This window comes from Folsomia candida, unplaced genomic scaffold (genome assembly GCF_002217175.1).
Source record: "Folsomia candida strain VU population unplaced genomic scaffold, ASM221717v1 Fcan01_Sc004, whole genome shotgun sequence".
NCBI lineage: Eukaryota > Metazoa > Arthropoda > Collembola > Entomobryomorpha > Isotomidae > Folsomia > Folsomia candida.
Window position 1 is genome coordinate 4,778,725 of NW_019091196.1, and position 144,179 is coordinate 4,922,903.

General features: G+C 34.6%; 7 protein-coding genes and 1 long non-coding RNA gene across 9 annotated transcripts; 2 read left to right on the plus strand and 6 right to left on the minus strand.

The window, feature by feature from the left end:
* Nucleotides 1-1,073: 1,073 nt before the first annotated feature.
* On the minus strand, nucleotides 1,074-9,299 carry LOC110849296. Its single transcript, XM_022096698.2, has 8 exons — nucleotides 8,009-9,299; nucleotides 6,784-6,961; nucleotides 6,116-6,347; nucleotides 4,316-4,394; nucleotides 3,408-3,536; nucleotides 2,551-2,742; nucleotides 1,369-1,604; nucleotides 1,074-1,296 (listed from the first exon to the last, which is right to left on the minus strand). The coding sequence occupies exons 1-8, from the start codon at nucleotides 8,533-8,535 to the stop codon at nucleotides 1,208-1,210; spliced, it is 1,662 nt and encodes a 553-aa protein (XP_021952390.1). The 5' UTR covers nucleotides 8,536-9,299; the 3' UTR covers nucleotides 1,074-1,207.
* Nucleotides 9,300-13,669: 4,370 nt separating this feature from the next.
* Nucleotides 13,670-15,640, minus strand: LOC110848677 (late histone H1). The gene is made up of 3 exons (XM_022095945.2): nucleotides 15,483-15,640; nucleotides 14,649-15,051; nucleotides 13,670-14,558 (listed from the first exon to the last, which is right to left on the minus strand). Exons 2-3 carry the CDS (start codon nucleotides 15,043-15,045, stop codon nucleotides 14,203-14,205), a joined length of 753 nt encoding a protein of 250 aa, XP_021951637.1. The 5' UTR covers nucleotides 15,046-15,051; nucleotides 15,483-15,640; the 3' UTR covers nucleotides 13,670-14,202.
* Nucleotides 15,641-20,974: 5,334 nt separating this feature from the next.
* LOC110848406 lies at nucleotides 20,975-26,271 on the minus strand. 2 transcript variants are annotated; one of them, XM_035851143.1, is made up of 7 exons: nucleotides 25,761-26,271; nucleotides 25,322-25,576; nucleotides 25,074-25,255; nucleotides 24,459-24,592; nucleotides 24,056-24,384; nucleotides 22,992-23,275; nucleotides 20,975-22,563 (listed from the first exon to the last, which is right to left on the minus strand). In XM_035851143.1, exons 2-7 carry the CDS (start codon nucleotides 25,473-25,475, stop codon nucleotides 21,640-21,642), a joined length of 2,007 nt encoding a protein of 668 aa, XP_035707036.1. In that variant the 5' UTR covers nucleotides 25,476-25,576; nucleotides 25,761-26,271; the 3' UTR covers nucleotides 20,975-21,639. The 2 variants fall into 2 exon arrangements, with proteins under 2 accessions (XP_035707036.1, XP_021951307.1); XM_022095615.2 differs by having other exon boundaries at nucleotides 25,322-26,271.
* Nucleotides 26,272-38,938: 12,667 nt separating this feature from the next.
* LOC110848764 (late histone H1) lies at nucleotides 38,939-40,843 on the plus strand. Its single transcript, XM_022096072.2, has 3 exons — nucleotides 38,939-39,055; nucleotides 39,453-39,855; nucleotides 39,946-40,843. The coding sequence occupies exons 2-3, from the start codon at nucleotides 39,459-39,461 to the stop codon at nucleotides 40,299-40,301; spliced, it is 753 nt and encodes a 250-aa protein (XP_021951764.1). The 5' UTR covers nucleotides 38,939-39,055; nucleotides 39,453-39,458; the 3' UTR covers nucleotides 40,302-40,843.
* Nucleotides 40,844-40,850: 7 nt separating this feature from the next.
* Nucleotides 40,851-44,272, minus strand: LOC110848763 (DNA-directed RNA polymerase III subunit RPC5). The gene is made up of 7 exons (XM_022096071.2): nucleotides 44,052-44,272; nucleotides 43,871-43,972; nucleotides 43,659-43,798; nucleotides 43,399-43,589; nucleotides 42,564-43,037; nucleotides 42,059-42,273; nucleotides 40,851-41,653 (listed from the first exon to the last, which is right to left on the minus strand). Exons 1-7 carry the CDS (start codon nucleotides 44,151-44,153, stop codon nucleotides 41,147-41,149), a joined length of 1,731 nt encoding a protein of 576 aa, XP_021951763.1. The 5' UTR covers nucleotides 44,154-44,272; the 3' UTR covers nucleotides 40,851-41,146.
* A 772-nt stretch (nucleotides 44,273-45,044) lies between these two features.
* LOC110849225 lies at nucleotides 45,045-47,918 on the minus strand. The gene is made up of 2 exons (XR_004834666.1): nucleotides 47,071-47,918; nucleotides 45,045-45,288 (listed from the first exon to the last, which is right to left on the minus strand). It is a non-coding gene; the product is annotated as an uncharacterized LOC110849225 (long non-coding RNA).
* A 2,865-nt stretch (nucleotides 47,919-50,783) lies between these two features.
* Nucleotides 50,784-67,163, plus strand: LOC110848972. The gene is made up of 6 exons (XM_022096345.2): nucleotides 50,784-50,951; nucleotides 51,240-51,663; nucleotides 63,645-63,722; nucleotides 63,801-63,890; nucleotides 63,963-64,074; nucleotides 64,845-67,163. Exons 2-6 carry the CDS (start codon nucleotides 51,439-51,441, stop codon nucleotides 64,976-64,978), a joined length of 639 nt encoding a protein of 212 aa, XP_021952037.1. The 5' UTR covers nucleotides 50,784-50,951; nucleotides 51,240-51,438; the 3' UTR covers nucleotides 64,979-67,163.
* Nucleotides 67,164-68,122: 959 nt separating this feature from the next.
* LOC110849408 lies at nucleotides 68,123-100,206 on the minus strand. Its single transcript, XM_035851217.1, has 13 exons — nucleotides 99,212-100,206; nucleotides 96,692-96,757; nucleotides 96,535-96,624; nucleotides 90,814-90,894; nucleotides 90,107-90,310; nucleotides 89,899-90,033; nucleotides 88,993-89,307; nucleotides 73,248-73,319; nucleotides 73,097-73,168; nucleotides 72,927-73,016; nucleotides 72,124-72,507; nucleotides 71,592-71,681; nucleotides 68,123-70,428 (listed from the first exon to the last, which is right to left on the minus strand). The coding sequence occupies exons 1-13, from the start codon at nucleotides 99,359-99,361 to the stop codon at nucleotides 70,204-70,206; spliced, it is 1,974 nt and encodes a 657-aa protein (XP_035707110.1). The 5' UTR covers nucleotides 99,362-100,206; the 3' UTR covers nucleotides 68,123-70,203.
* Nucleotides 100,207-144,179: the final 43,973 nt, after the last annotated feature.

Here is a 144,179-nt window from a genome sequence, read left to right on the forward strand (position 1 = left end):
CTAATTTATTTTCACTTTTTTGAAACAAATTAGTCGGCTCTCTAGCAATCCTTGATTTGTAATAATTTTATGTAAGTGACATTAAATTCTGAGCAAAGTTTACATCTATACACTTTTTGGAGTACGATTAGGATTTGATTTCATAGAAGAAATAATTGCTAAATTTGATCTCCAGAGAAAGATTTTAAGGAATTTAAATATTTAATTGTTGTATGTAGATATTTGAGATAAATAGAAAAATTAAAATATTTCTTTTGTAATTTGGGAACTTGTTTACTGCGAAGAATATTTTAATTTGATGCGAATCATAAATAATTTTGCTATGAAAAAGTGCAAAATTTTGAAAACATTTTAATATCCTGCATTTTGACATATCTCTGCCTCATCTTTAAACTTCACCCCTATTTAAAATTTTCAAAACATTTTCATTTTGGAATTTTACTTGAACAAATTTCTAACAAGAAATTGGACACTTTTAAATTAAAATAAATTACAATTTTCAAATAAATTACAAATTGCCATTTTTACATGGCATAAGGATGCCATGTAAAAATCTGTTTAATTTTAATTCCTCGACTCATAAACATAATTATAAAACTGTTGAAACAATGTGTAAAAGTTTGAACGTAGTAATATCATAAAAATTAATGTGAACTGGAATTCGATTTTTTGCAAGGGACACACATCTACCAATAATAAATTATTTTATAACTTCCGAATAATTCTCATTCGGAATTTTATTTAGGCTAGTTTAGTTTGGCAAATTTCTACGAAATTTACGAACCTTGAACATGGTTTAAAAGTAATTACAACCATTTTGCAAAACTAGAAATAATTTCTGAAATATTTAAAAAATTATGCACAATTGAAGAGGCAATTCACGCAGTCCTTGGTAACTTTATAAAATCCGCGCGTATTGTAAAATAATTTTACAAAATACAGATACGCAGAATTTGTGGATTTTACCAAGGCCTGCGTGAATTGGCTCACTATTTAAGCTTGGTGTATTAAAATTAGTTTTTTCCCGTAATTTTGTAATAATTAAGGAAGTCAAGTAATGGACACATTTGACGTCGTTTATGTAAGAAATTGCAGATTTATTGATTAATATTAAATATTTAGGTAAATTTGCGGTTCGCACGATTATTTATTTACAATCTTTGATTATTTTATGTAAATGACATTAAATTCTGAGCAAATTTTAGATTTACACACTTTTCGGATCACAATCCGGAATTGACGCCGTCGTTCCATTCGCCGTCGTGCTAACGGTGCCCCTCCGTTTGAAAGAGATTCCTGTAAAACAAAATTGTCAGAAATTTTTAATTTTTTTCGGAAACTTATTTAAAAATATTATTGTTCACATACTTTTGAACATGTTGATGACATCTTGGAATGAGGTGCATCCCAACGCTGTCCGATGTCCAGATGACCACCCGAATGCGACAAAAAGCCAGAATCCTTGGAGGCCGAAGAAGGCGATGCGACTGAAGGCCCACAACCAGTGGAGCGGATGGGCCGCCTCGCGACCAAACGAGATTTCGTACACCGTCGAACCGAAAAAGATTCCCATGAGGAGACAGATTTTTAGGAGGAGGCGAAATCTATGTACAAGGTTTTAGGAGATTTTGAAATGATTTTGTAAAACTTGGATTATGATTTTTAGGAAATGTAGACTACATAACTGTTTCCACAAAATAGGCATTTTCATTAAGTATTTTCATATTTTAGGAAAAGAAAATTGATGAACTTTGCAGAAAGTTAAAATAGTTTTGTAAAGTAGTATTTCCATTCACAAAAATTTGCAAATGTAGATAAACGATATTTGATAGACAGGTGGAAAAGGTTCCTCATTATTATTATTCACGTGTAATAAATGCAACCGAATTATGAACAATTCTCATTTAAGATTACCCATATTTTTAGGAGTCGAGCTCTACACGTTTTTACCTGAGAGGAAATTTTAAAAATATTTCGTAAAATTGGTTTTTAAGAAATGTATAAAATATGGGGAAACTTTTTAAATAATAGAATTATATCTACGCAGATCAATTACATTTTTTACCAATTTTCCCAACAAATTTTCAAAGATTTTGTAACTTATAAAACTTTACTTGGTCGATTTTATCGATTTTGAACTTTTTGTCCTACTCCAGTTTATCTGTAATGTTTCTGAAAATACATAGTTTTCACAGAATTTTTATTGGGCATCCAAGTCTTCCAGATATTTTAAGATTCTGCTAAATCCAAAAATTTGATTCCGTATTGCAAAAATTTGAAAACGTTGACTGACTAAATACATGTATTTTTTAGAAATTACAAATTCTTTAAATTTGCGAACCATTTAATTTACGAAATGTAAATAAGGACGAATGATATTTTTTAACAGAGTTTGATCTTTTCAAGAAATTTGAGACAACTGAAATTTTCGATAAATTTTACACAAACAAATTTGCGTAAAAAGGTACGCTTTTGAAATGTAGAATTTGTTTTCTTAATTTGATGCACGTTTTGCTTCGAGAGCATATTTCATACATATTTTTTTCTTACGTATCCGACGCTAATTTTTTTCGGCCGGATTTGTAAATCGTGGCGGAAATGACGGCCGCCGTGGCGATGAAGTAGACCGTGTTGAGGATGAAGAACAAGGTGTACAGCGCCGTCCCCACAAACCAGGCGGGCGACGCGCAGCGAAAATGACCAAACTCAAAGATACCAACTTCCTGTTGGGAAGCCTTTACACTGAAAAAAACGCAAAAATAAGAAAAATATTATGTAATAATTTTAGAAAATTTGTTAAAAATTATTTACAAAAATTTGTACTTGAAATCAGGAAGTACAAATTTTTACAAATTTATTTAACAACACTTTACAAGTTGTAAACCGAAGTAAATCTTAGGTTCAAACAAATTTACGCCATTTTTTGTAATTTTTTAAATTAGCATTAGAAATAGCATGAGAAAATGGATTTAAGGAAATTAAGCGCAAAAATATTTTAAAAATTTGTTAAAATTGTTCACAAATAGGTTTTTGTAGTTCCTGTAAACCCAGCAAGGTTTAACTAGGAACAAATTAATACGAAGTTTTTCGCTCTTTGTCAGGGCGTTGCCAATTTTTTAAAAATTATGCATCAAATTATTTCTGTTTGCAAAAAAAGCTTGTTTGGTAAAATGAATTTAACGAAATTTACTGTAAATATATAACTTTTGCAAAATTTGTCAAAAATCATTTTCAGAAAGCTCTGTACTTCTTGTAAACTTTGCAAATTTTGCCCGAGAACAAACTTCTGTGAATTTTGTGTACAATAAATTTCGCAAGTATTTATATTTATAAGTTTCGTTGACAAGTATTCCACATTTTTTTGCAAATTGTAAAAATATAATAATTTCTGCAAAAAATAAACTCACTTTGTAAAATGGTTGTAAATTAATCCACCCAAAAGTCCGAGGAATGGTATTATCCATGGGAGCATGATTAAGAAGGTGATGTCTCGACCCTTGGGACGTTTTCGGGCAGAATTAAGTGGCTTCATTTTCCTTAAGAGATTCATAATTTATTCAGAAATTCATACCAAAATAAGGCAATAAAAAAGAAAAGCAGTTCACTCGAATTTGTGCAATTTAATTAAGTGTAAAAAAATACTCAAATTCATATTTACAAAAAAAACAGGGAATTATTAACGCCATTAATAAAAATTGAAGTCACTGGTGTTCAAGTGCTGTAAAATAGATGTGAGTAACTCGTCTTTCTTTCTGGGAGTGCCCACCGGCCACAATTTAAATACAATAAACCAAAATTCTTACAAATTAAAATCATGATACACGCAGACCTTGCTTGGTAGCATTGTAAAATCCATAAATTCCGTAAACTTACAAACTTTAATAAAATTTTAAAAATATTTCCAAGGAAAATTAGCTCACAAATTTTGGAAACTTGCTCAGATCGATCAAGGGCGTCTCTTTGTTTTGTAAAAGTTAGTAAACTTATTTTACACAACTAACCAATTTTACAAATTACCAAGGACTGTGTGAATTGCCTCATTTTTTTACGCTATTTTTTGTAAACTGTGTAAATTTAATTTAAAAATTGTCTCAGAAAATGGTTAAAATTCTAAGAGTTTTAGAGGAATTTTGATCTCTTTTTAAAAAGTATCATGAGATGGATAGACTTCACGTTAACCTTGACCCCTTCAAATTAATCACGTGCTTTATACTTTGTTTATGCCTGGTCCCTCCCAATAAATAAGTGTTGAGGAAAATAAGCAATTTAAATTTACACAATCTGCAATTTGCATCTTGAAAAAGATAACGCTTACCAAAATGTGTACAGCATGTGGGCCGCCAGGCTGAATAAGGTGAATATGAAGACAATCGAGAAATATTGCGCGACCACGGCTGCGGACAAAATTATGGTTTTATTAATATACGAAAAGGATATTTTTTAAGGATACACGCGGGATTATGAACCAACAAAATTTCTAAAATCAAATTTTCATCAAAATTATCGAATAAAAAATATTTCAAAAGTTTTATCAAGTCTTAAAAAAATATGAGCGAAAAATGCATACAACGGATGAAAAGCTTCACCCTTTTTAACCGTATTAATGTAGGACTCGATAACGCATCACCAAAATCAACACATTTTTAACAATTTCTCCGCTCTGGGAATTTATTTTAAAATTCTGAACGACAAATTCATAGTCAGCAAGTTGATTAATAGAAAGGCTTTGAGTTTTTTAAGTCAGTTTCGACGAGTTCCAATTTTTCTGAAGGTTTCCTCAACTTGAGATATCCTCCTTCAAAAACTATCAAAATCTGGAGTGTCATTTTTTTTAAATTGGGAACTGTCTCTTATAAAAATTTGTCGTCCAGAATTTTAAAATAAATTCCAAGAGCGAAGAGATTATTGAAAATGTGCATATTTTGACGATTTTGGGGATGGAAATTAATTATACTGAAATTTGACTTTCTAAATAATCCTTGGGATTGACGGACAGCAACCTATTTTAATTCGTAAAACAGGAAATCATTTAAAAAAATTTTTACCGACTTGTAAGTCTGACAGATCGTAACACAACACGATTCACAAATTCACCTAGCATTCTTTTATGAATAAATTGTCTCATATTTTACATCAGAAGTAAGGTTTTCCACTCCAAACTCCGCTAAATTATGGAACAAAAATGTTTAAAAATACATGTCTGAAACCCTGAAAGACACATTTTAAGCTTAACTGAGACTCGAGAAGGGGTCAAAATTGAGAAGAAAATGGTTTTGAGGTCAAAAGGTCAAAATTTATGACGCTGACATCCTTGGCTCTTCACCCTTGTCGACCGGAAATGGTTCAAATACTTTGTCAAAAGATAATAAGAGTATACTCACGCAGAAATCCGAAAAATTTGCTCAGAATTTAAATTCAGAAATCACCCCAAAGTAACCTAAATATCTAATTACACAAATAAATCTGCAAATTTTTAATAAACGGCGTCAAACATTTCCATAAATTCATCTTTCGTGACTTGTGACAAAATGAAGAAACAGAAACAACCAAGTTTCCTAATTCAAACTTAAATAGCGATCCGATTCACGTGAGTACGCTCAATATTTCACGCAGGCCTTGGTAACCTTGTAAAATTCGCAAATTCCGTAAACTTAAAAACTGTTACAAAATTTTAGGAATATTTCGAACGAAAATTAGCCTCCAAAAAATTTGTAAACTTGCTCAAATCAAATCTTTATTTTGAACATAAAAGTTCGAAAAATTATTTTACAGAATTTACCGATTTTACAAAGTTACGAATGATTACGTGAATCGTCTCAATGTTGTCGTGAAGAGTAATTTGATTGGATACAATAACACTTAGGCGATTCATCTAGACCTTAATAACTTGTAAAATTCGTAAACTCTGTAAACTTACAAACTGTTTCAAATATTTCCGAGGAAAATTAGGTTATAATTTTTCGTAAACTTGCTCAAATAAAGGGCGTCTCTTTATTTTGTAAAATTTTGTAAAATTATTATACAAAATTTACCGATTTTACAAAGTTACCAAGGACTGGGTGAATTGCCTCGCTGTATTTTTGCCAAGTATTTTGACTACCCTTCGTAATCTCACCATGATAAAAGCAGCCAGCCCCCAGTTTGATGTGAAGCCCGTCAAACTTGACCCAGATCCTGGCTCCTTCTGCGACATAGAAGAGAAGGAGGGCGAAAAAGTAGGAGAATTGCAACCACGAATGGATATTTGGACCCAGGCCGCGTTTCACCATGAGAAATATGACCACGGTGAAGGTCAAAAAGGTCGCTGAGACGGTAAACGTCACGCCGTAGAGGAGGCGGTGCAATCTCTGTACATAAATATGCAAATTTTGGGTAAAATGAAATTCACTCGGATGTTCGTAATCCAGTAAAATTTGTAAAATCGTGTAAAATCATGTAAAACGCCTGCGATATGTTTATGCTAAATTTTTGCAACTTGATTTTTTCAAAGAAATTTTTGCAAATTCAAGTTGCAAATTTATTTATGGAGTTGCAAACATCCGAGAATCCAATTCGCGTCGATGTGTGTAACCCAGTAAAACTTCAAACTCATGTAAAAATCATGTAAAATCATGAAAGTTTGTAGCAAAAAGAGGCGCCTGCGATCTGTTTATGAAAGAAAGTGTATTTCTACAACTTGATTTTGCTTAGAAATTTTTGCAAATTCCGTTTGGAAATTTATTTTTGTAGTTACAAATATCCGAGTTGATTGCCGTTTTCTTTGATAAATAGTGAATTACGTACGTAAGTTTGGTAATCATCAAGGTCACAAAAAACGAGGCCTTGCGAGGGGCGTTGATGAAAGTTTGGCTGGGCGCTGAAATCGAGACAATATCCTGACTGTTTTGTCACCTTGAGCCAGATCGGATGCACCCAAAAATGGAGTCCGACAAAAATCTCGCCGTTTTCCAGAACTCGAAACCTATTAAGAAAATTTTATGTTTGTCAACTGCGTAAATTATTTGCAGGTGCAAAATATCTTTTTAGTGGAGCAAAACTTCGTGAATTTATAGTTTCTAAACAAAAATAGCGTCAAAAAGAGGCAATTTGGTAACTTTGTAAAATCCGTGCTTTTTATAAAATAATTTTGCAAACTTTTTTAAAAAAGAGACGCCCTTGATCTAAAAATATGGGAGCTATTTTTTCTCGAAATATTTGTAAGATAAGATTTTGTAAAAGTTTGTAAATTTACAAAATTTACGAAGTTTATAGGATCGGATCAGTGTAAAATTTTAGAAATTTTTTGCTACGCTGATGTAATTAACATTTGACAAACACAATTCTTATCTTTAGATTATATTCCCTTTAAAATTTTCGTAAAACTTGTATTTTGGAATTTTAGTTAAACAAATTTCTAAAAAGAAATTGGACACTTTTAAAATTAAAATTAACTCCACACTGTGGAGTTAACCCGATAATTTCAATTTTGGTGTGGAGTCCACACCAAGCATAATTATAAAATTGTTGAAATAATATGTAAAACTATGGAAGTATATCAAATAAGAAACCTAATTTTAACTGGAATTTGATTTTACTCCTGGGACAAACATATCTACACATGATAAATTATTTCCAAACTTACGAAAAAAATTCATTTCGGAATTTTAGTTGGGGAAATTTCTAAACCAAAATTTAAAAAGCTTGCACATGGCTTACAAGTAATTACAATCATTTTGCAGAACTAGAAATAATTGCTGAAATATTTGTAAACTGTGCACAATTTAAGAGGCACTTCACGCAGTCCTTGGTAACTTTGTAAACTTTGTAAGTTTTGTAAAATAATTTTACAAACTTGTACAAAATAAAAAGACGCCCTTGATCTGAGTAAATGTACAAAAATTCGGAAGCTATTTTTCTATCCAAATATTTGTAAAAGTTTACAAGTTTACAGAATTTACGGATTTTACAAAGTTACCAAGGCCTGCGTGAATTGTCTCAATTTAATTGACAGATTTAATTTATCTAGTACCAAATTTCTTCCCCGTTTTCCAAAACTTTTAAATTTGTACAGTTCGGAATTTCATTCCTGGTCCCATCAAAAGCTCCAATTTCGTCCCACTCATTCAGCGAGAAAATAGGTTCGGAATCAAACTGTGAGTTATAAATTTTCCAAGAATGTTCCCCCACTTCGAAACGATTTGTTTCCTCTGCACAGAAATATTTAAACTCGGTTTGTCCATTTTTAGAAATATCTTCAAAAAGACGATGTCCTTTAGGACAACACTTTTTAATTCGTGATCTTTTCTCATTGTTCCGCTCTTCGTGTCCCAAAAATGGCGAATAAATTGTCGTCGTCGCTGTGTCATTTAATAAACTCGGCGCATTTAAAGGTGTCGTTATTCGAGTTCTGTTCTCATTGTTCCGTTTTTCTTGTCCCAAAAACGGCGAATAAATTGTCGCCGTCGTGTTTAACAAACTCGTCGAATATAAAGATGTCGTTAAGTACGCAGAAAAGTGTAGAAGACTGACGATAACAACAAGCCCCAAAATGGACATGTTCGTTAAAGTTAATCGTATTTAGCTAACTCGTTGAAAAGTTAACTACCTATAATTATAGTTAATTGTAATAATAATGTTGACGAATTTCATTGTAGTTAAGATTTGTGTTGAGAGAACAGGTAGGAATTTAGATTTGTATCTAATAAATAATGAGGAACAGCAAGTTGACCATGACGCAAGTATCCTGGATGAATGGAAGGTAGACGAGTTCACGCAGCTCTAAACGTCAATCACTCCCTAATGGCACGAATTAATAATTAATTATTGGTAAATATGGACAAATCTCAAGTCTCATGAAAATATGGATTTGTGCGAAGATGCAGAAAAAATCGGGAAATTGTCTGGTCAAATGGCAACTATATTAATTAAATTACATTAATTTGGCACTGTTACATATTATTTTTCATTGATTATTGAGTAGCACCAATTAATTATTAATTATTAGCAAATGCAAATTTAAAGTCTTATGAAAATATGGATCAACATAAATTTATGCGAAGATGCAGAAGTAAGTTGAGAAATTGACTGGTCAAATGGCACCTATATTGATTAAATTAAACAAATTTTGCACTGTTGTATATCATTTTTCAGTTATAATTAAGTAGCACGAATTAATAATTAGTTATTAATAAATACAAATCTCAAACCGTATGAAAATATGGATTAAAGTAAAATTCCCATATTGATGGGAATTTGCATATATTTGCATATATGCAAAGATGAAGAACAAATTGGAATTATTATGCAGTAAATTAATATAAATCTTATCAGAATCTGGAGCAGAATAAAATAATTTCGGTATTTATGCGGACAAAAAATTGGAAAATTGAATGAATAAATATATAAATGTGATCGATATTTATTTAAATCTAATTCGGACTTGCAAATTAATTAGATTTGTGTAACGTTGCATATTATTTTTCATTGATAATTGAGCAAACCGCAAATCAGGGAAAAAATGCGAAATTATTGAAATTTTTCCTTAAATTCGTCAATACCCACTTTGTGATAGGAAATATATATATTATTGAGCCCAATACAAGGATCGTAAATATTTTGATTGTATATATATATACAAAATATATATATATATAAATATTTTTTTAATATTTTTTTTTGTAATATTGCATAGTTAAATGCCGTAATGCAATTTTTAAATTTTGTAATTAACGAATAATTTTAATTGTTAGATGTAACGTGGTCTTACTACTTCCTACACTGTTAAAAATACTCACACCGGCGACAACAATTTTTGAACACATATTTCAAATTTTTGAACACATATTTTAAGATCTAAAATTGGCGAACAAAATTCGGAAAAAGTTTGAAAACCTTAAATTCGATGGCAAATTACAGCGCAGGGAGGGGATTAAACAAACTTTTTTTTCAAATTTTGAAAATTTGAACTGTTCAAAAAAATTTAACGGTGTACGAAATTTCAGCTCTTAGAGTCTCAACAACAGTAATCACTAAACTGGTGTGCACACATAAATATTTTGACGTGTTTTTTAGCGAGTTTAAGACGCTGGTGGAAAAAACTTTTTCTTCCCGGTATCCAACATTGCCAAAAAATTTCCCGGTCCCAAAAATTTCCCGATTTAGTGACCTTTATAGTAATTCTTCTCACAAACTCTTTGGACAATACAATAGTACTTAGCTAATTTCTTGGTGGTTGGTTTACTAATTGTAATTACCATGCGCTTCTATTATTACATTGCATTTGATGCTACGTATATTCATTTGTGGGAATAAGAAGCAGGAAGTTTTGTTATATCCTTCAGGTTTGATCTTCAGTCCCGCGAAAGAGCAGATCAACACTGCATGTACATAGATAGGAGATTTTAGAATTTAATTGAGTGTAGTAAAGAGTAGAAACTACTACCAAACTAATGCTTTCAGTATTTTTGATAAGAAGTATTTTGTAGACAGTATGGCAGAGATAACTGTATATACGAGGAATGAACCGCGTAACTGCAAGGGTTCTCATGTTACAAATTTCTGGTTGATCTTGAGGACCAGTTAGCTTCCGATTTGAAATTAATTTTTCGAGTGTTTTCCCCCATTTATGCATCGTTGAAGGCGAGACCCACAGAGCCAGTTCTCGGTGGAAGCACCCACTGAATTCAAGAATCTTATAGCATACGTAATGTAATGCATAAGTTATTTGACGCATTTATCTTCTACCTCTTTTCGATAAAGTGGATTTATGGGAACTACAGCCAACCAGCTCACGCTTGCCAAAATTAATCTCTTGGCTATAGCCAAGGACCAAATAACCTACAGAAGTGTGCGTTTACAGGGGACCTCGAAAAATGTGTCACAAGAAAAACTTTGTCAATTTCCAACTGATTTTGCTCAAATTTTGCACACTATTGGGGATAGGGAGTACGCCATTTTTGACGACTCCATTTTTAAGTAGATGATTTTTTTCCGACTTATGGGCCAAAAACACCCTCCAGGAGGATGTTTCTTAGAGGCTTCCTCCCAAAACAATTTCGATAGAGTAATTTTGTGAACCAGAACTCTAACAATATTCAGACATAAAAAATATTATTTCGTATATTTATTGCTATATTTTTGCTTCCGCGAGTAACAAAATCGGTAGTCAAATGGCTGAGATAAGTCGGTTGGAAGTTTCCCAGCATTGGGCGCTGTTGTGGTAATAATGCCAGCAAATCATTACGCCATGCACCCCTGTTAATTGGTGAATACAGGAAAAATTAAAAAAGTTGCAAAATAAAATAAATCAAACAAACGAGATTCTTAGGTGAATAGTACATAAGTGCAACGAAAAGTTTAAAATAAAATTATTAAAATGATAACAAAGTTACTTATGTCCGTCACCGCCCGCCGTATTTTTGATACCACATAGATAAATTGCAACAACTACTCAATAATTAAATTTATTCAATTAAAACTTAGTTAATACACAATGCACTACACTTTACAGGTTTTGGCTCTCTAAGTTCAATACGGGCCGCAAATTCGCTCATCGGGTGAAGCACATTTCGACGAATAATTTCAAATTGTTACGAATTCGAAAAATGTGACGAAAAACTTCTAAAACTTTTTAGTGGTATCAAACATACAGCGAGTGGTGATGCAAATAATTGATTATCATTTTAATAGTTTTGTTTTAAACTTTCCGTTACACTTACTCTTCACATAAGAATCTCGTTTTTTCGGGTTTATTTTATTGGAGACTAGACTGAATCTTACTTTCAACTCCCTTAACAATGTTATATTTCGCCATTCAAATTTCCATTTCGGATGTTAGAGACCCCCGCTTCCTTTCAAGATTTTACACACTAATTTGCCTTATAATATTTAAAAATTGACTTGCGGTATTTATTCAAATTTGAAATGCATTTATCAGATTTTTATTATCTCCAACGATCTGAAAGATTCTAGCTAGTTTTAGCACACTGTGCATACAACTCCTCAAGACGGAGTTCTCAATTAAACAAAAATATTGATATCCGGTAGGAATTCATATTTAATAAAATATAGCTTGAAAAAGTAAATGGTTCTAATCCTAAGGTGAGGAAGTGCACTTAAAATTACTAAACAAGCTTCCCACATCTCCGCCACCCAGATAATTTTACTGCTACGCTATGTTGTATGTAGATCGCTAAACAATTCTTCATGAGAAGCATACGTGCCTAACTCAAAAACCTATTCCCAAATACTATAAAACTTGGCATAATGTCTCTCACGGACGATGGTGAGAGTGGCTGCGTAATATTAGTCAAAACAACTAATAGCCTCCAAAAAGCAGGAACCCCATAAATAATTCTGGGGTATTTGTACTGGATGCGACTAACGCATTTTATAGGTCGGACTATGCTAACCTAACGCAAATTTGGCAATTCCCGCTTTAGTCTTGACGTCGGTTCGTATTATCCGTGTTTCAAATCCTTTTCGTCCGATTTTCTTCCCACTTTCTGCTTTCCGTCCGCTTTTTCCTCCCGTTGTGTAACTTCTCCGCCTCACCCCTTTTTTCTTTCCCGTCAACTGAAAAATTGCGCATTCATATTTTATCCTCCTGCCTCGTATTTTTCATCGGTTGTTCAACTCCTTGCGCTTCTCCATTCAGCTTTCCATTTATTCCTAGATTTGTTAAAAACTTACCGAAAAGAAACGGGAGAGAAAAACGGGTTTTCCTTTACGCTTCAAATTTTTCAATTGATTTCTTCTACCCGCTTCAAATTTTTCAGTAGGTTTTCGATTTCCGCTTTGTATTTCTGTCTTCCATTTTGTCTCATCTTCCTTCCGGCTTCCTCTTTCCGTTTTTCTCCCTCGCAATTTTTTTCTTCCCTCTTCGTATTTTTTTCGGTCGTATTTTTTAAAATTTTTTTCCCTCTTTCCCGTTTTTTTCCCTTCCCGCTTGTATTTTTCGCGCTTTTTTCTCCCTCCTTCCCGTTTATTTCCTTCCCGCTTTGTATTTTTTCGCCCTTTTCTCTTCCTCCTTCCCGTTTTTTTCCTTCCCGCTTCGTATTTTTTCGCCCGTTTTTTCCTTCCCGCTTGTATTTTTTCGCGCTTTTTTCTCCCTCCTTCCCGTTTATTTCCTTCCCGCTTCGTATTTTTTCGCCCTTTTCTCTTCCTCCTTCCCATTTTTTCTTTCCGCTTCGTATTTTTTTCGTCAATTTTTTTTCTTCTCGTTTTTTCCCGTTTGTTTTGGCGACAAAAAAAATTTTGCGGCCGCCTTCGGCGCCCGCAAAATTTCCCGGTATCCTTAATACCTGGATACCAAGTTTTTTCCACCAGCGGTTTAAGATTTAATATTTTAGGACAACTTTGCAAAATTTTGTGCAAGTTAAACACCGCAATGGAGTTTTTAGAGTGTTATTAAATTCAAAAAATGATTGGCAGATCAATCTTTCTGCTTTCTTTTCTCTGAAATAAAACATTAAACCGGTACACTTTATATAATCTTAGGCGAGGATATAGCATGCCTGCTATACCCAGTGGCGTAGATGCGTGCATCCAGTAAATTAGTCACTCAGTTAATTAGAGTAATGAATTGAAAAATGAAATAGTATAGTTTCCGAGTATCAGTCAGAAATATAGGAACGCCATGTTTATGTACGTATGAAAAAATGATGTTTCATTAATTGGATTCAAACTTGAGAATGTTTGTTAACTTGTTTAAAGCCATTTTTATTTTAAAAATAGAGACTTTTCTATTTTCATCGTCATTCTAGTAAAGCAGAGTTTGACTGATAACAATGAGTAACAAGTAATTAATTATTTCTCATTAGTTAACTTATAAGTTGATTGGATAATTAAATATTTACAGGAATACTTGGATTAAATATTTAAATATAGATAAATCCATCTTACATGTTTTTCTGGGAATAAGTTTGTCGCAGGGGGATAGAAAATTCATTTGTCAGAATTGTACTAACTTTTTTCATAAAAAAATGGGAGACAATATTCCCAGAAAAACGTGGAAGAGAGAAAAAGAGAGAAGAATTAAGTAAAATTTCTTAATTCGATTATTGAGATGATTTCAATGAGATCATTGTTCTCTAATTTCTACTTACGCTATTCCAATCTAATCTAATATGTACAATTATGTTTTAACAAAATATTGAAGATATCATCCCCTCGCGTGAAATGGATAAGCGATGGATATCGTTTTCTTTCTGTGGACAGCTTAATTTACGCCTTGGCCGCAGCTGCCTTTGGTTTAGCTGGAGCTTTAGCCTTCTTTGGCTTGGGCGCTTTTGGTTTGGGTGCTGCCTTCTTCTTCAAAGCCTTGGCCTTTTTGGGAGTCGCGGCCTTCTTCGCCTTGGGGGCTGCAGCTTTCTTCTTTGGCGATTTTGCCTTCTTGGGGGACTTGACCGATTTCTTGGCGGGTGCGGCCTTCTTGGCTGCTGGTGCGGCGGCGGTGGTCGCAGCTGGAGCATCAGCAGGTGCAGCGGTGGTGGGGGCAGCAGCCTTGGTGGTTTTCTTGGTGGCAGCCTTCTTGGCACCGGCCTTTTTGGGGGAGGCGGATTTCTTGGCTTTCTTCTCACCTGAGAAAAACAGAAGAAAATACACATTTTTAGTCACAATTTAAGTAAATTTGAATTTAATCATGGTAAAAATTAGGTTAAATTACTCACCAGCAGGCTTCTTTGTGGCCAATTTGCTCTTCTTGCTGGCCGTCTTGGCCTTCTTGATGGGTTTGCCAGCTCCGAGCTTGAAGGAGCCGGTGAGTCCTTTGCCCTTGGCCTGGACGAGTGATCCGCCCGCGATGGCCGCCTTGATTCCACGTTTCATGAATGGACCCGCCTTCTCGGCGTCGATCTTGTAATTCGCGATCATGTACTTTTTGATGGCGGAGACGGAGGAACCTCCTTTCTCTCCGAGCGCCTTGACCGCGGCGGTGATCATGTCGGCCCACGCGGGGTGGGTGGAGGCAGCGGCCGGTTTCTTGGCTCCGGTCTTCTTGGGGGACTTTGCCTTCTTTGGAGCGACGGCCATTGGAGTTGGCGCAGGTGTGGCGATAGCAGCAGACATTTTCTTCTATAAAGAACAATAACAAAAATAAAATTAGTACAAAACTCAATGTAAACAGTAATTTCCGTGGCTAAACTGGCTAAAGGTAATTGACGTTCGCCACATACATAAGTAAAATTCTTGAGAAAAAGTCTGATTAATTTAATTTTAACTAATATTTCAAAAATTCCAAAGTAAATAATTTCATGAAAATCCAAACGGGAATGAAAAAATTGGGGTCAACAAACATTGTAACAAAATTAACGTAAAATTGTGGCAAAATAAATCAATTTTCCTGACAAGATAAATGATTTTCCCAAAAGCACGAAAAAATGTAACTAATTAAATTTTACGAAATTTCCTAAAAATTAAATTTCTAAATAGGAAGCAATTGCATGCAAATGTACATGAAAAAATTCTCCCATACAAAAATCCCCCGAAAAACACTTCATTCTTACAATTTTTGATTTTCCTTTAATCTCTTTCAAACTTGAACAGTAAATTCTTCCTTCTTTTCCGGTGTTCGAAACCTTGTTTACAATTTTTCACTTTTTTTTCTCGTTGGAATGCAGAATTAGATTTGCAGATGAGGAGGAAACTCGTATTGAAAACAGTCCTTGAGCTGCCGAATGGTTTTACGAGGCAGAGCGGACGCCACGGAACTCGCCTTTTCCTCTCCTCTCAAAACTCCATTTCATGCCAGGATTCTCTCCTCGGCTGTGTTTCCCTCCCCGCCTTCGTCCCCACTTCTCCCGTCCCCCGGGCCCCACACCCCCCCAAATTTCCCCGTCATCCCCAGCGACACCTCCCCCTTCAAAATGACACCTCTCTCGACCCCCTCGCCCCACCCCGAGGCCCTCCACGAGGCCCCAAAGTGGCCAAAATTCGTCTCTCTGGCCACCAATTTCTCTCCGAGGGGGTGTTCCTGGGGGGTGGTTGGTCACCCAGGACGGCCCCACTCGTCCCAAGGCAGCCCAAACTGTCGGGATGAGGGGGGCTGAAAAATATCCGCACTTTTGCGAAATTTCCCCCCACCAATTAAATCGGAGGGCGAGGCTCGCAGAGACAAAAGTGCGGTGTGCTTAGTTAGCTGGGGGATCTTTGGGGGGTTGTAGCTCGTCAGTGGGGGCACTTGAGGGGACCCGACTTGGACGGAGGGGTGCCTGATTTTGACGGGAATGTGGGTGTGACCTCGGTTCGAAGGGGGGCGGTCGACCGGCGGAGGTGGGGTCAATTGCGTAGTGACATTTCATAAGGTGAGTGTTGTAGCGAGACGTGCTTTTCTTATGGCTTGTTGACGATATAAATTTCATTTTATGGCTGAAGCTGAAGCATTGTTGACAACAATTTTTTTGGGAGGGGTGAAATTATTATGTAATCTTCTTTCCCTGCGAGGATCGGCTTTTCGTGGGTGAAAATGAGGCTAATTTTTGGATAAAATTTCGAAGTTTGAGATACTTTGTAGGCAGCTTTTTGTGTGGATTTTCTGAGAGCAGAGTTGGTTTTGGTTGGCTTGAGGAGAATTTAGTTCTCTCGCTGTCCTCGTTTTCGAGATGGTTCGATGATATCCTTGGAACGCTAATAATGCATAAATATCGTCCTTCTCCTTGTGGGTTATCGGGTCGTGATGATAAGGCCTTATCCAGATTGCGACTTGTTTAATGTATATTTAGAATAAGTAGGTAATGATGCAAGTGGGAAGAATGGCATGATTTTCTTTCATCTTAATCACTGTTTATTGCTCAAAACGAGCCTAATTAGGAGCAGGATGACTTTTTGAACTACTTTGAAGTTTCGTAACTCCCAACAATTCCAGTTTTTGGGCCAATTATGCATTTCCGAGAACAGCTTTTGCTGTGATGAAACTGTCATTTTGTTTTGGGAAGAAATTTGCGAAACCGAATTTGCAGTGAAGATCGAAACGAGTGATGAAAGAAAGAAGCAAAATAAATGACAAAGCTCCGATTTTCTCAAATATTTTGTTCTCGTTATTGGACCGAGTTAGTCCTCTGGAAAAGAAAAGTACAAAGGGTAGAAAATTAATTCAAAGAAAATAATGGGATCACGTTTGATTATATGATGTGCAAACTCGTAACGATGCAAATTTATGGTCGCAAAATAATAGAGATAAAGGATTCTCGTTAAATTTTTGTATTTCCTATTTGATCCAGACCATGAAATTTTACATGTATTTAAATATGTGTATATGCTTAATATCGAGATCTCGATGCATGTAGGGAATAGTTGCTTGTTTTTTTTTTAAATATTAAACTCTGATCAACTTGTATGATTAAGTAAGCTGTCGATGGTACAATATTTTAAATTAATAACATATATATCTATTACGATAATATATGATTTTGTTTGGACTTTTGAATTTAACAAATGTAAAAATTTCGGAATAAATATCAATATTTCCTAATATTTCTGTAATACAGCCAATTTATCTAATTGTAAATCGATCTGTGCAACCCTTCAAAATTTTTTATCCGGTATAAAAATACGACGACAATTTTTTAACCGGTCCTTAAAAGTGTAAAATGAAACAATTTCATTGTCAATTGTGAATGTTTTACCTACAAGTTTTAGTTTTTCATGGCATAAAATAAAGTACAAAATAAGTACCAACCTTCGAATTATAAGGCTTACTTTTGTACAAACGGCAAAACATATCTGACACTAATTTTAATAACTCTACATTTACATTTTGTTTACCTGGGATGAAAGTCTGACAAAATTTTAAAAAATGTATATTAATCGATATAACAATTTTAAAATGATCTAATAAAAAAAACAGAACAAAATCTGTTTTTTGAGATTTGTGGAGTATGAATCAAAATAAATAAACTAGCAAATCATCCAAGTTGCAATCCAAGTTGTTAATCTATTCAACCCTTCTAATTTTTTTATCCGGCGTGAAAATATGACACAATTTTTAAAAATCGTTCTTAAAAGTGTCATTCGAATTTCACAGATCAATAGTTACTGATAAAGTTCGGATTAATTTTTCGATGGTGCAATAATTTAATTAAGATATGTAAATTCCGTTGATATGAACTTTTTTCGACTTTTCCATTACAAAAATTTCAACACGTTTTGCATGCAATATTTCTAACTTTGTGCATTATATTTTGTAAACATTTCTGTACTTCCAATTGTAAATCAATCCTCCTAAGTTTCTTATCCGGCATGAAAATATGACCCTTTTTAAAAATCATCTCGAAAACTGTAAAATATAATGAAATTGCTAATACACGTTTTTCATGGCACAAAATAAATTGCAAAATTTTAACCATTTAAATTATATTACTTACTGAATAAATCTTCTGATAACTCCGTGAAATATATCTATTCTACAAATTTGGTTGTTCTACATTTATATTTTGTTTGTGTAATTGCTGTAATTGCTGTACACTGCACTGCATTCAAGATTTCGATGGAATATTTACTTGTTTTTTAATATTAAATTGTAATCAAGTTGTGTAATTAAGTTTTCGATAGTACAATATTTCTATTTAATACATATTATGCGTTTTTTGGGTAATGGGTCCCCTGTTTGAATTTGAAATCCGCCCGCCACCATGTTAACTTACGGACGAAATGAAACAGCGGCAAAACCAGGGGGGCCCATTACCCAAAACATTCATAATAGGTAAGCATATTTGAATGATATGAAATTTAGCATTACAAAAATTTCAAAATATTTTTCAGTGTTTCTAATTTTTCGTATTAAATATCAATATTTTGTAAATATTTCTGCATAATAATATAATAATAGTAATAATTAAATACCAAGTCATTCATAAACAAACCAGATAATTTCGAACGAGGCTTTATTTCATCTAGTTGTAATTTAAACACTTCAACCCTTCCAAGTTTTTTATCTGGCATGAAAAATTTACAATTTTTTTAATGAAATAATTTCATTGCGAATATTTTACAAGTTTTGGTATAAATTAGTGTTAACATTCAAATTATGGGAATTTGAAAGCTTATTCATGAATTACTACAAGCAAATCTGATACTTATTTTAATTGCTCTACATTTAAATTATGTTTATCTGGAATGAAAGTACGACAACATTTTTAAATTTCTAAAAACAGTAAATTTAAGAGGTTTAAGAAACAGTAAATTTTACTTATTATCATTTAATTAATCAACTTAATTAATTTATTAATCTATCAGCTATCTATTAATTAGCTTAATTTTACTGATTAATATTACTCCCCGTCGGTCTACGTTTTAATAGGTTTGACCCATGTGTCCCACGACAAAGACTGGATTTTGATATGAATCTCGTCTCCTAAATTGTGAATTTTACTACACGAAAAACCGCACGGTAATTAGAGTTTAAAATGGCGATATTTTTCAAGTTCTCGTAAAAATTCAGGAATAAGTAAAGTGAAGTAAAATATACTGTTTCATTTAAATGTAATATTTAAACCCCTTAAATTTGAGAAATCACAAATTTTGTAATATAATATTTTTATGCCAGGTAAGAAATTTGAAAATGTTGGGGAAGTAAATTTTTAAATAGATTCCAAGCTCGTAGACTTGATGTAAAATGTTAGATCATTTTGAATGTTTTGTAAATATGTATGTTTCATAAATTTTATACATGTGCAAATAGCTTCTGATCAGCAATGACAATATTTGACATGATTTTATTGATATACAAATTTGCCTACTTTTATATCTGTAATTTGTAATTTTGTCATACCGGATACAAAATTTAAACATGTTGAGCAATTAAGTTGAACAAAAGATCTACTCTTTATTTACTTCTTGCAATTTTTAATTTAAAGTCATGCTTTTACGCGTTTTGTAAATAAGTTTCATAAATTTTGACGTCAAGAAATTTAAAAATGTTGTCAGTTTACAAATATATTCTTCTGTTTTGGAAAATGTCTCCTAAATTCTACTGTATATTCATACCAGTTTCTGGTCCGCAATGACAAAACTTGACATGATTTTATCCATATAAAAATTTGCCTACTTTTTCATCTGTACCATCTTCAAGGAAAAAATGGCGACTCATTTCACCCCGATTTTCCCTCCACATCCACCCAATTTCCGGTCCGTGAAGCAGCAGGGTCCCGCTTCTTTCATCGGAAGAAAGGTATCAATCTGCAGCATCTGCCGTTATGCACAATATCAAAAAATCCACAAGTTTCACTTTATTACGCAACTCGCCCTTTTGTCCCTGATGCGATGTAGTAGCCGACCTGGAATGGAAAGTGTGTATGCAAGCACGCGTCCCTTATTTCATCTGCTGCTATTTTTCGGGCTATGGGACACCTTTCCCTCGAAATAAGCCCTCCAATTTACTGTTTCATTTGCCCGGAGTTCTTAAAACGAGGATAGAGTTTTACGAGGGAACTGGCCAAGGTGTACAGCTGCTGCTCCCATAATGCATGAATCCACAATTACATTAGCCGAATTATTTTATTGTTTCCCATGATTTCTACTTCTATTATTTTTATTTTGGCGTTCAAATTATTCAATTTCGTAAGACTTGTACCCCAAAATAAAAATAATAGAAGTAGAAATCATGGGAAACAATAAAATAATTCGGCTGTTCGGCTAATGTAATTGTGGATTCATGCATTATGGGAGCAGCAGCTGTACACCTTGGCCAGTTCCCTCGTAAAACTCTATCCTCGTTTTAAGAACTCCGGGCAGATGAAACAGTAGAGGCTCCAAACCCTCCACATCTCTCTACCTTCTCACCGTGAAAACCTGCTTTTACCTTTACTACTCGCACAGGAATCTCATTCAACGAAATGAGACACGACCCACATTGTCGCATCTCACCCCCCGAGTGAGATTGCTGCTGCTGCTGGACTGGGTAAAATCTCATTCTCAACTGCTTTTATTTTGGTCGCATCTCACCCCCGAATGAGGCAATTTTCTCTCCCCATTTTAATTAATTTTACTTCAGGCCAACTCATTTCCACTCTTAAATAACACTTTATTACGTAATTTGCCCCAATATAAAGTAACAAAAAACAACTTTGATCAACAAATATGATGGAAATTATACACATCTTAATTAAATACGACATTTCTGAGAAAATTATTTCTTGGCTCATTAATTACCAACTTGCACCCAATGTTATCGTTTAACTATGGCGCAAGTTGCCACATATGAACGGGGCAGTATTCGTCTTTCTAACAATCCGAAAACTAGAATTGCTGTGACATAAACTTGACCAGAATAATAAAAAACCGGTCTCATCTCCATTAATTAAATACTGATAATCTCTGCGAGTTTGTCATAGTTTTACATGGCTAAATTAATGACTCAATTAAGTATACAGTTAGTAATTAAGTATTTAAATATTTTCTGAACGCGTTATTCATCAGTCTCATGAATTAATTCTTGGTATGTTTTCCTTGTTCTTTTTAATATCACAGCTTTATTTAAAGAAAATTCACTACTTGTAGTCCCAAAGGTCCAAATTTCGTGGCGGTGGCGGCGTCAATTTTGTCGATTTTTTCTCGGCGTCACAATGTCGAAGACACAAGAAATCAGATTTGGCGAGGTAAAATGCTGCCAGCGACATACGATCGACGGCGTCGACCTCCACATATCTTATCACCAACGCTGTCCTGCTACTTGCAGTAACAGTACCTCTCAAGCAACGAGGTCTCCACACAATCCGCCGGTCTCGATATTTTATTCATCCTCAACAAATCCGTCGTCACATTAAACCAAACTTGACCCTTTGCTCCACTCTGTCCAAAATCCACCGTCGCTTCAAACATAAATTGACCCGGGTTAGTGTAGAAAGTGACGAGATATGTCCCCTCGGTCGCCCCATTTTGCATCACGGCCGCCGCCACGACCCTGTCCAGCACCACCGGGACGCACTTGGTTTTCGGAATAACACTGTTTAAATATTTTACCGCCTCCACGGCCGCCTGGAGAACGAGGGGGTCCGACGCATTCACCTTTTTTGGGGGGAGGCACGCACAAAAGTTGGTCTTCACCCCGGCATCGGAGCATCTTCTGAGCGGCGAGATGGGGACGAAGAGCGACTGGCCGCGGGCGCGCGTAGTGTCAAATTTGGGCGGTTGACCGCGGCCGTCAGCCTCTTTTTCCCGAGACGAATACGCATCTAAGACATGGCTCATCATCTGATAAAGGTCGAAGGGTGACGATAAGCGCGCCGCGTTGAGCGCGAGCGCGTCCGCCCACGTGGGAAAGGAAGCTTTGACTTTGGCGGGAAGGTAAATCGAGAGAACGGGTAGTTTGTCCTCGTACCAGCCGGGAAGCGTTTCGCGGATGGCGCCGTAACGTTGGCCGTGGTCCGAGAGGAAGATGAGGATCGTGTTGGAGAGGTCGACGCGAGAGAGGAAATTCGTCACCGTGGCGTCCGCGAAGCGCGCCCCGTTGATGTCGAGGTGGGCGAGGGAGGTGAGCCAGGAGTGGATGAAGACGGGGGTGGAGGAAGAGTGCGACATTATGGAGGAAATGTAGGATAGCAGGGTCTCTTCTGTGGTGGAGGTGCCGATACAGTCGGTGTGGTAGTAGTCCTAAAATTAAAATTGAACGAATTGGTTTTATAAATAGCGACGCCAAAATTTAATGACCTCAAGATAAGCTTTGTATGTATTCAAAGTGTAAAATATTTGGAAATCAGGGCAACTATCTTAGGAAATTGTGTCCCACATTACAAAAAACCTTACAAAAATTGGGGTAATTTTCGGAATTTGGGATGTGAAAACTTAAATTTCCAGAAATGGGACGCCTTCAGTCAAGGAACGGTACGTATTTTACATTTTGCATGTTGCAAATTTGCGACATTTGGTGATTGAGAAAACACTCGAAATTTTGACTACAACTCTTAAATTAGAGACTAAAATTCACTCCAACCCAAGGTCACATTTTCCATTAAATATTGACCTCCAGATAACTGTAATTAAGAAGAAGGTAAGTAAATATGTATGTATTTAGTGGTCACCTTTCTCGGCAGGCTCTTGTGCACTTGGAGCATGAAGGGGCGAAAGTAAAAGTCCGTCGGTTCCTGAACAAAGCCGACCTTCAAGTAGTTGAACCCCACGAGACCCGGCGCGTCCTCCACCGTCGCCGTGAGATAGTTCGCATCAGAAAAACGTTTCCAAATATAGGGGCAAAAATCTTGCGGTGTTTCACGCGTTAAAATGCATCCCTCCAGCAGCTCGGGATCCACGGCGGGGTCAAAACCCGTCAAAAATCCGGCCGTGTTTGGGAAAGTGTTCTCTCCGACTGAATAAAAATAATGCGAAAAAAAATTCAATAATTCTTTTAGATTAATTTTTTTCAATAATTAAGAAGTAATAATGTGACATGTTAATCTGTAACGGAAGAAAACAGATCAAAAATTAACTTGTTAAAAACTCTAAGATAGATAATTAGTCATTTCAAAATTATGTGATTAAAACGTTCCGATTTCCGCAATGAGCAAAAAGTTAAAATTTGTGTTTGAAAAATCAGTTTGTAAATTTGTGTTTGAAAATTTTGGTAAAAATCCAATATTTCGTCATTGAGTCAATTCACGCAAGTCTTTGTAACTTTGTAAAATTTGTTGACTTCAAATGAATAATCAAATGAATAATTCATCCAGGTCTTGGTATGTTCGAGTTGAGTTTTATGGGAACCTACTTTAATAATTAAACCATATTTAATTTACCTCACTTTTATTTATTGGCGTAGAACCTTATCAATTTTTTTAAAAATTTTTTGCCTCAAGGAGACCTGCCGGGAAGTCTTTGATAACATTGTAAAATCCGTAAATTCTTTACAAAATTTTACAAATTGTTTCTGAGAAAAATTAGCCCCCAAATTTTTGTAAACTTGCTCAGACCAAGGGCGTTTCTTGATTTAGTAAAATTTAGTAAAATTATTTTTTAAAATTTACTGATTTTACAAAGTTACCAATCACTGCGTGAATTGCCTCACTATTTTCCAACTTATTTCCTTAATTAAAACTAATTCCATCACAATTTTGGAGTTGTAACCTACACAGATAACCTCTTATCTTCCCACCTTTCGTATATCCCATCATCTCCACGGCCCCGATCCCGTCTAGGAATGTCTTTGTGAGGTTGAAGCTACGATGATAGTTCATCCTGGAGAGTGAATCGATCCCCAACATGACCACGGAAGGGGGCAAAGGCCTCGTCAGGTCACGACGGGTCGCCCAATACGCCACTTTCGCCAAGGACTCCGCCTTCCGTGCCTTCGGAATGGCGACAAACTCCCGATAAACGACCTCGCCCAAGTACGGCCAGGACGTCGAGGTGCAGAAAACCCGGGCAAAATCGTGGTCCGGAAGGGGGGTCACTTTTTCAAGCGGGGTGCAGGTCGAAGTGTATCTGGAAAGGTCACAGAGGTCAAAGGTTAACATGCATATTTTCCAATCTGCCGATTTTTTATACGAAATACTTACTCGACCTGGTTGTCCGCATTTAAGTCGAAATTTTCTAAAGTTTGCGTCACGCGGATGATCCCCTTGTAGCAACAGCGTACCGATGACATCGAGTACCCTGACGCTATCACGGCGGTGTCGTTGATGCAAATTTTCTAATAAATAATAATTAGTTATTGGAAAGTTTTAATTTAAAAATTGGGAAATTATTTAAAAATTTACCGCAGGACTTAATGACTTATAGCCAAAATCGTCAAAATAAGTACGTGCGTATTTAATCATTTCTCGGCTCTGATAACTTATTTTGAAATTCTGGGCGACAAATTTGTGGAGCTGATCGTTGCAAATTTTTAAAAATATATATATACACTCCAGGTTTTGACAGTTTTTGAAAGAGGTCACCTCAAGTTTAAGACGCTTGTAGAAAATTGGAACTCGTCGAAACTGGCTTAAAAACTCACTACCATTCTATTAATCAGCTTATCAGCTGCAAATTTGTCAGCTAGAATTTTAAAATAAATTCCCAGAGGGTGGAAATGATTTAAAATGTGCTTCTTTAGCCAATGAGTCACCCAGTCATGCACGCGTGAACTCAATTTTTGCCAATATCTCTGCATTTAAAAAATCCTCCCATACCGAATTTTTTACATAGACCCATTTCCGCCCATTGTTCCGCTGCGAACAGTCGGGTGGGGTTATCTTTGGCTTGATAAAGTCCAGAATAGCCGGCTCCCATGGACTAAGCTTGAGAATTTTGCAGTGTTCCGTATCCACCACGTATTCCAGCGAGCCGGGAGCACCCCCATCGTCCAAAAAGTCTGACCATATCAATTACTTAATTACCCACTTATCTTACTACTTCCTTGATAAGCGCATATCCTTACAATTTAACCCGTACGGATTCCCATACTCCGTATTGACCCAGTTATAGAAGAGGACGCATCCCGTGAAGGCGAACGTCCAGAGGACCAGCGTTCTTTTCCTGACGAGTCGAATCGGCCGGAAGAAGAGAGAAGAACATCGCGGAATAATCGTCATTGGCACGGATTGGTAGATTTTTATCGAAAAACATTACCGACCGATAGAAATTACTTCCTTGAGACGATCGAGAGTGCATACAAATTATTCATAGCAGCGAGCTACGCCATATCGATAAATCAGTACCTAGTGCTCGGCACGAGACGAGACGAGATTTCCTTGTCTCGTCTCGAAAGTGACTAATCGAGACGAGACGAGATGACGTCTCGAATCTCGTCTCGAATCTCGTCTCGAAATTTTCGAGATGCATGGTCTCGTCTCGCGCCGAGCACTAGGTACTGGTACCTTTCGCAAATAATTTCGCAAATAATTTCGCCATGCAAAGTAATCCTGAGATATTTCTCACACTGATTGGCTACTCGTAATGTATCACATCGGTACGTTTGAGTACCCAGTCACAAATAATTTCCCCATGCAATGTATGTAATCCTGCAATGTTTCTCACGCTGAATGACTAATAAAATATCACATCACGTCATCCCACAATATTTCGCGTAAGCAAATCTTCCACTACGATTTGCAGTCGGTAAATAATCTGTATGTATTTAAAACCGGGTGACCTCACAATAATCTGTGTTTAACTCGACAGATTTGTATTTATGGACAAGCTGATCTGATCTGAGTTCCGGCTTTTTATAATTTTGACGTGTTTGATCTTTCCCAAATTCGACTGATCCTTACTTATTTACAAGCTGATCTGATCCGTATTCCGGCTAAAACTAAACTAACTATTTAACTGGATATACATTTATACGAGAGGAGGATATGAATGAAATGAAAGCTCAAATCCGACCCACCGACCGAACAAATGTATATATACATATCTAACTATCTGCCCTTTTTATCTCGCTTTTTTATCAAGAAGACCACGCATGCATGTACATATTCATCATCATCATCATACATATTTAGTGAAGAAGAATGGTCGATCCTGAGTTAAAGGTTTGCCCACCAAGTAGTAAAATAACAAAGGTAAAGTAATATAAGTAAGTAAGCTCGGGCCTCGCGTATATATGACCATACTTTACGTAATATTTGCTCAGTTTTATACGTACGTATATTCAGATATGTATGTAAGTAAGTCTGCATGTGCTGTATCATCGGATCGCTATTAATGTGCGCTTTAATGGGCAAATAAACCAAAAGTTTGCCCCTCGCTTGGTTCTTCGGGGAACCTTTTTACGTGTTTTACCAATGACACGAATATCTGTACTCGGCAAAAAATTAGGTATTCGCATGTAACACAACCGGCGCTGCTAAAGTAAATTAATGGCTGGATGGATATGGATGTCTTGTTTGTTGGTTAATTCTATAGGACTTGATGCATAGCAAATTTACATATGTACTCGATGCATAGTGCTCTCGAGTGAAGGACGTATATGAGTGTCAATTTCGTTCAATTGGGAAGGAAGGATAGAAGAGAGTGGGGGATATAGTAGTGACTTGACTTTTTGGTGGTATGTTTACTTTACACGCTATGTATCTGATTTTCGCATGTGCGAAATGTTGCGAATCTAAGATATACTTACATATGCACAAATACCCTATTAGTAGAGGGAAAGGATGCATATAGAAATAGAGGCAGAGATGAGAATATGTATGAAAATACGTATTTAACTCGGTGTGAGATGGCTGAATATAGCATAACTTGACTCTTTTGATGCGTTGTTTACTATGTATCTTAATTTTCGCATGTGCGAAATCTTGCGAATCTAATGTATACGAATGAACAAATATGAGTAGAGAGAAAGGATGCAGGCATAAGTATTATTAGTACGTATTTACCATAAGATAGCCAAAAAAGCTTGCAGGACCTGAAATTATGTATGTACATGTGTATGTGTAGCTGGGTGAGTACTTGACTTGCTATAGAATTGTGTACAGAAAAAAAATGTTACGTAATGTTGTTAGAAGGCAAGTTATGTAAGGGGTGAGTGGTTGGTTGGTAGTATGAAAAAAGAGATTTAAAGGAGACCGATGTTGAGGAACTGGATGCAAATACTTGCATATTAGTTTTCGGATTTTTAAAAGACGATTAAATTCATAAAATTGCTCCGTTTAAATTTGCTAACTTCCACCATCATTTAATAATATATAGAGTGTATTTTAAAAAAAAACTTGAATTAAAGTAAACTATATTTAGTTAAAGATTATTAAATATCTACCTAATTTAACTTAATTTAATTTTGTAACATGTCAGATTTAAAGCATGATTGTATTATTTCATTGAAGTTAATAGATTCAAAATATAAAATACAGGTTTAGTAAAACAAAAACTTTCAGACTTTGTGTATTTTTGCGCATCGCTGTTTCAAACTCGATATTTCATTTTAGTTTTGCAAGATTTCTATGATCAAAAAATTTCTGTTTTAATTTTTTTTTAATTTTCTAGATTTAACTAGTTATTTGGTGCAAGTTGGCAACGAGCGAAAAATTAATAGTTGTCATATTTAGTTAGTATGTAATTTCAATCATACAATTTTTATTGATCAAAGTGGTCTTTTATTAATTTATACTAGGACAAATTACCTACGTAATAAACTGTTATTTAAAAGCGGACATGGGTTGGTGTTAAGTAAAATTCATTAGAATGGAGGAATTAATGTAGAGGAGAATAAAGATTGTGTCAGTCTCATTCTGGTGCGAGACGAGATGACCGAAATATACACTCTTAGAAATCCAGTGGTCTTGATTATGACCATTTATAAAAATTTCCTGCTCTAGAGGAGCTAGATATCTGCAAGATTAACTTGCAAAAAATTGCTAAGGGTAGACGCCCTATTTTAATTTGGGGGAGGTTTAAGAACTGCAAAAGTAAACAGATGACCTCTAGGAACTTTGCTAAAAAATGAACTTTTATGGTTTATCTACATTCTTGGAAGTCCAATAGTAAAATAATACCAAGCGGTGTTAACATATGACTCTGCAAAAAGTGATATTGATAAGTAATACCGTGTAGTAACAGCTCGGTATTAAAGGACTAAAATATCGATAAATATAACAAATTTGTACACAGACCGGTATAATTTTATACCAACAGGTATCACGTACATAGATTAATACCGAGAAATCAATCCATGTGAGACTACGAATGAGATTTTGTCCAGTCCAGTCCAGTAACAATTCTCTCGGGGGGTGAGATGCGACAATGGGTAGTGTCTCAAGTCAAGCCGTGGAATGAGATTCCTGTGCGAGTAGTGAAGGTAAAAGCAGGGTTTCACGATGAGAAGGTAGAGCGATGTGAAGGTTTGGAGGGCTTATTTCGAGGGAAATGTGTCCTATAGCCAGAAAAATAGGACAGCAGATGAAATAAGGGACGCGTGCTTGCACACTTTCCATTCCAGGTCGACCACTACTTCGCATCAGGGAACAAATTGAAGGGTGATCACAAAAGGGCGAGTTGCGTAACAAAGTGAAACTTGTGGATTTTTTGATTCTGTGCATAACGGCAGATGCTGCAGATTGATACCCTTCTTCCGATGAAATATGTTCTCCGGAAAAAGCGGGACCCTGCTGCTTCACGGACCGGAAGTTGGGTGGACATGGAGGGAAAATCGGGGGTGAAATGAGTCCACCTTTTTTTCCTTGAAGATGGACCAGATAAATATTTGTAAATTTGTATATAAATAAAATCATGTCAAGTTTTGTCATTGTGAATCAGAAACTATTTACTAACTAATATATATGTAGAGTATTTAACAGTAAAACTTATGAGGCATATTTATGCATGAGAAAATAAGATTTCGGATGAATCTATTTGTAAACTTGATTGTATAACATTTTTAAATTTCTTACCTGACATGAAACAATTACACAAATTTATGAAACACGTTAACAAAGCGTTTAAAAACGTATAAGTTTAACATAGCACATTAGTACAGAAGACAAATCTAATTATAAATTTAATTCCTCAACGTTTCCAATTTTTTTTAATGGCATGAAGGCATTACATAATTATTTACTTTATGAAACATATTTACAAAATACGTAAAAAATATGGATGATTTTAATTTAAAAATTAAGGACAACGGATTCATTTATGAATTTAATTACTCATCATTTTAAAATTCCTCAGCTGGCATGAAAATACGTAATATTTTCGCGTATCAGAAACTATTTATGTTATGTACAATATTTAATATTAAAATTTATGAAATATATATTTTTTAATTATAAAAATATATTGCATTTTAAATTAAAACCTGCTGGCGTAAAAAAAATCTACTCATGAATTAAATTGCTTAGCATTTTGAAATTTCTTGTCTGACTTGAAAATATCACAAATATTACAAATATATTACAAAATCGTAGTTTCTCAAATTGCTTTTAACTAAATTTAAATTTAAACAAAATTTTAGGGCTTATTACACATTTCTGAAATACTTGAAACAGTATATTTTATTTTATTTTCCTTATTCGTAAATTTTGGTTCATTTCGGACGAGAGCTTGAAAAAAAATGTCGCCATTTAAACCTGTAATCACTCCCTCTGCGATTTTTCAAAAAGCAAAATTTATAATCTATGCATGTATGATATGCACATCAAAATCCAGTTTATCACAACGTATAGACTGACGATGAGTATTAATCTAGAAAATTAAGTTAATTACTGCGTTAGTAATACTAACTTAAAAATAACGAAATAAAGTCAATTAACTGAATTGTAACAGGTACATAAAATTTATTGTTTCCTAAATACGTAAACTCTTAAATTTACTGTTTTTTAGAAATTTAATTTTGTCAGGTGTTTGCATCCCAAATAAGAAAAAATTAAATGCAGAGCACCAAAATTAGTAGATTAGACATGTTTCGCATAATCATAAGAAGACAAAAAATAGAAGGATTTAATAGATTAATTCACAATTAGGTAAATTGGATGTATTACAGAAATATGTACAAATATACCTATGTAAAAAATATTGATACTTCATACCAAAAGTTAGAAATGTAAAACATTTTGAAATTTTTGTAATGGAAAAGTCGAAAAAATTCGCTTCCTACAAATATATTTCTATGAATTAAAATATTGTACGATTGAAAACTTTATATACCTAATTTAGTAACTATTGATCTTTGAAATTTTAGTGAAACTTTTAAAAAAATGATTTTTTTTAATTTGTGGCATATTTTCATGTCGAATGAAAAATTTAGGAGAATTGTCCAGATAATTTACATTAAACAGTTTCCAAATAGGCTATGCAGACAGATTTATTCAGGATTTGTTGAAACGGTATTTGGTCCATACTTCACAATTTTTAAACAACAGGTTCCCTTGTTGATTGATTTTTTGATGCAACTGTTTTTAGAGTGTGTAATTGTTGAAATTTAAAGAGAATTCTACATCTCATTATTATTTTGAGACCATAAATTCGCAGCATTACGAGTTTTCACATAATCTCATTAAACGTGATCCGACTCTATTCTTTGAATTAATTTTGCATCCTTTGTACTTTTCTTCTCCGGAGAAAAAAATAAGGGTTTAATAACGATAACGAAATATTTGAGAAAATCGGAGCTTTGTCATTTATTTTGATTGATTGATTGATTGATTGATTTATTACAATGAGGCACCCCATTACATGGGACTTTACACCTCAAGGATATTTATTATTTGCATCTTTCTTTCACCACTCGTCTTGATCTGCACTGAAAATTCGGTTTCGCAAATTTGTTGACCATTTCTTGTCATCTAAGTTTCATCACAGCAAAACCCAAAAGAAATCTCACTCGGGGGGTGAGATGCGAAAATGTGGGTCGTGTCTCATGTCGTGGAATGAGATTCCTCTGCGAGTAGTGAAGGTAAAAGCAGGGTTTCACAACGAGAAGGAGCGATGTGAGCGATGTGAAGGTATGGAGGGCTTATTTCGAGGGAAAGCTGTCCCATAACCCGAAAAATAGGGCAGCAGATGAAATAAGGGACGCGTACTTGCATACACACTTTCCATTCCAGGTCGAGCATCGCATCAGGGAACAAATTGAAGGGTGTTCACAACAGAGCGAGTTGCATAATAAAGTGAAATTTGAGGATTTTTTGATTCTGTGCATAACGGCAGATGCAGCAGATTGATACCCACCTTCCGATGAAATATGTTCTCGGGAAAAAGCGGGACCCTGCTGCCCCACAGACCGGAAGTTGGGTGGACATGGAGGGAAAATCGGGGGTGAAATGAGTCCACATTTTTTCCCTTGAAGATGGTACATGAAAAAGTAGGTAAATTTGTATATCAATAAAATCATGTCAGGGTTTGCTACTGCGGATAAGAAATTATTAATATGTATAGTATTTAAAGGTAAAATTTATGAGACAGATTTACAAACTGCGGAGGAATCTATCTGTAAATTTGATTGTACATCATGGTTACATTTCTTATCTCACATGGGACTATTATTTACTAGAACTGCAAAATTACAAAACTACAAAAATTTATGGAATATATTTACAAAATGTGTACAAAACATGAGGTCAAGAAAGAGAGAGAATGAATCTATTTATAAATTAAATTTCTCAACATTTTTGAATTTCTTATCTGGCATGTAATATTTACATGCCAGACTGATTTATCATGCAGGAAATTTCACAATTCATGAGATGCACATCAAAATCCAGTCTTTGTCATCATGGGACACGAATTGGTGCAAAGTTATCGCAACGTGGACGATACGACACGTTAAATTAGATACTTAATCAATAGATAAATAAATAAATCAAATTAATAAATATGAAATAATAAAAAAACAATAAATATGAAAACTCTTAAATTTTGGCTTTGAGAAAATTAAAAATTTTACCCAAAAATTTTAGGTATATCTTCATCTCAAATAAACAAAATGTATATAAACATACAACAATTTAAACTAATACTATGTAGATTCACTTGTCGAAACTCCAATAACCTTTCAAAGTAAGTTTAAGTGTTTATACTTATTTTGAAATGTATTTTATGCCATGAAAAACTATTTAAAATAATACAAGTGTTTTGAGACTTAATACTTTACTAAATTTTTCAAAAAATAAAATTGTTTCCTATTTTTTGATTGGTTGATTTTATAATTGTTATGTTGAATACTTAATGCAAAGAAAAAAAATTAAAAATTGTGTCGTATTTTCAGCCCAGATGAATAAAATGTAAATGTAAAGTTATTAAAATTAGTGTCAGATTTGTTTATCTTTTGTGCAATAAGGTTTCTAAGTCGTAAAATTTGAATTTTTGTACGTATTTTGTAATTTATTTTATTCCATGAAAAAGTAAAACATTTTCAAGAAAACAATGAGATTTGGACTAAAAATTTAAATAAGATGGCTGATTTTTTTAAATGTTGTCATATTTTCATGCCGAATAAAAAATTTATCAGGATTGAATTGATTAATTTACAATGGGTTACTAGATGGGCTCTTACCGACTTGGGCGTAGTGGTCTCAACGGTGCGGTTCGGTTCGGTTCTTGGAAGAACCGGTTTAGAACCGAGAACCAGAATTAAAGAACCGAAACAGAACCGAACTTTTTTTAGTTGGAACCGAACCGCAACCGGACCAAACCGGGACCGAACCGGCGGTTCGGGTCAAACCGGTAGTGTTATTAATATGCAATAAACAACAAACAATGCTAATTGACGTGTTTCTGATGAAATTTCACATATAAGCCAATAACTTATCTGTATTTAAACAAGCAAATTCGAATACATGTCAACAGCAAAACCACTTATGTATGTATTATTGAAGTTAGAAAACAATTCCAAGTTTGGGGTGCAACCAAGTCAAAATTTCATTTTGGAAACATTTGGGGTGTGACCAAGTAAAAATTTCATTTAGGAAACTTTGGGGTGTGACCAAGTAAAGATTTCATTTTAGAAACTTTGGGGGTGAAAATTTCATTTTGGAAACTTTGGAGGTGTCATCAAGTCAAAATTTGGTTTTGGAAACATTGGGGGTGTGACCAAATAAAAGTTTCATTTTGGGAACTTTGGGCGTGTCATCAAGTCAAAATTTGGTTTTGGAAACATTGGGGGTGTGACCAAATAAAAGTTTCATTTTGGGAACTTTGGAGGTGTCATCAAGTCAAAATTTGGTTTTGGAAACATTTGGGGTGTGACCAAGTCAAAGTTTCATTTCGGGAACTTTGGGGGTGTGGCCATGTCAAAGTTTCATTTTGGGAACTTTGGAGGTGCGGCCACGTCAAAATTTCATTTTGGAAACTATGTGTATTTCGGGAAATTCGTAAAACTTTTTCGAAAATATGATTAACTTCGCTAATGTATTTATGTATGAAGTTCGGTTCAACCCGAACCGGCCGGTTCGGTTCGGTTCTCAAAGACTTGGAACCGGAACCGAACCGGTAATAAAAGTTTCGGTTCGGTTCGGTTCTCCGTATAAACCGGAACCGAACCGAGCCATCGGTTCCGGTTCGGTTCTATGAGAACCGAGAACCGTTGAGACCACTACTTGGGCGCGGCTGATGCGTTCAGGATTTATTGATACGATATTTACAATTGTATCCACAATTTCCAAAAAACAGATTTTATTCTGATTTTCTGCTTGGTTGATTTTATAATTGCTTAATAATTATGTAAATTTTTGAAATCATAAACCAGTGTGAAATGACTAAATCGTGAACACTCACGGTCGGATCAAGCTTTAAAGTAAGTATTTGGAAAAATGTCAAAATTTGTTATTAAAATAGTAAATGATTTTGATATGAAAAAGTGTGCTGTGTGAGGATATAATAGGTATGATAATAAAACAGTATTTGATGTACAGTATTTGACAGTAAAATTTATGAGACATATTTACAAACAGCAGAAGAATGTATTTGTAAATTTGGTTTTACAACATTTTTAAATTTCTTACCTGTTACATGAAACTGCAGCAAAAATGTGTGAAACATGTACACAAAGTGTCAAAATATGTAACACATTAAAAATTCCAAGAAGAAAACGAAGAGTAAATCTACTTGTGAATGCTGTTGCTCAACATGTTTAAATTTCTTATCTGGCATGAAAAATTACAAAATATTACAAAATATGACAAAATTGATAATTTCTCAAATTGTTTTAACACAATATTTAAGGGTTTACATATTTTGAGAATTATTGAAACAGAATATTTTACTTTATTAGCTCGTCCTGCGTAGCACGAGAGCTATTGAATTCCTCCTGTCCGTCTGTCTGTCTGTCTGTCCGTCTGTCTGTTAATGAGTTTTTTGCATCAATTGATGCTAATTAAATAGGCACATGTCCAATTTTTAGGAAATTAATAGCACCATTCGTATCGAACAAGCGATAACACAAAATGGTGCCAAACAATTGTGAGAATTGATTCAATACGCACCAAAAGTGCAGAATAACCCACAGAAATACATCCCCACGATGGGGGTCTAAAAAAGTCGAAATCACGTCAAATTTATGGGTATATTTACCCCGCTTATTCTCCACCATTGGTGCAAAACCAAACGAAAATTACGCATCTATTTTGTCCGCCTATTTTCTATCACCGGTGTAAAATTCCATCAAAAGCATGAATTTTTTGTCCATTTATTTTGCACCATTGGTGCAGAAGTTTATGTATTATGTAATACCAAATAATGTTGTCACCGAAGTATTACAGGACGAGCTACTTCTAACGTTACTACGGTTTATTTTACTTATTCGTGAGTTTTGGTTTGGTATGTAGAATATATAATATATTTTATGTAGAATATTTAACAGTAAAATTTATGAAACATATTTACAAAACAAGGAAAATTACGTAAGATCTAAATTAGACCACAACGAATCTGTTTATGAATTTAGTTGCTCATCATTTTCAAATTTCTTATCTGGCATGAAAATATTACATAATTACAAATTTTACCAATGCTACAGAATTGATAATGTTTCAAATTGTTTTAAGGCAAAAATTAAGGGGTTTAAATATTTCGAGAATAATAGAAACCGTAGATCTTACTTGATTTTACTTATTCGTGAATTTTTGGTTCGTTTCCGACCAGAACTTGAAAAAAAATGTCACCATTTTAACGTATAATCGTTTCCCGTGAGGTTTTTTTGTAGCAAAATTCACAATTTATAAGATGGGCTTCATGTCAACAGCCAGTCTTTGTCATGGGACACAAATTTGTGCAAACTTATCACAACGTATAGACTGACGATGAGTAAAATTAAGTTAATAAATTAATTGACGGATTAATAAATAAATTAAGTTAATTAATTAAGTGGTAATAAATAAAATGCGTTGTTTCTTAAATGTGTAAGCTCTTCAATTTAGGGTATTTACAAATTTACAAATTTTGTCGCGGTTTATAAGTTTTGTCAGGTTTTCATGCCAGATGAACGAAATGTGAATGTAGACCAGTTAAAATTTTTATCAGATTTGCTTCCATTAATCCAGAAATAAACTTCATAAGTCCGGTAATTAGAATGCTTACACTTATTTTGTAATTTATCTTATACCATGAAAAACCAAAACTTGTAAAATATTCGCAATGTTTTGTTTTGGTTTTACACTTTTAAGGATTGTTAAAAAAATTGTCATTTTTTCATGCCAGATAAAGAACTTTGAAGGGTTGAAGTGTTTAATTTACAACGAAATGAAATAAAGCATTGTTCCAATTGTTTATGAATTGGTACTTACATATGAATTTATTATTTTGATTATATTATTATTATACAGAAATATTTACAAAATATTCACATTTAAAACGGAAAATTAGAAACACTGAAAAATATTTCAAATTTTTGTAATGCAAGAGTTGAAACAAGTTTCATATAGTTCGAATATGTATATTTGTTCGAAAACTTAATCAAACAACTTGATCACAATTTAATAACAAGTAACTATTACATCCATGCATCGAAATTTTAAATATGCAGTGAATCCATATATAAATTTACATTTCAGATTTCATTCAATTTGAAAATTTTATCAGGTTTTCATTCCAGATAAACAAAATATAAATATAGAACATCCAAAATTAGTAGATTAGATATATTTTTCGTTGTTATACGAAGATTTATTCAGTAAGTAATACAATTTAAATCATTTTGCAATTTTTTTGTGACATGAACTACAAATAAGCCTTAAAAAAGATATTAGCAATAAAGTTTTTTGCTCACAATTGGTTTTAGGGAGGATTTTAAAAACTTGCCATATTTTCATGCCGGATAAAAACTTTAGAAGGGCTGAACAGAATAATTTACAATTAGATGGGTACCTGGATTACAATTAGATGCGTATTTGTTCAGGATTTGTTTAAACGGTATTTATTATCCATACTTCACAATTTTCAAACAACAGGTTATATTTCGAATATTTATTTCATATTCTCAGAATATACGCATATAAATTAAGTAAAATGTCGAGAACTTTATCACAATTTAGTAACTTTATTTAGTAATCTTTGAAATTTGAACTTTTAATGAAACTTTTAAGAACGATTGTAAGAAAATTGTGTCATATCTTCATGCCGGATAAAAACTTTAGGAGAGCTGTAGACCTTGATTTATAATTAGGTAGCTTTATCTTGATAAATACAAATATTCGTCTTTAAGGCATGTATGTATTTAGAAACATGTTATCAAAATAGTTATTAGTTCTGTTCAGAAACATTTTATACAAATTAGTGACATTTAACAAGAAAAGGTATACTTAAAAATTTTAGAAATTTTTACAATCCAAAGTCTAAAAAAGTTCATATCCTCGGAATAAATATGTATTTTATTAATTAAAAATACTGTAACATCGAAAACATACTTAACCACAACTTGATCACAATTTAGTACATAAAAAACACTCAATTATTCCATCCATGCATCGAGATCTCGATATTAAGCGTATGTACATATTTAAATACATGAAAAATTTCATGGTCTGAAATAGGAAAAAAGTAAATTTAACGAGAATCCTTTATCTCGTTGTTATTTTGCGGCCATAAATTTGCATCGTTACGAGTTTGCACATCATATGGAAAAACGTGATCCCATTCTGTTCTTTGAATTAATTTTGCATCCGTTGTACTTTTCTTTTCCAGAGACTAACTCGGTCCAATAACGAGAACGAAATATTTGAGAAAATCGGAGCTTTGTCATTTATTTTGCTTCTTTCTTTCACCACTCGTCCCGATCTTCACTGGAAATTCGGTTTCGCAAATTTCTTCCCAAAACAAAATGACAGTTTCATCACAGCAAAAGCAGTCCTAGGAAATGCATAATTGGCCCAAAACTGGAATTGTTGGGAGTTACGAAACTTCAAAGTAGTTCAAAAAGTCATCCTGCTCCTAATTGGACTCGTTTTGTGTAATAAACAGTGATTAAGATGAAAGAAAATCATGCCATTCTTACAGTTTACGTAATTGCATAGTTATTCTAAGCATGTATTAAACAAGTCGCAATCTGGATAAGGTCTTATCACCACGACCCGATAACCCATGAGGAGAAGGACGATATTTATACAAAACGGCATTATATTAGCGTTCCAAGGATATCATCAAACCATCTCGAAAACGAGGACAGCGAGAGAACCAAATTCTCCTCAAGCATCCAACAAAACCAGCTCTGCTCGCAGAAAATCCACACAAAAGCTGCCTACAAAGTATCTCAAAGTTCGAAATTTTATCCAAAAATTAGCCTCATTTTCACCCCCGAAAACCTGATCCTCCAAGAGAAAGAATATTACATAACAATTTCACCCCTCCCAAAAAAAATTGTTGTCATCAATGCAATGCTTCAGCGATAAAATGAAACTTGTATCGTCAACAAGCCATAAGAAAAGCACGTCTCGCTACAACACTCACCTTATGAAATGTCACTACGCAATTGCCCCCACCTCCGCGGCTCGACTGCCCCCCTTCGAACCGAGGTCACACCCACATTCCCCCCAAAATCAGGCACCCCTCCGTCCAACTCGGGTCCCTGCAAGTGCCCCCACTGACCAGCTACAACCCCCCAAAGATCCCCCAGCTAACTAAGCACACCGCACTTTTGTCTCTGCGAGCCTCGCCTTCCGATTTAATTGGTGGGGGGAAATTTCGCAAAAGTGCGGATATTTTTCAGCCCCCCTCATCCCGACAGTTTGGGCTGCCTTGGGACGAGTGGGGCCGTCCTGGGTGACCAACCACCCCCAGGAACACCCCCTCAGAGAGAAATTGGTGGCCAGAGAGACGAATTTTGGCCACTTTGGGGCCTCGTGGAGGGCATCCGGGTGGGGCGAGGGGGTCAAGAGAGGTGTCATTTTGAAGGGGGAGGTGTCGGCTGGGGATGGTGGGGAAATTTGGGGGGGTGTGGGGTGCGGGGGACGGGAGAAGTGGGGACGAAGGCGGGGAGGGAAACACAGCCGAGGAGAGAATCCTGGCATGAAATGGAGTTTTGAGAGGAGAGGAAAAGGCGAGTTCCGTGGCGTCCGCTCTGCCTCGTAAAACCATTCGGCAGCTCAAGGACTGTTTTCAATACGAGTTTCCTCCTCATCTGCAAATCTAATTCTGCATTCCAACGAGAAAAAAAGTGAAAAATTGTAAACAAGGTTTTTCGAACACCGGAAAAGAAGAGAGAATTTGCTGTTCAAGTTTGAAAGAGATTCAAGGAAAATCAAAAATTGTAAGAATGAAGTGTTTTTCGGGGGATTTTTGAGTGGGAGAAGTTTTTCATGTACATTTGCATGCAATTGCTTCCTATTTTGAAATTCAATTTTTGGGAATTTTGAAAAATTTAATTAGTGCACTTTTCGTGCTCTTTAGAAATCATTTATCTTGTCAGGAAAATAACCCCAATTTTACGTTAATTTTGTTGCACTGGTTTTTGACCCTACTTTTTCGTTCTCGTTCGGATTTTCATGAACTTTCATTAGTAGGAATTTTTGAAAATTTACTTAATTTAATTAGGTACGCTTTTTCTCCAGAAGTTTTAATCTTATAGCCAAAATAAATCATCTCTTGTCACGAAAATTGCTCACTGTATATTGAACTTTGTACTAATTTTGTTCTCGTTATTACAGAAGGAAATGTCTGCTGCTATCGCCACACCTGCGCCAACTCCAATGGCCGTCGCTCCAAAGAAGGCAAAGTCCCCCAAGAAGACCGGAGCCAAGAAACCGGCCGCTGCCTCCACCCACCCCGCGTGGGCCGACATGATCACCGCCGCGGTCAAGGCGCTCGGAGAGAAGGGAGGTTCCTCCGTCTCCGCCATCAAAAAGTACATGATTGCGAATTACAAGATCGACGCCGAGAAGGCCGGCCCATTCATGAAACGTGGCATCAAGGCGGCCATCGCGGGCGGATCACTCGTCCAGGCCAAGGGCAAAGGACTCACCGGCTCCTTCAAGCTCGGAGCTGGCAAACCCGTCAAGAAGGCCAAGACGGCCAGCAAGAAGAGCAAATTGGCCACAAAGAAGCCTGCTGGTGAGTAATTTAACCTAGTTTTTACCATAATTAAATCCACATTTACTCGAATTGTGACTAAAATCGTGTATTTTCTTTTGATTGTCTCAGGTGAGAAGAAGGCCAAGAAATCCGCCTCTCCCAAAAAGGCCGGTGCCAAGAAGGCTGCTACCAAGAAAACCACCAAGGCTGCTGCCCCCACCACCGCAGCACCTGCTGATGCTCCAGCTGCGACCACCGCCGCCGCACCAGCAGCCAAGAAGGCCGCACCCGCCAAGAAATCGGTCAAGTCCCCCAAGAAGGCAAAATCGCCAAAGAAGAAAGCCGCCGCCCCCAAGGCGAAGAAGGCAGCGACCCCCAAAAAGGCCAAGGCTTTGAAGAAGAAGGCAGCACCCAAACCAAAAGCGCCCAAGCCAAAGAAGGCTAAAGCTCCAGCTAAACCAAAGGCAGCTGCGGCCAAGGCGTAAATTAAGCTGTCTACGGAAAGAAAACGATATCCATCGCTTATCCATTTCACGCGAGAAATATCTTTAATATTTTGGCAACATAATTGTACATACTAGATTAGATTAGATTAGCATAAGTAGAAATTAGAGAACAATGATCTCATTGAAATCATCTCAATAATCGAATTAAGAAATTTTACTTAATTCTTCTCTTTTTCTCTCTTCCACACGTTTTTCTGGGAATATTGTCGCCCAATTTTTTTAAGGAAAAAGTTAGTACAATTCTGAAAAATAATTTCTATCCCCCTACGACTAAAATATTCCCAGAAAAACATGTAAGATGGATTTATGCATATTTAAATATTTAATCCAAGTATTACTCTGTAAATAGTTAAATATTTAATTATCCAATCAACTATTAAGTTAACTAATGAGAAATAATTAATTACTTGTTACTCATTGTTATCAGTCAAACTCTGCTTTACTAGAATTCTACGAGATCAGATGCCGACAAAAATATACACAAGTCTCTATATTTTAAAATAAAAAAAGACTAGTTAACAAAAAAAATTCTCTTGAAAAATTATTTATTCATTGCAAATAAATAAGAATTCACTTATCGATCCATCTTCCACTACAAAAAATTGAGTCAAAATTCAGATTTCTCGTGGAAAATTATTTATTCATTTCAAATAAGAATCAACTTTTCGCGAGTTTATCGATCCATATTCAATTTTAGAAAATTGATTCATTTTAAATAAATATGAAGTTATCGGTAGCTTATCTGAGCCAAAATTTAAATTTCACTTTCATATCAAATAAGTATCAGCTTATCGGTAGCTTCTCCATTACAAAAAAATAAACCATCACATTTCCACCCTGCTCGGAATCCCCACATCTGACCGCGTACTGCTCCTCCGTTGTCGCCGCGTCGTTCGGTCGCCGCCTCCGCCGCCGCCAACGGTGGAGTCACTTTGTCGCCGCCTCCTGCTCGCATGACCGCTCTGATGATCACTGTCGCCCCCACTGCTGTCCTCCCCACTGGAAGAAATCGATTTATTTCTCGACCTCCGTCGCGGCGGGGAGGAAGAAGGCGACGAACTACCAGCACCGCCCTCCGACGTAGACGAATGTCTCACGCGGTGGTGAATTAGTTGGTTCTTCTTCATCTGCCAGACTAGCGATTGACGTTCCACGACTTCGGGAAATCTTCCCAGAAAATTTGTATCGTATGGGAGGATAAATTCCCATCCTTTTTTGGGAATCATGACGGAAATTTGGGTTAAGATTTCGGTCACTTCTTCGCTCGGAAGTTTGGTCAGGGTTATCATTTGGGTACGTTTGACGAAACGGTGTTCGGTGAATTGGCTGAGCTGTGAATGAAGTGAGAGAAGAGAGGTAATTAGACTAATTAAATTAGTTAATTAATTCAATTTTAGGTAATTGTGGTTCGAGGGTGGTAATTAATGGAGTAAATTTTGAGTAGTTTTTTATAACTAAAAAATAGTTTGAAATGTGGGAAATAAATAAACTTCAAAGAAATTGTGGGTGAAACGTGACCACAAATTTGAAAAGCATTTTCAAAAGTTAGGAAATTTACGAAATTTATGTGAAAACCATTTTTCGAAAACGTGTACAAATTTTCATCCAGCCAGAAAATCGTTAACTAACAGTTACTTGATAATTAACTAATTTGGCACTTTAATTACCGATGAAATTAACTCTTAAATATTCATCTCCATTAATTACAACGTTAAAGAAATTACGAGTTAACCAACAATCGTATCTCTGCCGCGTAGCATGAAAGGTCCGGAAATGCCGTTTGCACTACTCTTAAATTCGTCGGGGTAGATGACATCGCTTTTAACGACCCAGCACCCCTGCACCAAAATCGCCACGGTTTGCACACTCCGAACAAGCGACGTGTCGTCAAAATCTGCTTTCAACTTGGTCCGGAGAAAGTCCACGATTTGGTAGTATTGCAAAACTTTGGCTGCAAAAAAATGAAGCGTCGCTAATTAAACTTTCTTTGTAACCTATGCAAATTTTGGGTTTGTAAAATTTTGCAAAGTTTACACAAATTGCAATTTGTAATCGATAATTGAATTAATTAAACTGAACTGTGACAAAAATTGAAGAAATTTGTTAATTCAATGTTTCACGGGAAGCTTAATTTGCAAACGTGTAAACTTTGCGGTCGATATTTCTACAAACGCCAAAAATTGCAAAATTGTGTAATAAATCGAATTAATTTAACCGTTAACGTCTACATAAATTGTTTACCGTTGGTCATAAGGACGCGTAACTGGTCGTGAATCGTGGGCAACGCTTTCATCGCTTGGATAGAGATTTTCTGAGCGTTAACTTTTTGGGGTTGAGCTTTGTCCTTATCGTCGTCGGTGGTCTTTCCCCCAATTCCCCCCTCGGCAGGTGGTGGGCCAATCGCACCGTCAATACGAGTGTCGACATGTTTGGGAAACAACGTCTCCAAATATTCTTTCCTGTCGAGCACGTAAAACGGCGAGTTGGGTTTGTTCGTGTACAATTTGTCGTATTCGGCGCCATCCTCGGCGACGTATTCGAGGTCGACCCAGGCCTCTTCTTCTTCCCTTTTGCGAGCCATATAGGACGACATGGGACGTTGGGCGGTGGATGCGGAAGCCCCTTTGTCCCCAGAGGAGGCAGTGTTTCGACTGAATTTAACCGTCACCTTGGTCGCCTCTTCTTCCTCGTCTTCCGTGTCGATGCCGGATTTTTCTAGAAAAGAAAAATTAGTTAATTGGTGGACGATAAAATGTCATTTATTTCAAGTGAATTTCAGTGGAAACATGTTCCTAGTTTAAATTTCTGGGAAAAATGTTAATTTTGGAAGGATTCAATATTTCGGACACAATTTTACCTGATTATGTATTTTTTAAATGAAAATTTTCACCAGTTCAAAGAAAATTATTTGCAAACTTTTGTTTAAAACGTGTTTAAAAGCAAGAAGTATCGGAAACATTGCCAATTTTGGTAGGATTCAATCTTTATGAACACAAATTACGCAATTTACCCAGATTTTAACCTTTTTCGGCAAAGATTGATAACTAAGGTCAATTTACAGGTGTCCAATGTTTACCTTTTTGATAAGCTGCCTTCGCCTTCTCGGCCTTGTTGAGGTAGGGATAGACCGTCTTCATCTGAACGATTGAGCTGATCGGGGTTAACGTAACTTGACCTCGGCGCACGATACCGATCGCGTAGTTATCCGACAGTTTGGGAATTGTGGTGGATTCCATCGTCATCTTGTCCAAGCGGAGGTCGTGGTCGCTACACAAAACATGCACGGGTCATTTTTAACCTTTAATTAGTCAATTAACTAATTAATTAACCACTCACGGCATATATTTATCTTCATCTAATCCAATCCCTTCGGCCGCCTCAGCCAACAATTCGCCGGTTTCGGGGTCGTAAAGTTCCGAATCTGGATCCATTCCTATCGTCATTTGAATCTTTTTCTGGAGAGGTTTTATCTTTGTCTGTAAATTAAATAATTAGCTGTAAACTAGATAATTATCTCAACAATTAATTAACTAATTGCCTCCTCTTACGTGAAGAACGTCCAACTTTTGTGTGGAAATGTTCCCCGGTCGTTGCGGGTATTGGATAAGGTACAACTGTTTCATCAAAGTTTTAGAGAGGAAGACGGGAAACTAGGGGTAATTAATCAAATTATTTACCTTGAATTAAATCTTTATTTAAAATTTAAAAATTAAATTCAAATTTCAAAACCTCTTTAAGGACAACTTCCTGTTCGGCTTTGTCCTGTTGGAGAATCGCGTTCAACTTCGTGGTGGGTGTGACCGGGGGTCGTTTAGATTTTGAAGATGCCATTTTTTAAGAACTTAACTAACGTCGAGTTAAATAAATATTTAAATTTTGCTTAAATTATTCTGTTGTGTTGTGGAAGCAAACCTTAAAATCTAACATGTGTTTTGTATATCGTGCTCCGTGCCATGTTCCCTTCCCGGCGTGGAATCGTCTCAATTTTAGCAAAAATGTGTGACACTCGATTTTGTGACGAAATTTCATGAAAAATTAAGACAGAAATTTCTATAAAAATACACATTTTTTATTTAAAAAATCATGATGAGCGAGTTTTTGTATCAAATTTCATAGAAAACTAGACCAAATTTCATGAAAAACTAGATCAAATTTCATAACAAATTAGACCAAATTTTGCAAAAAAACTTCCTGAAAAATAAAAATAATAACCAAATTTTTGTAACAAATTAATTTTAACCAATGCCAAAAATAAGAACATATCGTTAAATGCAAAAAATTCTACTTTTCTTTAATCAGGAATAGCTTTAGCCTTTATTTTTCCTCAAATTTCTGATTTTACACATTTCGTTAATTGAAAAAACTAACGTGCTGCTTATCTTAATTAGCATTATCTGCATATTTCTATTTTATAACGGGCCAATCGTGCTGGTGATATTTGCAGCGTCCTCTTCACTACTCTCGGACCGATCCATGGCTTCTTTCCAGGTGAAGAGATGCGTCTTCCAAATTATGGGAACCTTACATAATTGTAAAAACATTAGAATTTTCGAACTATTTTCGCTATCTAAAGTTAGAATTTATCCGGTTAATCGTGATTCACGAAGTCATTTGTAACTTGTAAAATCCGAAAATTCTGTAAACTTGCAAACTTTTCTTGTTCAAATCAAATTGAAAGTTTTGTATTTTTTTCGATAATTAAGATTCGTGATGAGCTGGATATTTTTTTTGGAATTGAGGAATGTGGCCAGTTGAATTTTTAGATTGTAAAGTGAAGGATTTTCATTTCGTTGGACTAAATTGTGGATTTTTAGAAAGTTGAGATTTTTTGGATTTTTATATTTTTTGATAGATTTAAAACCTGATAAAATTATTTTTTAAAGTTTGAACACGATAAAAGGAAATCATAGGTTGTACATTGTATCTTTAACATGTCGTTGCGATTGGAAAGTAAGCCATTTAAAAACTAGGCAATTCACGCGGTCATTGGTAACTTTGTAAAATTAAAAGTTTTGTAAAATAACTTTGCAAACTTTTACAAAATAAAGGGACGCCCTTGATCGGAGCAAGTTTACAAAAATTTGGGAGCTAATTTTCCTTCGAAATATTTGTAAAATTTTGTAAAAATTTATAAGTTTACGTTTGCATATAATCGGAATTAATTAGGATTGATAAATTTTAATGCCATTTTAAAATAATTATTTTCAGTTAATAATATTTGCCTTTAAAGGTGTGAATCTTACGGTGCATTAAGGGTAGGATGACGAACTTAGCAACAAATTTGTACCCCAACTTCCAACCTGATTTTCTATGCTGAACGAAGTGATAAAATTATTCTGATTTCATGTACTTAATGGCAAATTATTTGGCTTCATATGCTAAACTCACTCTAGTGTATTGAACTAGTACTACTTGAGATAAGTCAATTTTAGTGAATTACGATTTAATTTTCTGGGGTAACGTTCTACGTCTCAATATAGCAGATATTGACTTCAAATCAATTTTATTGTGCAGCTAATATGCTCGTGGGGCGGGAGTGATATGGGTCTTTCCGATGATGTTGATCCCTTCATCCTGAAATTCCGCTTTTAAAATAAAATTTGCATATTTTTCATGCAAAATTTTAGATTACCGTAATTTGTGCACGCCAGGGACAGAATCGTCGGAAAGACCTATATCACTCCCGCCCCACCCACTCACGGTCTACCGATCAAACATATTTTTAAGGAATTTTATCCAATATTGGGGTCGAGAACGTTTCCCCAAAAAAGCATGTTGGGTTGTTACTATGCATAGAAAATGCCTTCATAAATTGACCAAAAATTAGGATTTAGATTTCATTAAAGCGTTTCATGCCCGCTAATTGTTCAAATTTCAAATCCAAGAATTTTGATTGGTTGGAAAAAGTTAAATGTCAAGACAATTAAAAAATTAACCAATCAGAAATTGGGTTATATAAAGATGGTGACGATGCAGAAGTTGCAATATTTATAAATGTTGCTAATGATAATTCGTAAAAATTAAATTAGAGTTCATCATCCTACCCTTAATTAGCCAAATTATTTCAAGGATTGACTACCGACTTGGTAACGATTTTTTATACAATATTTCATCTTAATTCAAATTTAGTCATTTTTCAATTTCTGACAGATTATGAGTTTATTTAATACCCGATTTTTGTTACCAACTCCGTAATACCTTTGTAACCATATAATTATTTACTATAAGACAATTTACGCAGTTATTCGTAAAATAACTTTGCAAACTTTTGTAGAACAAAAAGACGCCCTTTGATATGAGTAAGTTTACAAAAATTTGGGAACTAATTTTCCTTCGAAATTTTTCCAAAATTTTATAAAAGTTGGTAAGTTCACAGAAATTACGGAGTTTACAAAGTTACCAATAATTGACAATTGAGATGTACTAACCCCATCCGAGTCACTTATCAGCATTATGATAAGACACGACATCACGATTCCCACCCACGCAAACAAAGTCACATGGTTTAGAACCAATTTCATTTTCCGGACGTGATTTTCAATGAAATAAATCTTGTTTTTTTTTCAGAAATTTTTTAAACAATTTACGCAGTCCTTAGTAGTTTTATAACATGAAGTTTTACAGGCATTCATAAAATAAAAGACGCCCTTGATCAGTAAGTTTACAAAATTTATAAGCTAATTTTTCCTCAAAATAATATTTGTAAAAGTTTGGGAGATTACGGATTTTACGAATTTTACAAAGTTACCAAGGACTGCGTGAATTTCTCTTTTTCCAAATAAGAAAACTTTTAATTGTTCGATTGGATGTAAATAATTCGATTTTTCAAAATTCGGGACGTGAAATTGCTCGCCAAATGAAAAAATACATTCCTTTAAATATGACGATTCGTCTAACCCGCAATATTAATACATATTTATTATTTGCTTATCTGTACTTAATTATCTTCCAATCGAACCCACATAACATAAAAATTTCCACTGTTTACATGCTCCATTAAACCCTACTTCTTAACATTAGTAAATTGTGTGCATGCACCTCGGCAGCATCATTGAAAAAATTACGATTTTGTTCAGGAATCGTGACAAGACATAAAAACAGCCATGTTTTTAATGAGTCACCTTATTAAATTTGTTCATATCAACATTTACAAGATGTGCAGATAATCACGTAGTTTTAAGAAGAATTATAAATTAGTCTTCCATTTACGATTAGTAAATAATTAAGTACGTATTATTCCGTCTTATTGAGATGTTTACATTTACAGGAAGCGAATTCTGGTCTGGTGACATTTATTATTCAACTATCTAAATATTCATAGACGTGCGTTATCTAGCTATATGAATTTATTTCGGAAAACTGGGACGTACATGGATAAAGTATGGGATAGCTTTTGTCAGATGAGTCTCATGAGGCAAAATGAGACGTCATCTTTTACGCATAGTACTGAATCTCAAATAGTAAATATTTCCAATTAGAGGCAAATTTCCTATTAAATAAATTTAGATGTTTATAGCAAATTGACAAAATTTCTCAAACTTAAAAGTTTATGAAGGAAGTCTGTAGTAATCTGCGTTTTTAGGGGAATGTCCCATTTAACAGGTGGTCTACCTACAATACAATACATATTTTGTCCCTCAACGAGGCAAAATGAGACACATTGTGCCTGCAGAACCCAAAAATAAATGATTCTAATTGCAGGAAAATTTATTACCCGATTTAATATGTAGAAAATAAAATTTTCAAAATTTCTGGTCCGAATTTTTACATTAATATTAATTTTCAATTTTGGGAGGGTTTTCCTTTTATTTTTAGGGGTTTTGCATCTCAATAAATAAGAAATCGCTTTCCTCAACAATTAAGTGAGTAAGTCGAAGCGGACAGATTTTGATCCCACTTTCTCCACCGGAGTGAAAGCCGAGGCAACTTTGTCTTTATCTTGTTTTCTTCCAGGAAACAATATGGGATCGACTGCGGGCTTATTTTTGATGTCGGTCGAGGAGAAAGGTAAAGTAAAGTGGTTCGTAATAAAAGAGGAGATCACATTTCAGAGAAGGATAACTTCTCACGTTGTCACTCACAGATTTTCATGGCAAACTTTTGCATAAATAATTTTGCAAACTTTTACAAAATAATAAGATAACTTTTTGATCTGAGCAAGTTTACAAAAATTTGGAAGCTAGATAATCTTCCTTCGAAATATTTCTAAAATTATGTAAAAATTTGTAAGTTTTACAGAATTTACAATGTTACCAAGGCTTGTCTCAATATGACCTTTTCAGGTCAAAATTTGTAATACGACACCCATACATAAGTGGATGCAAGTGCCCTAACTTTTTCTAAAATTATACTTTTTGATTATTCAAATCTTTGAAAAACATGGTAATAAATATGTATTGTCAGTCTGGTTCAAGTGCCGGGGGATTGGAACTTAGTACCTGGGAAACGTCACCCAAAAGTTCCGATTCCCTGGACTTTTTACTTATGCAAGTTACAGGGAAACGGAACCCACTTGTCGCAGGATTTAGCGGGCCTCGATTCCCCGGTACCCTATTAGACAAAAGTTACGATTCCCCGAAACCCAATATTTTTCTTCCATTTTTCATAAATTGGATATATTTCCGCAAAAAAAATTTTATTGTCTCAAATTAACCTCCCACCAATGAAGAACATTGGATAAAAAAATTAGAATTTTTTAAAGTGGCGTTTTTCCTAAAATCACAAATATCTGACAAATTTGAGGAGCGGCAAGCTCAAAAAGGTCCGGGGAATCGTCACCCAACAATGATTTTCATATACAAATAATTTTTGGGTGACGATTCCCCGGACCTTTTTGAGCTTGCCGCTCCTCAAATTTGTCAGATATTTGTGATTTTAGGAAAAACGCCACTTTAAAAAATTCTAATTTTTTTATCCAATGTTCTTCATTGGTGGGAGGTTAATTTGAGACAATAAAATTTTTTTTCGGAAATATATCCAATTTATGAAAAATGGAAGAAAAATATTGGGTTCCGGGGAATCGTAACTTTTGTCTAATAGGGTACCGGGGAATCGAGGCCCGCTAAATCCTGCGACAAGTGGGTTCCGTTTCCCTGTAACTTGCATAAGTAAAAAGTCCAGGGAATCGGAACTTTTGGGTGACGTTTCCCAGGTACTAAGTTCCAATCCCCCGGCACTTGAACCAGACTGATTGTTAATAAGAATTTCTTATTGCAAAACTTGTTTGAATTTAGCATTCGACTTCCAATAAATTACTGAGTGATTTGTACACCGGTTTAATAATTATTATTTTAACGACATAGCAATTATAGTTAGATTGTCAGATAAAATGTCTAGATGTAATTGCAGAAATATTTATTTGTATTTTACTACACACAAAAAAAAACACGAAAAACATGATTGAATTTCGTACATTACAATACTAAGCTTAGAAAGAAGAAATGATATAGCGTTTGCAAAAATAGAAATTTTCAGATTTACCATAACTGATTGTAATGCCGCATAACAAAAATTGTTTGTGTTTTATCCGCTTATAAATATTTTATAAAGTAAATCTTTGAAAGTTGGGGTAATAATACATAAATTTCAAATAATCAAAAATCAGTAAATTTTAATTTTTAATTAGCTACAACATAAAAAATATCATTTGGGTGATTTACACACCATTTTCGTTAACTTATTTAGCTAGCGAGATTAAAGACATTTGTCAGATAAGGTATTACGGACTTGCGAAATTATAAAAATAGTTTGAAAACAAAAATTATAAAAATAGTTTGAAAACAAAAATTATCGGAACTGATTTCATGTCCTGTCTTTCGCAAATTTCATACTAATTAAATTTATGATCGATTGACACTAATTTGTTCAAAATCAGAGGGCATATTAAAAAAATTCAAATTATAAAAAATATGCTTACGCTGGGAGATCTCCATTTTGAGTAAAATTTCGTAATCTTTTTCCATCGCTTGACTATAAGCAAATAAATTGCATATAAACAGATAAATTGCGAATAAATATTATTACGCAAATCAAGTTCACTGCTTATCATTCCAGAAGTGAGACTGATAAAGTGCAACCTTATCCTCGCAGCCTTGCAGCCAAATAAAATCGCATTACATTACATGGCATTCCATTCCATGCAAGTAAGTAAAAGTTGCGAGGAGAAGAAGAAGATTTCATACCCGGAAAGGAAATCGATACAAGTTCCCGAAAGCATCCCCCGAAAATTCGGTCTTTTTCGGACGGTTGCTCTCTTTTGGTCCAATTCTCTTCTCTCTCTCTCCCACTTCCACACGTCCCGTTCTGCATACGTACGTATTTGTATGTGTAGGAATGGGAAGCAAGAGTGAAAGTGAATGAGTGGTGGTGAAAGTTGTAAATATACTGAACGGAAAATAGGACGGGATTTTCAGGTCAGGATTTTCTTTCGCTTTCCCAAGAGGAAAAATTTGTAATAAAGTGGGTGCAAGTGTTTCGAAAAGGAGGGCGGGAAATATGTAAATTGTGTCGGAAATTTTTTTAAAAAAGTTGGAAATTTTTCGAAATAAGAAACATTTAGCGATATGATGATTAAGAGGGTGGTGAGCGGTGTGGGAGTTTGTGGGGGAGGGATTAATTGTTTTTGAAGGGGTTAGGAAATTTTGAATTATGAAATTTTGCAGTGGGGAATTTGGAAAGTGAGGAATTTTGAAAGTGAAAGTTTTCCCTGGTAAAATTAACTGCTCAGATTTACATATTTAAGTATAAAACTGACTGAATAAACAAGAACGGACGACTTTTTAGTTATAATGTGTATTTAAAGTGGGAGAAATATTAAACAATTTTGAAACCGGAAACTTTGGCATTGGAAATTTTTGAAATCAGAATAATCTTCACTTTTCAAATTTCCCTAACTAAACAAACTCAACCCGGAAATAGTATTCCTGTAACGAAGATGTGCTTCTAAAGTGTTTAAAAAGTAATTATTTTTCGTCGCGATTTTTCAAAATTTTGAAAAATCTTTCCATACATTCCTGACCCAAATTTCCTTGATTTCCGTGGGGGTGAAGTCTGAGGGGGGTTTATTAACTAATTTCGTGCTTTGTGTATCGGGGTCGTCACGATTGATCGCGTCAGGATGTACCAACCCCACGCGGGTTGCTCGTCGTCATCGTCATCCTCCTCGAAAAAGCAGATGATGCAGCGTCAGTTCATCGTGGACGATGAGAACGCCCCGATAACCATTTCCCTCCCGGAAGACTCCCTGATTTCGGTCCAAACCAGCTCAGATTACTTACGAGGGCCCAAACAGGACGATTGGTGCGAGGATAACGCATTCTGTATTTATCCCATCGTTCAAACGGTAAGGACAAAAAAATAAGGGTTAATTTTTTTGAAATTTGTTCAATTCTCAAAATTAAATACAACATTTTGAGGGGAATTTTGCTTTTCGAAAAATCAATACATTTACAAAATTTTACAAATTTAATGGCATTACACAAATTATTTAGAAAGAAAGGAGAACTCGTCTATAAATTGTCTATGTAAAGATTTACAAATTTACACGATTGACTTAATAAAATCCGTAAATTGGCTAAATTTTAGACAACTTTGCAAAAAGTTAAATTGGAAATTTGTGTTGTAAAATTTGTAACATTTTGACGTCGTTTACAGTTAAACAGATTTATTTAATAACCAAGCTAAAAGTTAGATAAAACATTTTCGGGATGGAAATTTATCGAGAAATTTGTAATATCATTCGGTTAACCTAATTCGAAATTTGTAGTGTAGTTAATATCCGTAAACATGATTTTATAAGCTCAAAATAAAATCAGGTTACAAATTAATTGAAGATTTTACAACATTTATAACTGAATTTGTAAAATTCTGACGTCGATTACAGGGAAAAATATTTATTTTATAACTTCAATAACCTTAAGGTCATATTTCAATTTCAATTTAATCCATAAATTGATATTCAATTTAATCCATAAATTGATAAACGTTTCGATAAGCTTGCTAGGATTATGGTTAAACTTTGTTTAATTGCGAAGATACAAAAATACTAACATTTTTTCTAAAATCTGCGTAAAATTTGGGGACAATGTCGAATTAGGATCTGGAAATTGATATAATCTAAAGTATAAAATTATCAATCTGAAATTTTGAAAATTTAAAACGTTGTGTGTAAAGATTTTGCAATAAAAATGGAAAAATTGAAATTTGTAACTTCCTAATAATTTCAGTCACCTGATAAACGTTTTTTGATAAGCTTGCAAACATTACAGATTTAAATAACTTGCAAATATTACACAGGTTTCATTTAATTAAAAAAATTAACACATTTTAACACATTTCAACATCCTTTACAGTTGACAGTGAAGAATTATTAAATTTATGGCCTTAAACAAATTAAAGCTATGGTATTCTGTTTCTAAGTTTTTGTTACTATCATTCGATTCACTCTTAAATTTGTAACATAATCTGCGTAAACGCGTCGATAAGCTTGGATAGATGCGTTCCGGTTAACCGTCGTATTTTAAAATTTTGCACATTTTGACGAGATTAAAAACGAAAATTTTAATATAGTTTTAATAATTGTAAAATTATCACTGGGAATTTTGTAATCGGGTAAATTCTATAAACTTACAAACTTTTACAGAGAATAAAAATCTTGTTTCAAATTATACAGGTTTTTATCGCTTTGAATTTCATTTTAAAATTTGTCAACTTTTAACGTCATTTAGTACAGTAAACAAGATTTATCATATTGACTAAAATAATTCTTAGGTAATCAGAACCTTCATGAGAAATTTCAGTAATTTATGTTATATATACACTACAAAACTGGTATTAAATCATTACCGACCGGAGTATATATGTGACTCTACCGGCACTGGTATTAACGGGAATTACCGTTCAGTAATGTTGCGGCAATGAAAAATTTACCACTCTGGAACAATTACCACCAATCTGGTAGGAAATTATTACCAAATCAACACCAGTACGGAGTATCTATGTAACTCTACCAGATTTTTAACGGTGTATTTATGCAAATTATTTAATTCACTCTGAAACTTGTAACCTGGTAATAATCTCCATAAACTGATAAACGTTTTGATAAGTGTGGGAGGATTCCGGTTTAAGAATAGTATTTTTAAAATTATCACATTTTGACGGCGATTTAGGCGAAAATTTTAATATTTTTGAATTATTAAAGCATCACTCAGAAATTTGTAACCCAGTAAATTCCTCAAACTTACAAACGCTTCCGACACTAAAGAAAATCTTGCTTCAAATCGATTTGTCGTGTGCAAACTTGCAAACGCGTTCGCACGCTTAAACCGGGGGATCATTTTGGATCTTTTTTGGAAATTTCGAAAATTTCCGGGAAATTTCGAGCATGTCTGGTGTCCGTATTTACAGGCGTTGGAAATTTCCGCGATTTTCTTCCCCCGTTTTCGCAGAAATCGAAATCCCGTTCAATTTATATAAATTTGTATCGTTTAATTTTAAATTTGTCACATTTTAATGTCGTTTATTACACTGAAGCACATTTGCTTCAGTAATTTAAACAAGCTCCATTATATATATATATATACATATATATATCCATTATATTCCATTATATATATCCATATCATTTCAAGTGTCAATAATTCCTGTTGTTATTATTCGCTCTGAAATTCGTCGCAATTGCAGTAAATTGATAACCGTGTTTCGATAAGCGTGAAAGGATTACGGTGAAGAATAATTCACAATCGTGTTTTAAAATTGGTCACGTTTTGTCGCCGTTTAAAGCGAAAATTGTAATATTTTTTGGAACAAAAAAATGTATAAATTATCAGTCTGAAATTTTTTACCCAATATATTTCCCAAACTTATCAATATCAACTCTTTCGACAAAGAAAAATCTTTTTCAAATTATATCAATTTTTATCGTTTTAAATGAATTTTTCAATTTGCCACATTTTAACGTCGATTACATAAGAGAATCTTTGTTTTATGGCGTTAAATAAGTTAAAGATATGGTTCATTTCGTTCGATAAGTTTTAGTGATTAATGTTGTTATCCTTCAATCCTAAGTTAAGTACTAAATTCTGGAATTTGATACACGTTTCGATAAGTGTTAAAAGGATTCCGGTTAATAATTGCATTCTAAAATTTGTCACATTTTGTCGACGTTTAAAGCGAAAATTGTAATATTTTTTTAATCAAAAAATGTATAAAATTATCACTCCGAAATTTTTTACCCAATTATTTCCCAAACTTATCAACGCTTTGGACAAAGAAAAATCTTTTTCAAATTATATCAATTGTTATCGTTTTAAATGTCATTTTAAAATTTGCCACATTTTAACGTCGTTTACAGAAGAGGATCTTTTTTTTTGGCGTTAAGTAAGGAAAAGATCAAATGACGATGGCTTTATAAGTTTCAGTATTTAATGTTGTTATCTTCAATCCTTGTTAATACTAAATTCTGGAATTTGATATACGTTTCGATAAGTGTGAAAGGAATTCGGGTTAACAATTGTAGTTTAAAATTTGTCACATTTTGACTGCATTAAGACCCAAATTTTAATATAGTTTGAACAGTTATAAAATAAGCAGTCTGCAAATTTGTAACCCAGTAAATTCTACTGTAGAATTTCTACAAACTTACAACGAATAAAAATCAATCTTGTTTTAAATTATCGCTTATTTTAAAATTTGTCAACTATTAACGTCGTTTATTACAGTGAAGAAGATTTACTTATTGTTGTAAATAAGATACATAAGTTGATCCAATCTTCAATTTGTAACGTTGTAAAAGTCTCCATATTTTTTCTTGAAAATTTCAGAACTCCATAGTTTCAATGTTGACTTATTCCTTTCTGAAAGTGGCAAGATTTCCGTTTCCTTGTGCAATTAAAATTTTGCCGAGATTATTACCAAGTTACAAATATCAGTGTGAATCGGGCCATACTTTTAGGATTTGTTGAAACAGATTAGAATTTTGGCATATAATCAAGTAAAAGTAACTAGTCGTCACATCTGGATTTTACGTTATGCATGAAAAAATAGTCTTCGATGTAAACGACGTCAAAATGTGACAAATTCAAAAAAATACTGAGGCAATCCGCACAGTCATTGGTAGCTTTGTAAACTCCGTAAATTATATGAAATAGTTTTGCAAACTCAAAATGTTTCAATATATTTCCCAGTAAAACTTACAAATGCAATCGCCAATAATGAAAAATCTTATTTCATCTTGTCAAATTTTTGAAATTTGTAAAAATTTCCTTAAACTGATAAACGTTTCGATAAGCATGGAAGGATTATGGTTAACATTCGTGCTTTAAAATTTGTCAAATTTTTAGTCGATAATTTTATTAGAGTTTTAAGAATTTTAAAATTTTCACTCGGAGATTTGTTAAGAAGTAAATTCTACAAACTTTCCAGTATTTCTTTAAGGTACCACAAGAGGTTGAATATTTCAATTTTTTCTGGACTTAGCAACATAATTTTTTAGAGAAAATGAGTCAAGACATGAAGTACGGCTCCGTATAGCAACAAGGGCATTGGGGTATTTTTAAGAGCTCCCCGAGATGGAGGGGGTGGACTTTGAGGTCATAATGGTTGTTATTTGGAGTCACTATATATTTCTGCAGGGTGCATAATCGGTTGGTGGGCTCATTTGAGTCAGGTAATGAGATGTGAACCATTTTTGTCCTCAGAAATATAAAATAATAGGGAGGGGCAAGTATAGAAATGCTATTTGGAAAAGTATGGAAGACAATACGGAAATGAGACCCATTATGCTCCCCATGTAAAACTATTTCGCACAATGTGGGAGTCGTCCCACATTTGTGCTCCGTATGGTTTTGACGCTAGGAAGTTTTAAAAAAAATTCATCATGTTCGACTATTTTGGCTATAAATACGGAAGTATAAGTAACAGCAAAAGATGACATTTGCCAAAATTTAGAGCAGTATATTTTTTACAAAATTTGTATTTGAACCAAATTTCTACCTACTATAATTTCTGAGAAAATTACAATCAAAGTGGGTGGCATAATTCCTTGCCAACTCTCTTGTGGTACCTTAAGCCTACAAAAAATCAAATTATTTTTACAAGTTAAACAGATTTTTATCAATTTAAATTTAATTCTAAAATTTTTCAAATTTTAACGTCGTTTACTGTGAACAATAATTATTATAATTTTACGGCTTTAAATAAATAATAGGTATGGCAGATTAGCTAGACAAAGTTCAGTAATTTCTGTTATTATTATTCGATTCACTCGGAAATTTGTAACAATCTCCGTAAATTGGTAATCGTGGCGATAACCATGGAAGGATTTCGGTTAAAAATATTGTTTCAAAATTTCGCACATTTTGCACGAAAATTTTAATGTAGTTTGAAAAATTTTAAAATCATCACTCGGGAATTTGGAATGCAACCGAGTAAATTCCTTAAACTTACTAGTACAAGGAAAAATTGTGTTCCAAATTTAAGTTTTTAATAACTTGGTTTTAAAATGTCACATTTTCACGTCGTTTATTAGTGACCAATGTTTATGTTAACTCGTGAGATATATTACAGATAAGTTGACTCTTTAATCCGTCTCCGGTCACTTTGCATAATCCCTTTTCAATAACTGTTATATTGCAGAATTTTTATCCCATAAAAGTCACATGGTATAAACGACCAGTTTCCATAATACATTTTCTCATAATTGTAACAAATTAATGGGAACTGATTAATGAGAACCAAAATCGCATTGGTTGGAAATATTGTTGATGAGAGCGGTCCAAGCAACTACCCGTCGCAAGCGTTTCTCCAATGTGAGCTAGAGATGACCGTAGACCTTGGTGGCTAATTGTCACTTAAATAACTCGTGCCTACTGAAACTGATAAAGAAACCCTACTGAAAACTTTAATACTGGGTTTTACTTATTTATTTGCATGAGCTACTTTTAATGAACAACAATTAATGAAGAAACAATTAACTTTGTTCTTCCTCTTGTTAACACTACTTTATACAACCACCTTCTTCCTCTGTTACTTTCTCTTAACTGACAAAATTCTCTCCAAAAATGCCCAATCATACCACACCGCGACATACAAAATTATAGGGAAATGTGAGATTCCTTCATTCTCCCACCTCTTTTACAATTAACATGAGTAAAAGAACAATTACAACTAAATTCATAAACTCATAAAATAAAACTATTTATTCCAACTTCCATAGCGGCTTGGTATGGCGATTTCACGTCCGCTCCTGGTTTTGTAGACGTGATCTCCTTCATTTAATTCTTCTTGCTTGGTACTCTCTTTAGCGTTATCTTTGATCACTTGTGTGACTTCAATTGATTTAGGGTGGGGTACTTCCAATGGGCAGAGACGCTGGAGCGGTCTCAATAATGACCCCAACTTGGTCTTGACTTTGGCAACTCGGACATTTCCATCTCTACCTGGATAGACTTCCAATATCCGCCCGAGTGGCCACTCGAACCTTTTCTTGTTATCCTGCCCCACCAGCACGACGTCTCCGACCTCAGGCGTAGGCGTCTTCTTCTCGCTTCGGTGTTGGACTAGGTTGGCAAGATATTCTTTGCGAAATCTTTCCCTCAAGGCTCGCTTCAAATTTTGAATCTTCTTATAACTTTCTCCAATCGTCCGTCCGACAATCAGGTCATGTTCTGGTAGACCGGCGACTGGTAAGTCTTTCATAAACATGGCTGGAGTTAGAGGAATGAGATCCTCGTCGTCTTCCGTTAATGTGGTCAACGGTCGATTGTTGATGGTGTATGAGATAGACGCCATACAACTTTCCAACTCCTTCCTGGTCAGCTTCGCCGTTCCCAACATTCTTCTCAGCAATTCTTTTACACTTCGAACAAGCCGTTCCCACCACCCTCCCCACCACGGTGAACTGGGAGGATTTAGAGTCCAGTTGATTTTCTTGACTTGCAATAATTCTTCCAATTTGATCCAATTCAGCTTCTTCATTAAATTGACGGCGCCAACAAAATTGGTTCCGTTATCGCTGAAGATGTTTGAAGGTCGCCCAATCAGACAGCAAAATTTCTCCAAAGAATCCAAAAAATCTTCACTGCTGAGCGAGTCTACGATGTCCAAATATATACCGCGATAGACAGCACAGGTATATAAAACAATCCAAAGTTTCTTCCCTCCCTTCATCACTAATGGTCCTGCGAGGTCGACTCCCGTAGTTTGAAATGCATACTGAAGATCGATCCGCTTTTGAGGAAGGGGGGCTGGTTCACACGTCATATGCTTGGCAGTATGACGACGACACACGACGCACTTCGCGAGAACACGTCCTACTGTTTTCCTTCCACTTGGGATCCAGTATCGCTCGCGTAACTTCCCAAGAACAAACTGAGTCCCAGCATGACAATTACTCATATGGATATACATAATTAATTGATGAGTAATTGGGTCAGAATTTGGCAACAAAATTGGGCTCCGAAATAATATTGAGTCTTCCTTGTAGGTCAATCTTGTCTTGACATGCCATAATCCATCATCTTGAATCTCGACTTGAATATTCCCCATCACTGGTGACTTTATGTTGTAATGTCGTTGTTGAATGCTTCTCACGACGTCCAATTCTGCAGCTCTCATTTCACTCATGATGAGATATATGCTGGTTGAACGATTCTCTTTCTTATTTCTCGCATTGTTGATGAATCGTCTTATCCAACCAGCTACACGAATGTTCTTCAAATATGTGGAGAATCTTGGGGAACTGGGGTCGACAGTGGTCACCATCATGATTTCACACTTCTTCAGCTCCTTCGCCACTTCATCTTCGTCATATTTCAAATTTTGTTGAGGCCACTTCTTCTCATCCTCGTATAGCCATCCCAAAGCGATCTTGTAATGCTCTGATAACTTTGGGATAGTTCTCTTCTGACTGGGGGTAGCTATCCACCAGGTCTCTCGCCCTCGTTCCTTGGGGAATGCACTGGATCAAATATTGAAATTTGTCCGAATCGTGTAGACCATCATCCTCATGAATTTTCTTGAATTGCGCCCACCAGCCCAGCCACTCTGTCAACTCTCCATTGAATTTCTTCAACTGGATTTTCGGCAATTTGTAATTCTTCTTGTGATCTGTATCGGTGTGAACACTGGCGTAACTATTGGTACTTGCTGGTGGGGTTGATGATGCACATCCATTTGCCAATACCATCTCAACACGGACCTTGATATTGGAATGCTTTTCTATATACTCCATAATTCTATTGTTTTCATCTGCATAGGCTGTTTCTTCTGCGAATTCGTCATCAAGAATCGCATCCAGAATTTCTTTGTCGAGCTCGGCGACTTTTTCCCGAACTTGCTCCAAAACAGTCATCTTGCCGTAAATGAAGCTGACATCTGGTTCTTGTTTCCCCAGCTCGGCGTCCAACTCGTTGATCAATCTTGTCATGGTTGACCGCTGGGGTGTCCTCTGCTTTTTCAGCCGATCCATCTTTGCTGGTTGATGAGAACCTCAAAAAACAATCCAACAAAGGGAGACAATTTTAATTATCAGTTCTATTTATGACGCCAAACTGGACGTTATAACCTCGACTGATCTCGTATGCACAAGATAGGGCCCTCAACGAGGCAATGCAGTTTTTTATTAAAATCCTGAATCCTCCAAGTAGGTCAAAACTAGTTTGATATCACCTGATTTTACCCCGAACACTCAGGGTGGGGTCCTCAAAAAGGCAATTCTTGATGATATCCTTTCCTTGTCCTTGCTCCAGTTCCCGTCGACGCCAGCGGCTTTATTGTCCGGTCAAACTGGTCAGGTCACTTGTCTTCTGGTCGTCTCTAGTCTCGGTGGGACCTCCAAAATGATGAGAGCGGTCCAAGCAACTACCCGTCGCAAGCGTTTCTCCAATGTGAGCTAGAGATGACCGTAGACCTTGGTGGCTAATTGTCACTTAAATAACTCGTGCCTACTCAAACTGATAAAGAAACCCTACTGAAAACTTTAATACTGGGTTTTACTTATTTATTTGCATGAGCTACTTTTAATGAACAACAATTAATGAAGAAACAATTAACTTTGTTCTTCCTCTTTTTAACACTACTTTATACAACCACCTTCTTCCTCTGTTACTTTCTCTTAACTGACAAAATTCTCTCCAAAAATGCCCAATCATACCACACCGCGACATACAAAATTATAGGGAAATGTGAGATTCCTTCAATTGTAGTATATCAACTTTAGTATTATAAATTTCAGCAATATTTATTAACCTGATATCTACCTTGCAATTTTTGAACCTCAAACTATCAATGTATCTGATCTGCCTACAGAATTTCGACATATTTCCACATACTTGAATAAGAGACCCATTACAAATGGTGTTCATTCAAAAATGCTAAACCTCTACAGAGTTATTGGTACGACGAGTGGAATTTTCAAAACGTGTGTAACAATTCCATAGAATTATCGGACGTCGTACTCAAATCCAACGTAGGTGTCATGGAAGAACTCGGACATTTTACTGAATCACTTAACTATTAAATATTTTTATCGGGTCGAGTTTGTGAAAAGGAAAAGATGAGGAGATGAACGAGTGGTATGGAAAACCACGGTATGCAAAACGACCTTGTATGCAAAGTGACTGTTTAGGTTAAATGCGTTAGGGGATAATTTTGTATGTAAAATGCGTTATGCAAAGTGACACCAGACCCTTTAATCATATTACCGTTTAAGTCATCATGAAATTTGTAACTTGATAATAACCTCCATAATAAAACTGATAAAAATGTGGCGATAAGCGTAGAATGATTCCGGTTAAAAAGCCTAGTTTAGTATAAAATTTATACTATAAATTATAATTTTCACCCTTAATGCGGTAAAAATGTTAGAAATTTTAAAATTCGATTTTTAACTGAAATCTTTCCACGCTTATCGGTTAAAAAAATAGTTTTAAAAATTATGAAATTATCACTCGGAAATTTGTAACCCAGGTAATTCCAGAAACTTACAAACTTTAAGCGAATAACGAAGACAATTTGGTTCCAGTTTTATAAACTTTTATGGTTTAAATTTCATTTTAAAATTTGTCACATTTTAACGTCGTTTATAGCGAAGAACATTTATTTTATAGCTTTAATTTTTTCAAAGATCTACGAGAGCTCATTGATAAATTTGTGTGTTTTTTTTTGCTATTATTATTCAATTCACTCCGAAATTTGTAATAATCTCCGTAAATTTATAAGCGTTCCGATAAGCATGTAAGCTTGAGATTTAATCATTTTTTAAAATTTGTCAAGTTTTGACACCATTTAGAGCAAAAAAAATATATTAATTTTTTGGGTGAAAATAAGTTTCAGATCAGACTTACATCACTTCTGTTTTTACTAAAAGTAAAAAAATAACGTTTCCACCCAATTGCATAGGCAAATCAGGTTAAAAATGTGTCGTTAATTTACACTGGTCGAGGATATCTGTTTATTTTTGTAAAATACTTTTACAAACTTTTTTAAAAAATTTTTTATAACTTTTTTCCACAGCTAGTAAGTTATTTAAGCTAATCGATTCAATGCTAGGTCAAAATCAAGTCAATTTTTTAGAGAAAATTCCATTGGGATAAGTTTAACGATTAAAATAATTTTATTTTTTGTTGTAATATAAGGTATACGGAGGCCAGCCACCCACCATAAGCCACCCACCAAAAGCCACTCAACAAAAGCCACTCCCCATAAGCCACACTAGGAAATAGGCCACCCCAGGAAAAAGCCACTCACCAAAAGCCACCTTCCATAAGCCACCGTAGGAAATAAGCCACTTCTAGAAAAAGCTACTTTTGTCATCTTCATTGATAAAACCTAGTTCAAACAATTTTGCGGGGCCTTTTAAGACATTATTCACTGAAAGTCACACACGTAATATAATTTCGTGATATATTATTGGTACAAACAGTCACAGAAAACGAGGATTAAGAAAAACAATCGAGCGAGAGACTGTATTGAGATTGTTAAATATGAAATCAGCTATTTAACATTACAAATTTTAGGAATGTGAGAACGGTTAGGGCAATGGGTTATAAGCGTAATCCAGTATTAAAATTATACCAAGCGGAATTCACATATAACTGAACTAAAGTGGTATTGGTAAGTAGATAATACCGTGCAGTAATAATAGCTCGGTATTAAAGTTTTAATATATTGGTATCAAATTTTTACGGACGGGGATAATTTTAATATCAAGAGGTAGTAATTTTAATACCGAGAAATCAATATCTGTATGACTTATACCAGATTTGTCAAACTGTACACTCACATCCCAAATTTTAGCTGAGGTTGAAAATATTTGAAAATATACGTCAATTTCGGTGCTCCGAAGTCTCAGGTCATACCAAATTTTAGCTGCGTACAACATATTTCATAAATTTGCGTGGATTACTCTATCGAGTCCCTAAGAATTTGAATATTAAATTTCCAGCTTGTGTGGTAAACACAAGGACTAAGCGTAGTCCAACCCCCGGTTTATTAATAAAGATGATAATTATAAGAGTAGCTATTTCTAGAAGTGGCTTATTTCCTACGGTGGCTCATGGAAGGTGGCTTTTGGTGAGGGGCTTTCTCCTGGGGTAGCTTATTTCCTAGAGTGGCTTATGGGGAGTGGCTTTTGTTGAGTGGCTTTTGGTGGGTGGCTTATGGCGGGTGGCTTACGTCCGCAAATCGTAATATAATAATGTAAGAAAAAGATTGATTTTGTCTAATTGCATTCACGAAAGTCTTATTTCGATTGGCAACTATAGTTTAGTAAATATTGGAGAAATTAAGCATGAGGCGATTCACGCAGGCCTTGGTAACATTGCAAAATGCGTATTTTAGAATGCGTATTGCGTATAATAGACTGACAAACTTTTACAAAATTTTATTCATATTTCTTAGGAAAATTAGCTCCCAAATTTTTGTAAACTTGCTCAGATCTCTTTATTTTGTAAAAGTTTGTAAAATTATTTTACAAAACACACAGCTTTTACAAAATTACTAAGGACTCCGTGAATTTTTTCAATCTTCCCAAATAAAAATAATGGATAATTTTTCAGTAAAAATTTTTTTCATAATGTCACAATTTGCCAAATTCTTCTCACGTTTCTAAATCAATTTTCAAAATTAAAATAACTGGGTAAATTTCCCAAAATAATTTTTGTGCAAAATTATTTTTCGAATGTCGTCAATATATATATCGGCAAATTCTGCTCATGTTTCTAAATCAATTTTAGAAATTGTGCGAACGATGCGCATCATTGTAAAAAAAATCAATTAATTGAAAGAACAACTGTTAACGAAGCAAAATCAATATTTTTTTTGCAGCTGATCGGATTACTTGATCTCGGAGCTTTTTACATGCAGTGGAAACTTATCAAAGTGAATAACGAGGAGAAACCGGATGTGAGCACACACAAAAAAACCAAAAGAGAAAGTTCTCCGGAGAAAGTTGAACTATTTTTTACCCATGTTTTTTTTCAGCCGTTGGTATCTTTCCCTGGTCAGAATATCGTCTGTGTCTCATTCCTCCTCAGCCTCATCTTTCAAGAAGCGTTCCTCTGGTTGGAGAGGGTAAAAATTTTAGAATTTTTAAGAATTTTGAAAATTTTTGAAATTTATGATAATTGATTTTTTTATTGTCAGGATTCCAAGCGCACCGCAATCTATGCCACGCTATCTTTCATTGCATCGATTTTTGTCATGAGTCTGGTTTGGTTTTATCAAGAACAACACGGCCGAGCGTACACTGGAGGAGGTAAGATTTTTGGGGAATTTGTTTATTTATTTTTTTATTAGTTACTTTGGAAAAGTTGTGCGATTAAAATAATTTTACTTTTTGTTGTAAATACAATAATTTTATGAAAAAAGATTCATTTAGTGTATTTACTTGTCCATGAAAGTTAAATTTCGCATCGCAACTATCTAATTTAGTAAATATTTATTTAGTCACTTTATGACGCATGGCTAGGCAACTTTGTAAAATCAGTACGTTTCGGAAAATAATTTCTAAACTTATATTTTTAAGATTGGACTCGGAATTAATTAGAGTTGATAACCTTTAACGCATTTGTAAATAATTATTTTTATTCAATCAGAATTTACGATTAAAGATATTCAAATCCTCATGATCATTACTTAGTACTTAGTAAGTACTACTTACTACCGACTTGGTAATAACGATTTTTTTTACCAATTCCTCGCCTGAATTTAAATTTCTCAATTTCTGACAGTTTTGAATTTATTTAATACTCGATTTCTTTTGTAAGTTTACAGAATTTACGGATTTTACAAAGTTCCCAGAGACTGTCAACTAAATATGTGAATTGACTCATTCATTGAGCCGATTCTGTATGTAAACATTTTGTAAAGTTCACGAAAATAAATAATTCTCGATCTTTGGAAATGTATCTTTTTTAATTTTATAAATAAGTTTCCAGCAATTACTGGGTTACAAAAAATTCGTGTTGGAAACTATTTTTTTAACTAGAGAGAATTTCCAATATTTTTTTTTTCTTTTTTTTTCAGGAACTGAGGCGAAAGTACGAGGGCTGTTTTTATTTTTCCTGTGGTTGCTGTTTCTCGTCATCACGATCGTCTACGCTGTCCGACTGACCCGTCTCACTTATCACATCTCACAACGCGAGAGGTTCTCCCGATAAGGTGAAATTCGTAGATAAGCGTCTCAACAAATCTGAGACAATGGAAGCCTTGACGGCTTAATTGACCAGTTAGAGTAATTAATACAAAAAACTTAATAATCATGAATCGTACAGAATTATTTGTAGTTGAGTGAGAGGAATTCACGCCAAGTTTTGTAACCGTGTAAAAAATTTGGAACATTTTTTATCACAAAAAAGATGAGATGTGCAAACTTTCAAAATTTGACAAGTTGGTTTTCCTAGATTTCGATATGACGCGAAAATTTACAAACTTTGTAAAGTTAAAAAATTCTGCGCAAATTAGAAAAATTTCATCAACTTAGAAACTTCTTAATTCCAGAAAATCAAGTTCAAATGTCACCAAAATTTTCGGAATCTAGACAATCAGGCACAAATTTTGTAAAATACCACCAAAATTTCGGAATCCTAGAAAATCAGGAAATTTTGTAAAATACCACCAAAATTTCTGAATTCTAGAAAATCCGGCGCAAATTTTGTAAAATACCACCAAAATTTCTGAATTGTAGAAAATCCGGCGCAAATTTTGTAAAATACCACCAAAATTTCTGAATTGTAGAAAATCAGTCGCAAATTTTGTACAATTTTGTTCCTCCAATTTTTTTACATGGTTAACAAAGTTGGCGTGAAAAAAATGTGTCACGAATTTTATAAGGCTCTGACTTCTTTAAACTTTAAACCTTTATACAAACAAATAAATTCGACAGGCTGCAGGCATTCTGGAGTTTTAGAAAAAGTTGGTGAAAGTGAAAATAAAAATTTATGCTTTTAAAAAAAACTGTTTTCTATTTCCGTTTTCTATAAAACTTTGTATACTAATTTTTACTAATTATAATCAAATATTTCCCATAGAAAAAAATATATGTATAGTGAAAAAACTGGCTCAAAATTGACTCAAATAGGAGAAATCTACTCTAAAATGAAATTTCCAATACTCACCTGGATCTAATCGTGAATCGTGATCAATTTGGTATTTAATTTATAAATAAAAAAATTGGACGACAAAAAAAATCTAGAAAAATTCTGTAAAAATCTATCAACTTGACTTTCTCTGTCTCTATCAAAGTTTTATAATTTTTTGGTAACGGTTTACTACCCAACGGAACAGTAATAAATAATTGCACAAAAAGTCAAATTTTAATCACATTAATTACTGGGTGCCACCCAGTGGGTGGTAACAAATTAGGCATTTTTGTACAATCATTGTTACTGCTGTTTAGTAATAAATCATTATTGTGAGCTCAGTTGCAATGTTTTTTGAAAATTTATATATTTAACGCGTGAATTTTTGGATGAACTCGAATTTATAATTGTACTGCAATTAATTATTTAAAACTTTAAAAATAATACTGTGAACGAATTTAATGAATGGTGAGTGAAAGTAGTTTAATTTTCTCGTATGAAAATCGAAATGTGAAAAATTGACTCATTTTTCTGAAGAATCAGATTCTCCAGAAACCTTTGAGGTACTTTCTTTCTGCCAAAAAATCATACTCTGAACTAAAAAAGGCAAGTCACGCAGGTCATTGGTAACTTTGTAAAACATGTACTTTTTTGTAAAATGTTTTACAAACTTCTACACACAAAGTAAAGAGACGCCCTTTCATCTGAGTAAGTATACACAAATTTGTAAGCTAATTCTCCTCAGAAATATGTACAAAATTTTGTAAAAGTTTGTAAGTCTACGGAACTTACGGATTTTGCAATGCTACCAAGGCCTGCGTGAATTTTTTCAGAGTTTATGGAAATTGAACAAAATCATCTCCTAAAAATGAGCCAACTTCCGATTTTCATACGAGACATGGAACCGTTCTAGCATTACGTGCATCACGAATTTGTAGTTTTTGTGACATTTAGAAACTCATTGGTACTTTTTCCACTCGATTTCGACCACACACGTAATTCTCGAGCGGTGGCTGATTACTACCTGTAAATAATTAGTCGACGAGATGAGATGCGAGAAAAATAGCAACTTTGTGAACTCTGGCCAAATTAGTGTTATTATTAATACATTAAATATATACACGTATTACAGTACACATAAATTTACAGTATACGGAGTAACAGAGGAGATCCAAAAATAATGCTCTCTGCCCTTTTAATTAAGTCGTAATTAATTAATAATTAATTAATTATAATTGTAATTATAATTATGTGAACCTAAATTCCACCCAAACAAACCTACAGAAAATAATCAACGAAATCAACAGCATTAATTAATTAATTAAAATTTGAACATTTCAATTAATGTAAATTATCATCAATTAATTTAATTGTAGAAAATATTATAATCTGTAATTAATTTAATTGTAGAAAATATTATAATCTGTAATTAATTAATTGCAATTATTTTTTATTTGAATTTAATTACCGGTGTTCAAATCACTCAAACAAAAAATATTTACAAGTAATGATCAAGTAAATTAGTTAATTATCAAAATTAAAACTTGTGTGCTACATAAATTTGAAACGAATAAAAAACTGAAAGCATTTAAAGCATAATTTTTCTAAAAATCTTATCGTGTAATTATTGCGCTTGAATTTGTCTTTGTATGATTTTTGGTTTAAAGATAGGATCACATTTTATTTACAGGTAAAATTAATCAGCATTTTGTAGTTTGGCAAAATTCTGCAAATTTTGCAAATTTTGAAGTTAATTAGGAAAACAAAACCTGGACACGAACCGGCAAACAATTTTTACCGATAACAAGAATTGTTTGCGTAACTCAAACGAAGCTATTTTTACCGAAATCAATAGTTTTAAGATAAGGTTACTCTGGATTTTCTATACAACCGTTACCCGTTCGTTACCGCTTGTGTTGGTAAATCCCAAATTGGTAAATTGGTAAAAATTGGTAGCATATTTTTTCACGACCAAAATTTGATTTACGATTTTTTCCCTACACACAAAATACTACGATTTTCACTTTATAACGAATATTAATTAGTAATTAATTCATAGTTCGTTACTTAAAGGTTTAAGTTACTTAAATTAATTAAGTTCTTAAATAGCTTCTTGATGCATTATCAACAATTAATTAATTAATAAATCACATTGATTTTGAACAACACAATTCATATTTAGTGACCGGACAATTTTAAGTAGGAAGTGATTTTTGGCAAGAATTTGACAAACCAGAATTTAATTTTTATTGCCAATTTTAACATTACGACAATCAACACTAACACATTTCTGTAAATTTTAGCACATTTAATTTTACACGTGACACAATTCATAATTATTTACGTTAAATTGTTACATATAATTTTTTAGTAGTTCTTGTCCATGTTAATTTAAGGATTAATATTTGACCCACCAACTAATTATTACTTCGCTAATAAGTAAGTTCTAAACAGGTTTCGTTTTCTTCTAATATCACTAAAGTTCTCTATTTCATCCAATCCACATTTACATATTTTGATTTTTGCACAGTTGCAAAAGTGTGCAAAAAATGGTGTCACGTTCATTATTCCAAAAGAATTTGCATCTTCATCTGCTCATTTCATCATTAACAAGTAATATTCGACAAAATACAAGTCTTGTAAATTATAAATTTACATAATAATTCTAGTTCTAGACAAATACACCTCTCGAAATTTAGACATTCTCATCACTGTTAGAAATGTACTTCGTCTTTTTAGTCAGACAAATGTTTTAAAATGCAATTTAGGTGAAATTTTGTATTTAAAGTCAGAGATTTAAAATTAATTGTATTACTTTACTGTAAAATTATTAAAATAGGTAGAATTCGTAAAATTAATAAAACTAAAAAAAATTGCAAAATTAGTACTTATTACCGGAAAAGTGTGTTTACCAATTTGTTTTATTTGTTTGAGCTTTTTTGATTGTTGCCTGATTTGTCTCGGGTGATGATGAAAATTGTCACACGCTGATTAATTCATATCTTTTTTTTAGAATAGTTCAGGAAGGATTTTAAAACGAAAAATTAATTAGGGACATACTTCATTTATCGTCACACTAACATTTGCACCTTAAAACCCGTAACAAATATTTACCACCCGGTAACAAACATTTACCACCAGATAATAAACATTTACCACCCTCTACCAAAAATTTGCCGTCGGATAATAATAGTTAACCGCAGGTAATAAAAATTTACCACCCGGTAACAAATCGTTACCAAATTATTTACATGTTAGATTGCCATATTTATAACCTTGTTTTAATTCCTTATGATTGTATTTTTGTCTCAAGGGCAGTTAAAGGTTAAGGGTATATTTTTTTAAGGATAGTGTTTTGTGCAGCACAGGTTTTGATTGTTAATTACTTGTTAGTTTGATAGCTTAATTAATTAATTAGTTATTTACATAATTAGTTTAATTATAGTTTAATTGGTTAAGGTCACTAAATATCAGTTAGTTAGTAATACGGTTGGTAATTCATTGTGTTTTTCCCGAAAAACATTTTTTCTTTCTACTGAAGGCCAATGTTTAAAGTAAGGAATTATTCGTTAGGCGTTAATTAGCAGGTTAATAGTTTGATTGTTTTTAATGTTCAGTGCGGTAATTAGTTAATTAACTGGTTAATTAATTTGTTAGTAATCAGTAGTACGGACAGGGATAGTTAATTGGTGATTAGTCACTTAATTAATAAGCAGCAAACTGGAATCCGTATATAATGATCCGACCAAATCGGGATCTGTAGTTAATTAGTTAATTTAATATGCGTTAATTCTAAAATTATTTGATTTCGGTGGCAAACATGTTCAAAATCTGTACTAATCAATTTTAATTAATCGATTAATTAATTCTTAATTAAATTTTAATTAAAGTAATTACCGGCTTCATTGTCTAAAAATTTAATCAGTAGTCGGTTACCGATTAATTAATTGTTGCTTAATTATTACGTGGTTATTCAACGATTAAAAACAAAATTAATCCAATCAATCCCAAAATTACTGATTAATCAATCAATAAAATTACCTATTAAAAACTTAATCATGCCGTATTTACACAATAATTATGACCATTAAAAATAACAATTATTTCAATCAATCCCTAAATTACAGATTAACAATTTAGTCATGTTCATGCTCACATAATAATTATCCCAACAAACAACAATTATTCCAATAATCCCTTAATCACCGATTAACTAATTACCAATTAAAATCTTAATCACGTCCATATTTACATACATAATACCAATTACTTTAGCAATTAATTTCTAAAACGAGTAGGTCACATCACTCCTTTTTTTCCCACTTGGTGAGGATGACGTAAAGGAAGCGGACGACGTAGAGGAAGGCGGCCACACCCATGAAACCCCCCACGCCGAGCAGGTAGGGCTTCCCCATCCCCAAAAATTCCTCCTCCTCGTCCAACACCAGAGAAATATACCAAACCAGCTGAGAATATACCGTCCCCAGGAAAAACGCCGTAAATGTGATCAAAAACGGGCCACGGCACGTCTAGAAAAAATAAGAGGAAAAATTGAAGTAGTTCACGCAATACTTGGTGATAACATTTATACATAATGATAAATTGTTGAAGAGTAAAATTATTTTTTAAAATTTTCGGCAAAAGTTTACGTAAAATTAGTAAAATGCTGAAATAATGTTTCTTTAATTGAGTAACTTCTTAATTGTAGCATTCCAGGGAACTCGCAAATAATCTGAGATTTCGTAATTCTTTTCATAACTTTGAAAGAATAATCCTATCCGGTGTTAAAATTCAACAAATTTTTATAAAATGTTTAATTTGAGGCGAATCTTTAGAAAGCTTTTGATCGAAATTTTAATTTAAAAGATGTATAACTTTTGTAAATTTTTGAAATAAGAGGCAATTCTAAAATTACAATGTCCTTGATAACATTGTAAAATCCGTAAATTCTGTAAACTTACAAACTTTTGCAAATATTTCTGAGGAAAATTATCTCAATTTTTTATAAACTTGCTCCAATCAATGGCGTCAAGTCAAGTCAAGTCAAGTAATCCTTTATTAACATGTCAACAAATCTCTCTCTCTTTATTTTGTAAAAGTTTGAAAAATTATTGATTACAAAACGCCCGGATTTTACAAAGTTATCAATGAATGCATTAATTGAATTGCTTTATTGTAAATAATTATGTGGTAATAAATTTATTACCGGCTTGGTAACAAAAATCCAGTATGAAATAAATTCAAATGTCAGAAATTGAGAAATGAATAAATTAGAATTTAGGGGAAGCATTTGTAAAAAACCAAATCGTTACCGATTCGGTATACAGTTGATACTAGATAATAATTTAGTTCAAGACATGCCACGCAAGTTTTGTATCTTGAATAATAGAATTCGTTGAATGAAAATAATTATTTAAAAAGTGGCGTTAAAATTTATTGATGCTAATTAATTCGGACCCCCATCTTAAAAATATTCCAGATTTGGGGACAATTATTTTTCTATTTAGTAGCAAACCGTTACCGATTTTATGTTACCAACCACGCGTTCAAAATTATGGGTGAAAATAAAAAAAATTAACTTTTTAACTTTTAGCTTTTTACATTTTTATAATTTTCAACAAATTGGACAAATTTTCAATCAAATTCACCTGAGTTTCATGAACATTACATTTTTGTAATTAAAATGAGCTACCTTTCCGAATTGAAATATAACTTCGGCAATAAACGTCAAACTTGGAAAGGTCAGAATGGAAAATATTTTTCCCGGAAAGTACACCAGATCCTGAAAAAATGTAAAAAAATTGGAAAATGAGAAATGTTTTATATAAATAGTGACACCTTGAAATTACAGAAAAAATTGTTTGTGCAAAATTTACATGCAGCTATCTCATACAAATTCTAATTAAACTAAATATTACTAATTAATTTCTAATTAACACTAACTAAACTAATAAAATTCCTATTTTCTCGCATGGAATTTGCCTGGAAATGATTTTGCAATTCAAAATAGATAGAAAAATACAAATTGCAAAATGTTTCATGCAAATTGTTTTTTGCATGAAACTTGAATGCAGATAATTTTTACAAATCTAAACTAAATCATAAGTGAAATATTATTATTTTGTATGAATTAGCCTCAAAATGAATAGCAAAAATGAAATATAAATTTTACATGAAAATAATCCCTGCAGAAATTTGATTCTGAAAATATTTCCAATTTTTACCGTTGTTGGAAGGAAAGCCGCCACCGCGACGACGCTCTGGACCCCACTGGCGACAAAGAGGGAAAGTTGGGAGGCCTGGTACATTGGGGGGTTATTTCCCCCCTGATTCGCCGAACCACTCCCCCCGCCCCCACTCGTCATCGTCGTCATGGGAACGAGAACAGCTTGTCTCTCTTCGAGACGAAGGGCGAATCTCGTCAGGCGAACAAAGTCGAGGTGGGAGAAGATAAAGTACGGAACCCACATGACCACGACGGCCAGAAAGTTGAGGGGGAAGCCGTGCTCCTCCATGGACATTCGAATCCCACGGTAGCTCAGGATACATCCAGTGCAAAAATTCGTGCAAAATGCCGAAGTGCAGAGAGACACGAGAGCATAGTGGACCTGAGGAGGGAGAAAGGTGAAAAATTATTGGTAAAAGGGAAGTGTTACCAAAGGGAGCAGATTACCGGATTTGGTAAAAGTATGGTAGTTTGTAAATAGCTACCGGCTTAATGAAAGTATGATACATAGTTATAGTTGTTACCGGCTTGGGAATAAATTATTTTTACCGGTTTCCAAATAATTATTTTACCGGTCTACCGATAGTTCATAATTTATCTTTACCGTTTTTTATCTGTTGTTTACCAATAATTATTTGACCGGTTTACAATTAATTTATTTTTACCGGTTTTCCAGTAGTTTATAATTTATCCATACAGTTTTATTTGTTAACTGTTTACTCATCACATAACCGGTAACTTTTACCAAAATCGGTAAATTTTATTCATGATAAATAAATATCTAAAATCCTCGTTACGAACCCTGTTTTGAAATAGGACCAACTCGTTTAAAAGCAACGCCGCGAAAAATCCAACCGCCCACATGCACCAATTTCCAATTCGGTCTTGACTCTGAAATTACAAGTAATAATAAACTACTATGCAAATTATTGATTGCAAATCGTGCTCAGATTTTGTAATAATTTTTTTACCAATTGTCTGGGGTCCTTTGCCGGGTAGAAAATGTCTTGAATTAGGACAACAACGGGAAGAAGACCAAGTGCCTGCAGAAAAATTGCATATGAATTTGAAACTGCCAATAATTTGCATAATTTGATATTTGCATAGAAATTAGATCATTACGATTTGCAAAATGACCGCAAATCCGATGACGCAGTATCTGCTCAGGATAATAATTCCGGATTCGTCCTCCGACTAGAAAAAATTGTGAAAATTTGTTTTAAAATTTTATGATTTATGTAGTAACATCATTTCAAAATTTCGGATATTTTTATTTTAAGTCAAGACTGACACCATTTCAAAATTTCGGATATTTTTAAGTAAAGGCTAACACAAAATCTTATTCACATTTATGACTGAAGAATTTAAAAAATAATAATAAGGGAAAAATTGTTTACAAAAAAACAAGTCGTGTTTTCTTTACGGAGCTTAAAGCTTAAGATTAACTTTTTAAATGAATAATGTCTTTGGTAGCATTATGAAATCCGTAAATTCTGTAAATTTACAAACTTTTACAACATTTTAAAAATATTTCGGAGGAAAATTAGCTTAAAAATATATAATTTTTAACTGTATTTCAAGTTTTGTAGTTATACGTTTTGTTACTTATACTCCAATTACGAAATTTTGGATAAATTTTTAAAATAAGATTATTAGGTTCTTGTACCATCTGTACGATGCTATTTAATTTGCAAAGTTTGACTGAGGGTTTAGATTCATATGTATTTTTAAAATTAAATATTTTTTAAAAATTAAACACGGTTTTTTAATTACCGTTTTTTTTTAAAATTAAATTAAGCATTTTTAAAAATTAAACATTTCAATTAACAACTTTCTGTCAAGAAATTCACCCGAAATTCAACAAATTTACACAAATTTGTCGGATTTTTGTTGGATTTTAAAACCGGATAAGAGTATTCATTCGAAGGTATAAACGAAAATACAAAACTTTAGATTCCCCCAAACGCACAATGTATTATTAGACCTTATAGTGTTGCAAAAATACCTGGGGGTGTGCCACTATCAAAATATATTTATGAATCACGAGTGGGATCCAGGATATTCATTTCAAAAAATTTTATCGACCACACCCCCTGTGGGGGGGGAGTTTCTCCCCCAGGGGTGTGGTCATCATATTTTTATATTTTTGTACTCAGCAACTCATACTAACCCTGAATTAAAATTTTTGAGGATTAAAAAAATTTTCTGGCCGAGATGTAACCGTTTATATAAAGTGCATCCCATATGTAAAGTGCAGCTCGGTCCGCCATTGATCTTAAGGGTACCGGCGGGAAAAAATTGATCAGAGATAACCCATCTTTTAGGTAATTTCATGTAGTTTAAGAAAACTTATAACAGATTTCATCAAAAAATCTTGTTTATAAATGACACGAGCCGGAATCCGAACATTCGGAAGAGTCGATTTTCACTCACACGAAAATTCGTCTCTGCTTGATAGGAAAAAAAAGATGACCACTTCGCCAGGCAAGGAAAATGCAGATTCGTTGTTGACCTTAAGACTACAAGGTGTGAGCTTGCCGGTGACACAAATTACAAAAAATTATCAGGTCCGACGGCTACCCAATCGACGAAATTAGATGTAGCTAGAAGTAAGGAGCTCTTCAAAAAGCGTCCTGCAGTTCAATGACTTCAGCATCCACAAAACAAAAGATATCAATTCCAATGATATGTCGAATTAAACTTCACACCTTGGGCATGAAAGGGTATGTGAAGCAATCAGCACGGAAATATGTTGGTTGTCTACACCAGCAAACTAAAACAGCGTCTAGGAAAATTATAAAAAAATGGTCGAGCAAACTGGTGGTTATTCATGATTAAATCTAAGTCACCATTGACCCTGATCATGTTCCCCATCGTACATATTTTCATGCAACTACTCCAGCAGATGTTAAATACGAAGATAGACCGAAGGCAGAGGCAATATTTCAAAAGAAAATCTTGATTATGGAATATGGGGACCCAGGAATACATTGGATGAGATACAAGAAAATCAGACAGCGCTCCAAATGTACCTCAAACGTGTGGTATCGAAAATTTCTGGGCCAATTGTCGAAGAACATATTCCAATCGAGAGAAAAAGATTGCAACCATTCGTGGGTTTCGAAAGTTTCAACCAGAATCGCGAAGGACATTGAAGCAAAGTCGGGAAAACGACTCTTTGGCGGAGCTCGGAAGAACCGAATATCTCTAGGTTACAATTGGATAGAAAATTGGTTTAAGGACAAGACTAACGCACACAACTCCTAAGCTTTGGCATAAAATAACATTCTTTGAAATCAATTGAATTAGAACAAAATGAGGGCCATTTTCCCATCTGCACTTTACATATGGGACGCACTTTATACTAAAACGTGGGTTTTCTAGCCACTTTAAGTGGGTGTAACACCGAACGTCGCAGCTACCCGACCAGGATATTTACGGTTCTTCATTTCTATGGGAGGGTACTACAACCCTGAAAGAAAGGTCAGTCGGGAACCTGCTACCCCCAGAGTTACACCCCCTCAAACTTTCTCAGGGAAGTGCTATATTGTGAAAAAAGTTTTACACGGAAATATGAATGGATCCTTCATCTGGGGTCCTAGTAGATTCCAAAAAAACATAGTGGGTACCCTGGACTCAAACGACAGGTCGTAAGTGTCCCTTGTGAGTACAAAAATATAAAAATATGATGACCACACCCCTGGGGGAGAAACTCCCCCCCACAGGGGGTATGGTCGATAAATTTTTTTGAAATGAATATCCTGGATCCTACTCGTGATTCATAAATATATTTTGATAGTGGCACACCCCCAGGTATTTTTGCAACACTATAAGGTCTAATAATACATTGTGAAACGTTCGCTGAAATGTTACAATTGAAAAGTTAGCCAATTAAGGAAACATTATTTCAACATTTCAAATTTCTGGTTCTCATGACAGATTACAATTAAAAAGTTACACAATTTGAGAATCATTATTCCGAAAATCTCCAAAGTTTAGGAAAAGTTTTACTAATACATTTTATTAAATTTGAATTTACGTTTTATCAAGTAATCAATGTCTGCATGAATTCTTCTCTTGGATTGTTCGATAGTTTTTATTTTATTTAAATTACTGATGGTGAGTGGGATTCTGGTCCGGGCAAAAAGTCCTGTTTTGCTGGGAATCGAGCGTGCACGCGCTCTTCCCTACTTTTGCACTGATTCATGTGAAATTTTAAACTTTGACCTAGAGATGCGAAATTTGGCATGCACATGCACCAACATATGCTGCATCATAATATAACATCAATTCCCGTTCCGTTCGCTATAAATTTTTCAGGAAAAATCAAAAACTAAATGTAATAGCGATGAAAATACTGATGTTGAGTCAACATCAGTATTTTACCAAACTTGCAGTTTTTTGCAGTAAAAATCTTGAACTTTCATATTGCTAAACCATTCAAATATAATCTTTAGCTATAATAAAAATTTTACAGAAATAAAAATACACTCGTCGACTTCAAAGTTTACCAAATTTTTACGTTTTGATCAAAGCCATGCAATTCTTTACAATTTACCGATTTATTTATAAAGTATACAGTTCAAGGATCATTATAATGTGATTTCAAGTGATTTATGTGAAATATTTGGAATTTCTGGGATTATGGGACAAAGTGGAACAACTTTCGTTCACAAGCGTTTTATTTAGATGAAGATTAATTAGTTTGATATTCGGATTGAACATAAAATTCTGACGGTTTCTGTATGTTAATCGACCTGTTTTTGGCTCAACTTTCATCCTAAAGATATGAATCAAATGAAAAATGCAACTTTGTCCTAATCGGTTCAAGTCAGATAACAAAATGGTCAGAATTTCGAGCTGAATCAAAATTTTAAGTTGCTTCGTCCTAGAACGATTTTAAACAAGTTGTCTCACTTTTTCTCCCAGTGATTAATATCAAAAATAACAATTAGAAATCACACCTAAATCACAAAGTGTGATTATCACTATTCAAACCGCGGAGATTATGAGTAATACGGTGCAGTAAATTTTAAATTATCAAAGTATGAAATTTGTATCATATCATGTTGACTCAGGTTTTGAAATTTGTCAAATTTTGATGTCGTTTACGATAAAGCTTCTTTATTTTATGGCGAAATATAAAATTTAGATTAAGTTGTTGATATATGTTAGAAATACTTTTCTGCAGTAATATCACAGAAATCATCAGGTGTGAAAATCACAGAAATCACAACTAAATCACAACATAAGATTATCACGGTTCAGACCCTGGAGCTGTTTGCGTCAGTCAATTTTAAATTATGGCATGATGAAATTTGCAATGTTTTCTATTTAACTCGAGTTTTAAAGTTTGTCACATTTTGACGTCGATTACAATAAAATGTATTTCTTTTATAGTGAAAACAAAATTTAGATCCAGGCTCGGGATTGAATACTTTAATATAATAAAAAAATTAATATCATAAAAATCACCGAAATCACAATTTGCGAAGAAATCACAGTACGTGAAAATTACACAAATAACACCTAAATCATAAAGACACAAAATCTTATCCACATCTGTGACTGAAAATTTAAGAATAAAGATAACGGATGTCTCGGAAATTGGAGGACTGTATGTTTTTTATGTTTGTGTGACTTATTGTGTAACTCGATGGCGTGGTGTGACCGTAAAACTGTGTAAATAAGCGGCGGCGTTGTCACAATTAGTTACTTTGTTGGTAGTTTTATTTATTCGTCACACAATTTCTCATTTACTTACAATTTTAGAGTGTTAAGAGAGACGAGGGGCAAAATACGTGTTATTGTTCTCGTAGCTGGAGAGACACTAAAATTATTTCAACTTGAACTTCACTTAAAAAGGGCATATTCACTGCCAAAACCGAAGCCAACTTCTGGCAAAGGGAAGGTCTCCTCAACCTCACCAGCCAATGGCTGATGGCCACACAATTATTGGAGGTGGGGTTGAGGAGGTCACGAAAGGTTCAAAAAACTTTAAAGAAAAAGATTAAAAACTGGACAAGTGCCAGGAAAAAAAGACGACAGAATGGCACCATTCAAATTTACCAAACTGGTCTCTGTCTCGAAGGTACATACATACATCCACCAAAGTCATTTTCATATCACAGCAAATACATTCAGATTTTTTTTCATTATCATGTCAAATATCATTTAGAATAATTATGTAAATCTCGACGACATAGTCCTCCCCAATGCGAGTGTCGCATTTAATTGGTGGAGTCGAGCCGGGCGTCGGGCTTCGCGGTCTTGGCCCGCACGTCGAGGACGCAGAGTTTTGCGACTGGGCGGCGATACTGCTTCCCGTTGGACATCCGGATGTCGACGACGCGGTGAATTCCATCATTTCCGGGGAAAGTCTTCGCCACAATCCCCAGTGGCCATTGATTTCGGTCGAGGGACTCGTTGACCTCGACAACGACGTCTCCTTCTTGAATCGGAGTGGTTGGGCGGTCCCATTTGTCACGACGGAGGAGGGTGGGGAGATATTCATGAACCCACCTCCTCCAAAATTGATTAGCCAATTCTTGAGTGGCTCGCCACTGGCGGTGGCTTGTAAGATCTGTGGGGCTGAACTCGCCAACGGGTTGCAGGTTACTGGAGCGCCCAAGGAGGAAATGGTTCGGTGTAAGGGCTTCTGGATCATCAGGATCAATTGATACGTGAGTTAGGGGGTGGCTATTAACCACGTGTTCAGCCTCGACGAGGAAGGTGTAGAGGGCTTCATCTTTCAGATTCTTCTGCAGAAGAACCTTTCCCAATGCTGTCTTGACGGAGCGGACGAGGCGTTCCCAACTTCCTCCAAAGTGTGGTGCTGAGGGGGGATTCCAGTGCCAAGTGATTCCTCTCGTGGCGCACTCGTTCTCAATTTGTTGTTGATTTATTTCTTGCAGGGCCGTTTTTAACTCGTTGTCAGCACCTCGGAAATTGGTACCGTTGTCCGAGTAAAGGTGGGCTGGACATCCTCTTCTTCCGACGAATCTGCGTATCGCCAAGATACAAGAGTCCGTGTTCAAGCTGTGGGCTAGTTCGAGATGCACGGCTCGGTTCACGAGGCATGTGAAGAGGGCGCCGTATCTCTTTTCGCGACTCCTCTTCACAATAACCTCGATGGGGCCGAAGTAGTCGAGTCCTGTGCGGTGGAAGGGGATGACGTGACTATCCAATCTGGCGACTGGCAATTGGCCCATTTCCGGAGGGGACGGCTTGGCTTTAAAATTTTTGCAGGCTTGACAGGACTGCTGGGCGTTCTTGACTGCGGGGCGGAGGTGAACGACATAAAATTGTTGTCGAATCTCATTCAGGATTTTCTCTGTTCCGTGGTGTCCACACTGGCGATGGAAATGGGCAATGAGGAGGCGTGTGTACGGGTGTCGGGCGTCCAAAATGACCGGTCTTCTCTTTGCTGCATCAACTTGGGCGGCGTTATCGATTCGACCACGGGCTCGCAGCACTCCATCTTTGTCCAAATAGGGGCATAGTTTGGACAATTTACTCTTCTTGGGGAGGGGCAGCTCGGCAGACAGGCACTCCCACTCGTTCGGGAAACTTTCTTGTTGGCTTGTTCTCCACCACCACTGCTGGGCGCGGACCAACGCTTCTGGACAAAGTTGTTTGCTGTAGAAGGGCGATTTCTTCATCGTGAGGTCGCGGACTCGAAACACATACGCGGTGGTATTGATTAGGCGCCTCCACAATGAGAAGCGACTGATGTCCATGAGGGGGACAGTTTCGTGGAAATGGAGGACGCAGTGGGTCTTCATTTCTTCTTCCGGGCTTTCTTTTGTTTTTGTGCAGGTGGGGACAGGCCAATTTTCTTCGGATTGTTTGAGGAAGGGGGGACCATTCACCCAACGACTTGAGGGCTGGAAATCGCATGGAGACTCAAGTCTGGTCAACTCGTCGGCGACATTCTCTAAAGTGGGGACCCACTTCCATTGTTCTGGAGTGGAGAGTTCCTGAATCTCTCCCACTCGGTTGGCGACGAATTGGACGTATTTCCTTCCGTCCGATCTGATCCATCCCAAGACGGTGGTGTTGTCGGACCAGAAAATTGTTCTGTCAATTTTCACTTCATGTTGTTGACAGATAGTGTGGGCGAGTCTGACTCCCATCAACGCTGCTTGCAGCTCCATACGGGGAATGGACAGGCTTTTGAGGGGGCGACCTTGGCTTTTCCCATTACGAGGGCGATTTTCCACCTTCTCTTCTTTCTGAATGCGGAAGTAGCCTACTGCTCCGAATGCCTCTTCACTCGCGTCGACAAAGATGTGGAGTTGGACCTCGTAAGCAGACGTGAAGGTCAACGAGTAGCATCGGGGGAGTCGGAATGTGGGAATTTTCTGTACTTCTTGTAACCAAATTCTCCATGATTCGAATGTGGATCGGGGGATATCATCATCCCACCCGACCTCGCTGCGCCATGCTTGCTGTAGTAGGATTTTTGCTTTTATGGTGAGCACGGCGAGGAATCCCAATGGGTCATAGATGGACATGACCAGAGACAGCATTTCACGTTTAGTGGGGACTTTCTTCCCAGATAGGATCTCCTCTCTGGCTTTGACGAAGTTGAGGGAGAAAGTGAAGACGTCCGATTCTGGTCGCCAAAAAAGACCAAGGACTCTCTCAATGACGTTGTCTTCGCCCATCTGCAAATCTTTCATGTTGCTGGCACGAAGCTCTTCGGGGATGTGGGCCACCACTTCGGGGGAATTGGACAGCCAATTGCGGAGGTTGAATCCACCGGCGGCGTGGATGATTCGAACCTCTTCGAATCTCTTCTTGGCCTGCTCCACCGTGTCACAAGAGTCGAGCAGGTCATCAACGTAGTGCCGGTTGATGATGGCATCTACGGCGTCGGGATATTGCTGTTGAAACTCGGCAGCGTTCTTGTTCTTCGCCTCCTGGGCACAAGTGGAGGAGCATGTGGCTCCAAAGATGAGCACTCCCATTTCGAGGGTATCGGGGGGTCGGAGGCGGTCACTTCCTCTCCATAGGAAGCGTTGGGCTTGGGCATCGTCTTGTTTCACTTTGACGCGGTGAAACATGTCCTCAATATCGGCGGTGAGGGCAATTTGTCGTCGTCTGAATTTGAGAAGAATGTTGGGCAATGGAATTAGTTTATCTGGTCCCTGGAGGAGATGGTCGTTTAGACTGCGACCATGATTCTTGGCGGCGGCGTCGAAGACGAAGCGTAACTTTCCTGGTTTCTTGGGATTGAGCGCCATAAAATGGGGGATGTAGTTGGTCTTGCTGGATGTGGTGGCGGCTTCTTCTGGGGACAAAACTCTCGCATATCCCTTGCGCAGATACTCATCAATCTTGGTGCAGTAACTCTTCAAAAATTCTGGGTCGCGGTCCATCTTTCTCTCCATAGACATGAGGCGACGATACGCGGTGGAGTAGCTCTCAGGGAGTTGGACATGATCATCACGCCACAACAGCGCAGTTTCCCATCCTCCTTCAACTCGGCGAGTAGATGCGTCTAAAATCTCTTGAGCTCTCTTGTCTTCCTTCGTTCTGGGCTTCTCCACCAACGGCTTGACTCCAAATGACTCGGTGGAAAACTGGTCTTTCACGAGCTGGTGGAGGGGGTCGACTTCTTGCATGTGATATGCATATTGCTCTCGGCCGGCCCACGCTGTCCTCCCCATTAACGCCCATCCCAGCGGCGTGCGGATGGCGATTGGGGAATTGCTGTTGCTTCCCTTTCCTACTCGGTAATCTTTTTGTAGGAAGAGGGTGGGGTTGTCCATCCCCACCAGAATCCCTGGACGCTTGCAGTCGTAGGTGTCCAGGTCGATTCCCTGGAGGTGAGGCCACTTCTTGAGCAGTGACTTCCGAACGGACTGCTCCCGCAGCTTCAATTTGTCAACCGTCTTGACATTCTGCAGATTGTGGACGAAGCTGCTGTCCTTGGACTTGATGCGGAGGGAGACGACTTTGGTGTTGAGTATGGTGGGGTCGGTTTGGAAGCCGCCCACCTTGATTTGACGGGACTCCCCCCGTAATCCAATGGCTTCCGCGATGGTACTCTCAACCACGGTGAGGGTACTGCCACAATCGAGCATCATGAAGGTCGATATTGACCCACTGGGACCCTCCAACGTCACTGGAAGGACCATAAGGTTGATGTAGGGGTATTCTTCCCCCGGGTTTACCATTTCGGGTGGTACAGCAGCAGGGCGACGAGGATTCTCGGGGTGGTCCTCGGCTTGTCTTCTTCGTGGGGCAGCGATATGGAGCATCTTGTGGTGGGGCTTTTCACACCCGTCAACGCCACAAGATCGGGAAAATTTGCAATCTCTGGCCCCATGGCCAGATGCCATACACCGGAAGCAGAGGTGGTTGTTTTTAACGAGCTCCCACCTCTCGTCTGTCGGTTTGTCGGCGAAATCCCTGCATGCGTGCAGCTTGTGATTGTTACTCTTGCAACAGGGGCATAACTCGGGGGGCTTATTTTGACGAGGACGATTGTCTTGATGGTCGCCTCGGGATTTCTTCTTCTCTTCTTCCGCCACCATGACTCGATCATGATTGTTTCTTCTTTTTCTTTCGTGGTGGTTGATTTCGTGGCTGATTGCGGGGGGACAGAGGACGCAGGCGGCGTCAGAGTAGCTTGTGAGCCACTCTGCGAAAAAGTCGACGGTCGGCAACGGGTGACCGGAAAGTTGCATGTGACGAGCCCAGTCGAGTTGGCTGGTGCTCGGAAGCTTCCTCACAAGCTCTTTGATGAGCATGGGGTTGCACAAGTGCTGCGTGCAGTTGAGGGCTTTGATGGTGGCGGCAAGGTTATCGACGGCGATGCCCAGGTCGATTAGGGTATCCATCTTGTCCATCTTGACCGGGGGAAGACTCTGGACCTTGCCGATCAGGTTTTCGATTATTTGGTCGGGACGTCCAAAACGCATCTTCAACTTCTGGATGACGATTGGGACACTGTCGGGGGACACCAGGAGGCATTGCACCATCTTGAGGACCTCTCCCTTGAGGCAACGTTGTAGGCGGACCAGGTTCTCGGCATGAGAAAACTGGCAGAAATTCGTACTGGTGAGGAAGGCCACAAAGAAAGCTGGCCACTCTTCCGGTCGACCAGTGAAAGTTGGTAGGTCGCGCCCTTGGACTTGTCGTGCCAAAATCTTGTCGGCGGACGAGCTAATTGGCGGGTTGACCAAGGGATTCTGCAGCGGTGGGGGCGGTGGTGCTGCAATCGTGTAAGGCGGCATGGTCGGCGTGGACTGGGGCGCAGTCCAGTAGTAGGTTGCTTGAGGGGGAGGGATTGTGCTCCCCGTGGCAGCCGATACGATTGGCGTGGTCGTATGATGGGCGGTGGTGACGATCGGATTAATTGGGGGCGGCGGAGGTGCAGCAGAAAACGTGTGCGGCGTGGGCACGGACGTAATGATCGGGTTACTTGGGGGCGGCGGAATCGTGTCAGAGAACCCGTGTCGCGTGGACACGGGCGTGACGGTTGGGCTATTCGGGGGCGGCGGAGCGGAGAACATGTACGGCGTGGACTGAGGAACGGTCCAGTAGTTCTGGGACGTGGACACGGGGGGCGGAGTTGCACCAAAAAAGGTGTGTGGCGTGGACACGGACGGGGACGATGTCAACGATGTCCAATAATCGGGAGATGAGGAGAAGGGCATGGCAAATGTCGCGAAGAGAGGGTTCGACATTGCAGCAGTCGTTGTCGTGGGGGAAGACGACGACGTTGATTATGCAGTAAATGGGGCAACGGCGGGGACAATAGTGGACGTGACTGTCGTGACTGGGGGCGATGACGGAGAGCCGTATCCTTGCATTACTTGGGATAGAAAAGGGGACGTGACTTGGCTGGTCATTTGTTGTTGTTCCGCCCACTTGAGAGTAAGATCCGTTTTGTCGACATGTTCTGACTCTCGTTCGACCTCTTCACCGTCCGATTCGAAGTCCAACTTGTTCAATTCAGAGTCGGCTCGTATAATAATTTTCTTTTTCTGCAGCTCTGCAGACTCCGCTTCAAACGTGAGGACGACCTTTGCCCGTTCGATATCCTCGATGGACTCTTCAAGGTCCTTTTCGAGACCCTTGCGATGGTCGTTGAGTATCATACTCTCTTCTGGGGATAGGTCGGGATCTGCACATTGATCCATGATGCGCTTAATTTTGCGAAGAAGGGACTGTTGTAGGGACTCCATGAGTGCGAGGTCCTTTCTTCGCGCCAGTTGCGCTTCTTCCACGTCGACGAGTGCAGCGCGTGTCTCCACGTCGATCTTCTGACTGCGGATGGTGTGGGCGCTCTTCCGCGACCCACTCCCTGTCGCGATCGACGCTGGCGAATCCACCGCTGGCGACGTGGTGGCGTTGACCGTCGGGACGTCGTCGCAGTACCGGCGTGGCAGCTGTCCTGCTGTACTCCTCACGGGTCGTGGTTCCGCCATCTAGTGGACCAATAGACCCAACAGAACAAAAAAAAATTAAAATATGTCCTCTGGGGGGTGAAATTGGGCGCTACTTCCCGGATGATGAACCCCTCAGGGGCGGGTTCAAACCCTTAAAATACGGAGTCACCAAATGTGACGAAGATTCCTTGGCTGATGGACCCAATGGCGGCGGTCCTGGAGTGTCGTCTCCAAATCGGACCCTTATTGGCTGGCTGCAGGTCCTCCCCCCTCGTCTCACTCTCTCACTTCCACTTTAGGGCTGGCACTATTCAGGGAGCGAGACCATCATGTCTCGGAAATTGGAGGACTGTATGTTTTTTATGTTTGTGTGACTTATTGTGTAACTCGATGGCGTGGTGTGACCGTAAAACTGTGTAAATAAGCGGCGGCGTTGTCACAATTAGTTACTTTGTTGGTAGTTTTATTTATTCGTCACACAATTTCTCATTTACTTACAATTTTAGAGTGTTAAGAGAGACGAGGGGCAAAATACGTGTTATTGTTCTCGTAGCTGGAGAGACACTAAAATTATTTCAACTTGAACTTCACTTAAAAAGGGCATATTCACTGCCAAAACCGAAGCCAACTTCTGGCAAAGGGAAGGTCTCCTCAACCTCACCAGCCAATGGCTGATGGCCACACAATTATTGGAGGTGGGGTTGAGGAGGTCACGAAAGGTTCAAAAAACTTTAAAGAAAAAGATTAAAAACTGGACAAGTGCCAGGAAAAAAAGACGACAGAATGGCACCATTCAAATTTACCAAACTGGTCTCTGTCTCGAAGGTACATACATACATCCACCAAAGTCATTTTCATATCACAGCAAATACATTCAGATTTTTTTTCATTATCATGTCAAATATCATTTAGAATAATTATGTAAATCTCGACGACAACGGATAAATTATTTGAAAAATAAACAAATTGTAACATTTGTACGTGACTGGGAAAATTCGTTTAACAATTTATTGACATCATTTCAATATTTCGGATGCTTTTACGACAACCCTGATGCGAAATTTTACTCGAATGTATGACAAAGAAATTTGAAATATAATAATAATGAATAAATTATTTGCAAAAAAAATCGTGCCTTTTTTTGTACGTACTCCTCTTTTTTCGGCCGAAAAAAACAGGAGAAAAACAGGACGAGATTATCTTTTTAAATGAATGAGGCTATGCACGCTCGCCTTGGTAGCATTGTAAAATCCGTAAATTCCATTAATTTACATTCTTTCTCAAATTTTGCAAACATTTCGAAGGAAAATTAGTTCCCAAATTTTTGTAAACCTGCTCAGATCAAGGGCGTCTCTTTATTATGTAATAGTTTGTAAAATTATTTTACAAAACGCACGGATTTTACAAAGTCACCAAGAACTGCGTGAATTACCTCAATAATTAAAAAATTGCAAAGTTTTACTACGAGGTTTAGGTGAATAGGCATTGCAAAATAAACATTTAAATTAAAAACTTAATATCGAGGTTCACCTAAAATTCAAAGTTTTATAAAATTTTGTTGAATTTTAAAACCGGATAAGAGTACTGTTTTGATGTTATGAATGAAAAAATTAAATTTCAGATTACTTGATTTTGTTGGATTTTAAAACCGGATAAGAGTATTTTTTAAGTTATGAATGAAAAAAAATAAATTTCAGGTTACTTGATGAATTACCAAAATATTTCATGAGAACAAACAAACTTGTGAAAATCAAAATTTTTGGATTCGTGAGAGGATTTCGCAAAATATGACGTTAGTGATGGTGAGGATGAGTTTACGAAATAAGCTTGTGAAATAAGAATATGCATAAGAGCTGGTGAAAGAAATCCCATGGTTTTCCAGCAAAATTTTTGCGAAATCTCGCAAATTTCGCAAGTTGTGTTGCAATGAACAACTTGAGAGATATTCGAGATATGCGAAGGTTTACGGTCATTACAATTAAAAATTTACGCCTTTTAAAAGTTATCAAAGATTGCGTGAATAGTGAATTGCCTCAATGTTTCTCTCTTGTCGGATCATTTGATAGTTTTTATTTTATTAAATATTAAATATTAAAATACTTTTTCCCAAAGTTGCATTTCTTTTGCAAAAATTTTGAATTTTTAACGTTAGAACTTTGTGAAAAACAGCACGGAATCTGTGATTTTGATTCAATCTCAATAAAATATAAGTACACATTGTCGACTTCAAAGTTTGTCAAATTTTTAGGTTCTGATCTAAGCAACGCGAGTGTTTATCATTTTGTTGATTTAATTATGAGTGGGTTGATATTACGGTAAAATCTTTGAAATAATACGTGTCTACTATTTACAAAAAATATCAAAATATTTACGAAATATGTACGATAAAACTAAAAATTTTCACAAAACTTACACTTTAGAATTTAATATGGGTTTTTCTGTGGTCGAATTTTTGTTACCAATAAAATTTCGTCGCACAGTATTAATAAATTTACGAAATAAATATGCAAAAGATTTACGTATTTTCGAAATAAATATATTTTTGAAAAAATATGCAAAAGATTTACGTATTTTCGAAATAAATATATTTTTGAAAAAATATGCAAAAGATTTACGTATTTTCGAAATAAACATTTTAGACGGAGATTAATTTGATATTCAGGTTGGACATACATAAAATTGTGACCATTTTCAGACGCGACTAGTCACGCTTATTGACCAACTTTCATCTTTAAGATACAAATCAAATGCAAAATGCACCTTTTTCCTAATCTGCTCAAGTCGGACAGAATAATGCTTAGAATTTAATGCCCAATCCAAATCGTATCAAGTTGGTTTTGTGTTTTAAACAAATTTTTTCACAATCCCCCAGTAATATTATAGAAATTACGACTGACTAAGAAATCACAGGGTGTGAAAATCACATAAGTCACACCTAAATCATAAAGTGTGATTATTACAGTTCAACCTGTGGAGATTATTATTAATATGTTGCAGTAAAATTTTAATTATCGCATACTGAAATTTATATCATTTTGACGACTCGGGTTTTAAAATTGTCGAATTTTGATGTCGTTGAAGTTAAAATATAGGTATTTTATAGTCATTACAAAATTAGATTCATCCGATTGATTACAAAATGTTTTTTTTTACATGATATCACAGCAATCACAGAAATCACAAAGTGTGATTATCCTTCAAACCCTGCAGGTTTATCAGGTTATTATTAACATGTCAATTTTTTAATTAGTCAATTTTTTAATTACGACAAGACAAAATTTTAATCATTTTGTCCCGGGTATTAAAATTTTTGACATTTTGACGTCGTGTATAATTAAAGATATTTATTTTATGGTAAATTACAAAATTTAGATAGCTTCAGTTTTTATCGAAGTCACAGGGTGTGAAAATCACAGGGTGTGAAAATCACAAAGTGTGATTATCGCAGTTCAAACCCTGGAGGTTATTATTAATACGTTGCAGTCTGCCAAATTTTTAAGTCATAAAATGATAAAATTTGCATTCTTTTCTATTTTGACTCGCGTTTCAAAATTTGGCACATTAAAACGTCGTATGCAAAAAAATTAATTTATTTTACAGTAAAAATAAGATTTAGATTTAGTTTCATTGTAAAACAATTTTTTTACAGTAAGATCATAGAAATCCCAGGAATCACAGAAATCTCAAAAATCATAGAAATCTCAAAAATCACAGAAATCAAAAATTACAGGAATCTCAATTTTGAGAACTTTTTGTCTGCAAAGTTTTCTTTTAGAAAATTACATTTCCAAAAAGTGTCAAAATCGTTAAAATTTTGTATACAAAAAATCTACAAAATCCAGATTTTTGTCACTACTAAATTCTTACATGACCATTTTTAATTCGATATCAATTGCGGGTTATTAATTTTGAGGTCAAATTCGATTTCTTTTATAACGGATAACTCACGCAGTAAGTGGTAACTTTGTACAATATTGTTACAAACTAATGCAAACTTGATCTGAGAAATTTAGAAGCTAATTTTCTATAAAAATATTTCTAAAATTTTGTAATAGTCTGTAAGTTTCCAGAATTTACAATATTACGAAGGACTGCATAAATTGTCGCTATATATGTAATGTTAGTACAGATTAAAATTGATAGCCGAAAGAAAAGTAACAAAGAGTTTCCTAAAAACCAATTTTAAATGTATTTCATTATGCGTTTTCGGTTTTTAATTCCCAACTTATTAAAATCTGTGCAGTTGATTATTCGCAAATTTATTAGTAAATAAATATTGCACGCTTTCTTAGATATCGCGAACTGCAGGAAATTACAGAAATTAAAAATTGGCAAGTTTTCCGATTTTAATTACCCATTCATTAAAAACTCTGCAGTTACAAATTTACAAATTTATTCGCAAATATATATTGCACGATATCGCAAAATTTGAGAAATTGCAAAAATCCCTGAAATTTCCTTACCGATTCAGTATCGACGGAAGCAGCATCTTCATCGTCTTCCTCATTGTTGCCCTTTTTTGAGTCCCCCGACGACTTGGGCTGTAAAAAAGTGGATCTGGGGCCATGGCCGTCGGGGTTGTGGGAGTTCAGTTGCGCCGTCTGTAGGCTCATTTCCACGGTGTAAAGGACCCCAAAAATCAGGGTGAGAAACCCGACCCCCAGTCCGTACAGGGTTAATTGACGTTCTTTATAGTACGAGAGCCACCACGTCATTTGTGTGCACATTAGGTTGATGAAAAATCCCGCCGTTTTCACCATCAAGGCGGAACGACTCTCCTAAAAAGAAAGGAAACGTTACGAACAAGGGTTTTTAAAATGGTTTAGATGGGAGAAATGTGGTTGATTCCAGTTAAATGGAATTGATCGGATACGGTTACAAGGTTCTGATATGTGTACGTAACCCGCGCGGTATTTAATTAGGATTTAAATGAGATTAGGGCTATTAAGGGGTGAGGTGAGATTACGATGTGGTTTGTTCCTGATACTAATAATACGCTAAGTAAATTACATATTTTCTGTGTCATTTTGGGTTACGTGGTTGTGATTTTTTATGATTTTCGGTTCATGTGGGTGTGATTTTTCTTTTGTGATTTGGGTGTGATTTTTGTTATTTTTACGGTATGCATGGCTGTAATTTTTTGTGATTTAGTGTTCTGTGGGGTTGTGATTAATTGTGATTTCATGTTTCGTGCACCTGTTATTTATTGTGATTTTATTCTTTGCTTCGCCGTGACTTTGTGTAATTTGCTACACTTTAATGTTCTTTGTGTAAATCTGCCTTCGATTTTTCCATGAATATTAGATTATCCGATTCGTTTCGAACTTGCTAAAAAATAAAAATTAGACCACTCCCAAATTATCAGTCACCTTTGAGAACATAATTCCCAGCTCGTTGATCACACCAGACACGAAAATCCCGACCAGACAGCCACACCTCTTCGTAAACTCGTAGTCCGACGACACCACAAAATTCATTGACACGCCAAACACCAGCCCAAAAATCTATATAGTAAATTTTTAAAAAATTAATTTTAGATTTAAATTTCCCGCTCCAAAATTTAAATTTCGAACTTACCGCTTCCAGAAGCGCGAAGACGACGAGGACCTGCGGGAAGAGGGGCCGCGTGTAAATGTCCAACTCTTCAGTGCGATGATTGTCGTAATGTGTCATTAATTTTCGAAGCGTGTAAACTCCCACGATCAACGCCGTGACCAAAATTATGGGCTCCACTGAAGAGAAATTCGCCACGCCGGGCGAAAGTGAGGACGAGTATTGCATCTGAAGAAGGATGTAATTTTTTATTAAATTGGGAACTTTTGAAATTTTGTAGATTTAAAATGTTTTGTAAATAATTGTGGATTTTTTTTATCAATTTTAAAAATCGGCAGCTTCAGAAATTATGGAAATTTTGCTATTGTTCAACATTAAAAACTTTGAATGAACAATTGCGGGTTTTTATTAATTTGGAAAGTTTGTGAAATTTTGTATATTTATGAGATCTAAAATTTGATATGATAATTCCGAATTTTTATAAATCTGAGAAATTATAAAAGTTTGAAAATTTAGGATTTTTTGTTGAATTCAAAACTTTTTATAATCGTTCTATAAATTTAAGAATTCGTTAATTTCCTGTACTTAAAGTTCGAAATTTTTGATAGATTTAGAACCCTATATATGTATTTTTTGTCAAAACTTATGATGTTAATAATAATTAGATCACTCCTTCTCATTCTGATAGATACTAAGCTGATAGATTCTGATAGGTACTACTAATTTCTTACCTGGACGAGCCAGAAGGTCACCCCGGTCAGGAGTGAGGTCACGTAAAGGATCAAATTCGTGACTAGGTGGCCATCTTGGATCTAGAAAAAAAATTAGAGAATTTTTTTTATTAAAAAATTTTAAAGTGTTTTATTTATGATTTCTTTAGAAATTTTAATATTTTAAATTTTCAAACTTATTAGATTTAATCCCGGATAATATGATTTGTTTCTTCAAAATTTCATGAAATAAATAGCATTTCAAAATTTTAGAAAATATATTACTTTCTTTTTAAAAAACATTAATTTTTGTGATTTATAATTTTAGTTCAATTTATATCGAAGATTCTCCACGTTAAAAATTTTGTAAAATTCTTGGACTAACTTTTTTGTAATATTTCGCTATACAGCTTACAAATAATTTGCAAAAATAAATATATTTAAAGTATCATGTTTACGATGTCAACTGTTCATGAATGATTTTTAAACATTTTAAAACCCGGTGCTGCCTGAGGTTAACTTTTTATTTTACAAATTTTGCCAATTTTACAACTCGGTTGCAACCGAGTAAACCTGTGTAAAATAATTTTGTTGACAAGTTACAAGTTAGGACATGGTATATCTACAATATTTTAGAGAATTATGATTTTGTAATCTTTTTGGTTTTGGCTTCAAACTTGATAATATTTATTTTCTCGAAGTGTAAACATGTAAAAGTTCACATTTTATACATTTTAGTTATAAGTTTAATTTGTAAAATTGATTGTGCACAATTTGAAAATAATATAAAATTTTATTTCAGTTTTTTGAGGGATTTATAAAAATGCAAACGTTTAAATGTCGCCGATGAATTTCTGAATTTAAAACATTCTACTTTTCAACGGTTCTTGTTTAATTGTGGTCAAGTTGTAATTTTATTTATTCTATATAGGTTCGTGAGCATTTTAAATTGTGAAAGTGAAGGATTTTGATTTTAGGAAATTTTTTTAGAAACTTGAGATTAGATTTTTTTCGATAGATTTGAAACCTGATAAAATTATTGTCTTAAAGTTTGAATACGACAAAGTAAAATTATAGGTAATCTGTTACAATTGTAGTGCGGTGAGATTGGAAAATATGCATACAGAAAATATATTTCAAAAATTTGTAAATTGCTTTAAATTGAATTTGCGAAGCATGTGTTTAGTTCATAATTTTAATTTCAAAGGTTTCTCAAAGTTGGAAAATGGTTTTTATATTTTTTACATAATACCACCTGAAAAAAATTGGAGGACATTTTTTTTAATTACAAAGTTTTAAACATGTTTTATGATTTATGTTGAAATTTTGGATTCAAATTTAATGGGTTTAAATCCTGATAATATTATTTTTTTGAAATTGTTTACGAAAAGAATTACGATTTTCGAATTTGCATCAAACGAAGAAAATAAATACTAAGGAATTTCACGTAATCATTGATAACTAGTAAATTTCGTAACGTTTGTGAAATAATTTTGCAAATTTTTACAATATAAAAAGATTCCCTTGATCTGAATAAGTTTACAAATAGATATTTGGAAATTAATTAATTTTCCTAAGAAATATTTACCTCATTATTTCGAAACTTTGTAAAATATTTATTATTCTTTTCGGTTTTTGTCAATTTGCTTTTTCAAAAATGCATTTTTGTAAGTTACTAAATATAACTTTGCTTCAATTATTCTACGTATATCGAAGATTCTCTAATTTGAAAACGTAAAAAATTATTAAAAGATTATTAAAAAATATATATTTCTTGTAAATTTTACAATGCCTCCAATCCTAGCAAAATAAATTGGCATAAATAAATATATGTACCTACCCTTCAAATGTTTTCCATTTTCATGCATAAATAAGTATGTAATTTGATGACCTTTAAAATTCCGTGCTAAATACTTCAGATTAACTTTTTATTTCGTACTTTTTTCAAATTTTACAAAGTGCCAAATTACTAGGCATATTTGTAACCGAGTAAACTGTGCAAAATAATTTTACAAAGGCTGGTTGCTGATTTTTGATCTTCAATTCTTATGACGATTATGATTTTGTATTAATTTCTAGTTTTGACGCCAAACTCAATAAAATTAATTTCTAGAAATTTGCGTGTAAAACTTTAGGTAAGTTTCGACATGACGGAAATTATATGAGATTTTATTGATGTCTTTCGAGCTTTCTGTTAAACTGTTAAACTGTTAACTTTTAGTTTTTAAACTGTTAAAACTTTAAAACGTTTCTGTTAAACTGTTAAAGTCTCGTCGCTGGCAAATTTATCCAGTTTCGAGAAATTTTTACTTTAGATTTTTTGGATTTCTTGTTGTAAACCAGATTGAAAATTTCGAATTTTTTTATAGTAAGTCGTGTCGGATTCGTGATGAGGTGGATATCTCGTATCTGAAGAAAGTGAGTATTGAAATTTTTTAAACTGGAAAGTAAAGTATTTTTTTGGTTCTATTATCTATGATAATTGTGGATTTTTTGTATTTCTAATATTTGGAAATTGTTATTTATTTTTGGTATATCTGAAGTCTTAGTTTTCTTAAAGTTTGGATACAATAATTTGAAATTCTAGGTCATTAATTTTTTGGTTCTTGTTACGATTAGAAAATACGCAATTAATAAATATATCGAGGGTATTAAAAAAACTTGAATTAAACTATAATTAGTAAATATTATAATAATTTAACTTAATTTAATTTTTTAGGATGTCAAAATTTAAAGCCTGATCATGTTATTGCATTAGAGTTATTATATTGTAAAAGTAAAACGTAGATGTCCTTAATTGATTTGGGAAAATTAAAAAGTTGCAAATTTTTGCGTATCGCTATTTGTATTTCGATTTGGTCTGGAAGATTTCTGTATACAGAAAATTTCTGTCAAATTGAAAATTTTAAAAAATTGCTACACTGTTGTTTCTAAATCCTGATAAAATTACTTTCTGGAAGTTTGCACGTAAACATAGTAAATTTAAGATTCATCAATGTTCTTGGACTTCTGGGAGGGTTGAGCAGATTAATAAATATTTCAAAAATTTCAAAAATATTTTTATGCATAGGTCTTTTCGAAATTTACTTCAGTTTTGAAAGCTTTTCGTGTTTGGTGAAGATACATTCCAAATTGAAAATTGTGCAAAATTTGCTGGATTTTAAAACCAGTAAAGTTTTACTTAACAAACATAGCATGAAATTTTACTATAGATCAAGGCGCAATTGAGCAAAAAATCGAGATTTTTTAAATTGAAAACATTTTAGTTTTTTTGCAAACCTGATCTTCTTTTTTAGGACTTCTCCCAACGATTTGAATTTTACGTTAAGATTATAATTTAGAAATGTAATTTTTTTGAATTGTATGAAACTTAAAACCTGGCAAATTACGGAGTCCTTGGTAACTTTTGTCAAATCTTACAAACTTTTACAAATATTTCTGAGAAAAATAAGGCTACAAATTTATTTAACCTCTTTTAGACCATTAACCTATTTTAGACCAAATTCGTCATATGACGTATTTCAAGAGACCAAATACGTCATATCACGTATCGAAAGAAAATGCAGATTTCCCTACTTTTCTCAAATTCCCTAATTTTTATTTGGTATTTTGTGGAAAACTCGATGGTAAAAAGCTGACTTTTTTTGGATATTTTTCTTCACAAATTTTGGAATTTTCCCTATACCGACCAATGTTAAAACGTGGAGTTGTCGTGATTTTCGGCAAAAAGTCAAAACTTGGAAACTGGTTGAAATAAATAGAGTTTCTCAACGGGTTCGGGTCGTTATCGGGTTTCGGGTTTTTATCGGGTTCGGGTTCGGATTCGGATAGGGTTTTCTGTATCCGAACCTTATCGGGTTCGGATACGGATCACGCTTTCAGTATCCGATTGTTATCGGGTTCGGATTCGGATTTACCTTCGGATTATCCGAAAACCCGATTCAAAATTGAGCGATAAGATTTGAGTCCCAATAAGATTTTTAAACATTGCGAGTTGTTTAAAATAGGTTGTCATTCAATTAATGGAACGTTCATAAAATATGTAACCAAACTTTCACCATTTCTGGGTCCTCCCTCTCCATTCCATGTACACAAGACGGGATAGAAATTTTAACCTGGGAAAGATTGGCAACCTTATCTAATTCTATCTGCCTTTCTATCTTGGGTTACATATTTTATGACAGTTCAACAAATATTATGACAATAGTATATAATAATACCCATGAGTGATGGATAATAGTAGGGGAGGAAACAAAAGTTTATGCAGTAGAAGGCTGGTTTGTTTTTGGACAAAAAATAGAAGTTCTAAAATTGAAGCTCAAAGTTGTGATTTGTTATTACTAGTTCGAGCCATAGTTTGAAAACAAATTCATTAATACACAAATGAGCTTATGAAATTATTTTATGCTTATCGGGTACTTATCGGGTTTCGGGTTCGGGTTCGGATAGAGCTTATCGGGTTCGGGTTCGGATTCGGATCGTTCCCCAAACAAATCGGATTATCGGGTTCGGGTACATATCGGATTCGGGTTGAAGGTATCGGGTTCGGATTCGGGTTCGGATGAAGGATTTCGTACCCGTTGAGAAACACTAGAAATAAATATTGGTCTTTTATACTAAATCATGGAAATTTTATTGGTTGCTGCCAAATGTAGTTATGAATTTAAAATCGTACTCAAGAGAATTTTTTGTTGAGAATTATGGTCTCAATGAGGTTAACCTTGCTGAGATTTATGAAAGTTCACATGGCTACGGAGTTACGAAGGCCTCATTAATCCTTAAATTACCTTGGACAAGTACTACTAAAGAAATTTTATGTAACAATTTAGCCAACGTAAATGTGTCACTTGTAAAATTTAATGCGCTAAAATGTACCGCCGCACTTTTATTAAATAAAAAGACGGCCGAGATTTGAGCACGTTTGTATAAATTGGTCAGCTAATTTTCCTCAGAAATATTTGGAAAATTTTGGAAAAGTTTGTAAGTTTACGAATTTTAAAATGTAACCATGACTTGCGTGAATTGCCTCAATATATTTTCATGAAATGTTTTGTCTACGATTCAATTACAAACTTTGATCAAAAGTTTTCTAAAGAAAGACTCGCGTCGTTGGATTTTAAAATTATTTATTCTTGCCTCATTATAAAATTTCCATATTTAATAATTTGTTTCAAATTCAAATTCAATCTCAAAAATTCTTCAAAAAATTCCGTTTTTTTTTGCAACAAAATTCGAGTTTTTCTAAATTTATTTATCCATATCATTAAATTCATTTAAGTCCACTTACTACCCTATAGTTTAACAAATCTAACTAATAATATAGCTTATCAATATTTTTTGAACACTTATTTTTGGCGTAGAAATGAGTCAAGGTAATTGTCTCAATTTAAGTTTTTTGTAAGCATTATTTTTGAAAGATTTGGATTTTAGGTTTAAATTCTAATTATGATTTTTTTAGAAATTTAAAACCTGATAATACAAGTTTAAGCATATAAAACTTAAAAATTTTAGATTCGCCATAGAATAAGCTTATTTCGAGAGTTTTTGTTTTGTGCATAAAAATTGTTTCATCTCAATTTCGCCTATGTAGGAAAATTTCCTTTAAATTGGGAATTTTATAAATTTTGTTGAATTTTGGTAAATTGTTGGTTTTTGGTAAATTTTAAAACCAGTTCATTTTTACAAATTTTTAATAGCTCAGTTAAAAATATGACAGATTCAAAATATAAAAAGTGCACCCACCTCGACATGGCCCGTGTAAATGGTTTTCTGAAAGTAGAACGAAGCTAAAAGGCAAACGATCATGACGAGTCGTCCGAACACAGGAAGTCCCTGAAAAATTGGGAATAATAAATATTTTCAAAATTTTGACACTTTTAGGAAATAAATTTTAAATTACATTTCGTGCCGCGTCCAAATCCAGAAAATTCCAGGTTAGCAATCCCGTCAGTCCGAGCGCAATAACCTGCGAGGAAAATTACAAAGTTATTGACAGAAATTTCAGGAGTAGAAAAAATTCACAATTCACGCAGTCCTTGCTAACATTTTAAAACTCGTAAATTTCGAAAAGTTGCAGACTTTTAAAAATATTTCTGATGAAAATTAGCTCCAAAATTTCTGTAAACTTACGCAGACCAAGCACGTTTCTTAAAATTTTATAAAACTTTGTAAAATTATTTTACTCAAAACACGGATTTTACAAAGTTACCAAGGGATGCGTAAATCGCCTCTTATAAAGTTTTGAGTTCCTAAAGTATGAATTTCCAGGACTGTTACGTACAGCCTAAAAAAACCGAGATCTATAAGGAGAAGGAAACAGTCTTACGAAAATGCAGGTTTTGGGAATAAATACTTTTTCTCATCCTCAAAATGCATTGAGGCAATTTACGTCTTTCGTAACCACGCCAACTTGCGAAACCTACGAACTTTTGACGAAACTTAGGAACATCTCGAAGGTAATTTTAGCTCACGAACTTACAAAACCGTATGAAGATGAAAGCCATGTTTTTCGTTGGCAAGCTGATCTTCGGAAGTTTGCGTGGTTACGGACGTACAATGCAAAGGTTGACATAAATTGCCTCATTGTTGTCGCCAATTTTTAAAAATCAACTATTTTGACATCGATAAAAAGCTAATTTCTTCAGAAACTCTGTAATTTCGTAGGAATGTTGTCTTCTCCGTCGACTTTTTGTATAACTTAAAAATAGCCCTCGAAATCCAACCCCTTGGAAGAACGGAGCTAAAAATACTATATTTTGACAAACTATGCATAAGGGGTCACGAAGGATGTCATCGCTATCAATTTTGACCACCATCTCGAGACCCAGTTAATGCTTAGAATGTGTCCTTCAAGGTTCCGGACACGATGATTTTGTATTTTTTATCATTTTTTGTATCATAATTTTATGGAATTTGGAATAGAAAAGCTTAATTCTGACGTAATTTTCTTCTTGCTGAAAGAACGCTGTGCGAATTTTTCACTCAAAATTTCTTTTACGATTTGTCAAGCTTCCAAGTTTCATAAACCTAAATTTATTTCAAATTCCGAATTTTTTGTTACAAATTTCATTTTCTTTTGTTACAAAAATTGGGGTGAACCACTTTTTAAATTTATACATTTCACCCCCTGCAAATACAAACCCTTAATTAGCCAATTTTCAACCGAAATTTATAAAAATATCAAAATCGGCGCTAATATCTTCCCATAAAAAGGAAGGTACATACCTTAAATTTTGGTTAATAGTTGGTTAATTGTGGTATTTGCAGGGTATGAACAGTATGAAGTGTACAAGCAGAATTAATACATACAAAATTCGTACATACAAAATTAGAAAATACAAAATTTAAGGTATATAGATTCGTGTACCTTCGTTTTTTTGGGAAGATATTAACGCCGATTTTGTTATTTGTATAAATTTCATTGATATTTAGTTAATTGAGGTTTTTAATTTGCAGGTTGTGACGTGTACAAACTTAAAAATTGGTTCACCCACCCCAATTTTTAGAACAAAAGAAAAAGAAATTTGTGAAAAAAAATAAATTTGGGTATTTGAAACTTGTAAGTTTGACATATCGTAATAGAATTGGCGTTGATATCTTTCAAAAAAATCCAAGCTACCTTTATACCTTCGTTTTTTTGGGAAGATATTAACGCCGATTTTATTATTTGTATAAATTTTGGTGAATACATTGATAATTCAGGTACCTCATGTTTGTAGTACAATAATGTGTTTTAATGTTTTAATGTTTTACGAACTTTAAATAGTGGTTCACCACAATTTTGGTAAAAAAACGAAATTTGTAATAAAAAATTAAAATACGAAATTCGAAATAAATTTGGTACTTGATTTTCCTCCTTAATCTTTCTAAATGTTTTTTTATTACGTTACAAGCGTCTGAAGTTACAAGGTTTACAAAGCATAAATTTTTATCGCTCAATTAAATTTTTTGAAAATATATAATTCTCTTAAGATTCCTTTACGTGTAATTTATTTATAATAAATTTACGATCTGATTTTCCTGGGTAATCTTTGCAAATGTGTTTTGCCAAAAAACAAAAAACAAAAAACACGCAAAGTTACGAGGCTTACAAATCACAAATTTGTTTTAGCCAATAAAAATTTTAGTAGATTAAAAATTTGTTTTTTCAAGGTTTACTTAAAAAATAAAGTTCTGCTCAGATTTTCCTTCATAATCTTTGCAAATATGTTTTGTAACGTTAAAAAAACATCCAAAGTTACGAGGTTTACAAATTTGTTTAAGCCAGTAAAAATTTTGTAAATTTGAAAAAAAAAATTTCAAGGTTTTCCCAAAAAATAAATTTCTGTCCTGATTTTCCTTCGTAATATTTGCAAGTTTTTTTTACCCCGTTACAAAGTTATGAAGTTTACAAATCTTTCCGTAACCTCAAAAAACTTACGGCTTGGACTGTGACCGCGATTCCGAAGGGAACCTGAATCCCCGGCCTTCTCCTCGCCGAGCTTCCCCCGTAGCACAATTTAAATCCCCCGGCGTCATCGTCGTCGTCCGAATCGGCGGCGCGGCGTTCCACCACCGTGAAGACTTCCATGATAAGCAATACACTTATCTACTCTCTACATCCGGTCGGTAAGATAAGTTCTTATCATCTTAACAAGTCAATATCTTTGGTATAAACTTTCTCCAAAATTTTAGCCGTACTGATAACCCATTTTGTCTAAAAATGCAGTCTTCTTTGTAACAGGAAGTGAGAAACTGTCCTCAAATTTATTTTTAGATAAGGGCTTATCGGTGAATAAAATATGACGAACTTTTTTCGAACTTTTTCCACAATTGTATTTAACAATTTTGATGTATTTTTACTTTGATAAGTTCTTATCCATAGATTTCAATTTTACAAACTTTCTCCTCCTCCACAATTTTTAGTAATCTTGCCCAATTTTATTTTAGATAAGGTGCTTATCAGGACAAAAATTGTCGAATTTTATCCCCAATTTGTTATCAATCTTGCTATATTTTATTAAGATAAGTTCTTATCAGGATAAGAGAAATATTACAATTTTACAAACTTTCTCCACCTCCACCTCCACAATTTTTACTTATCCTCCTCTATCTTATTAAGATAAGTGCTTATCACTCAAACTATTTATAACCTTTATAAATTTTTTTTGACCACCCAAAACCTGGAGGCGGAAGTGTCTATTTTACTCCAACTTTCACCGCACCGATCAAAGTGAAAGTGCGGAATGGTATGTTTTTTTACAGCCGTTCGGTCAGGTAGGACACGAACGAGGAGAAAGTTAAATGTCAAGGGAAATTAGTTTTAGGAGTGAAAGTTGGCAGGAGAAAGATAGTCGGATCTCTGGCCGGGCTTCCTGGTTGGTTGGTTGGTTAGTGAAGACTGAGGGAGTAAAATACCCGGGTATCGGATCCTGCCTGGTCCAGTCTGTCGGAGGGAAAGCTACTTATTTTCTTATTTCATCTTCTGCCTTGGTGGAAAATATGATGGTTGTGATGCTGCGCCTCGTCTGGCCGGGATCTCGGGGAGGGGGCTGTGCGGGGTGGATTTGGCTGTATTTGTTACCAGGGTTCGGTAATAAAATTGTTTTTATTGGTAACGGAGTTAGAGTGATTTAAAGGGTTGTGGAAGAGGGATAGTTGTGCATTTCATTTTGTTACCGGGGGCATTAATAAAATTGTTTTTACCGAAAAAGTGGTAATAACGGCTTGAGACCGAAGGAAAATATGTGGGTTTTAGTTTATTGGTTATCAGGGTCGGTAACAAAATTTTCTTAAACCCGAAAAGTTGGCCATCGAATTAATTAAACGGGATAGGCGTGAAATTTATTTTATTACCAGGTTCGATAACAATCGTTTTACCGAGAAGTTGACCAAATTAATTAATTGATGTTGATCAATTTTAACGCCAGTTTAAAAACAAACATTTGGACCTTTACTTCTTTAATTTTTTAGATGCTTTACACGTGTGTGTTTTGTTTTTCAAATTTGTTACCGAATGCAAGCATAGTAGTACCGTGTTGGTCATGTTTTGTTTTACCAAGCAGCAGTGTAATAATTGTGGACGAAATATCCAATTCATTTCATTCTCCGATTGATATATTGAATCCGTTTGGAACAATTGTCCAGTAAAAAAATCGTTACCAACTTGTTATTAATTCGGTAACGAGTTTATTACAATATTTAGTTTCTACTATTTGATAGTATTCATTCTGATGTTTATACATATTCTTTTTTTTACCCCCTCCAAATTATCTTTGAATCAGGTTCAAATAAATGAATGACTTGTAAAAAGTATTTATGATGTTATAATTAGTCAAGACATATTTCTTGATTGACTTTAAGCCCAAAAGAACGGACATGGATTTAATTTTACTACCACAACCGGTAAAGATTTGTTACCAAATAATGGATATATAATTTCCAATAATCTTTATATATGTCTGATGAAGTTGACAGTGAGTCATTGAAAGCCTGTAATATTTCAGTATTGTACTAAATTATTAGCTCACCCTGCGTAGCACGAGAGCTATTGAATTCCTCTTGTCCGCCTGTCTGTCTGTCTGTCTGTCCGTCCGTGTGTTCACGAGTTTTTTGCATCAATTGATGCTAATTATAAATCCCCTTGTCCATTATTGAATCAATTAGTTGCACCATTGGTATCGAACAATCCATGAGGCAATTGGTGCGAATCAATTCAGAAAATCGATAGTGAAAAGACTACAAGTATGGAATAACTAGCACCTATGGGGTCGAATAATCGGTTAAAGAAAATGATGCGAAATAATTGGGATCATCTATGCAAAACGCACCAAAAGTACAGAATAACGGGAAAAAATAATTACACAATTTTGATCAATCAGTATGCAAATGGTGCGACTCAGTTCGGACAATTGATCGACGGAGGACTACAATTTTTAAATAAGTCGCACCGTTAGTATCGAACAATCGGTTGTCCAAAATGATACGAAACAATTGGGAGAATCGATGCAAAATGCACCAACAGTGCAGAATAACTGGAAGAAACAATTACAAAAATTTGACGTCCCGAATTAATTCGTTCGTGCCAAAGGTCCAAATTTCGTAAAAAGTAAATATGTCTTTTCTCGCGTTATCCTACACTATTGGTGCAAAATTATATGATTACCATAAAAATCTAATTTCCGTGATTGCTCTGCACCAATGGTGCAAAATTGTATAACACATGCACTTATTTTGTCGGCTAATTCTGCACCTTTGGTGCAAAATTATAGCAAATCATTATTGCAGGGTGAGCTACTTCTAACGTTACTACGGTTTATTTGTATAATATAATTCGGAATGAAATTCAAATTTAAGTGTAATTTATCAAAAGAAAATGTTCACTGCAAATTTTGTCTTGTGGATATTTATTTTTTGTAAACAAAATCGTTACGATCTTGGCAGTGAGTGATGTATGTAACATTTTCTTACCACGTTGCTATTACAATTGCAAAATATAGTTGATACAAACTGAAGACCAGGTAAGGCAAGGCATCTATCTACATTAATCATGTAAATACATTAAACATCTAATTATTCGCAAAGTGGCGTTAAAATGAGCAAAATGAATTAAAATTAATCAAAATAAACCGTAGTAACGTTAGAAGTAGCTCACCCTGTTATAATGATTTGGATATAATTTTGCACCAAAGGTGCTGAATAAGCCTACTACAGATGCATGAGTTTCAAACAATTTTGCACCATTGGTGCTGTTGAAATGTGGAAAATTAAGACACAATTTTGACATGATTTAGACTTTTTTTGGACCCTAGGAAGGGCCAATATTTCTTCCGGTTATTCTGCACTTTTGGTTCATATTGAATCAATTCTTTCAATTGTTTGGCACCATTTTGCGTTATCGCTTGTTTGGAACCAATGGTGCTACCAATGTCCTAAAAAAATGGACATGGTCTTATCTAATTTGCATCGATTGATGCAAAAAAACTCATTAACAGACAGACGGACAGACAGACAGACAGACAGACAGACGGACAAGAGGAATTCAATAGCTCTCATGCTACGCAGGGTGAGCTAATAAAATACAAATTGTTACCTTAAATTATTATTAATGACTCTTCCGATGCGGTAATATTGTATAGTCACAATTTTTAGTAACACTTCTGAATTTACTACAAAATTCAAATATCTACGATTAAAAATTTTCAAAAAAATACAATACTCATCAATCACGTGGGTATTAATTTTTTACAAGTTTTTCACATTTCTTGCATTTTTTACAGTTCTTACCCTGTAAGAAATATGCTCCACCTAGATTGTACTTATTTCTTGCATTTTGTTCACTCATGCCTGCAAAAAAACGATGAGGCAGTAAGTCACCCAGTCATTGATAACTTTATAAAATGCAGTGCATTAAAATAAAGAGACGCCCTTGATCTGAGTAAAGTTAAAAAAATTTGGATGTCAATTTTACATCGAAATATTTTTAAAAATTTGGAATTTACGGATTTTTTAAAATAGGAAGATAATAACGCCGATTTTATTATTTGTGTAAATTTTAGCATATACACGGTTAATGAAGGTCATTGTGGTCAGCTTTAGAGTGTATTAATGCTTTACAAGCTTTTAAAAAAAGTGGTTCAACGCTTACAAAAAGTGTTACTAAGCTCAATTTCCTCAGAAATATTTGTAAAGTTTACAACTCTACAGAATCTACGGGTTGAATTGCCTCAATTTCTTGCAGGTTGGTTTTATTTTTTTTACGACAGATGCTTCGGTGACTTCCTCCCTGCCCGGCCCCGCGTGCATGTAGCTGGTTAGCTGCTGCTGGTGTGGTGTTGTTGATGTATGTACTGGTATAGGGGCCGAGGTGGCTGGCTGGTTAGTGAGGCTGGTGGAGGAGAAAGTTGGGAGAAAGCCACCCAGCCAAAATATCCGACCGACAAGACATGAATATTATCCTCCAGCCAACACCGTCCGTCCATCCGTCCTTTCTCCTCTCTACTCCCACCGGTTTAGTCCGCCGTGCCATGATCAGATCACCGTCTGCTTTGCATGACAGGGTTTCCTTCCACTAATGCATGCAGGTCAGGGAGTCATTCCAATGACTAAATGTGAGCCGATCGACTGGGCAAAATTTAAGCAGTTTGAAATAATTTGAGACGTTTTACATAATTTTCTTAAACTAAAATGGTAGGAATTTACGCAGATTTTGGTAGCGTAACTTTGTAAAGTGGCCATTTCACACTATTTAGTTTTCAGATTTATTTCGTAAAATTCAGCAGTGTAAAATAATTTGAGACGCTTTACATATTTATAAAAGTTTGTTTCAGAAATTTAGAGGCAGAAATTTACGCACATTTCGGAAATAAAACTTTGTAAACTGTGTAAATATAGGATTTACTAGTCCAGGATCACCGTCTGCTTTGCATGACAGGGTTTCCTTCTGCTAATGCATGCAGGTCAGGGAGTCATTCCAATGCGGACTAAATGTGAGAAGATCGACTAAGCAAAATTCGGCAATGTAAAATAATTTGAGATATTTTACATAAGTTAATTTTTACAACTTAAATGTGTCGAATTTACGCAGATTTTGGTAATGTACACATTGTAAAGTGTGTAAATTTTGAAGTTATTAGAGTTTCCTTCCAGAATTATATGCAGGTTAGGTCGTTATTGCACACTATTTAATTTGCAGATCAACTTCGCAAAACTTATGCAATGTAAAATAATTTGAGACGTTTTACAAGTTTTCTTAGACTAAAATTGTAGGAATTTACGCAGGTTTTTTGGGAATGTAACTTTGTAAAGTGGTCATTTCACAATACGTAGTTTGCAAATCAATAGTTTGTAGATCGACTTCGTAAAATTCAGAAGTGTAAAATATTCTGTAATTTGAGACATGTTACGCAGGTTTTTTAACTAACTAGATTATTCATAGAAATTGAGAGGTAGAAATTTAAGCAGATTTTGGTGATGTATGTAACTTTGCAAAGTGTGTAAATTATGATTAAATCTAACTTCACCTTGTCAAGCTTGTAAAACTAACAAATTCCAAAAAATCTAATATTGGTTTAAAAATCCAACAACTCTTATCAAATTTTGAATTTGAAAGATTCTTATATACGTTTTTTTAAGTGAGTGTTATTGGAAATTTATAATCAGAAATTTACGTAGATTTTGGTAATGTATGTAACTTTCTAAAGTGTGTAAATTAAATTCCAGTCTAATGTCACCTGTCAAGCTTGTAGTAATTAACAACTTCCAAAAAATCTAATATTGGTTTAAAAATCCAACAACTCTTATAAAATTTTGAATTTGAAAGATTCCTAAAGTGTTTTTAAAGAGGTTGTTATTAAAAATTTAGAGGCAGATACTTATACAGATTTAAGGAATGTAATTTTGTAAAGTGTGCAAATTTGAGAATTTATCAGTCCAGGATGACGGTCCGTTTAGCATGACAGACTTTCCTGCTAATAATGTATTCAGGTCAGGGCTTTATTGTAATGGAGACGACTAAATGTGAGCAGATTCGACTATGAAAAATTCAACTGTGTAAAATAATTTGGGACATTTTACACCTAAATTTTGAAAAAAACTATGTTCTTTTTTAAATTGGAATCTTGGAAATTTAGAATGACACTAATTTACACATATTTTGGTATCGTTGTGTGTAAAGTGTGTAAATTTTAGTCCGGAATAATCACCGTCTGTTTTGCATGACTGGCTTTCCCACTAATGTATGCAGGTCAGGGAGTCATTCCCGACTAAATGTTTGCAGATCGACTTCAGCTGTGCAAAATTCAGCAATGTAAAATAATTTGAGACGTTTTACACAAGTTTTTCTTAACTAAAGAGACTATTTTTGGAAATTAAGGGGCAGAAATTTACACAGATTTTGGTAATGTAACTTTGTAACGTGTGTAAATTTAGGAGTTATGTAGTCGTCGGCTTTATTATGCATGTCTGGGAGTCATTCATACTTTCCCACCTCAATGTCGAGCGTGTCGGGACACCCTGTTGACCGACGGCTAAAAAGGACACCCTGCTGGCCGCAGGCCAGCAGGGTGTCTGACATTTTTTCCTGACGTCACAAAAATAATTCGGGAAAATTTTCATTCTAAATTTTTTTAATGAATTATAAAATTTAGATTTGAATTCAGAATTTATTCAACAGGGAAAGTCCATATCGCCAAAAGTTGGCATAGATATGCTGTCGATAGGGTCTCATTTAATGGACCATATATACCACTTATAGTAAATTATTTAATGCTGCGATTTTTAATTTCAAATTCCAATTCAATTTTCTCAATAACAGGTACATCTTTCAAAATTATTTTCATACCATTTATTAATCACATATCGGACTACTCATGTACATTATGTCAATTTTCCGAAGGAATGGAGATAAAATTGTTGAGTCTACAAATATTTAAATGTTAAAATATTGCGAATTGCACTTTACATAATTAATGCTAGAGGGTTTGGCCGATTCATTATTTTGTCTACCCTACACCCTACTTACATTTAAATATTTTTTAAACAATTCTTCATATTTTAAATGGATTATTCTAACTTCTTTAAATAACTTCTAACTAAAGTAACTAAATAACTACATAGTCTCAACTTAAAAAGTGATAGTAGAGTAGACGACCATATTAGGTTAGTTTTAAGGAATTTCAAATTTATTTTTATTCCATTGAAAAGCCAGTTAAATTTCAAGTAGAAAACATGGATTAAACTTGAAAATATATTCCTCCTGTGACCATGAAAAATTGGTCACGAAAGAGAAAGCTCCATCAAAAATACGCCCGAAATTAATTGACAAACTGTATCATTCCCGGGTCAGAAATTTTTTTGTGACCCCGACACTTATAGTATATGGGGCTCAGAACAGACCTTTTCCTCAATTTTAATCAATATTTGGTGGTGAAGTTGTCTACGGTTCGAAAATTCCAACGTTAAACCTAAAGTGCAAATGAAGTCAGAAATATGGATTTTAATCCCGTTTTTCACGAATTTCGCTGTAAATGCTACTGTGGACGCCATCACAAAGGTCGGTGGCTTTTCACCCGATATGGACTAGTTGAGGGGGTGCCCTAGTTTCATTAGGACGTTGATCAAATATTTTTTTAAACTATCTCCTCTCCTTAATCAAGGAAATTGGGCTGTTTTTGCTCAATTCCGCCGATTCCCACCAAAACCATGAATGGAGCCTAGTAAGATAAGATTTTGACCTTTATTTTGTAATCAGCTAACCCTTAGAATATTTGACATAAAACGTGTTAGTTTTTTTGTTGAAATATGTTTCTGTCGTAAAGAAATTATCATCGGTAAACGGGTTAGTTATTTTGGTTTTTTTTCACCGTACCGTTTGGAGAGAGAGGTCGATTTTTGTACCCTAGCTTAGGCCTTGGAAATCTGTAGCATGAGGCGCCTTCTAATCTTAAAGACCTTCATCTTAGGGTCACTTTTCAGTGCTAATCTGATCTCTAAAGTTGAAAGGTCATTTGTGTGGCCAAAGTCTCCGGCGTCAGATAGAGATTTTGTGCTATTCCGTTATTTAAAGCTTCGGACATCACTGTAGTCTTTCTTGACCTTGGACCACCGAGCCCTTAATACTAAAGATAGACACTGTCTCTAGGATTACTTTAATAGTTTAGGCAACCAGATCGTAGTTGTACTTGGACTGCTACACTACATCAAACATCGTGCATTTTTGTCTCGTGCAAAATGTGAAAAATTATTGCCGCGCGCGTGTAGGTAAGCTTCTCTAGCTTTTGACCTAGTGATGTCAAGTAAAAACGGTCAACACCAATTATAGGCACTGAATGTATGCACAAACCGCAATTGACCTTTTAATTTTATGTTGACCGGTTCAAAAACTACGCTCTACTATCACTTCTTATGGTAAGGCTATGTATATAACTAAAGTTATTATTTTTTTAATTGGTTGAGAATTGTGGATTCGGTTTTTTTATTTCTTTCCCGTCGCGTGTAAGATTTTCATGTCAAACATCTTGTAAATTTGTATGATGTTGGCCCTTATCACACATAAGAAACTTGGTATACTTTTTTTAAATGTTCAAATAGGTTTACAAATAAAAATACGGACCAACTTTACTAAAACTTTACTGTGCTAAAGTAGTAATCCTACCCTACAAATACTTCATTTGATCCAGTTTTTTAGGTATTGTGTGATTATTGTGTCACTGGAGTCGCGTATAATGATGAATTCAGTCGGGATCGTTTCTTTTCCTGTAAATTTCTTGGGAAACTTACTTGTCACTTTTAATTTGACTTCATGTGGCACTTTTTTTATCTTTGACTTAATAGAAACTCGGCCATTTGAAAGTTCGGATACATTCGATTCTAATCATCCATGATAGTTTTGTTTCGAGAATATTTCTTGGAAAATTTGATGCAAAGTATTCAATTTTAATTAGACTTAAAAAACTTCCGGACATAATTGAAAATAACACGTTGTGATTTTTTAGTCAAAAAGTCAAGGTAAACAAAAAATTGTGTTTTCGCATGCGGAGCCACATTGGGTTTTTCGACCAATTCGCTAAATTAAGCGCACTTCCCGCTTCTTGTGGTTGTTCTCAAAGTGTTATGGTGGATTTTGGGATTTCTCAGGATAATCCGGGTAATATCGGCCTGCTTCTAATCGGTTACAGGTGCACAGCGTTAAAAAGGTCACTTTGGATATTTTCCGTAAATTCTGGTGCGCACAGACAAGGAGTATCGTCAGTGTTTTTCCAATTCCCGCGCCATCTTGTCATATTTTACTATGTTTTCGACCCTCTCGTTGAAGATTCGCCACAATTTCGATAGTTTTCCATTCTCGAGGGATCCTTTGTACATTATCCTGTGTATTTCAAATTGTTTCCCAAATTTCCGTAAAAAGTTTGGCGTTATTTAATCACTTTTCCGTATTTCGATACTTCGGAGTCCGAAGTTCGGACAGTCTTTGTCTCTGTTTTTTTATAATTCGGCAGATTATTTTTATTTTTACCAGAAATAACAAATTATAAAACTGATTTTCCGCACGAAATTCGGCTTGATACAAAAGGAAAGCGGGAAATTTATACCTGTTGTGTATCGTAGCTTTAATTATGCAGGGCGAAATTCACAATATTTAGACAATAAAATAACTGTGAATTCAACAATTTTATCTCAGCGCCTTCGAAAATTTGAACTTATGTAGTCCGATGTTGTGGTAATAATTGGTACAAAAATAATTTTGAAGTATCTACCTGCTCTTGGAAAATTAGAATTAGAATTTGAAATTAAAATCGTAGCATCAAATAGATAAGTTACATACTGTATTTTACCATCCGCAAATATCTTTTCACCATTTTGCGACTCAGAACTAATTTCCATCGTCAAAACTAAAAGTTTGAAGAGGTTGTTATCGCAAAAACCTTAGAGTATTTAATAATAATATCTAGAGTGGAAAAGCTTATGGTAAATTTTTACAATAACAACTTTTTTCGTTCCGATACAGACTAAAATAAGGGTGCAATAATTTTTGTATAACAACTATAATGTCACATAGTTTCAAAATAAATCATTTTCTCCTCATGTTGAGCGAAAAAATAGTGACCGGAAAATGGCGAAAAATAAAATTTCATCCTAAATCCAAATTCTTAGATGATTTTTATCAAAGTATGTGACATTGTTGTTATACAAAAAATTATTGCACCCTTATTTTTGTCTGTATCGGAACAGAAAAACTTGTTGATTTTTGGGGCTTTTCTACTCTAGATATTATTATTAAATACTCTAAGACAAAAACCAATTGGGACACGAATATGTCATATTCCTATTTTCGGTGTGTTGTGTCATACAATACTCAACAATCCAAGAATTTAATTGTTCCGAATTAAATAAACAATCCTAAAATTTGGGATGATTATTAAATACTTATTTAGCGCAGGAACTAGCACGTGGCGAAAGAGCAATTTGGTGAATAAATCAAGAAATCAAAGCTAATGCTTTTAAAATGAAATTAAAATTATTTGATGGGTTGTGTAAAGTTTTACATGATAAATGGGTCAAATAATCTCCACCGTCGGCCTTAAAATCTTAATTTTTTTATGTATTTGAACTACACCCTTTATCAAAATGGGGAGAGGAATATGGTGAAAGCATTTAAAATATTCAGCGGCACGTATTTAGGTTTCGGAGCACATATTTAGGACATCCTTAGGCACTCAGCACTTCCTTGGACGCGTCGCAAATGATGCTTGAAAAAGCGCCGAACTGGTTTCCATACCTTTCTTTCCTCCCACCTTCATATTGAATGGGCGCATTTTCTCTATGACACATATAGCAAATCGATCTGGTCCCTTTGATATCATCTACTTCTATGCATGTATGTATTATGTGAGGAGGAATCTCATCTACTTCTAACTCGCCTGGTCAGAAATTAAATTGCCACGAAGTGCACGTGTTGGAAGTTTTTAGAAAGTATTTGAAACCAGTTTTGTTTCATATTTTCCTAGTTTTTGGCAAAAAAGTATCAAAAATTGATCCAGGATGTCGGGACATCCTCTGGAATCTATCATAGTCTGTTAGATATGTACATAAGTGCTAGCGTGGAACATCGCTAATTTCGTGGGTCCAAAAAATGACACATCACTGCCATACGTAGTTTGGTTTGAGGCAACTGAAAACCCAGAGTTACCAAAATCTTGTAGACATACATATAATCATGCAAAATTTAGTACCGATTCACAAGTTAAAAAATAGCAGATGAATTTACCGAGTGCACCTATTTCCAGATTGAACCATATGCACACATAAAACCATTATTTTTTTCAAAATAGTGTACATGCGAAGATGGAAACACACATGAAAACTTTTGGTAACGAGAAGAGAGAAATGAGAAGCGCGAAAAGATAAGCGATATTCATTGACACTGCTGAAAATCCGAGTGAAAAATTCACAGACTTTATGGCCCGTTTTCTCCTTTCAGATGTTAATGTCTCCAAACTCCGTACATATCGCCAAAAATCGCCAAACCAAGCTAACCTTTTGCAGATAATGTGTTTTGCAAATTTAATAAATTTGTAATTGAAACTAAATCCTCAGCTTAACTGTTTTTCTGTCGTTGGTGACATCTTTCTGCGTAGCTCATACCGGGTTTTGTATATGACAAAATTCCTGCTGCTCCGAAGACTCGCCACTTCATAATTTCTCCGGCTTTTTATTAATTTTTAATTCCTGCGCAACTAAAGTTTTTATCCGAACTCAACAATGATCACGATCGACTTTTCATATTGGACGACTCATGGTAAAATTTTCGAAATAACATTTTCAAATTCAGGAATTGCTGAATTTCATTCCGAGCGGTTGTTATAAATAATACGGCGAAAATTTGTCTGACCCCTTCAGGTTACGCATTCTGAGGAGAATGATACATTTGATGATGTATTCATAAAGCTACATGTTGTAATGTAACATATGAAAAACGGGCAAATAAGCGGCATTCCCCCGACAATGCAATTTTTGTGTTGTTTTTTGAATTTTTCATGGGGGGGGGGGGGTAGGGATGACACCCTGCGCGCCAACGACCGTTTACACCATGCTCAGATTTTCGAGGTGGGAAAGTATGGAGTCATTGCAATGCAGACTGAATGTAAGAAGATCGACTTTTCGAAAATTCAATAGCGAATAATAATTTTAGACGTTTTATACATTTTTTTAAAACTAAAACGGTGCGAATTTACGTAAATTCTGGTTATGCAACTTTGTAAAATGTGTAAATTTAGGAGTAAGTAAGTCCTAGTCCACCGTCTGCTTTGCATGAAAGGTTTCGAACCAAATATATATATATATCAGGGCGTCATTCATCATTGCGGAATAAATGTTTGCAGATCAAATTCAGCATGTGCAAAAATCAACTGTGCAAAATTCAGCAGTATAAAATAATTTGAGACGTTTTACACAAGTTTTTTAGACTAGAACTGTACGAATTTACGCGAATTTTGGTAATGCAACTTTGTAAAGTGTGCAAATTTGAGGATTTATTAGTCCTGGATGACGGCAGGGTTTCCTGCTAATAATGTATGCAGGTCAAAGGGCGACTTTGCAAAATGTAAGCAGATTTACTAAGAAAAAGCTAGATTTAGTAGTGTCCAATAATTTGAGATTTTTTAAGGTTTTCTAAACTAAAATTCTTCAGATTATTCTTGGAAATTGAGAGACAGAAATTTACACAGATTTTTGGAACTTAACTTTACAAAGTGTAGAAATTCGAGGTTCGAAAGACAATACCTTTCAAGCTTGTAAGAATTTAACAGTTTTAAAAAAATCTAATTTTGGTTTAGAAGTCCAACAATTTTTTTATAAACATTTTGAACTTGCAAGATTCCTATATATATTATTAAACCTACTAAATTTGAAAATAGTTTAAGAATTAAAAAACAAATAACTCAAACCGGTACAAAATTTTCAATTTGAAAACTAAAATAAACTGCCAAACATTCAAAGTATGTGAGAACATGATCTAAGAAACCAAGCTTTATTTAAACTTTGGTAAAATAATTGCATTCTGTCTAGAAATCTCGCGTTTTCTATAAAATTTTGAATTTAAAAGATTCCTACATATGTATATTCAACGCTTGCCTTCAAAATATTTAAGAATTTGGGAAAAAATAAATCAAACCTTTGATAATTTTTTTAGCAAAATTTTCGATTTGAATTTTCAATTTTGGACTAACTTAAATCAATTATCAAAAATCTAAAATGTGTAATAAACCTAAAAAACACCAATTTAAGAAGTTAGCTTTGAGAAAATAATTTTATCCTGTTTTAAAATCCAACAATTTTTTAGTGAAATTTTGAATTAATTAGAAAAATGTCTATATTCTTAAACCCACTAAACTTCAACATATTTTAAGAAGTTGGGGAAAAATAAATCAACCCGGTGTTAATTTTTTAAAACAAAATTTTCAATTTCAAGGAAAACTTATCTAACAAACTGGAATAAATTGTGAAACTTTCTTAAACTATAGAAAATCAAGACCTGAATAAAAATTTGGGTAATAAATTTTGTAAAATAATTGCACCCGGCTTTAAAATCCAACAAATTTTGTATGAAATTTTGAACTTGAAAGATACCTATATTCTTTAAGCTACTAAGCTTCAAAATACCTTAAGAATTTAAGAAAAAATAAAAATAAATCAAACATGTGTTAATTTTTTAAATAAAATTTTCAGTTTAAAGTAAAATTTGAGAAACTGGAATAAATTGTGAAACACTTCTTAAACTGTGGAAAAAATCATTACCTGAAAAGAGTTCAGTAGTATCCTAAAGAAAATAATTGTACACGGTTTTAAAATCAAACACATTTAATAAAATATTTGTAATTTGAAAAGGAATCTTGAATGACATAACTGAGGAGGAAAAATTTTAAATTAAAAAAAAATATGGTTTACTCAATTTACAAATGTTTTGAAATAATACTTTCTCAATTACTGATTTACTAATTACAACAAAACCACAAATGCTTAAAATCTTAAAGCATTCGTGGCTCGTAAATTTCCATCAACTAATTTTCTTGGGTTTTCAATCTCACAAAAGTTAAACTGACGAAATCATAATATTTCAAGCGTAAAAAAAACCACTGATAAATTATAAAAAATATTGACAAATATCAATGAATAAATTTTGAAATAGGCCTCTGAAAAACGTACTGAAAAAATCCATACACATTGTCAACTGAGGCAAAATTTTGAATTCAAAAACTTTTCAAAATTTGCTAATTTTCGAAATAACACTTTCTCAATTACTGACTTAATAATTACAACAAAACACCAATAGGAATCCGACTTTTTGAGGAGGCTTCGTCAGAATACATGGGTGTGGTTTATAAAAGCAATTTATTCAAGCTTTCAATGCTGAACTTGCATCATCATCAGGAAATGAGGATTTTTTACAATTATTGGAATCAAAGCAGAGTGTAGTTCTACAATTTTAAGAAAATGATAATCTGACGTGCAAATGTAGTGGCAGCATTAATGACGACGACCAAATGGGGTTGAGATTCATGCCATTGTCTTGGTTTATTTTTCTTATGTGTAAACTTTCATGAAATTTTCTGTAAAAATTTCTTATTGTAGTGAATCCGAATTATCTTCTTAATTTCAAAGTATTCAAACCTTCCGTGAAATAATTTTCTCGGTTTTTTAATCCCTCAAAACTTAAAATTCTAAAAGCTCAAATTTAAAAAAATACCAGAAGTACTTAAAATGAAGAAGAATCTACATCACAAAATCCGAATTAATCATGCAATTCCACCTGCAGCACAAAATCACAAAGTATTCCACAAAATCACAATTTCTCCCCTTTGATAAAAAATGCCTCTATCCGAAACACTGTTTACCATCTCTGCCTGCCAGGCATACATAAAGTGCAGGCATCAGGATAAGCAAAACTCTGCCCTTTTTCCGCCTACTTTCTCCCAAAATTCAATTCATTATGGGGAAAGTTTACACGATTAGGAGACCGAGCCCGTGACACATAGTCTGGTCGACCAGGGAGGCTGCAGAACACGGGTCAAATTTCATTATTACCTTGGTGAAAGCAACTTTCACAAGAGAGCTACCAACCCACCGACCAACCGACCAACCGACCAACATTACCACGGGGCGGATATGTATTTACGAAAAATCGCGGAAATTTGTACTTGAAATGTACAGAAAAAATGGCAAATTGTTTACGAAATATTTACGTACGAAGCCGGAATATATATCCAATATGTACGAAAAAAACAACATATTTTTGCAACATTTGTATTTTTGAATACATCATTCAAATATTTACAAAATATATGTATTTAAAAAAATTATGGAAAAAAGTTAAGTAATTTTTAATAATAGCTAGAATATTTACAGAGTCCTAAATGTAATATTTTATCGTTTAGTTTTTTACAAAATTTTGTTTTTGATAAAAATATTTACAGAATCTACATGTTAAGTTACGTATTTTTCAAAAATAGCGGAAAAACAGGTGTATTTAACCTCAAAATACGAATGAACCAATATGTAAAAACATTTTGAAATTCCTGCGATCTATGCAAGTTACACTTACAAAGTTTAGCCGTTGGTCGGCATCAAATGAAAAATTTGAAAATAAATACATATCCGCTCTCTCAACATTACACAGATTATTAGAATCTTTTTATCCCGGTGAAAATCTGGTGACAAGAATTTTGCTGGGAGAGAAAATTCCTTTCAGCGTCTAAAATTGGACTACTTTCTCTCCTTCCTTCCTTCCGGGTGGCTTTCTCCGAAAATTCCACTCCATTTCGCGTACAGATGGAGAGGATTTACTTAGGAAAATAAAAGGTGAGAGATATCAAGAAGTCGGAGAAAGCAAAAGTCAAGTAAAAGGAGAAAGCATTCCGAGAAATATGTATTTCATTTACATGACACAATAAAAACTACACTGTAAATAATGCGGGGACAAAAAGTGTTGTGTTGTAGACAGTTCGTTCTGTGCACCGAGTTGGTAAAAATGTTTTTACCGAAATGGTAAAAAACTGGTAACAATGGTAAATTTTTTTACCGAAATACAAATTATGTAAGACAAATGAATATTTATGGAAATAGACAACTTTTAATTTCGGAGATGTTACCAATTCATTACCAATGTGGTATATTGCTACCAATTTTATTACCATGGTAATGCTGACAAACAAAAATTTAATTGTTTCGAAATTCGAAATAAACTTAAATGCAGTACATCACAGTTAGAATTACGTCAATATCTTTTTTACCAGTATTTTAACAGTGTTTTACCACTATTTTACCACTATTCTACCAGTAGAAATAATATTTCTTACCAAACTGCTACCCATAATTCAATAAAAAAAATTTATTACGGTAGTAATTTTGATCAAAAATAATAATTTCCTCGTCACAATTTAAAATTGATTCTTACTTCAATAATCTTGCGTCCATTTCTCCCTGCATTATTTACCAGTGTTTAAGAGATTGCACATATTCGTTACCAATCAATAATTCGGTAAAAATGGTAGCTTTGACCAAAAATTACCTACCCATAACAAGAAATAAATCCTCCTCACAATTCGAATTTGATTCCTTCATTTCATCCCGAATTATTTACAGTGTAACATCTTTTCCGAGGAGGTTGCCATGCTTGACAACTTCATGACACGTATCTATGTATGCAGATTAAATTGGACTTCTCCTCTCCTCGTCGTCCCACTTACGTAAATATGTGTGTCGGTCGGTGAAAGGAGAGATCTTTATTTGCCAGCCAGCAGGGTGGAGAAAGCGGCGAAGAATATTATATTTTCATCGGCATCACCGTACCCATAACCATGTTGCTTTGTCTTTCTTACTTTCTGGTCTGGTTTCACTTTCAGCCAGCGACCAACTTACTTTCACCGGAGATGAGACACACCGGAGACGACGATGATGGCAGACTTTTCGAGGAAAATCCGGGATCGAGGTTACTGGAAATCGACGACCGTTTACTTTACTTTCACCGAGAGAGAAAGCTGTCTATATATCATCCCAGACTGGACCAGCCACATGTGAACCGAATCCTTCGAGACAATGCATGGAGAGAGAGAGAAAGCATGACTTGTTGGAAAGTGGAGGAAATATATACAGAAATTTATGTAGGGTGTCTGCAAACGTGACGATTTTTGTGGGTGAGATTTTTTATAAGCTGAAATTATGAAAAAATACAACAAATTAGCAATATTTGTACAAATTTGTAAGTAAAGTTTAGATTTTGTAATTAGAGATTTCTCAAACTTTGAAAATAAATAATTTGCTATAAAAATTAGTATTGTTCCCATACAAATTTAGCTAATTATAAAATCTCGAAAGTTTGACGAATGTTTGAGAAAGTAAGAAGACGCTAAAGAAATATATTTCTGGGAAATTTAAGGTTATTTGTTTAGATAGGATTTTTCAACTGGACGTTTTTAATTTTGGGAATCTTGCAAGGTTGAAGGTTTAAAAAACGTTTTTTTGCGCAAAGTTACCATTTCCACAGAAGTACACAGAATCTTAAGTAACATTTGGTAAAGTTAATTTCAACAAATAATGGTTTCAACGTTAAAATCAAACAATTTTAGTTAAATAGTTATTTTTCCTGACGTGATATAAATTTTCCAAAATTTTGCACAGTTTACGCAAGTAATTTGCGAAAATGTACAGTTTTCATGCCACATTACAGCCTTAATGATGCTAGTCAACGTTAATTTTAGTAAAATATTATACCTTCAACGTTAAATATTTTTAAAAAATTGCCTTTTTTCATGATTTAAATTTTTTGAAATTTTGATCACACAAATTTAAAACATTATTCGGATGATTGTAAACTGTAAATTGTGTGTACACTTATTTTACGAATTTATACAAGTTTACAATTACTGTGTGGGCTGATTTTCTATCAAATTTTTTGCCAATTTTTGTAACTTTGCAGAATTTACTATATTACAAACATTGCGTGACATATCTCGGAAGATTATAAACTGTGTAAATTTTGCAAATTGCCCAAGTTTGCAATTTATTAGTGGGCTGATTTTCCATCCTGAGTTTTCTTAATTTTTGCAACTTTACAGAATTTAATGCCACAAAAATCTGCGTGACATGTCTCGAAAGATTATAAACTGTGTAAATTTGACAAATTGTTCAAGTTTTAAATTAATTTGTGGACTGATTTACCATCCAAATTTTTGCAAGCTTTTACAACTTTGCAGAATTTACTGTGTTGCAAACATTTGCGTGACTTGTCTCGATAAAGTAACTTTTTTAACAATCTCATAAAAAACCGGGTTTCCATTTCAATCTGAAATGAAACCCTGCCTGGAATCGAGTCCAATCCAATCCCACACTTTACCAGGAAACGAAACCACGACGAGAAAATCATTGATTTCGATCTATCTTTTGTGGAAATCGGTATTGTGTTTAGTGCTAGTTTTTGGGCTCCTTGAGAATTGAATGGGTTTTGGTCAGATGGATGTGTGTGATGTCCAGTATATACGAGGGGAGGCCAATAAGTAATGCGAATCTACCCTTCAAAGATAAGATACAAAGCTCAGATTTCGTCCATTCAATCTACATATATCCTGTACATTGTGTTCCAAAAATCATAAGATTCCGATATCTCATTCTTTCACAATCTCTGAGCAAAGTCAGACATCACAAGCAAAAATGGATTTTCAGAAAACTGAGGTTCGTTCCACCATACGGTTTTTTGCATTACAAGGTGAATCGGCAACCGAAATTTTTGAAAAATTACACAAAGTTTACGGTGATAGTACTCCGTCGTATAGTACTGTTTCTCGTTGGGTGACTGAGTTTAAGTGTGGAAGAAAAAATGTTGAAGATGAACCCCGACCTGGCCGACCAATTTCAGCCACTGATGAGTTCACGTGTTCAAAAGTCCAAGAGTTTGTGATGCAGGATAGGCGTGTTACTATCAACCAAATAGCTGAGGAAATGGGGATTTCACGTGGTAGCGTAGGTTTCATTCTACATGAAAAACTTCGGCTTTCTAAGCTATCCTCTCGTTGGGTTCCACGCCTGCTTACACTAGCACAAAAAGAGGAAAGAGTGCGATGCTGTCGGAACCTGTTAAATTTATGCCAATTGGATCCGGTCAACTTTCACACCAAAATCGTTACTGGGGATGAGACATGGATCCACCACTATGATCCCGAAACAAAACAACAATCAATGCAGTGGCTGACTACTGGTCAAAGTGGCCCAATCAAGGCAAAAGCAACGAAATCTGCAGGGAAGGTTATGGCGACTATTGTTTGGGATGCCAATGGAGTTCTGCATACGGATTACATATCGAAAGGAAGTACAATGAATGCCAATCATTATGTGAAAGTCTTGGAGGAATTACGCTACAACATCAGAAATAAGAGGAGGGGATCCCTGCAAGGTGGACTTTTCCTGCTTCACGACAACGCATCGTCTCATACTGCTAAGATTGTCAAAGCTGCGCTGGATCGATCTGCGTTCTGGAAAATTGATCACCCCCCATATTCTCCCGACCTGGCACCCTGTGACTACTACCTTTTCCCACATATGAAAAAAATTATCAGGGGAAGGAGATTCGAGAGTGATAACGAGCTTATCTCGTGTGTGCATTCTATGCTAAACAGCTTCACTAAAGAATTTTTTTCTGAAGGCATGAAGAAACTGATACAAAGAGCTAAGCGTTGTATTGAATTGGGAGGAGATTATGTTGAAAAGCCGCAAAATGAATTGGAATAAATACCTTTCTTTGACGAGATAAATCATTATTCGCATTATTTAATGGCCTCCCCTCGTATAAACACGCTAAATAATCCGGTAACAAATTTTGGTAGAAGAAAAACTGGTAAAAAATTTACGGATTTACCGAAAATAAGTCAATTTAAGTTTGATTTCTGACTTGATACATGTGTGTTCTTTAATCCGGTAACAAATTTTGGTAGAAAGAATTGGTAAAAAATTTACCGATTTACCAGAAATAGTTAAATTTAAGTTTGATTTCTGACTTGATGCCATATAAACGAGATGAGAAATAATGTGGTAACAAATGTGTGTAGAAAAATTGGATTGGACTCCAGATTTACAATTTGTTGAAATTGTAAATCTGGAATAATAATTCTTCTTTCTAAGTATTCAGTGACAGATTTTATTGGGTTCTAATAGAATCCAACAAAATTTTTACAAAATATTCAAAGGGTTCAAATGTTGAAGGGTAAAATTTCAAATTTAAAGAATACAGGTAAAAGTCTTCATAAACTTTGCAAAATCTTAAAATAATAATCCCTTCTATTTTGAAAACAGTAACCGTTTTGTAAAACAGAAAAACACGGAGAGATCTAAAATTGTTTATTTTGGTTCATAATTTTGAAGGAATAATCTTTCCTGCGTTGAAATCCAACAAATTTTTACAAAATGTTCAATTTGAGGCTAATCCGTAGCAAGGTTTTGATCAAAAATTTTAATTACAAAAATGTCAATCTGTAACTTCGAAATAATGTAGAAATTCACGCAGGCCTTGGTAAACCTTGTAAAATCTATAAATTATGTAAACTTACAAACTTTTATAAAATTTTGGAACTATTTTAAAGGAAAATTAGCTCACAAATTTTTCTAAACTCAGATCAGGGTCATCTCTTTGTTTTGTAAAAGTTTCCAAAATTATTTACAGAATTAGAGAGAGAAAAAGGCTGTGAGATGTTAAATTTTGAGAAACGACCCAGTTAATAATTGTTCTTAATTCCAGTCTCTCATGTCGATTATTTCAATTGTAATTATGAAATCTTTTAAACAATTATACCAAATAATTTGGCAATATAAGCCTTCCGATTCTGATAAGTTTAAACCGAAACGACTATCTACAAGTGAATATTTTAGTTTGTAAACTTCGAGAAAATAAATTTATCGGGTATAGCAACAATACTTTTAAGGTCTCAAACTTCACAAAAAAAGACAATTGTCGAGAAATTCAAAATTATCATATAATCCAAACAAAACATGAAATCTATGCGTAAAATTAATAATTTTTTTTAATTTAATGGATCACACCTGAAGAACCTGAATTCAAGATTTTCGGATAAAAACTTTAAAAAGAAGATTTATCCGGTTTTTAAGTCTTACGAATTTTTATCAAATGTCAAATTTGAGATTAATTGGGTATTAGAGAACATGAAAAACTTGCCGTAAGCAGGTTAATCGTTACCATCAGTTTTGTTTCCGTTGATTAGTATCAAAACTTAATTTCGTGCCTCACAATTTATACCAGTTCCTGAAAATAAAACTTGACAAAAAATTGATCACTCCGTTCTGATAAACAAATTTAAATTTCATGCACAGCCATCAATTTTGAAAAAAATCGTTACGGACGCCTACACAAATCCGGCGCCCCTCATGCCCCCGATTCGTACCACATTTATTTAAATATCGCGGTTTACAATTTATATCAATTTATACAATTAATATTACTTGAAGAGAAAAATTGACAAAAACTACTGATAAATTCATCGATTTGTGATAAATTAAAAATTATTACCTCCAGCAAGTTTAAATTTCATGTGGAATCGTTTAAAAAACAAATCGTTACGAACGCCTACACAAACCCAGCGCCATTTTTATCCCCTCCATTATTCTAAACACATTTAAATTTTGTAGTCCACAATTTGTACCAATTAAATTGTTTCCAGGCAAAAATTGACAAAAAATGGATTACAAAATTGTAGATTTTTAACAATCGTTACGAACGCCTACACAAATCCAGCGCCAATTTTATCCCTTTCATTATTTAGCGTGGCATTCTACTTTTTTTAGCTCGTGGAGAGTGGAGGGTGAATTGACGCGTGCTTTATCCCACTTTCTCCTCCAAGTGCATGAAGACGAATCCGTCCGTAATCCGCTCTCTCTCAGTAAATCAAATGTTTGTTGAGCTTACTTAGTTTTTGCAGCCGTTGGATCACATCACTCACTCACTTCGCCATTCATTCGATTGGATGATGGGATCAGAACGGGAAGAGAGAGAGAGCAGGACAGGTGGTCGGTCGTCGTCTTACTTTGGTTGGGATGGCTGTCCCACTTTTCCAGATTAATTTGCGCGCACAGACAGGGATGAGATTGACCGTGAAAAATAATGCAGGAGATTTTTGCTGGGCACACTAATAAATGGGGAATTAAATTAGAAACTTGGTAAAAAAGCGTGGGTGAAAGTCTTAAAGAAAGTTTTTTTTAGTATTTGCACTAAAATGCTGAGGGAAACAGTGTTTGGTAACAGTGTACAATCCGTAAATTTCTGCAAACTTAAAAGCTTTTACAAAATTTTAGAAATATTTCCAAAGAAAATTAGGTTGCATATATAAAATATTTAACTTTTATTTGGAATTATCGTTTAACTTTAATATTTATATTTTATGTTATACTTTTACTCCATTTACAAAATTATGGAAAAATATATTCACCAGCTAAAATTTACAGATGTTTAAATGGCGCACGCGATGTTAATTGGCAAATTCGTAAACTTACAAAATTTTATAAATGTTTCCAAGGAACATTAGCTTACAAATTTTTGTAAACTTGCTCAGATCAAGGGCGTCTCTTTATTTTGTAAAAGTATATAAATGATTTTACTAAATTACGAAGGACTACGTGAATTGCCCCATTATGAAATTAGTAACAAAATTTGACCCATATTGATAAGAAATTGTGGTAAAATTGGTGAAAATACTAATTACCGACAGAATAACAAAATATGAACTTATCGATAAGTAACGAATATCGGAACGATTTATGAGTAATCATAAGAAAATATAGTTTATTGGTAAAAATTATGGCCTGCTGGTAACAAAATTATAGATTAATTAGCAATAAAATATTACCAAAGTAGTAAAAAGGTACAAGAAATATGTATTAGACTTAATTCGATAAATTTTACGTATTCATTTGGACTAATATCAGTTACCAAATTGGTAAAAAACATATTTTCATTTTACCAAAAATATTTACCAAACCGATAAAAAAAACTATTTCCGTTTTACCAAAAATATTTACCAAACTGGTAAAATTGATTCCTAACTTTTTTAAGAGTGTTGTTCTCGAGTGGACGAAGAGTAAACAAGAAATCATGAAAAATTACATGGACACAAATCTGAATGCACACACTCGACCCGTCCATTTTTGATCTCCTTGGTGAGGCCACAACTCATAATTTGCTCGTCCAAGCATCACCTCGAGTGTGCAAACCTGCCAAATCCTTAAATAAGTGAAGCGGTAAGTGTGTGCAAATCTGAGGCGAATCCATGCAAAAAAATAATTTGATCATCTTCAGAATTCGTTCATGGTTAAGTAAACGTGCACATGCATAAATTTTGCACAATTTGGCATCCATGAATTTGCACGGGCAGATTATATATGTCTCTACTAAATCATGGAGTTTGAAAATGTACGGTTTACGACACAAAATTCTTAGCAAAATTTGAAAATCAGAAAATTTTTTTGTGGCATTATACATCCGAAAATTATAAATTTAAAGAATTTGAATTCTTACGTATATAATTTATCAGATCTCTGTGCAATTTTTTATCCTCTGACAACGTTAAGAATTTACGCAGCAAAATGCGAAGATTTTGCGAATTTTTGCATTATTATTCACCTCAAAAGGGTACGACTTTATTTAGCCAAATTGCTCTGTCTATGAAATCCCAGATTTCACAAAAATTTCTAATTTCCAAAGAAAATTCCTTATATAAATTTCCAGATTATGCAATTAGATTGTGCAATTTTTTTTAATTTTTTTTGTACAATAATTTCTCCGAAAATTATATATTTGAAATATCAAATTCACTACTAACTAGTGCTTTAGATTTGTCAAGGTTGACTAGGGATACTTTATACATTTACAAAGCAAAATTGCAAGAATTTGCAAATTTTTGGATTATTATTCACCCAAAAAAGTTATAAAATCCCAGATTTCGTAAAAATTTCCAATTTACACAGAAAATTTCTTAAATAAATTGTAAATTCCCACATTGTGCAATTACCGAAAATCATAAATTTTCAAATTCAAATCCCCTACTGGATTTCTCGATGCTGCGAATTCATAATTTTACCAAGCAAAACTCCAAGATTTCTTATTTCAACTTGTAAATTTTTAATTTACAAATTTCTTACCTAAATTTTCAGATTGTGCAATTTTTTAAACAATTATTCCTCCGAAAATTATAAATTTGCAAAATCAAAGTCCCTCTTAAGTAGAATCTCAGATTTCGCGAATCTTCACCTTACGATTTCTAAATTTTTCACACTCCTATAATTCATCCAAAAAAACATGAATTTATTTACCCTAATTCTCTCCCCTAAATTCGCACATTCCTCATAAAAAATCCTCCTTCTCCATTATAAACAAATCTGCCCAGCAAAATCCTTCCCATCTGGGGAATCAAATTTCTACCTCATTTTTCATCCACAAACCTGCAAAACGAAAGGATTTCGTAAATTGCAAAATTTCGCAAATTTCCTGCACATAATTTTTCACCTCATGAATTTACACACTGCCGCAGTGCAGTGGTGAGGAGAGAAGACGAAAATCGTGTATTCTGCACGAAATTCATGTCCATTTGGCAGCATCTGTTTCCCATTTTGGTTCGGTCTCCCTGCTTGCCCAACTTTCACTCTACTTTCACCTCACCTGTCTCTCTCTCTCTCTCCTCCCGTCGACGTGTGTATGTACATAGTTTCTCCATCCATGCAAACATGGACCATACGGGCCTGGAGAATTTTAAGAATTCATGCCATTTTCCAACCCACAACTTGTTTGCTTTTCTACTTGAACATATCCAGATCGAGAGAGAGAGAGAGAGAGAGAGAGAGTAGAACACTTGCTAAATTTTGCATAAAATTGCAAACTGCTGCTCGTTCTGGGAGGGGGGAGCGCACAGGAAGGATGGGGAGGCAAAGTGAGACTTTCACTAATGGGGGTATTCATTACGACTTTGTATGTATCGTTAGCAAAAAAAAGTTGGTAAGTTCGCAAAAAAAATTTTGCAAATTTCCAAGGCTGGTATTTAGATTGGCAAATTTTTTGTTGTCAAAATTATGTTGGGTTGCGAATATGCGAACTCACCTGAAATGCGTGGGGGTAATTTGAGACGACAACCTTCTTACTGAAAGGCCCCTTAAGGTTTCAATTCAAAGGGAGAAAGCGAGAATAATAAAACGAGGAGAGAAAGGAATGAAATAAATCCAATCGTGAAGCAGGGAACGATTTTATACGTGGAAATTTTGGTTCGGACAGGGTTCCGTTTTTTAGAAAGGGGGCGAAATTGCGGTTTTTTGGGGAGAACAAATGCGGAATTTAGTCTGATTTATTCACTCTTAAATTGCAAATGTTTCTTCAAAATTATGCAGGAAAATTAGGGATTTTGCACTCAGTTTATAATATAAGCAAATTTACAGCTCAAATTAAAAAAAATTGCAAACTCCTTAATTAAATATTTTGTAAAAATGGCGATATTTCTGGGAATCGTCCCGATAAAGTTTGTATAATTTCATATAATGTGAATATTTCCAATTAGTAAGAATCAAGGGATTAGAAAATGAAAATAGAATACGTTTATGGCCAAGCATAAAGAATTTTTCAAAAAGTAAGTGCCTTTTGTAAAAAAAAATGTCGAACAATTTTTTTTTTAAATTGATAACATTTCAACTTTTTGAACTTATCCAGGAAATATTTTGCTCCCAGTCTTGCTTAACCAAATTTACACGGTTTACAAACCCGCAAGTTATCTGGCACTTCATTCCATTCACCAATCTTGAAACTAATTAAATTTTCATAAATTACGGTAAAAAATACATTTGAATATAAAATTTACGATTGTTTTTTCCTATTTGCAATTTCTGTAACACACTGACTCATGTATCGACCTATGTACATTTATGGAAACTAAATTGATTTCACCAAATTAAGAATTTCAACCTTAAAATCGTACAATTTAAGTAAACAAAATTACTCTTTTAATTTTTGTGAAATATTTTTTGTTGCTAAAATTTTTTTATGGTAATAATTTTGTCACCAAATGGATGCAATAACCACCACCACATTGGTAAAGAATTATTACCAAAGACATTAAGCCTTCAGAGATATTGAAAAATGTAACTGATCTGGGTAAATATTTAAGTGCCTTAATTTTACTAAATTAAAAACTACGACCTCACAATTGACAATCTTACAATTTTATTTAGTTAAAAAATATGATTCTTAAAAAGTTAATGTTTTAAGACCCAAAATTTTGACGCACGAAGTGGGTGCGAAATTAAAGTTGATATAGTCCAAGTAAAAAATTGAGTCAACCGTTTTAGTAGCTTCTCTTCAAAATTTCATAATGAATAACTAATTAGCTTATGGTAAAATTGTTACCGAGAGGTAAAAAAAATTGCTACCATGATTCGGCAAAATCCGAACATAATTTCAGTGATATCCAAGCACAATGCCAAACCCTACCAATTTTACAACCGTTATAAACTATTACCAAGTCTTAAGAAATTGGTACCAAGGTTCGGTAAAACCAAAAAAATTTGCAATCAAACAGGTTACAATTTCCAAGCACGATGCCGAACGCTACCAATTTTTCAAATACTATACATAAAACATTTACCGCAGCTAAAATAATCGTTACCAAATCTCGTTAACAAATTTTGTTACCACATTTTGTTACCAAAATTTCGAAACCCTGTCCATTTTTTGAAGTGGTGCAGCTCCTACTTCTCAACGTTGAGTAAACCTTTGCGGTAAAACCAGCCACAGTGCAAATAATGCAAGAGAGAGAGAGAGATGGATTGGCGAAATTGAGAATTGAATGGATTCGACAAACAGAGACAATATCGGTTTCAATTCTTCGACCTTTTGCACACTTTACGATGTGTTGGTAGACGCCTTGCTTTCTTCTTGGACCTCAAAAAGCGGCGGCGAATGAATGAATGATTAATTCAGGGACATGAAGTTGCTCTTTGGAGACTGTAAATTGCTCCCAGGCCACCATTTTTTTCCAGTTTGGGGAAACCTTAAGTAAGTAAAGAGAGGGTTTTTGCCATATTTTTCGTACCACTAATGGACCACCGGGCAGTGTGGTTAGATAAGTAGTTTATCACTTATTTAATTTAATCCGCCATATTTTAAGGGTGTCAAAATATTTTGCCAGAATACAATGATGCAATTCACCTACTAAAAAAGTAGGTTTTTAAATTATTATTTTTCGTGATTTGCCTCATCATTCCGCAAACCGCAACTGGGTTCCAGAAATCTGTGAATGTTATTTTTAAAAAATTTGTTTAAATAATTTTGTAAATGGAGTAAAAGTATGACAAACAAATATCAATTTTAAAGCAAAAGTATAAATACAATTAAAATTTAGATATTTTTTTTTCAAGCCAATTTTCCTTCTAAATATTTTTCGAATGATGAAACGCACAGATTTGACAAGTTACAAATGACTGCGTGAAATTCCTCATCATTTCATTCATAAATCGTAATTAGTATATTATCATATTATGTATTATTGTATGCCACACTCACATCACAAAATCTAGTTTGTTTTAAATTTAAATTTTTTTTAGATAATTTAAATTTTTTTTTAGATAATTTTGTAAATGGAGTAAAAGTATGACAACACGTGTAAATATAAAAATTAAAGTTTTGTGAAAAACTTAGTTTTATGAATACTTGTCAAAATATCTACATTGAGCGTGCTCACGTCAACTTTCGCATGTATTGCAAAATTTAGAAATTTGGTACATGTAGTCATGATTTCTCGGATTAAAGTTTCTCCCACTTATTGTTAGCATCAAAATTATGTACCAGTCTGTTAAAATCTGCTACTGATATGGTACATATGTCGAGCTATTACTACACGTATGACTTATCAATATCACGTTAGTGGAATCATATATAAATACCGCTTGGTATTATTTTAACACTAGATTTCTAACAACTTAGGCATTGTGAAGTTTTGAAAAATTTGCTAGACAGTTTAAAATGTGCATGATTTTTTTCATCGAATTTTCCGCCATATTGAAACTTGAACAATTTTTAGCCCGAACCAGGGCTTATGTAATTGTCATGTCCGTCTGTCTGTCTGTCTGTCTGTCCGTCTGTCTTTTGATAACTCTCGAACGAGTTGACCGATTGATTTGAAATTTTTACCATATGCATATTGGACAAAGTTAGGAAACGAGTTCGAAGATGGGTGACATTGGTCCAGTGGTTGACCGGTGGGGGTCATCGGAGTGGGTGGGGTATTATGCACCAAAATTTCAAAATCGTCATAGAAAGCTCAAATTTGGTACAAAGGTTGCTAATGGCTCCTAATGAAAGAATATGAAGTGAAATTGGAAAATTTGTCAACCGGAGGTACCCGAGGGGGTGACCCATACCGATTTTTCAAAATGATCCAATCGAGCTGAAATTTGGTATAGAGGCTGCTAATGGCCCGTAATGGAAGAATATGAAGTGAAATTGGTAAAATTTTCATCCAGAGGGACCCTATGGAGTGACCCCCACCGATTTTCAGAAATTAACATAGAAAGCTGAAATTTGGACCAAGGGATAGTAAATATTTTTAGAATTTGGAGCCTAGTAATACGAAGGATTGATGGAAGAATTAGTGGAAAATAGTATTGTGTATAGGGACCCAAAGGGGTGACCCATACCGATTTTCACAAATCGTTGTAAGAAGCTGAAATTCGGCACGGTGATAGTTAATGTATTCCCATGAAGTAATATGAGGTCAAATATGAATTAAAAGTAACCAGAGGTACTAAGGGGTGACCAACATCGATTCCTAGGAGTTTATACATTCAGCCCAAGTTTAGTATGGAGTCGAAAAATAAGTTACGATTGGAATTTAGGAGGGTTGAATTTCGAAATTTTTAAATAGAAAATTCTGACACACATGAGTTTACTAATAATTCCTGGTTCGGGCTAAGCAAAGCTGTACTGATAGGTTTTATCAATTTTATCAGTCAATGAACTGGTCAAAGTCGACGTGCAAAAAAATGTGAAATTTTCTGCACACTTTAACATGTGCATGATTTTTTTTCAGAGGATTTTCTGCTAGTGAAACGTGACCGATTTTCATACATTTTATCAACCAATTACACTCAATTAATAACAAGTGGTCATTGCTCTGACCTACTCGTTTAAGTGGACCCATTAATTAATCTGCATGTGCGTATTTATGGCACCAATGTGGCCTAGACGTAGAAGAATATGATCGCGAATCTGGGACAAATTTGGTCAGTTACATTTCGCACATTATTTTTGCACATGTTTTTACTTTATTCAGAGACTTAATTTAACCCATTCATCTACATACGCAATCAAAAATGGTTATAAATTCAATTCTTTAATTTATTTGGGGACAATGTGGCGAGGAGACACTTTCATGCTTGCAAAATTTTATTTGTATGCATGTGCCAATAATATTTTTGGCATGACTAGTAAAACAAATGGGGTGGTCACGTGTACAAGTTACTCATGTTTATTTGTAGAGATTTTTAGTGTGAACCTTACAAAATTATTTGTAGTTTTGAGAAATTTTATTAGTTTGCTTGATTTAAATCTTGATAAAATTGTTTCTTGAAGGTTGAAGGTTATTAAAATTTCAGGTGTCAAATGAACCGAACTTGATGTATTTGTGTGAAATGTATGAACTTTTTAACGTATAGATTTTGTAAATTAAAAATCGCAAAATTGAAAATTTGGAAAATTGGATTTGCATAAAAATGAAATAAATATGCCGCTTGTTGGATTTAAAAACCAATAGATTTTGTGTAAATTTATAATGTTCAGCAAGTATAGTTTCGTAAAAATTCAAAATCCCATTGCTTTCCAATTTGCAAAGTTTGCAAATTTGATATAACTCGCAATTTTAATCTTTCTAAGTTGAAAATTTTATAAAAGAAGGATATTTGTCTGATACAATTTGTGATGAATAATTTTGGCAAATTTGCAATACATAGTTTGCTTGCAGATCTTTCTTATTCGAAATTTTATTCCACTATCTTTAAAAGAGTGGCTATCAAATTTAAAATTTTATCGAATTGGATGACTTAAAGACCAATAAGTTTTTTTGTAAGTTTGTAATTTAAATAATTCGACAGGTTAATGAAGAAATATCTTCGTGACATTGATATTTTGCCCCATCACTTTAAATTAACATCCATACGAAGGTCAGAGGATGTCCTGCAACGCAACATAGTATAAATTATACTGTAATAATAGATACATGGTTAATTTGCACAATTTATGTATGTAACTTGCAAGTTTGGGGTGTGCCTGTACCCAATCGCGATTGGGTTGGTGCATATTTTTTTGCACTCATTGGTGCAACGACATTCGACAGCTCCCTCGCAGGGACACCCAAAGTAATCCTTGTCAAAAGTTGCCACAAATACCCTCCACGAGAAGGCGTGGTCACAAAGGTATTTGGGTCCATCTCCACCTCCCAATTCAGAACCTATATATATAACATCATTAGTTTAGCAAAATACAAAATTCTACAAAATCTACTCAAAATTTACCCAAGACTTACTCAAAATTTTACAATTATTTAAAAATACTTAACAGTGGCGGGGCTAGTAGTGGGCACAAGTGGGCCCGTGCCCACGTGAGATTTTGTGCCCCTTTACACTAGATATTATTGGACTTTTTTCAAACCCTAATGAGATACAATCGTGGTGGATAAAAAATAGTAAACCCTGTTGCTCTTCGCTCACACTTTGCATATACATACTTATCTTTGAAGGCTGAATTGGAAAACTAGAACTATTTGTTAATATTTTACAAAAAATATTTTCTGCCTCAATGTCTTTCAAATTGTCGTTTCAAAAACATTTGCAGGACGTCGTATGATTTTGACAAAATTTAACTAATTTTTGCAATAGGGTGTCCTAAAAGTTTCTCCCGATAACTTTTCCACTCGGTCTTTGGTTGCTAGCTTTTACATCGGTGAGTTTTGTTGTGCAATTTTTTTTGCAATATCATACCAAAGGTAAAGTCTTGTCGCCAGCAGAAGGAATTAAGTATCCTATCACTATCTAGTGAAGGGGATGGAATTTATTGAAAATATGCAAATCTGAAAGAAGCTAGGATTGCGGAGCAACAAAAAATATTTTAAACCGAACTGCAGTTCAGATAATTCTGGGACACTCTCCACATCCAAAAAATGCTAACTTACATAAAAAATTCGAAGGAAATTGACTATTTCTGCTATAAAAACAGGAGGAGCCAAATTCTTGCAAAAGGGCACTTTTGGAAGAATTGAAATACTTTGATAATTACTTTTGGGACTAACCTGGCATTACAAGGGAGGATAGCCAAACATATAGGGGTCAGTATAAAATGCTTTTGAACCCATGTGATATCTGTTAAACTTCGCCAAACCAGTTAAAAACATAGATTTTCGACTATTTGGACCCCTGTGGAAAGCGACGATAAGCCCATATTCACCGATAAGAGATAAATTAAATGGCATGAACAATTAAGTACACAAAATTTGTGATGTGGGAAAAAATATATGAAGGGTGTGGCATCCATGACAAGGCCGAAACCCAACTTCGAAATCCCGGTCCCAGGTTGGTTTCGTAAGGACCACACATTTTGCACCACAGTTTTAAGGCATGAATGGTAGAAATGCTGAATAAAGCCGAATTACGCACACCATATTAAGGTACTTTCGAAAAATATAACAATTCGAATAATTCGATCTCTCTGAATTTGTAAGGTAACAAAATTCATGAGTGGTTAACAGGGAGAAACTTTTAGGACACACTCTACTTCACAATTTTGTTGCAATTTTTAAAATGTTTAAATCGTTAGAAATTTAAAAAAAATCAAAAATTCTGAAATTATTATTTTCGGAAAAAACCGCATAATTGAAATTTAAATTTTTCAAAATGCATATACAGTTAGCAAAGTTATTGATGGCACCATTCGCCGTCATTACACGAATCTTACAATGAGGAGGTGTGAGGTGATTATCGCCGATATCCATCCACCGGACTAATTTTAAATTGTTCACGCTCAAAAATAAGTGGACCCGCATTTTTTCGTTTTCCTGAATGGGCATGTTTACGTCCGTGGAGGAATTTTCAAAAAAAAATTCAGCCAAAATCCTGATTTTTAAAAACGCTGTAACTTTTCGAATTTTAATCCGATTTCAAAAAACAAACCCAATTTGTGTTCAGAATTACATCCCTGAAAATATAAAAATTCATTTTATCAAGTTTTTAAAATTTGATATTTTCATGCTATTTCTGAATTTTTATAAACCTAAAAAACGACAATTTTTGGAAAATTAAAAAAATTTTGAAAATGAATTTTTATATTTTCAGGGAAGTAATTCTGAACACAAATTGTATTCAATTTTTGAAATCGGGCTAAAATTCGAAAAGTTTTTAAAAATCAGGATTTTGGCTGAATTTTTTTTTGAAAATTCCGCCACGGGCGTAAATATGCCCATTCAGGAAAACGAAAAAACACGGGTGGGCTTATTTCTGGGCCTAAACAATTTAAAATTAGTCCGGTCCGCATTGGCGATAACCACCTGACACCTCTCCATTGTGAGTAATTAAAACAAACTCCACTTGTCAAAAACTATTACATAACCTTAAAAAAATTAAGCATTTTGTTGTCTTAGAAAATTGGAATTATCATGCCACGGAGTTTTAATAGTTTTTGGAAGCAGACTTTCTAACTACTCGGAAACAATTCTGAGCTTTCATGTTTCAAGTCAGGTCGAAATTTAGAAGTTATACAATTTTAACAAATTCAGATGTTAAGCTATGTAAGCATTAACGATAGACTTTCAAACTCTGAAACGACCTGAAGTCACAAAAATAATGACTATGTAACCCGGAAAATACTTTCGATGTCCATAGTACTGACTCAGACTTGATGCTCGCTAAAGATTTGAGGTTTGAGGTTGGTTCGATCAGTACCGAATCGAACGGTACCCGAATAGTTTATTGTTGCCTGATGGGTACGGTTCGGGCAGATTTCAATTTTCAAAAATTTTCAAGGTAGGGTTCGTGTACAGTTCGGTGATGGCCATATTGAGGTTCGGCCAAGTTAAAAACTAGGTAGTAAAGTTCGGTTAAGGCGCTGTGAATATTCGTGCACAGTGGTGTAAGGGCTGCCAAATCCGGATACTTTGTAGTAGAAATTTCCGGAATTTCGGATTTCGACATATTTGAAATCCGGGTTTCATTCAAAAAGAAATCCGACCTTTTTAAATGTTTAGACTCATGTTCATTTAAATATGATGTAAAAATACAAATTGTCGAGAAACTTAATTCTTTTTAATTAGAATTGTTTTATTTGACATCATTCATCCAAGATTGTTGTTTTATGATGTTCGACATCAACACCAACAAAAGTTTTCATCAACAAGCAAAAGACAACCTGAAATTATTTGAAACGTCACGTTTTTCCATTCAATAAATTGAAAAATACACCCAGAAATTATCTACATGGTCAGAAAATTTTCGAAAATACTGAAATCCTGTGAAAAATATGAGACTACAATTGAATATGATAATGTAACTATCAGACATCTGCCGGATTCGTTCAAATATCAAGATTGAAACTCTTGAGTAAACTCAAGAGTTTCAATCAATAAGATAGAATCAATCAGAATTAGTTTAGAAAATCAATTTGTATGTTTCGCGGCTCTCCACGGCGACAAGCATGAGTTTTACATGGAAATATGAATGAATCCTTCAAGTTTTTAATGTTAACCGAGCCTTTACCGAACCGTATGTACCCGCACGAGGGCTGCCAAATCCAATAAGAATTTTCAAATCCGTTCAGAATTGTCAAATCCGAATTTCTTATCATCCGTTTCCGCAGGGACCCAAATCCGGATTTGAACTGTTTATTGTTACTATCGATTTCATTGATATTTGATCGAATCCGGCAGATATCAGATAGTTGCATTATCATATTCAATTGCACTCTCGTCGAATTGAACTAATTGAAATCAAAACTATTTTAAAAATCTTGGGCTTAAAATGAACACCAAATTCGAAATTTAAGAAAAAGTCCAACATCTGAGGTATGTGAAAGACGTTTTCGACAAACCCATATTTATAAAAGAAGTTCGAAATTTTGCAACAAAATTAAAACTCCAATTTGAGAAATTTCACTATGTGCATAAGTTGAACTCGTATCATGATTTAACTTTAGAAATTTTAAATCTCCGTTCAAAATTGCAAATGTTATTGCCGTTTGAAAAATAAAACATTCAAATTTGTGAACGCTAAGAGCAGTCGGGAACATTCCTTTGTCAGATCTTCTTGCTAATATAGTAGATATTGGATCAACCTCAATTAATTAACTAATCCTATAATTGCTACATACATATATTTCGAGATTTGCAACTACAGTTAGCAAAGTTATTGATGGCACCATTCGCCGTCATGACACAAATCTTGTTTTCGCATTCTGGAAATGTGTTGTTATTGTGGAATATATCGATTCTATAGGAAATTTAATGGGGATTTCGAAAATCAAAGCAGTTTATTGCTAACTCTAGCAGTTTTCAAAGTATTTTAGATATAGTCACACAATTTCCAAAATGCATGCAAAATAATTGAAGGCACCATGCTATTTTTTATTGAAATATACTTGTAAATTTTTATCACAATTTTTATCAAATTTTTATGTATTTCACAATACTGACACATTTCCAGAATCCCAAAACACTAACAATGCGATGGTGTGAGGTGGTTATCGCCGATATCCACCGGAATAATTTTAAATTGTTCACGCTAAAAAATAAGTGGACCCGTATTTTTTCGTTTTTCTAAATGGGCATGTTTACGCTCGTGGAGGAATTTTCAAAAAATAAAAAATAAATAAAAAAAGCGTTTTTAAAATTCGAAAAGTTACAGCGTTTTTAAAAATCCGAATTTTGGCTGAAATTTTTTTTGAAAATTCCGCCAAGGGCGTAAACATGCCCATTCAGGAAAACGAAAAAATACGGGTCCACTTATTTTTGAACGTGAACAATTTAAAGTTAGTCCGGTGGATATCGGCGATAACCACCTCACACCTCCTCATTGTCAGTGACACTCCGACCAAAGATTTTTTGGAAACCGGATTAAACCTGGAAAGTTTACAGCCCGCTTTGTAAAATTTTGACTGGGCTGAAAAATTTAATTAAAAACGGGTGAAAATGTTTACGTGCGTTGAAGAAACTGCAAAAAATTGGTCCGCCTATTTCTGCACGAGAACATTGAAAAATTGCGGCCAAAATCAGAGATAACCATCTACCAGCTTCTTATTGTAAGAAAAGTGTAATTTTTCATACCTAACTTTTTTTGGTGGTGCCCACGTCTGAAAATATCCTAGCCCCGCCACTGATACTTAATTATATTATTTAAAAAATACTTATTGGAACTCATTTTATATGTAAATTAAATAATAATTGTGCTCTATGGGTATTCCTGAAGAGCTAATTGAAGAGCTAATTGAAGAGCTAATTGAAGAGCTAATAAATACACTTATCTATTTATCTATATATATGACATACATTGATGGCGTAAAGAACATAAGCAATTTATTATTTACGACTTAACGTAGGGCGCGCGACTCTGCCAAAATCGGCACATTTTTAATTAGTTCTCGGCTCTAGGAATTTACTTAAGAATTCTGGACAAATTGGTACAGCAGGTCGTTGCCGGTTTTCTGAAAGTATACACTCCAGATTTTTACAGATTTTGAAGGGGAAGATGTCAAGTTTAAGAAGCTTCAGAAAAATTGGAACTCGTCGAAACTGACTATACTAAAGTTGAGCAGAATATGTCCTGTGCGGGTGGAGCCTAATAGTGAAAAACCATTCATTTCTCCTCTCTCCAACCAACTCTCTTGTCCTGAGGCCTACGGTTTTTCACCATTAGGCTCCATCCGCACAGTACATATCCTGCTCAACTTTAGTATACAAATTTGTCGTTCAGAATTTTAAAATGAATTCTAAGAGTAGAAAAATGATTAAAAATGTGCAGATTTTACGATTTTGGTAAGAATTATCGAGTCGTCCCTTCAGGGAAAATAATTGTGTAAATTTTACCACTTTCCGCTGCCCAACAGTTGGGCTGATGGTCGCCCCCGTTTACGTATACGTTGAGATGCCCTGTTACATTGCCATCCACACCCATTTGTCTGCTGGTATGCCAGATATCAACAAAGATGGAGTGGTTCCTTCCGAGTTGACGACTTTGACGCTCTGCATCCTCCATGAAATTTGGACCGGCCGGGTCCAGACCGGTGATGCGGTCTATTTTGCGCGAAAATAATTCCTGGAACCGTTTTCCTGTGGCGCCAGCTAAATATATTAATGAAAGTTTAAGTCAGCTAAACTAATTAAAATTATTACTAATAAAGAACCCGCAATCCAGCTTTATCTAGCCTGAGTCAAGTTGTTATTAATAATTGAGGTGGGTACCACAAATACCTCTAAGAATGGAGGTCTCCCAGCGTTTGCTCACAGATTTGACCAACCTGTTGTCAAACGATCACAAATTTCTGTGAAATTTGTAAATGACACGATCTGCCAAGCCAATCCCCGAGCTGCACCCTCAGCGTTTATCGAGTACCGAAATAAAGATACTTCAGTAGTGAAGAAATGCAACGCAGAATGTTGCTGATTCGATGATGATCAAAGGTGCTCATTTGGTAAAGAAATTTAGAATTTTTTCGTTGGCGTTGATTAGCCACCGAAAAATAAGTACCAGACTAGTACGCGTTAGAAATCAACGGGTTGGTACTTACCAGCAATTATATTTAGTCATTGCAAAAAAAGTTGACTATGATCATTTTTCGTTGCTTATATTTTTATATTTATTTAATTTATTTCAAAATTAATTCAATTGACAAAAATACGCATAATTATTCTGATGAAATTAATTACTTCATTCACCTCTAAATTCGTTGATGAGAGTTGAGATACGTTGGTCTTCAAATGCAATGGTGGGCGAGATTAAGTTAGAAATGTCAACAACATGATTGCCTTGTCCTAAAAATAATCAATAATTCAAAGCATACATTTTTATGATCATAGGTTATATTTAAAGCATTTTAGCTGCATTACCTTCCTCCCGTGAAGTTGGGCTTATGCGTTTTTCTTCGTTTTGACTGCTATCCACGGACGATGCTTTCAAAAGTTTCTTAGCCTTGCCATTTGCCTTGGTAAAATCATCTAAAAGGTTTTCAAAATATATTTAGAATGCATAAACTTAAAAGTTTAATTATTTACATATTGTCGCAAAAGTTTTTGACCTCGACACTCCAAACTGGCCACTTTGGGTCCGGCGTTGACGTTGGATCCTTTTGGATTTTCTTAAATCCTGAAGGTGGATTTACAGGAAATGGGCAAGTTAAATGATCTTCAGAAAGCCATTTGTTTGGGGCTACGTCGACCGTATGATCACTCCGAAATTCTACTACTGCAAATTGTTTGGGTGGCGGCGACATTACAATTTTATCAATTATTTTTAATAAGAAGATTGCTGGCCATGCAACAAATAAGAAGTCAAGAAATATATTTTGCTTTTGGCGGTTAGCAGAGCTTACAGAAATATCATTGTCTACTCAACACCATACTAGTGGAGCAGATCAATGCCTGCACATAGTTATTTTTTAGCTGATGAGCAGGTACCTCATGCGTAACGAGAGAACGGTACCATTTGATTGGTTACAAAGTGGTACCCATGAGGTGAGTTAAAATTAACGGCAATATATTACCATTATAATGGTATTCCATCATTACTTAATTTGAGTAGTTATTCGTCGCATTCAAAAAATTGTACCATGCAAGCGTTGAGAAAGTGGACTAATTTGAGTTACCCAGAAATCGGTATTTGACCAATGCTCACTTAATATTTATAAAGAGCCAACTTTTAATAATCGGCAAATCAACGGCTTTCGTCGTCGATTTCGTTGGCAAATCAACGCGTTTGTCAGCTCGGGTCTCTTCAGGTTTTGCGTAGATATTTGTAAAGTGTAAAAGTTGTCAACTTTTACACATTTCATTATTAGACAATTTTCCTACTTCGGATGCTTATATCTCCTCCAAACTCCTGAGCATTAGCAGACAGTGTCAATTTGTGGTCGATTGACAAAACTTTTGTCAAAATCGGAGAGCATGCGCTGAGAGACCTCCTTGTTAGTGGTTACGAATTGTGCTCTATATTTGAACCCGACTCTTAATTTAGCATATTTAACGTGCGGAAAATTTAAGTCGATTGGATATCTAAATTGTGCGTGCATAATTGACAGATTTACGCACACACAACAATTCCATTTACATAAAGTTCTGATTCGGGCTAAAAATTATTAATAGAGTTGGGCAACAGTACTAACCAATGTGGGCGCCCAGAGAATGCCCAATCACGTGGATTGAGGGCAGCTGGGGTTGGTTACCGTACAGAAAGTACAGGAACTCTGCAGTTCGGTTCCCAACGGTGGGAACGTTATGCTCAGACACGTTTAGGTAGTCATTTGTTCCATCTGGCAGTACAAAGCCTGATAAGGCCGACCAATCAATGACGAGTACTATTTTTTCTTCCTTCGGGTAGTTTTGGCTTAGAACACCTGGAATGTTAAGTAATATTAGGTTAAACACATGAAAATCTAGGTTTTCACACTTGGGGATTAATTTAATTCGATGCTATATAGTACAGGTTGTGTCTGTTTCAACGATTTTTTAAAATTAAACAAATCTGGACTTGGAGAAATCAAAAATTTTACGCTAAATTTCTCGATACCTCCAACGTCAGATTTTTATTTTTATTTTCATAAATTCGAATAAACTGAAACACTCGGTATTAATAAACTTTGATAAAAATAAATATGCATAAGTCAACATTCTACTTAATTTTCAATTACCGTCTCTTATTTTGTTAGCCATTTCCGTTTTATGATGAGGAGAAGTAAATCCGTCGATAACCACAACGAGCGGTTTCTTGGTGTTAATTTCCCCCGAAGTTAAGTTATTTCCGAATATTAATTCCGATACTCTGGTCGGGCTCCTGAAAAATAAAAATTTAATAAAAACAATGATATACATATTTTGCAACCACTTTTCCTCACTCATAAAGAAAATATCGCATGTCGTCCGGATTGAAAGACAGGTTTTTCGCCTGTACAACTGCGATACAGAGAAGGAGCAGAATCAGAATATAGTTTTTTGACATGACGATAAAATCAGAAAATATTAAATTTTATGCGAACAAAATTAGTATTTTTGAACTGCGAAGACGCAAAGTTACTGATCGGTTAAAGCCACGGAAGAGTTTTTATGTACAGCGTGAAAAAGCGTTAAATAACATAAAATTGTTTGACGCATTTGAGAAATTATTTGAAGGTATGATCAATGTTTAAAACAAAATCGATTTTTATTTATAAATTTGCATACGTTCATTGTCATTTGTATTATTCATGTATTTGGTAATAGACCTAAATGCTTTAAATTTACTTTCCCCTCCATTGTTTTCATTCAAAATTAAACTCATGTTTAATATTCATATTCATGCAAAAATTATATAACGACATTGCATAACACTCTATTTTTACTCTTATTGTAAAAGTTAAATCGTAAAACAATTGACATTTTTTTGATAATTTTAATCCTATTTACAATAATCATATAATGCAATTTAAATTGAATACAAGAAACAAGTTCGAGTTGAAACCATCGAAGCACAAACGAGAAACTCATTAAACTGGTTTCATGTGATGTGATGCTATGGATGATATATAACAAAAAAAGTTTTTTTGTTATAATTTGCCTCAAATTTTTTTCGGAGAAATAATTCTGTCGTTTGACCAGCTTGCGTTGACATTTGTGTATGAAGCTGAAAAATTACGGAATAATGTCGATATAAAAATTTTGTCATCGTAGCTCGATACTGCAAGCCATGTCAATTAGAAAGCAAGCATTTTTTCAAGATTTTGTGCAATAACTAGATACTCTCCATTCTCATGCAGTTGAACTTTTACAGAAATTGAGAATTCTGAGAAACAAATTGACCAAGTAAAAATAATGTGTCATAATTTTCATATGAATGTACACATGTCCGAAAATGGCACGACAACCATCATACCAATCAATTTCAACAAATTTTCCTCATGGTTATCGATTATGGAAAAATCAACAGCACAGCCTTCATTTAGCCCGAGTCAGGGACAACAGATTACGTTTATAAATCTTTGTCAGAACTGACCCACGTGTTACTACCCGCTTGAGTGTTTCTTCGATAAGTTTTTGGTATTATTATGCATACACCAAATTTATAAATTATTTACAAATTACTTACAACAAATATATATACGCATAGATATATATGTACACTCATTTATGCGTACACACACGTGTGCACACATGTGTACACACATGCACAAAAGCATATATGTACATACTGGTTTAATAAGGCTTGACTCGGGCATTAAAATGTGAAATTTCTCAACAACTTTCCTGCATCGCAATAAAGAGATAGTAAAAATACAAACAATAAATAAATTGATATAACCCATCATCAACCATGTCGATATATATTTGCTCCTAATTTTAGAGGGTATTAGTCTCGCTCACAAACTTGAGAGAAGTACTTACACATCTGTGCATACCTGCATATCTTTAAAATCAATAGGCCTGTTATGCCAACATTTTTACCACGTAGATAACAGTCGAAATAAATCTATATTTTTTCCTAGAAACATGATGATTACTTCCGGGTCACAGCTCATTAACGCTGTCTTTTTCCTCACCGTCCTGGTCACCGTGGTCATCCAACCACTCCACGCGTGTACCACGCCGAAACCCAATCTACGAGCAATCAAGTCCTCGGCGAAACTCCCCGCTCTGAAATACTTGCTGTCCCCGATTTACGACGGGGATGACTATATTTACCTCATGGACGGGTACGACACATATTTCGACACCAGTGTTGGCGTCATTTCGAGGTATTCCATTTCCACCGATGAAATAGTCTCGGTCGCTCATAATTCGGTTTATAATCTGAAGTGGGGAAGTGCATTTATGGATTTTGAGCAAAACCTGACTTACTACTTGAGCGGCTTAGATACTGGAGGACGAATTATGAAAGTAGATCTTAACACGAACAACTGGACAATAATTGCAGACTGGACGGTTGAGTGGCGGGCCGCCAGGATTTTAATCGATGATAATACAGGCTACATAATGGGTGGAAATTATTACAACTCGGTTAATAAATTCCACATTAAAACGGCGATGTCCACGACGTTGAGCGACCTGCCGGCCCCGTTCGGGGGGAGTGTCTTATCCGGCGTGCACACAGGTATGCAACATATCTTACGTTTGAAAGTTTAGGGGAACGTCCATATATTACGTCCTCCGTTTAGTGGGTGGGTGATTTAGATCTTCCCCATGCCAAATCTTTTGCGAAAACGTGACTTTGCACCGCACGTTCTATGACGAAGTTTTAGTTTGATTAAATTATCTATCAATTAAGACTGTTAAGATTATCGAGATGGGATGAGGTTCCCTTGTTAAATAGTTTGATTTTTTGCTTTATGTGGAACTAATCTGCAAAATATTACCCATTTGATATATGGGTCATTCACTTTTAGCGTTGATTTAGGGTACCATACGGAAAGCATTAAGTAGCCCTGCACCCCTGAAAATCGTTATGGTCCATCGGTGGTCCTACATAGACCATGATTTGTTGTTTTGCTCCTGGCTTAACCATATACAGACTATAAAGTTTCTCTAGTTTTAAGCGTCTCAAATTTTTATCTGCATACAGGAAATGACAGCATCTACCTGTTCGGCTGCCCTTGGGGGACCTGTGACAAAGTTGGCAAGTACAGCATCGAAATTGATTATGTTGATGTACTGCAACTAGATACTGGTTATACGTCTGGAGACCTGTCCACGGTGTGGACTGGGGAGGAGATCTATATTTTCGGAAACGTTCAAAACTATACCTCCCCGAATGTTTGGACGTATAATGTTGAAACAAATTTGATAGCCCCGGTCACAATTGACGACTTTCCGGGAGAGGAAGATCAGCAAATGTTTTTTACTGATGCCGTTTACGTAAAGAAATTGAATAGAATTTACGCTTTTGGAGGACAAACTATCGATCAGATGGATAACACTGATAACAGGATGATAAGAGATGATATTTGGTATATCGTCTTGAATTGAAAAAAAAATGGAAAGTAAAAAATATTTTTGAACAATTTTTCACATTTGATTACTTACTTTCTCAATTTACACATTCGGTATATTTGTATCGACATCAATTGAAAAAATAAAACAGCAATAATATTATACAAAGCTTAAATTGATTTGTTGCTCTGAATATGCACGCACGCACGCACGCACGCACGCACGCACATGTTCAAAAAAATTATTCATTCAAAATTCATTCATTTTTAAAATTGAGACATACCTTCACTCATTCATTGTTCATTTATTCCAACTTTGAATTAAAAAATATTTATTCCTTATTAATGTATTCATTTCTTGACTCATTCTCTAAGAATGAGTGAATGTGAACAAGTATAAACCTTTTTTAAATTCAAATCTTGAATAAATGTACATCAAAACTTGTGATGTACATAATTTCCATGCATATCAAGATATCTGAAAATCGTGCAAATTCTGATCTGCAAAATTATCGTGATTAAGGACCCAAAAATTAGCGTACAACAAATATACATATATGTATACATACATTCAGATACACAGACACATATATGCACACACATACTGGTTCGATAAGTCACGACTTGGGTATCAATTGTGAAATTTAATTTCAGAACAACTTTCCTCCATCCCATGATCCCAATAAATAGATAACACAATTACAAAGTACAATATATAAATTGATCCACCATTCTAATTTTAGAGGACTTTAGTCTCGTTCAGACACCTGAGAAAATTACTTACATCTGTGCATGCTTGCTTATCTGTAAAATAAACAGGTTTGTTATCCCAACATTTTGACTATGTAATTAAACTCCGTTTCACCTTTGGTGAGTTCATCACCGAATGAGCCGAATTATTTCACACCACTTATTTTCATTTTGGCGTACAAATCATACGAAATTGAATAATGTAAACGCCGAAATAAAAATAAGTGGTGATAAATAATAAAATAATTCGGCTCATTCGGCTAATCTCACTAAATCTGAAATGGAGTTTATTAATAACTAGTCGAAATTAATTCATACTTTTTTTTTATAGAAACAGGATAATGGCTTGCGATCACATCTCCTCATCCTTACCTTTTCCCTCGTGGTCATCCAACCGCTCGACACGTGTACCACGCCGAAACCAAATCTACGAGCGATAAAGTCCTCGGCGAAACTACCCGCTCTGAAATACTTGCTGAACCCGATATACGACGGGGACGACTATATTTACCTCATGGACGGGTTCGACGGCTATTTCAACGCCAGTGTGGCCGTTATTTCGAGGTATTCCATTTCCACGGATGAAATTGTCGTCGTCGCTCAGAATTCGTATTATAACTTGAAGATGGGAGCTGCGTTTATGGATTTTTTATTTTGAGGGGGAAGAAGGTCAGCAGATGGGATTTACTGACGCCGTTTACGTAAAGAAGATGAACAGAATTTACGCTTTTGGAGGAATTTTGGAGGGGGTGCCAATAGATGATATTTGGTCTATTGACTTGAACTGAAAAATTGAAGGGGAAAAATAGTATTAAAATCTTATCTAAATCTTGAGTCTTCTTTACATTTATATAATTATTTATTTTATTTATTTGATGCTCTGTAAAATAAAGGCACAAGTTCAAAAAAATATTTTTATTCATGAAAAATTCATTTATTTTCAAAATTGAAACAAATATTCATTATGCATTTATTTTAAAAAAAATATTGTTCATCTAGTAGCTCATGAATGAGTGAATACGAACAGATGGTGTGCGGTCGAATTGCATAATTTTAGGCCTTTTAAGATGGCCTTATAGATTTAACAAGATGTCTGTCTGTGCGCACGATAACTCTCTTTAAACACAAGCTATCGACTTGAAATTTTTCACACTTTATCTTCGGGTCAAAAGTAAGGATGAGTTCGGAGATGGGCATGATCGGTCAAGTGGTTAGCCGGTGGGGGTCTTTTCCACCCAAATGTGTTGTCATTAACTACCAAGATGGTTTTAATGCCATCTTAAAAGGCCCCGCAAAGTTGCTTGGAGTAGGTTGTTTTTTTGGTATAACGACAATTTGGTATAATTTGATTTGGTATAATATTGTTGGTATAATTTAACCATTTGGTATAATGAAACTCAGGGATAATTCTATTAGCGATAATTATATTTTAAGCTTTAAAGGGACCAAAATTAATTCCATTCCTTCTTTCCTTGCATTCTACAATCACTCGAATTGCACTCCACACCCACATTCACAACAACGTCCACTGAAAACGCTACTTGTACCAAAAACAACTGCAAGAATGACACAGAGTACTATATTTGCACGCACAATGCCATGGAGGGTTGGCATTTACGCATAAAATCTATGTGGAAAGCCATTGAAATTTTACAAAATGAATAAAGCCATTGGAATTTGGAAATCTAAACTTGAAATTTGGACAAGTCGAGCCACAGCGTAAAATTCACAGGGACCTGGATAAGCGACTCCTCTTGATTGTAGAATCGTACAACACTGATCTTGACACTTTCGACTATCTCAAGGGTATTGGAAAGTGCCTTCATAACTATATGACTGTTTAAAATTTAATTTAAAATTTAATTTTGATTTCGTATAATTATCCCTTTTTTTAATTATCCCTTATGTACCATTATACCAATTTGTTTTATGC

Excerpts from the sequence above, each read along its gene's own strand:
- LOC110848972 (XM_022096345.2), top strand. The coding sequence starts at position 51,439 with ATGTACCAACCCCACGCGGGTTGCTCGTCGTCATCGTCATCCTCCTCG. Across the intron at positions 63,891-63,962 it reads CGTTCCTCTGGTTGGAGAGG|GATTCCAAGCGCACCGCAAT; the intron begins GTAAAAATTTTA and ends TTTTATTGTCAG. Across the intron at positions 64,075-64,844 it reads CCGAGCGTACACTGGAGGAG|GAACTGAGGCGAAAGTACGA; the intron begins GTAAGATTTTTG and ends TTTTTTTTTCAG.
- LOC110848763 (XM_022096071.2), bottom strand. The coding sequence starts at position 44,153 with ATGGCATCTTCAAAATCTAAACGACCCCCGGTCACACCCACCACGAAG. Across the intron at positions 43,590-43,658 it reads GATGAAGATAAATATATGCC|CGACCACGACCTCCGCTTGG; the intron begins GTGAGTGGTTAA and ends TGTTTTGTGTAG. Across the intron at positions 42,274-42,563 it reads ACGCGTCCTTATGACCAACG|CCAAAGTTTTGCAATACTAC; the intron begins GTAAACAATTTA and ends ATTTTTTTGCAG.
- LOC110848677 (XM_022095945.2), bottom strand. The coding sequence starts at position 15,045 with ATGTCTGCTGCTATCGCCACACCTGCGCCAACTCCAATGGCCGTCGCT. Across the intron at positions 14,559-14,648 it reads GGCCACAAAGAAGCCTGCTG|GTGAGAAGAAAGCCAAGAAA; the intron begins GTGAGTAATTTA and ends TGTTTTTCTCAG.
- LOC110848406 (XM_035851143.1), bottom strand. The coding sequence starts at position 25,475 with ATGACGATTATTCCGCGATGTTCTTCTCTCTTCTTCCGGCCGATTCGA. Across the intron at positions 23,276-24,055 it reads GATGATGGGATATACGAAAG|TCGGAGAGAACACTTTCCCA; the intron begins GTGGGAAGATAA and ends ATTTTTATTCAG. Across the intron at positions 22,564-22,991 it reads ACAAGAGCCTGCCGAGAAAG|GACTACTACCACACCGACTG; the intron begins GTGACCACTAAA and ends TTTTAATTTTAG.
- LOC110849296 (XM_022096698.2), bottom strand. The coding sequence starts at position 8,535 with ATGTCCATTTTGGGGCTTGTTGTTATCGTCAGTCTTCTACACTTTTCT. Across the intron at positions 4,395-6,115 it reads GGCTGGCTGCTTTTATCATG|CCGTGGTCGCGCAATATTTC; the intron begins GTGAGATTACGA and ends TTTTGTCCGCAG. Across the intron at positions 2,743-3,407 it reads ATTTACAACCATTTTACAAA|TGTAAAGGCTTCCCAACAGG; the intron begins GTGAGTTTATTT and ends CGTTTTTTTCAG.
- LOC110849408 (XM_035851217.1), bottom strand. The coding sequence starts at position 99,361 with ATGGAAGTCTTCACGGTGGTGGAACGCCGCGCCGCCGATTCGGACGAC. Across the intron at positions 90,034-90,106 it reads TCTTCGCGCTTCTGGAAGCG|ATTTTTGGGCTGGTGTTTGG; the intron begins GTAAGTTCGAAA and ends TTTACTATATAG. Across the intron at positions 73,017-73,096 it reads CAAAGGACCCCAGACAATTG|AGTCAAGACCGAATTGGAAA; the intron begins GTAAAAAAATTA and ends TTGTAATTTCAG.
- LOC110848764 (XM_022096072.2), top strand. The coding sequence starts at position 39,459 with ATGTCTGCTGCTATCGCCACACCTGCGCCAACTCCAATGGCCGTCGCT. Across the intron at positions 39,856-39,945 it reads GGCCACAAAGAAGCCTGCTG|GTGAGAAGAAGGCCAAGAAA; the intron begins GTGAGTAATTTA and ends TGATTGTCTCAG.